The following is a 143,759-nucleotide window of genomic DNA, read 5'->3' on the forward strand; positions in this document are numbered from 1 at the left end:
TTACAGTTTATATACACACACTCTTTGTTTTTTTTTCGGTAAAGTCACGTAGGTAAAAAATGAAAACAAATAATTTAAATCACGAAGTTAATTTTGCTCTGACGGTTCCACCTGAAGACGGAAGCTTGTGTTGCCTCCGAAACGTCGTGATTTTATTTATTTGTTTTCTTTTTTAACCTACGTGACTTTACCGAAAAAAAACAAAGAGTATGGATCCTTGCAGTCACGAAAATTTCAAATCTAGAATATATACACACAGTTTATATACACACAGTTTATATACACACAGTTTATATGCATTTACAAACACACTTTTTTTTAAACATATATACACAGTTTATATACATCTATACACACAGTTCTGGGAGCCCCCACTTGAGTGTGTCAGGACATGCATCTATAGATATAAAAAGTCTATGGGCCCAAACTGCATAATGTCCTTTGTTGGGGTACCACCTGAGATGGAAAACAAGTAAACCCGTAAAAACAAAGTTTTTCACTATAAATCCTTTATATGCGTGGCATCGGGGCGGCTAGAGTCCTCTCGTCCTCTGGCTTGAGATGGCTGCCACCTATGAGTCAGATTATTGTCTGGCAGCATTAAACAATTGGTAATTAAATACTTTAATTTTTTCCATAAACAGTGTAAAATGTTTGACATTTTTTTTCACAAAAATGCATTGTCACGCACAACGAGTCTGTGTGCAAAATGTCAGCTCGATTGGATCACGGGAAGTGGGTTAAAAAACGACCGAAAGATTTGCACGGTCCTAAGCAAGCAAGCGAACTTAATATAAGTATAACCCGTAAAAACAAAGTTTTTCACTATAAATCCTTTATATGCGTGGCAGCGAACTTCATATAAAGGATTTAAAAATACATTCGCCTGTGGAGGACGCGGGGATCGATCCCGCGACCTTTGGCATGGGAAGCGAGGGCGCTACCAACTGCGCTACTCCGTCACGGCCTGTGGAGGGGTTACGCTCTGGGCTCTTATACTGTGACGTTCAGCCAAAGCCAAGAATGAGTTCTATTTGAATATATGTAAAAGAAAAAAAAATTTGCCTAAAAAGTGTAAAATTTTGGGAATTTTTTTCACGAACATTAATTGTCTGGCACAACGAGTCTGTGTGGAAAATGTCAGCTCGATTGGATCACGGGAAGTGGGTTAAAAAACGACCGAAAGATTTGCACGGTCGTAAGCAAGCAAGCAAGTGAACTTAATATAAAGGATTTAAAAACGACTTTAACCACATCAACCTCTTTACATCGCTAAAGCCAGTGAAGTATGCCTTCACGCGCTATTTAACGAATCAGATAATCCACTTCGATGATCCCATGCATAGAAACTGGAATCACTAAATATATACCACCACCACCACCCGGCAGTGCCCATTCAATGCCGGATTAAGCTAGTGCGGGGCCTGTAGCATAAGTTATAAAGGGGCCCTAATTTAAAAAAAGTAAATATTTAAACACAAATGTTTAACTTGCATAGTAAAGTACTGTAATCGTATTTTTTATTTGCTATACGGCCAGATAATACGACAAATCGCTAACCTTAAACACTCAGTTGTTCATAAAAGTTGAAGGCAGTATAGTACTATAGTAATAGAGCAAGTGCAAAATTACTGAACCGGAATTGATAGCCTGAAAGCATTTAGCGCGGGGCCCTTGGAAGCGCGGGGCCCGTAGCTACTGCATATGTATATATGTAGTAGCTACTACACATGTAGCTACTTTTGCTACGAGGATAATGCGGCACTGAGCCCGATCGCTATGCTGGCTCCGTGGTCTGTCAGTCCGAAGCTACGGAGCGAATGCCCCGACCCATCAGCATGACGCTCGCCGGTGACCCAGGGTTTGCTTTCCACGCAAGGTTGGTGGATCATGCAGAGATCATCTGGTGCTGTGAGAACTCCCAGCCGTGCTGGGATGCGAGGTGGTCCTGAGATGGCAGTAGGGTAGCTTTTGCACATTTTGAGTAGGTTTCTTCACATGCCCCTGACGATGTTTAACACGTGGTAGGCTTTCGCCACCAATATTATCCATAATAGAGGGTGAGATTGCGTAAATATAAATGTGTTGTTTAACCCGCCACCACCCGACACAGCCAATTAGTAAGGTTTGTCACGTAAACAAAACATGGCAATGAGTTACTAGTTCCACCCACAGGTGTATTGGAGAGAAAACGCACAAAATGTACTCCTGAGGATAATTCATTATGGAAGCGGCCAAACGTCACAATGCAAGACCCTCTTGCAAATGGGTCTTTGAGGCTCATATCAAGCTTTCCTGAATAAACAAACGGGTATTATTATTCCCGTCCAAATAATGTGAGTTTTAAACATGACTAATTCACGTAATAAAATGTATTAATTATATGCGTATGCTATTATAAAGTTCGTAAACTCCAGACATTGCATGCAGCTCAATTGTTTGAAGTCGGTGCTTCAATGAGTAGTAGTTTACTAAGTGGGTCGGCAAGAAACGCTCTCGTGCCGTGGTTCTTAAACTTTACTGCAGCCTTGCACCCCTTTGGTTCTCAATCTAATTTTTCTTTTTTTCTTTTAATAAATACACAGGGGTTTGATGAAACAAAGTAGATTTTGATTTAAAGCTTTCGTGACTGCAGGGATTCATATTATTGGTTATTTCGGTAAAGTCACGTAGAAGGGAAATAATAAAATAATATAAATATAAAATCGCCACTTTTTTCAAAATTTCTTGCTGTGGATTTCACACCTGATGATGATTGTTTGTGTTGCAGTCGAAACGTCGTGAGAATTATTATTGTTTTATATTTATATTATTTTATTATTTCCCTTCTACGTGACTTTACCGAAAGAACCAAGAATATGAAACAAAGTAGTTTTACTTACGTGCCCGTGTTTAATTTGTGTTTTCGATGATTTACCTTCTAAATAAAAATCTTTCCGTGTCCCGCACCCCCAGAAAGGGCATCTCGCACCCCCAGACGGGGTGCGTGCACCCCGCGCTCGGAAGAAGAAAATCCACTGCGCCACTGCCTTTCTTGTTTTGTTCGACGTGCAATGTTAACGCACCGCTTGTGTCAGTGTCACTTTGAGCGTTGTGGACCCCGGCTGTGACCGGCCACCGTGAGGATGCACGAGACGGGTACCCGGTGCTACCCGGCGTGCCCGGCTCGCAGATTGACAGATTGCATTGTTGGAGAAGTGCGCTACATACACACTTACAGATTGCATCGATAGTGAAGTGCGCTGATCTAATAGCTGATTGAACGAGCGGCTGAAGTATGTCTCACGGTAATGACCATCTTCTTGATTCTTTCGGTAAAATCACGTAAAAGGGAAATAATAAAGTAATAAAAATATAGCATATTATTATTTTAAAGATTTATTTTTTTATTTTTTTATTATTTCCCTTTTATGTGACTTTACCGAAAGAACCAAGAAGATGAATCCCTGCAGTCACGAAAGCTTTAAATCGGTAATGACCATATTAGGACCATATAATACTGGTACATAGTACATATGATATCTTAATCATTTTGTACCGCACTTTTTTGTAAATCCACTGCTGTATGAAGGCCTCTTGCTCATGGGTTTGTTTATAGGGCTAATGGGACAGGGAGTGGGCAAGTACAAGACCGGCTCAGATATCACTCAGCTCTGGTGTTAGACCTGCTAAGGGATCGAACTGAGTTGGTGTTCAAAATTAAACAAATTATGTCGGTGAGCCTGCGTGGAAATAGGTGCAAAAACGCACACCAATAGATAACCCAGATTTAAAAACTCGACATATTCGTCAACAAACACTGTGTGCTTAAAAGCAATAACAATTATACAGGCGACGTTTCGGGCAATGACTCTTCTTCATAGCACGTGGTCGGCTGCGGTTCGCTGTGCGATAGCCACACTTCAACGCCTGCGCCCCATCGCTACATTGGGCAGTCCAGCATTAAAGCACTAAACACAACACCCCAAGGCACACACCGCGCCCTCTCATACACTCGTAGCGTGTACACGTTATTGTACGTAACGTCATAAAACGTCAATCTTCTGCTGGACTAAGGCCACTCCATGCCTTCAGGTTTTGGAACTTGTTTAACCACAATTCACCGTAGACTGGTGAAGGACTAGTTCCAATAACATTCGCCACCGATGTTACCCATTACCTGGAATTGAACCCAGGTGATTGGTTTCATAGTGCCAATGTACGAATCGATACTCCCCCCGCTGCTTATGAGAAATACACACAACGCAATAACTACAGGTGTAGGATGGAAGTCGGCTTCACATTTTCTCCAAACGGATGACTTCTGAAGCTATTACCACAGCACAGATGTAATCTCTTCTATATATATAAAAGGGAATTTGCGAATGTGTCTCTGTTCAAAATGTTTAGCATACTTCCCGACATGCAACAAACTTTAAATTTGCCATGTGGGTACTTTCCAGACTGCCACCACCGGTGACGATTATTTGAACCGGTCCTGGGCCTCCCCTAGGTCGACTCAGCCTCAAACGAGTAACTGGTGTGGTGTGTGAACATCGCCACTGAGGAGACAAAAGCGGCCGGGCGTGGTTAACCCAAGCCCCGGGCGAAGCCGGGTAGTAAAGCTAGTGTATATATAAATAATTCATAGGGCTGTAGGTTTCGATTTAAAGCTTTCGTGACTGCAGGGATTCATCTTCTTGGTTCTTCGGTAAAGTCACGTAGAAGGGAAATAATAAGTTAGTAAAAAAAAATCTTTTTTAAATGTATTATTTCCCTTCTACGTGACTTTACCGAAGGAACCAAGAAGATGCAGAGGGCTGTAGGTGTCCCAACAAAGTCGTTGTCACAGCATTTGAGTGGCCTGCAGAGTGCAGTGATGTAAATGTGTATATACAGGGTGCTTCAAAAAAATGTTAACGCTTACATTGGACCATCGTTTTTAATGGAAAAAAAGAACGTATAATAATACACTGTAACATGATAACAAATGTAATGTTAATAGCTGCAAAAGTCAAAGAGTCTCCACTTGTTCGCCATCATTGTCAGTGCATGCCTGGGATCTTCTCCAGGTGGTCTCCAGAGGCCGGAGGCACATTACTTGTTGTATTGTTGCAAATTCTCAGAAGTGTAAATGTTGTTTTAAGCACCCTGTATATATACTCATTGGTGAAAGCTTTGGGTATATGTTGAGAACATTTCAACGCTCCAGATCGCATGAGCATGGAATAAGCTATGAGTGGGTGCTCCCGTCATCAACCCAGGTGAACCGTTGTTACTGAGGTCTTGAAGAGCGTTTCCATTAACAAGGAGTGATTGAACTTCGTTTATTTATATGAACCCGATATTAATACAGGGTTTTTTTGGGTTAGATCGCGTAAATATATAAATGTGTCGCTAAACCCACCACCACCCGACACAGCCAACTGGTAAGGGTTGTCACGTAAACAGAACGTGCCAATTCGTCACGAGTACAGCATCACCGGTGTGTTGGAGAGCCAAGCCACAGCATTACAATCTGAGTACCACGTTTCGCCAATAATTACACTATTTCGATTTAAAGCTTTCGTGACTGCAGGGATTCATCTTCTTGGTTCTTTCGGTAAAGTCACGTAGAAGGGAAATAATAAAATAATAAAAATAAAACATCATAAAATAATTCTCACGACGCTTCGGCCACAACGCAAGCAGCCGTCCTCAGGTGAAGACCAGGTCTGTCGGGGAGACAGCGTCTGAATGAAAGACGCTGTCTCCCCGACAGACCTGGTCTTCACCTGAGGACGGCTGCTTGCGTTGTGGCCGAAGCGTCGTGAGAATTATTTTATTATGTTTTATTTTTATTATTTCCCTTCTACGTGTCTTAACCGAAAGAACCAAGAAGTTGAACACTATTGTTTGTGGGAATTTTGTCAACGCCCTTTGCCGCATTAACCCCGGAAAGCCTCACCGGCTCTCATGAATATTCGCAGTCAGGTTCCTACGTTGGGATGTATGGCCAACCCCATTGCTTGAGTTGCGTGTGGGGGGGAATGGGGGGCACGCTTTAGGGGGGGGGGGGCTTTGGAGGGAGGAAGCACGCGGTGGGGTTACCTGGACACAGTCTACCAGGCAATGAGTTACTACTTCTGCCCACCGGTATGTTGGAGAGTAAATGCACAACATTAACAATTTGAGTATCGTGACATTTAGTTTGTAAATTACATCCGGCATCATCGGGTTAATTTTGACAATTCTAACCTCCTAAAAACACCTTAAGGGGCCGGCCATAAATGACGTTACGCGATTTTTGACGATGTTTGACTTCCCCCCCCCCCCCTTCGTCACACGGCGTCACAAAAAGTCAGACCCCCCCCCCTCAAACAAAATAAAACATGCTTCAAATCGCTCTAAACTATTGTCATTGTAGTGCGTATTTAATGTGGCGCTGCACTCTGATGTTGTAGGAGAAAACATTTATTAATAAAAAGGTGTTGGAAAGCTGAAATTTAGAATAAAATTAACTTGAAAATATTAAATGTCTAACCAAAACTGCAGATGTTCAGAATATTATATTGAAATTATCTTATAATTATAAAATATTAAAAGTAATTATAACAATAAAACATACTTGAAACTTTGTAGTATAACGAGGCAAAAAGGAGAGTACAATTATAACAATCACATTCATTCCACAGAATGAAAAGCCCTGGTAGAATCATTAGAATCAAAATGTTTAATAACAATCATTAAAAAAAAATACAAAATCTATGCTTTTCCATTCTCCCATGGAGAAGCAAAATGCTCTTTCATGGAATAAATAAAAGGTGACCTTAGTAAATTTAAATAATAAAATAGTAAATAATGAAAATTAATAAAAATTAGTGTTATTATAACAATTATATTGTTTATATTAATTAAAAGTTGCGCATTTTGATGTGACGTCACATTTCTCAAACCCCCCCTCCCCACACATCCTCACAAATGTCTGACCCTCCCCCCCCTATGTGTGTGACGTCATTTATGGACGGCCCCGACTGACAAACGCACCCTACGAGCATGGCCCGAACGCAGCGCTCTTCATTGCAGGGCGTACGGGCCACTAGCGGCCCCTGGTGGCCTTTCAGTGCAGCACGTGACGTGCCCCCCCCCCTCCCCCGGACAATGCACAACACGTGGAAACTCCCCCATCGTGCTGTGAAACCCAACGATGGTTTAGAAATGTGTGGCGGCCCTCCCCGCTGGTGTCTTATCGGCGAAAGTGCCCCCCACCCTCTGAAAATTAGCGAAGCACATGGATTTAGGGGCCGTCCATAAATGACGTCACGCACCTAGGGAGGGGGGGGGGTCAGACATTTGTGACTGTGTGACGAGGGATTTGAGAAATGTGACGTCACGTCAAAATGCGCAACTTTCAATAATTATAGACAACACGTTCTACTTAATTAAATAGACTTTGTAATAAATGTTTTCTCCTACATCAGAGTGCAGCGCCACATTAAACACGCGCTACAATGACAATAGTTCAAAGCGATTTGAAGCATGTTTTATTTTGGGAGGGAGGGGCAGAGCTTTGTGACGTCATATTTCAGGGGGGGGTCTGACTTTGTGACGCCGTGTGACGAGGGTGGGGGTCAAAAATCGTCCAAAATCGCGTGACGTCATTTATGGACGGCCCCTTAACTGAGCTGAGCTGCAACTATGAGATATCTCCACAACTGCTTACAACTGACCCAGTACTGAGTCTACTGTCCACCTGCTACTGCTGTGTACGTTATAGGCGTTGGAGTACGGCGTGTGTGTCACCCTACTCTTAGTTCTCCCGGTAAAGTCACGTAGGTAAAAAATGAAATTAATAAAAATAAAACAATAAAATCACGACGTTTCGTAGGCAACACAAGTCTCCGTCATCAGGTGGGACCGTCACAGCCAGATTTGCTGCATCAAGTGAGTGAGGGATTCAAGATGCGAGCTCTTAAATACAAGTTAAGGGGGGAGGAGAGGGGGAGGGGAGCTTATCAGAATGTGGTAGCCAATGAATGGAACGTATCACCCTGTTGGGTGGGAAAACGCGGGGTCGATCCTTCAATCAAGTCTTGAGCATATCAGCCGGGTCTCCAGCTACGATGGCCCCAGGCACACCTCGCGGTACACGGAGTAGCTGCGCCCCCTGCTGGTGAGTTTGGGGTACTGCCATCGTCCCCAACCTACTGGGGGGCGGGCGGGGTGGTTACTGGCAACATCGCTCGGGAAACTTCCGTTGGTGGCCGTCCATAAATGACGTCACGCGATTTTCGACGATTTTTGACCCCCCCCCCCCTCATCGTTACATGGCGTCACAAAAAGTCAGACCCCCCCCTCAAATATGACGTCACAAAGCTCTGCCCCCCCCTAAAATAAAACATGCTTTAAATCGCGTTAAACTATTGTCATTGTAGCGCGTATTTAATGTGCCGCTGCACTCTGATGTTGTAGGAGAAAACATTTAAAAGTCTATTTAATTAAGTAGAACGTGTTGTCTATATTTATTTAAAGTTACGCATTTTGATGTGATGTCACATTTCTCATCGTCACAAATGTCTGACTCCCCCCCAGGTGCGTGACGTCATTTATGGACGGCCCCTTGGTTGATAGGGTCAAGTAAAGAGACGTCTTCTCTGGTAACCGTGGTCTCACCCTCATCTCGTGGTCACTCGTGATGGAATCTTTCCAACGAGTGGTGGTGGTGCGTCAGCTAATGAAGGCGCAGTGCGCTCGTGAACTTGGCCTGAGTTCGGTGCAGTCATATCTTAATCGGTCCACGGATAACGTCCCACCCTCACGTTACCGACGCACACTGATCAGAGTGAAGTATGCGTCGATAACCAACATCGCGTGGGGAGGTTTTCATCTAACAGTGGATTGACCCAAGGGTCATGCATCGGGCGGGAGACGGCAGCCCCTTCTCGTCATGGCCCCGCGTGCCACGTGCCTTCGCGTTACCTTTAGCACAGCGAGTACCGACATCTGGGCGAAATGGACGTCGTTAATTCTAATCCAGATCTGAGCCCGTAGAGCTAAATATTGAAGATCGAATGGCCCTTTTAATCAAGGGCCAGAAACAGATCGGACGATGTCTTCGATTGGACCGAGTGAACACCGAAGGACTCTCAGGTCGTCAACGTGGCTTCCTGGCCACCCACAAAAAGACGGGGCTACTCGAACAATCAGTAACTCGAGGCATGGCCGTGGGCATGAGAAACGTTCCACTCGGGCCCGACCCGAAACAGCCGGGCACGTTCCATTCGGGCCCGATGGGCCAGACTTACGCTTCATGTCAAAGAACAAGACCGGACGGCTGGTTGCCGCTCATCGCTTCGCGGACAATTAACAACAAATCATTCCTAAAGAGCCAACATAGACCGTGTTCTGTCGCACGGCAGATATGGGGGATGTGTTTATACAGGAACTACTTCCTGATATGAGGGTGCTGAGTTTGGTCACGTGACCAGGAAGTACCAGGTTGAAGGTCTTTAAGCCACGAGGCCAGTAGGGGGTGTCAGCCATTACTCAGAGTTCAATCTGGAAGCACAAATAGTGTCTCAGTGAAGACAGGTGCATCTGTTCATTACAGGACTTTAAAAAGCATTGACTGTAAGTTCGTTTATGTTCTTATAATCCTGGGAATGCTGTTATAATGTTGTGATTGCTGTTATAATGCTGTAAATGCCTTTATAATGCCGTTAAATTGTTATGATGCATATGGGTCCTAGTTAACAACGAAGCCTGCCACTTGTATTATTGTGAATGTTATTTGTAGTTGGATAAATCACGTCAGACTTGTACCCATGTAACTTTATTGTGTTCTTGAGAGCAAGGATGAAGAAGTATCTCATCCACAGTTCAGTGTTATATGCAGCATTGTACATTTAGGCTGCAGTATGGTGATTACATAAAGTAACCTTATTTAACACAGTAGCTTATTCTCTTGTATAGATATTCAGTGCTATTCCAGGACCTATTGTTGAGATTCATATTATCTAAGACAATGTTATGATGCTGCAATGCTCATTCATTGTATTGATATTGCATGTATTAATAGATGCTGTATTGTGTTGTTTTTCCATAAGTTTTACCTTTTTCAAAGTCATTGAAACTCGTTGAAACTCATTGATACTCGTCGAAGCTCATTGATGTTTATTCATGCTCATTCATTAAATACGTTGGAGTCAGATGTTCACTTTGGCTCTGAAGGTTTATTGAATGCGAGGTTAACTACTCAGATAGTGGCGCAACACAGCGCACAGCAAGGCCGAGACAGACCGGAAGTCACAACACCGCGCTGGAACTCTCGGAAGGTCAACTGAAGCCAGGTTAGAAGAAATAAATCGTAGGCCAATTGAAGAATCTAAAGACAAATCCTAAAAACTTCTACTTGTGTCTTCAATTTTCATGCTCGTGAAGGAGATGTGCGGATCGGCATCTTGACGTTCCGATCGTGGTTAATGGTTCCACCGCCAGCGTCTTCGAGGAGGAATCGAGGAGGAACGCCAAAGCCAGGGGAGGTGATGCGGCGATGTTTGGGAAGTGTCCACTGATTGACCGTTTGACTTAACTTCGACTCGACTTAAACAAAACACGATTTGGATAACTTTAATGATCACGAAGAAAACAAGGTACAGCTGCTTGAGAGAGGTAGAAAATACAACGTTAAAATCTCCAATGCAGACAACAGGGGCCATCGCTAATACAGTGTGGTGGTATACCCATACACTGGCATTGAGAGCATTGAAAGTGCAAGCACTTGTTTAATGTGTGCTCATTGAGACTTGCTGCCACAGAATGAACCCGTTTCCATTTGAGAGTCGAGCTGATGGGTGAAGGGACACCGCCGTCTGGTGAAGGAGGAAAGGAAACGCAAAGGGAAGAACCCCAAGTGGAGTCTACACGCTTCAGTCGTCTTCACACAAAGTCTTAGCGCAGAGTTTAAAGGATGGAAATGCCCTCAAAGTTGGTTTTGTTGTTGTCTACAAATGCAAAGCTATTTTGTAACCCCGTCGTTGTCAAAGGATTACTAATGCTGCAGTCTTTGCAAAATACACAAGAGTTCATCTTGTTTTTTACTTGACCGCAGAACAATCTTCCTGTGCGGGAATGCACACAGTGTGTTGGGGTGAGTGCACGAAAGTGGCTTACCCTGCCACACAGTGGCAATTGCTTGCTCACACCACTGCTGGTGAGAGAGTGGCCCTTCCCCTAGAGCGAGCACGAGAGAACCTCTCCCATTGAGGGCCTCTTCCATGCTAGGTGGTGGTGGAAATTCGATAGAAGCGTCATGTAAGGTGAGCAGAGATCGCTGTGCAGATGCGACCTTTACATGGAGCAACGATCAACTGGAATCCAGATAAAAAGTAGCGTCTCATGTGTACATCCTCCTGGCGAAGTACGCGGTCAAACATTTGTAATCGTCTGAACATCAACGTAAATTATATATTGTAACAAGGGGGGGGGGGGCGAGGGTTTTTATGGATAACAATACAATTTGTGTATTTTATATATTTATTAACAACAGTACCATAATTCAATAGTCCAGCTTTCAAGCGTTACTGTTATAGATCTTTTAATGTCAACTTTGCATCCGGTGGCACGCTTTGATGACGTTGAACAGCGACCCTTTGGTAGGCTGCAGGAATCAAACTGCCGACTGCAAACTGATTAAACTGCCGGCTACAAGAATCAAACTGCCGGCTGCAAACTGATTAAACTGCCGGCTACAAGAATCAAACTGCCGACTGCAAACTGATTAAACTGCCGGCTGCAAGAATCAAACTGCCGGCTGCAAACTGACCAAACTGCCGGTTGTATGAATCAAACTGCCGCCTGCAAACTGATCAAACTGCCAGCTGCAGGAATCAAACTGCCGGCTGCAAACTGATTAAACTGCCGGCTGCAAGAATCAAACTGCCGGTTGCAAACAGACCAAACTGCCAGCTGCAGGAATCAAACTGCTGGCTGCAAACTGACCAAACTACCGGCTGCAGGAATCAAACTGCCGGCTGCAAACTGGACACATGGCACAGCGCTGTGACAACCCGGCAATCCCTAGAGACTTTTCGCCCGCATTCAAATGTTACATTTGTCACTTCATCCGGCCATAAGTTTCACGTGCAAATAACTCTTTCTCCACAGTCTAACTCTTATCCACGGTGATTTGGGGGGGGGGGGGTGATAAACATTTTGTTTCCCATTATCCGCGATTTTATTTTGCGAATTTAATCCCCGGCATCCGTGAAAAATGGCAGCTAATCGCAAACAAGATACATTTTGCCAATTAGCTCTCAACAGGAAGCCGTGCCGTAACCCATGATGGGAAAGAAACACTTGCAAACGCAGATAATAGTGAGAATATGTGCGTGCATAATTGGAGGTTATGTAGACCATGTAGGTTCCAGGGATAATGGGAGTCGGATAAGGGAAGTTCTACTGTAGTTCTTAAGTGAATGGGCCACTTGGGATGACACAGTTCACACATGTTGTGCTCTTCATATTGATGTTAAAGGTCAACTGCTCTGCAGTCCGCACTGGCAATAAAGAGCTGAAAACCTTAGCATTTCATTCACATTTTATAAATGCAGTTGCCTAATTACAGGTAATCGCTTGTTCAAAGACTGACCACCAAATGCCAAGCTTCATCAGTGTTTACACGTCTCTCCGGAGTTTACATCTGTTTATAAGTGCACAATGCGAAAATAAAAGTGATAATTGTACAGCCTTCACAGGCAACAAAACAGTGTGCAGATTACCCAGGTTATACATTTCAACATCGCAATTTATAACTCTATATATTATATAAGTAGGATTACAGGCGCTCATTCATTTGATTAGCTCGTTGCATGATATCAATTGGGACTCAGTCATCTAGTGGGAGCCCAGCTTCTTTTAAAAATGGAACACAATTCCGTCGCGTTCTCGTTGACTAATTCGGCACTTTTGGTTGTCATTATTGGCCAGCAAATATTGCCAAAGGTGTATTCGTATATATTTAAAACGAAGCTTCACTACCGCTCTATTATCGGTGGTCCTGAACGTAACTGGCCACTGTACTGAGCTTTTTCAGACACACTTCAAAGTGTATGTACGTTCAACTTCTTTCTCACTGTACGTAGCCACCCGTACTAATTGGAGGTGCGGGGAAAGCGTGCGCCTGCATATCTGACGTGCACACGTGTATACAATGATGTGTGACGATGCTTACACAGGTGCGTTCAGTGGTGTGGGGCTTAACCCATTGCGGGGGGGGGGGGGGGGGGGGGACGCGCCATAAGCCGTAACTATTTTTGCGAGCGCCACTTTTTAAACGTGTAAAATGCGCGAAGACTAGAAGAGGTACAGACAAAACGTAGAGATGTACCGAGATACGAGAAGAGATACGCAGACAAAATAGAGATGAGAGAGATTAACGAGCTGGTTTATGTTAATTAGCTCGTTACGTTTATTCGAATTTAAGATGCTATTTCGTGCATACCCCCAATGTTTTATCATTAATCCAAGGCCCCATTGAGCTGCTTTGTCCCTAAGCTTTTGCTCTGTGCCTAGCGCCACCACTGCCTTTGGTGATGCGTCTACAAGGGCGTGTACGACTGTACATTCGCATGTGCATGCAAATGTAGCATACACGCGTGTGTAAGCACGTGCGTGTGAGCAAGCGAGCGAGCGGGGGTGAATGTGTGGCTGGGCCGTGCCGGGGTGGATCACTGGCTGTAGATGGTGAGCACGTTGGTGTGGTTGCCCCTCATGATGAGCACTGGGGGCAGATCCCGGCTGAGCACCTCCAGCCAGGCCATGCCCATCGCCGACGGGCATCGTCCCTTCTGGATCACAGGCATGCTCCTGCACGGCACAAACCAACACGCGGAAACGCACGCGTGTTCAGCTACAGCGACAGCACGGATCGTACACAGCGCTACAGACTGCGGAGCACGTACGCGTAAAGCACCCGCGATGGGGATCGTGGGGGTGATTTGACCATGCTTCACCCCACCGGTCATCACGTGTTGGTGACGGCGGAGAGTGTGGATGAAGGAGCACAGAAGTACACTGCAACGTTGGACTCTGCTGCAACTGCCTTCTACTAACGAGGCCCTGCAGGAGCAGCTCCTGCTTTACGCACGGTGGTGGTCGCCCATCCAGGCGCTGTCCAGGCTCATCTCCTGCTTGGCTTCCGCGATCTCAGTGGAGATCGGGTGCACCCCCGTTATTTGTGCAGTGCCACGACGAGATCACCTGCGTATAATACAATATTCATTGCACCCAGATTCCACTGAAACTCGGGTGCCCTGAATGGTAATTGTTTGCACTGCAGGAGTTGCAGGGCCGCTGGGAACTGCCGGCTGTGCCGGGGACGATTGGGCCTATTCATCGACAAAACATTTCAAACGAAGTTGGGAGACCCCCTACAAACCATGCCCAATATAACGTGGCCCGTTGATGCCGATGACATCACAAAGCCCTGCCCACCACCTCCCGTCCAGTGGCACCCACGTGGGAGCGGAAGCACTAAATGTGTTTTTTCTCCAACTATGTTCACGCTATCCGGCTTCGTAATGATAATCACACAACCCAGCTTCAAACGTTGCGGCGAACAACGTGGATCTGTGTTTTCACGCGGTGCGTTATCGCGAGACGTCGGAGCGCCCGGGAGCGTGTGAGCGATCGGGGGTGTACGTACACGACGATGAGCGCGGCGTCCTTGGAGTGCTCGTGCATGAGCTCGTTCAGCTTCAGCTGCCGGTTGGTCTGGAAGAGGGGGACCGAGAGAACACGTGAGCTTGGGGCGCGGCCGCTAGGAGGCGCCGCCTAGGGCCCACGCGGTGCCCCCTGATGCTGGCACCGCGTGGCCTCCTGACGGCATGATTGGCCATGTTTGTTGTGAATGTTTCTCGACTGTTTACATTTGATCGCATCCTGCGTACCTTTTTCAATTTCCTCTACTTGCCAGTTGTTTTAATGAAATTCACATTGCGAAAGAGGCAATGATGATATATCCGTCTCAATGGGTTTATTACGTATCCCGATTAAATAAAGGATGCATACAAATAGATTAAGCTAATTCCTCCATAGCCAGACATGATCCATCAACTGGTGGATGGAGCCACCCTCTCCCCAAACTATCACCATCTCTCTCTGTCATGCAATGCAACAATCCATCTGGCCCCTGCGCACGAGCTGATTTCATTGCGCCATCTCCGCAGAGGACGTCCGAAGAAATTCCCACCCAAAATGTAATAACACGGTTAACCGACACCCATTTACACACACGAGGGAGCTCAAACGGTAACTTTCACAATCTTATCAAACACCCCCGCCCCCGCCCTGCTTCCTCCCCGATTAAAAAAAAATGGTCAGGACTTTCGGTCGAATGTGTGTTGTTTTGCGAACGGTTGCCGCTGACCTTCTCGCGCAAGGTGAGAATCTCGTGGTCGGAAATCTTCCAGGGGCAATCCTTGCGCAGTTGCTCCACCTCGGCGGGGTCTTTGAATCCGTCGTTGAGCCGGTACGGCATGATGAGGTCCTCAAAGTACTTCATCCTTGTGGGCCGCCGGAGCAGTTGGGGGAGGGTACACGAGTTATTGTGACGGTTACAAGAGTTATTAGTGAGTTATCGTGACGGTTATTCCGGCTATACCACAAACGATGTCTACTCGTCGCGCGCGAGGGGTTTTCTCCGGGCGCTCCGGTTTCAACCTGCACGTAGCGTAGGGATGCTCGCTGATTGGCTGGAACAAGGCCGTAGTCATGGAGTCAACATTGGGGGTCACCAAATCTTCCAGGGGGTCTGGGGTCCCCCCCCCCAGAAAAAAAATCTAAATTTAAAAATTCACGAACACATACTGTAGGATGGACTTTTTACTTATTCTTTACAATAATGTCTAATAGTGTATTGTGTTCCATTGCTCTGTTTTTTATTTTTTTAAATCCTTAATATTAAGTTCGCGTGCTTGCTTGCTTGCTTAGGACCGTGCAAATCTTTCGGTCGTTTTTTAACCCACTTCCCGTGATCCAATCGAGCTGACATTTCCCACACAGACTCGTTGTGCCAGACAATTATTGTTCGTGAAAAAAAATTCCCAAAATTTTACACTTTTTAGGCAAAAAAAATGTATTTTACATATATTCAAATAGAACTAATTCATGGCTTTGGCTGAACGTCAGAGTGTAAGAGCCAAGAGCGTAACTCCTCCACAGGCCGTGGCGGAGTAGCGCAGTTGGTAGCGGGATCGATCCCCGCGTCCTCCACAGGCGAATATATTTTTTAATCCTTTATATTAAGTTCACTGCCACGCATATAAAGGATTTATAGTGAAAAACTTTGTTTTTACGGGTTATACTTATTACCTTTTCTTGTTTCATTGTATGTAATGGCAGAGATTAGAGATTAATAAAGTACAACCATAACCACAATCACATAAACACAAATCTATTTTATAGCAATATTTTTGGGGGGGACATTTTGAGCATATTTGATTATTGGGGGGGATGTGTCCCCTCCAATATATTTTCTAACTACGGCCTTGGGCTGGAAGCACGCTCACACGTCGGGGGACGCGTCTCTCACTTGTCGGCACGTGGCTTCTTGTTGACGTCCGTCAGGATGATGACGTCGTCCACGTTCAGGCGGAAGCGGGCGATGAGCCGCGACATGCTGGGGACATGGAGAGAGGGGGGCAGCGCATCATCGCTCCGTCACTCTCGCCACCACATTTTACTCCTGCACTGTACTTGGCGGTTTAAGATAGAGGCGCGGTCCTGAAAATTGCTCACTCGTGCCACTGCTGGCAGAAGGGCTTCTGCAAGCGGGATGCTCTGGATAATGCCGTGACCTGGTGACATTGTGACCTGGTGACATGGTGACCTGGTGACCTGGTGATATGGTAACCCGTACGATACCCACAGGGCAGGCCACGTGGGTCGGCATCACAGTCCAGAATTGACCAAATTTGAAAAACGACACCACAAATTACTCGATTGGGAAAACAAAATAGCAGCGTGGCCCCCTACTGGCACTCACAGGGAGGTGCTTCATTCATCACCTCATGCCGCACAGGGACTGCTGACATGGGTGGGAGTGCCCGAGGCTTAAGCTACAGTAGGGCATCAAACCGTCGAGTTGGGATGTGATGCAAGGTATGCGGGGGCATTTGAACCGAGCACCGTATAAATTGAAATCGTGGCCCTTCGGGATGTGAGCCGTGAGTGTCTGAGCACGGGTGGAGGAGCCTTACTTCTGCTTGTCCTCCTCCAGCCGGTCCAGCTTCCCTGCCATGAAGACGCGCATCTTGCATTCGCCCCATCGGTTCTTCTTGCTCAGCAGGTAGGGGATGAGCAGAGTCATGCCTGTGGGAGAGCAACGCGAGAGGCGGCAGGAACATTTAAAAATGGAAAACCTAAATGTCATCGACGTCATCACAATCAGCTATGGTCAATCCACAGCTGGATGAAGGCCTCTCCTAGCCGCCACCACCTCTCACAATTCATGCAATGTAATAACAAGTAGACGCTAGCATTAATACCGTCACAAGTCCAAACTGTATGAATATTGTATAGATTAACAAATATGGAAACGAGATTAAATTGACAGAATTATCAATACCCCCTTCCCGCCGGTTCAAGTTTGCAAGCATGAAAATCCACAGCAGCAACCATCGGCCCTGACAGTAAAACACTGAGATTCCGTGAGGCTTTCCTGGTCTACAAACGAGCGTGGTAAAAAACAAACACGAGAGACGTTACTATCCAACACTACGTAGAACACCCATTCACGCGCGTGTCGTTACTGCGCGGACAAAGAGACGAACCGCCGTCGTCGAAGAGCCAGTAGATGTCGATGGTCCTCTTGCCCTGGCTGAACTGGAACACGGTGCTGATCTGGGGCATCGCCTCTGGCGCGCCGTTCTTGTCTGCAGACCGGACGAGAAAGATGAGCCGAGAGAGAATTTCACAACCACGGTCGACCTTTTTTTTCCGCAAAGGTAAACACAGACGTGAAGACGGTCGCCGCGTCGCACGCTTGCGGGTGCGCTTCGGCGGCCGTCTGGAACACTCCTTCCGATATTAGGAAGCCACTGGAGGGATGCACCTTTAAATCATCGTCTAGATTGAAAACCAATTTATAAAGAACTGCTTTTTTGTGTTTAGTTTGTTCTTTCCTCGCAGCTCCAATTAGCACGGTTGGCTACGTACGGTGCGAAAGAAGTTCAACATGCATACCTACATACATTGCATTGCAAGGGGCAAGATTACGGATTGGTGAAAAGGGAGGTGGGGGGGGGGGGGGTGCCCTAGGACCAGTTCAGGTATCCCAGCTCAGTGGTGTCGGTCACGGCTGGCATTCCAATAAGTCTCGTGGCCAGGTTGACAGCGATTTGTTTGTGAAAACATTAAGGAGTGAAGTCGCAGCAGCGCTCGGTGGCATGGACCGGCGCCACCGAAGGCCCCTCGACTAGCCCTGGGGTGACGCCCCAACAGAGTGGCGACTGCAACCCTGGGGAGGGTTCGTTACCTTCGGTCTGATCCACGTCCATGCTCAAGCTGGAACACAAAATGGGAACAGAAAGGAAAATGTCATTAATTGCTGTTCACAGTGCGACACTTGCCCATGACAACGCCGCAGCACTTCCCACCAAATAGCGGCGACTCGCGATGTCTGCGTGTGAGTGACGCTGCGGTGTTGGTGAGGTTAGCAACAAGCTGCATATTTAGTTATATAAATTCCTTCAGAAAATTGTCACGTATAATGTGTGCCGAACAACCGTTATGTCGCGCCACGGCTGGATGAGGGCCTACCCAAGCTGTGCAAGGTTGGGGCAATATTTGATCATACTTCACCGTGCTGGTCGGTGCGGATTGATAGAAGTATATACTTTCTGCACTACCCTCTGCTCTCCGCTCAGTAGCCCCGCCGCCTATAACAACTGTTAGACATGTTGGTGACCGATCCAAGCGCTATCCAGCCTCAACTCCGCTTCGGTTGAGAAACTGCGTTCGCTTTGGAGTACATGGCCTATGAGTGTCGAAACAAACCAGCAGCTCTTTATCCTGTAGGCTGTGTCTACATCCGTACCGCCAGTTTGGTGCCGTCACGCAGTACTTACGCTGATTTCGCGACAAGTCCGGACACCTTCCCAACGCCGCCGCCGCTGCCATCGAACTGGAAAGCCATGTTGACTGCAGGGGGCAGCGGACACACGGCGTGCGGTGTGAATGTTTGAGCAAGGGGAAAAACGTGCTCGGTGCTTAACCCCACATTTGGATTTTGGGTGCGAACAGCATGCGCGTGCAGGTTACAGCTCCTTCCCGTCAAAATATCCGGTGGATGAGGGCCTCTCCGTGAAGGTCGCTTGATTTATGAAGTGCAAGTTGGGTTTCTTTCCAGATGCTATTTTGGCATGGACCGGTGTCTCCATCGCAGGCGCCGGACTCAAGATCAAACAATTGCGTGAGCGATTCCTGATCGGTGTTCAGCTCAGCCCATCGTTACTCAAGAATTGACGAAGTGAGTGAGTGCCAGCCTTGTTGCAAGTTTGCAATGGTCGTCCCACAGACTCCTTTCATTATTACAGGCAGTCCTCGGCTTATGAACACAATTCGTTCCTGAGACCCGTTCGTAATTGGAATGGTGCGTAAGTCAGAACACGTTAACTCACTGTAAATGCCAATACCGTCAGTGTTATAAAATGTGTTACGGTTCAACAAAAAGAGGAAGCATCGTTAAACTCATAAATAAGAAATGTTGTGAATTTGCATGTGGCACTATAATACATACTCTACAGTAAATAACACGTAAAATAAAGTAACACAAATATAAAAATATAAAATCTGTTTTATTTTCATTTACCTGGAGTCCTGATGCTGGCTTGCTTGTCAGAAGGGGCGCAATGAGTAACCACAATTGCACGCACACACACAGACAGACACACACAGACACACACACTAACTACAACGATCCCCCTTGTCGTCTTCACAGGCTGTTAGGGCAAGTGCTGTTAGCAAGCAGCACCTATATGAAGGCCTGCACGGCACACGAGGGGGTGGGTGGCCAGCACCACGCCCAGCAGCCTTTGTCTCCCCAGTGACGATGTTTACACACCGCACCAGGTACTCATTTGAGGCTGAGTCAACCTAGGGGAGGCCCAGGATACGTTCAGATAATCGTCACTGGTTTGGTCGTGAGTAGCAATTTAACTCGAGATGCCAGGTTGGTTGCACGGTGCGCTTACCATTGCACTACCGCTCCCCACACACTTTCACACACGCACACGCACGTACACACAAACGCTCACTCCCAGCACAAGGCTGACTCATTACATCTCGCGGAGGATCGCTCCCACTGAACAAAATAGTTCCGCGTTTCAATTCAGGTGTTTGGAAGTCGGGTGGTCGTAAGTCGGGTGTTCGTAAGTCAGGTGTTCGTAAGTCGAGGACTGCCTGTAATGTGACGCTTCTACCACTTCTCAAGTTCTGAAAGTGTAAATTAGCACCCACCCCCACACTTGATTGAGCAGGGAGTTGGGGGTTGCCACCTCTGAGGTACAAAAAACGAGGACACATCGTGGGAAGGTGAATATCTCTCGCAGCACCGCAATAGGGGAGAACGATACGTGAAGCTCCATGCTCCGTCGAGATATCTCACCTTGAACTTCGGGCATATTCTTGATGTCAAGGCCCTCTTTCACGCGCAGGATGGCCAGTGCCATGCTGTAGTCGAACACGTTGCTGCGAAAAAGCAAGGAGAATTGCAAAACCCGTCCCGCAAACGTTTCACGTGCGCACTTAAAAACTCTGCCACCAAATTGCACTCAATGCACACCTGTGGTATCTTTTCACACAGAAGGTACGAGCTTAAAGTCAGACAATCTCGTTCTGTGCGCGGCTACAGCTTACGAATTCCATCCAGATCCTGGTTGCACGTAACTTCCCACCGCCCCAAACGTACACATGGGTGGTTGGGTGAGTGGGGTGGGTGAGTGCAGCTACATCATTTACAACTAAATATCTAGTAGTTGGCTCATCATAGGCTGTGCAACAATAGAAGAATACCACTCTGGACATCTTGTGTCGTAGCCACTAGCCCGCTACAGCAAGGTTATAAAAGTAAAAAGTTAATTCAGAAGTGTTTTTTTTTTATCCGAACTAAGCAGCATGTACGTTGCTTAAAGCGCAACTCTTTATGAATGTACAATCCTTCCCGTGACGCACTATCAGAGGTAACCGCGCGCTGGCGAGGGGTGGGAAGTGGCACTCACTGGATGATCTGCACGTAGTCGTGCACGGTGGCGGGGTCCTCTCCGAGCCACGAGTTCATGAAGCCGAGGAAGACCAAGTTGGGACGCAGCTTGCCAAGCCCCGTGCTCTGTGGGGGGGGGGGGGGGGGGGAGGCATCGTCGATGCGCCCGTTAGACCTCGGGTTGGCGCGACGCGGTTGCCGCCAACCCGAGGTCTACGCACGCACGGCGGACTTCACGCAAGCTAAACGGGAAGTTGTTTGCGGCACCGCACCGCTCGAAGAATCTTTGCAGAGATCCTCCACCATTCCGCATGGCCTCAATGTGCACCTAGCCTGGCACAAACACCGTGATCACACCAGCACCACCCAAAGGCTGGTATGTGTGTGTATTAGGAATGGGAGCAGTAGTGTAGAGATGAAGCAGCAAGCTGGAACAAGAATGTGTTCCCTGGCCTTCGTACGTGAGTGGTGCCCGACATGTGACCATGTCCTGGACCAGTCGTAAGTGCCTTGTAAAAAGTATTTGCATTAAAATGTGACTCAAACTCACGTGTATATTCTTTGGGTCTTTCAGTAAAGTCACGTAGATAGGTTCAAAGAAAATAACAAACACTACGACGTTTTGATCGCAACACAAGCGGTCGTCATCAGGTGGAGAAGAAAGAGTGTATGATTATTAATTTATATAAAAAATGTTTTTCTCAGAGCTGCAATATGCCAAATTGAGTAAAATGTCACTTGGCTGAAGCCATAACTTGGCTGAACTTGAGAACTTGGTATAGTCGCAGGCACCATCCTGGGTTCGAACCCAAGCCCTCAGTGGTGCCAGTGCAGGTCTCTGACACCGTCTTACCCCCCCTGGTCGATATGGCTGCTACTCCAGGGCAGCTGCTCTGATCTCCTGATCAACAGGGAACGTTGGGCCAAAACATCTGGGAATGTACTTAATATTCTTAGTTCTTTCGGTAAAGTCACGTAGAAGGGAGATAATAAAATAATATAAATATAAAACAATATAAATTATCACGACGTTTCGACTGCAACACAAGCAATCATCATCAGGTGTGAAATCCACAGCAAGAAAATTTTTAAAAAGTGGCGGTTTTTCCTAACGTCAGCACCACAGACAGTGATTTGGCAGTTTGCCAGATGGACTATGGACGAATTCATCTGGCAATTTGCCAGATGGACGATGGATGAGTTAGGAAAAACCGCCACTTTTTTCAAATTTTCTTTCCGTGGATTTCACACCTGATGATGATTGCTTGTGTTGCAGTCGAAACGTCGTGAGAATTTGTATTGTTTTATATTTATATTATTTTATTATCTCCCTTTTACGTGACTTTACCGAAAGAACCAAGAATATGAATCCCTGCAGTCACGAAAGCTTTAAATCAAAATTGAATGTACTTCATCTTAACTTATGAGTGACTAACCTGGGGCCAGAGTACACAATAATCCCTTACAATGCTGTCGTTAGTTTAGCAGCCTACGATCCTAAATTCAGCGAGAGAGAAAATGCGTCGTAAGCCAAAGTAAAAACGAGTGCCGTAGTGAGAAGATCCCTCGAGCTGTCTAAAAAGCCGTTGCGCTAGGGATTGCGTCGTCACTTCCACATTCCACGCCAACGGCTTCTGCCAGGAAGACAACCAAGTGCAGGCGGTCTCCGGATTATGATGGCCCGGTTTACGACGGAGATTCCCGGAACGCATTGCATCGTAAAAAAGCGGGGACCGCCTGTACCTATGCAACACGGCCAACCATGGTTGGCCGTCATCCCCTGTTGCGCTCCAGCCGGGCCATGGCGAAACTAAAGCCTGAGCCCTCGTTACCTGGAGCAGCGCAGAGGCGCCCTCGTTCAGGCTGTTGCTCACGATCGCCGTGTAGAAGGAGTTGATGTTCCGGTGCCGCAGCCACTTGCCGTGCTCTGTCTGCCGCAAGTCACAGATCTGGTTCTTGTTGGGGCCCGCCTGCCGGGGAGGTGGTGGGGGGGGAGGTTCGAGAAAAACGCCGCTTCCACTCACTCCTTCGTGTCGAACACTTCGTGAGAATGAGCGTCGTGAAACATTTCCTTCGTAATAATAAAAACGATTAGTTTAACTTGTAACGCGCCGTGGCATGGTGTTTGCTCGCTCTAGTAGTGAATGACTCAGAGGCGTGCGGAACCACAGACAAGCAGGAAGGCAGCCATGTGGTGAGCCGGTGCCAACAGTTTCCGAAGCTCTGCGATTCTCTATTATATTAAGGTGATGTCGGCCAATTCATGAGTGCTTATATGTGGGAGGAAAATCGGAGCACCTGGAGAAATCCCGTACAGACAAAACAGGTGGATTCCACGTTTTTTCTGTACGACATCCTCATGGCTTCCACAACATCCACAAACAGTGGTGCGATCCACCAACCCTCACCTCCACCGTGCTTAATTACAGCCCACGCGCGGAGCCACCACCGCCTTCTATACCGAGCACGAATAAACCGTTAATTTGAAACCGTGACCTTTAAGCTCAGTTACATTTTACAAGAGAACAAACCACGTGACCGCACTGACGACAAATCTGGTTGCATCGTCGCGTACATTGCAACGTTGCTTTGAACATGCGGCCCTCCCCCCGTTGCGCACGTACGTACCACGACGACGTTGCCGCAGACCATGAGGCTGACGCCCTTGGTGAAGGTGCCCACGAAGTCGACCAGCGCCGGCCGCAGGTGCGGAGGCCCCGTGAGCACCAGGCAGTTGGGCCTGCAGGAAGCGGTTGGGTCACAGGGCTCGTCAGAAGAGTCGACGCGAGCTCTCCGCGTGCAGCGTCCGTCGCTGCGACCTTTGAGATTTTTTTGCACGGCTCTCTCCCTCCGACGCGTGTTCACGCTGCGTACTTTCGGCGCGACGCGGGCGCTTTGCTCTGCGTGCTGGCATGGATAGAAGCTCACCGGGGTTCGTGGAGTGAAACGTCAGACGTCGTGCCCAATGACACACGACGCGGCTCGACCGCAACATGCGCGTGGAGTTATCTACGGATTTCGCAAACCGTGACTTTGGCCACCCCGATTTAATACCGCAGGTGTCTGAGCCAAAGAGTGTGCCGTCCACTCCACAGCATGGTGGACTACGAAGATCCCGTGACGTTATCGGGAAAGGAGTGGGCCACGTGTCCCGGGATCACGGTCTGTATTTGCCAAATTTCAAAGTTACTCGCAAATGACTGAATACGGCAACATTGATTCTCCTCTCTCCCAACCCCCCGGTGTAAAACTACTGCAGACGGTACTCGACTTTGAGCGACAGTGACTTCGCGATAGCCTTGCTGCTGTAACAATGGCACCAATACCAAACAACACACGGATGACTTTATAACGAGAACCCAGTGTCCGCGCTTCGTGATTCAAGCTGCCCAACTGCCAGCACTGTAGTCTCGGCCTGGCGTGATGTGATAACAACTCTACCTGAAAACCTTGATGTGCTCCTTGACGTTGTCCAAGTTCAGTGTTGTGGCTAGAGCGGTCTGGAAGCCCATCGCCTGCACTGATGAACCCCAGTTGACCTCTGCGTGAGAAATAAACACATTACATTTTTTGTCTTGGCAAACAGATCTTTTATTTTAAACAAGCCTGACTCTCCTGATGAGACCAAGAAGATCGAAACTAATCCAGCTTTTGCTTGCTTTAACCAAATGCTGCTGGATTACATTGGTCTGGAAAGCCAAATTGGCCGAAGGAATAATACATAATTCTATTGGGAGATGCGGAATGGACTTCTACTTGTGGTTTGTTTTCCTCCTTAGGAAGGACAGTGTATAATTTAGTAATAAACAAACTGGGTTTAACAGGATGTGTTCACATGTTTAGTTTATGAGGAAAATGCATAAGTTGGTAAGGGGCGATGAGTTCCAACGTGCCTGGCTTCTTGTACATGCAGTAGAAGTAGAGCACGACCCAGATTCCCAGCGAGAGGACGGCTCCCCACCACAGGATCAGGAACATGATGACAATGTCAAACACCATGGTGATGATGGCGATCGCCGGGTGGAAGTACTTGAAGTCTGGCCGCCAGCCTGCGTGCACAAAAGAAAGACGTGTACACCTCGTGCCACGGCGGCTCTGTAAACCTAACGACATTTCTAAAGAGAGGTTCCATTTAAATTTTTTTATGTAAAATTAAACTCTGCACACCATCGTCATTGTTTCTACGGCAGTGGTCGCGATGTGTCGCCAAGTGGATGGGCCCCCCGCTCACCTGGAGCCTTCACCACACTGGAGTGGAAGACGCTGAAGTTGAGGATGACGTAGGTGTTCAGGAAGCAGCAGGCCGTGATAGGCGAGATCAGGTTCAGGTCAGCTGTAACACAATGTTTTTTTTTTGTTAGAACGACGTCTGCTCACCCATCCCATTTAAAACCGGCGGCCTCCGTAAGCCCTCACCGCACACCGCTGTAGTCGACACGCATCCCACACCTCCGATTAGCACGCTGGGCTACGTACGGTGCGAAAGAAGTTCAACATAATGCATAAATGCAACACCTGCTCGACGAAACACACTCTACGCCAAGATTGATTCGTTGACGGGCAGCCGGCGTGAAAACACCGGGCCCAAGAAGGCTTTTAGAGTGACGCGCCAAGAGATATGGCTCGCCAAGGCATGAAGGGATGGAGCTTCGTAGTAAGATGGGAGATGAGCAAGAGATAGAGGTGCGAGTGCTCTGGACAAGGAATTCATATTGGTGAGATCAAAGCGAGACAGGAGAGTGAAGAGACCTGGAGACAAGATATCGAGATTACTGGTCACGTGTGCAAATGCGATGATGTCATGATCCCATGTGATGTCAAAACTTTGTGGGGTAGCCATCAGTTTGTGCCATAGGGATGTGGAAATTCCACAACGGGCTCAGGGTTGTAAATATGAGATGAGTACCGCCTCAATGCTGATTTGAGCAGCAGGAAATCAACTTTGACTCTCTTGTTCCAACTTCTAGTTACAATTATTATTCCCATCTATTACTTTGCTTATTTGTATAAAAAAAAACAATATTCCACAAAAGCACTCTATGCGTGACTGTGGGTCTCTCCGCGAGTCTGAAGCAATCTGGGTAAATTCTTCACCTGGGCAGGCACCGGCCTGCCTCGATGTTGTTTCTGTAAGGTCGGCAAGTTTGACAAAGTACCAGATTAAAAAATACACGTGGATGTGAGGGGAACACGCGAAGCAGACCTACCAATGCAAATGAAGCAAATTCCAATGGTGTAGGCCAGCAGGTACCCAAAAATGGGCTCTTGGTTCCTGCCATAGCCCTTGCCAAAGATCGTGATTCCAGGGTAAATGTTATCCCTGGCCACTCCCTGAAAGAAGCACAACACAGTTCAGCAACAAAAACAAACCGACAGAGTCCAACAGGAGCCTGCAAGTAGACCAGTGGACCGCACCGTTATCGCGTAGCACAACGTGTACACGTGCGGCCCTGTTGTCAATCCACTGCTGGATGAGGGCCTCCCCGCATCGTTGCAAGTGGTGGAGGTTTTTTGTATCATACTTCACCACGCTGGTCATTGTGGGTTGGTAAAGGTGCGGACCATAGATGTGGGAGCGTGGTACAGTACAACAGTGAATTTTGAAAATCATCTGGAATGCGCCTTGCAGCGGCCTGCAACTATGATTGCCATGTCATGGAATATGATGGGAAGCTAAAATAATTTCTCACAAGACCAGAAGAGAAGAAGAACGACGTGCACATGCGTTGTCTAGAGTGGCGTAGTAATGCACAGCTGACCAATACCGGGACTTTTAATGTCGCGGGAAGACTGGCGGATTTATCAAGACAGCAGCCAGATCAACAAGAGGACGATCCTGGGAAAACCAGGACAAGGTGGCAACCCAACCTGCAACGCCTATGCCATGCACGGCGGTCACACGTCCAAGCGCTGCGCTGGTTCTCCCCCTTGTTTCGCTTCCGAGATGTGACAAGATCGGGCATGACCCGTGTGATTTGGTCACAGGAAGCGCGTAACGCCAACGGAGCAAATCCGGCAACAGACCGCCGTCGCCAAACGTTCTCCTCACCTGGAAGCACTTGGGCGCGCTGATGAGAGAGGCCAGAGCGGAGGAGAGGCCGGCTCCGAAGATGCCGGCGTAGACGAGGGGGGCCCACGCAGACACCATCGCCATGACCTAGACACCACGGGTACGGGCACAGCGCTTAGCGACGCGCATCGTCATCACATCGTAAATTTTAACCACTTTTGCCACAAGCGGTATGGTAGAACTCCTCTTATCGGCAGCGGCGTGGAGGGTGGCCGACGTGCGTCCTATCATCCTGTGGCGTTCCAAAGCTTTGGGAGCTGCACCGGCAAAAGCCCGATCACCCCAGGAACAGAGCCTTGGCCTCGGAGTACTGAAAAGAAGGTGATCCTAAGATCTCAGGGAGATCGTTGGAGTATAAAAGTGGATCATTTCCTGAAAATATTGTGGGGCTAACCCACTGAAAGCCTCGTAGGTCAGCAGCCGGATCTTACATTGCAGGCAAAAGACTCTTGTTAGTTGAGTAACAATTCGGCTCGGTAAACTCAACTTACAAAAGAGATAACTCAAATCCCCATTGGGAGTGGACTCAATCCATCATTCCTCTGAGATCAATAAAATTACGACCACTTTTGCGAGAAGTCAAGAGTGATTTGTCCCTATGAAGAGACTGGCTCATAGTATGCCCATATGTAATTTACATCAATAGCTCAGGCCTGTAGAGCACTGCTCCATTTTCAGGACCAAATTGACGACCGTCCCTTGCCAGTTTTACCACCACCCTAACCTAATGGCCAAACTCCCTGTTCTTATTCACCTTGGTTAGTTCAGTTCTGGTTTTTAAATGGGATATATACCAACAGTAGGCTCAATCAAAACCAGCAGCAACGCATACAATGACATTTACGGCTTCAATCACCAAAGTTACGTATATTATTATTTATCGTGGCGGTGGTTGGTGTGTGTTGCGTCTCAAGCATCACTGAACGGGTCCCTTAAAATCTGAGGCACTGGGGCTACAGCCACAAAAGCGGCTGCTGCGCCCAGTTAAACCCCGGCCCCTGCCCATGCTCATTGCAAGACGGAGGAAAGGCCGGCAAAGCACCGGCTCGAGGCCAGGGACGGCTCTTTCACGCACCTGGTACTGGTTGATGAAGCCGTAGCTGCAGGGACTGAAGCCAGGAGCGATGCTCGTAGTCACGTTGCAAGCGCCAAAGTTCCAGCCGAGATCGCACCCCGTCTTGGTGAAGGTGCACACGCGCGCGGCCGCCACGGTGGAGTTGGCGATCGCCATGGTGGTGTTGGCGGTCGCCATGGTGGAGTCGATCGTGCTGCTCAGCATGGTGGAGTTGATCGTGCTGCTCAGCACGGTGGAGAGGATGCTGGGCATGGCGGTGCTCGTGATGTTCGTGTTGTTTATCAGGGGCGCTATGTATGTCAGGGAGTCGGAGAGGTTGCCCGTGGCGTCTCGCAGCACGACGGAGCCTGGTGTGGAGGGGTGGGGTGAGAGAACAACGCACGCGGGTCACGCATGCTCTACATCTCACGTTCTAACCTTCTTTTTCCTTCCACAGCGCAGTGGGGACCGGCAGCTGCGCCAGGGCCACAGTGCAACGCGCTGGGCCCGACGCAGCTTGCGAGACGGACGATGGCCGCGATGGCCGTGTCCTCATGGCGCGCTGACAAAGAGTCGTTAGTCCCACCCTTCGGCGCTTGCTTGGCCCCGAGCACAGGTCCGAGATGCGAGACCGGCAAATATCACCGTTTGGTTGCGTGCTCGATGAGGCAAAGAGCCGGCAGAGCACGACTCCTGTAACTGTGAGGGCCCCGTGCTGGCGTAGCTCGGATGTGCCGGTGGAAAGGGGGGGTTATCGATCATTGCGCTATCGCTAAGCAGGGGCGGTGAACGCGAGCAGATAAAGAATTACAGCGACACCAGTTTATCGCGAAATTGCAGTTGAAAGAAAATGACGAAGTTGAGTAAACATTGAGTCTGCAGGATGTGTGTTGATCCAAAAAAATGCATTTAAGATGAGATTATACTAAACACAACATGAAAGGCACGCTATCCATTTATAGAATTACACGTTATGCATCGGTTATATATGCAGAGAATGACTCACCGATGGTGGTGGAAATCATGACGTAGGACAATCCTGTGACGGCAATGCCCAGAAAGGTCCCCTTGGGAATAGCTGTGGCTGGTTCCTAAGGCGGAGAGCAATCGGAGAAATGTCCACGAGGAACGGTGACTTTTTACTCGACGAAGAAACACCACAACGGAAGCCGTTGTGCGACGCTCACTTAGCAGCGGTGCACAAAGCAGGATCACAATATGTATTTATATTGGAGCAGTCCGATGAGCTATGAAGCTATTTTTTCACAGAGGTAAAGTAATAGCTCAACTCACAAACAAAACTCAACGGAATGGTCAACGACTCTGCTGCAGTCGCCGACGGTTGGGGACGTGCCGCCATCTTGTCCCGACTCGCCGTTGAGACCCGCCAGCAAGCATTCGCTTAGGCAAAGCCGACCGTCAACTGGTTCCAACTTTCTGGGTGTCATCAGCAGATTTTGTCATAAATGCCCCTGGTTTATTGGCAAGCGCCCTCTCTCAACACTGCCTCTGCTTTCCTTTCGTCCTTGCATTAAAAGAACAAAGGCCATTGCTTAGTGTCCGAGAGGGAAAACGTTGACAGCTGGCCCACGAAAGCCCAGAAAGCAAGCGGGCCGCACCTTTGCATCTCCGTTCTTATGTCAGTGTGACGCGGCACTCAACTTGTCATTTCATGAGGTTTGCCAGAGGTACAAACGAGAAATACTGGGACATCGCAGGAGAATATCTCACAGATAACGAAAGAGGGGAGAACGACACGTTCATTGGCCCGAGTAGAGTATTATTGTCATTGTTGTTGTTAGACAATTGACAAAAAGCAGAACTTGTAATGTCCTGGGTTTACATACGGGCAGGCCCGTCCATAGGGGGGATGCGGGGCCCAGGGTGAAACCCACCGTGCCCCCCCCCAACATTTGCATCTGACACCGTGACGTCGAAGCATGGGGCCCCCTAAAGCACGGGGCACGGGGCAATCGCGGTGAATCTCCATGTATCCAAGGGACGGCTCTTCATGCAGTTTTCCCAAGATGACTGCATCAAAAATTAGACGTCCCGGGGAACAACCAACACTGGGACCGATGGCAACCCTGGTGCCTATGTAGTGCCGTAGATGGGCCACACTTACCGGCAGTGGTGGACAGGACCCATCTGCAGGGGTACCTCGGACCCCCAGGGGAGGGGCCACTGTGCAAGCCCAAGAGGGGGGGGGGCTGCTGGGGGCTCAGGATCCTAGGAAGCTGAGCCCCTTGGCGCCACCAACGGGAGGCTGCGGGGGATCTACAATCCCACGCAACCCCACCCCTCGATGGGCAAGGGGGATAAAAGGGCCGCTCCCCAGCCGATCGGGACCAGTCGCAGACGAAGTACGAAGACCAGCCAGCGTAGGACCCTGGACCTCCTCGCCCCGCTTGTCCTTGTAAGGGCCGGGACGCTGCCTGGGCCAGTAGTGGGATTCTGGGACTCCCGGCTCTACTCCCTTGTAAGGGCGAGGTCTGAGGAAGCCAGAGTCTAGAACCGCACCTTGGCTGGGTCGGGTCAGGTAGCCTCCCCTAGGGTAATTGTAGCCGGAGGACCCGAGAGCGTAGCCAGTGTCAGGCAAGCTAGAAGTAGGCTGTGTCCCTAGGCTGCAACAGTGTATCAGGACTGTTGGAGTGGTGTATTGTAATAAAGAAGTTGCATCTACAAAGTGTCTCCGGAACCCATTACACCTACGTGGCATTGTGTGGAAGATTAAGTAAAAGTTGACGGGCATGAACGGCTTTCCCTCTACCTTCAGGTCTCCACAAATGTTGGCGCCAGTGAGGATGGCCGTCACGGAGGGCAGGAAGATGCCCAGCAGCCTGAAGAAGTCGTACGGCCCGCGGAAAGACGGGGTGAAGTTGTCGTTAAAGATTTTTGCTGTAAAAAAAAAAGGAAACGCAGATCGGTGGCGTGAGTGTAAAAAGTATAAGGGGTCGGCCATAAATTACATCACGCGATTTTGGACGATTTTTACCCCCCCCCCCCTCCCTCGTCACACAGCGTCACAAAAAGTCAGACCCCCCCCCTCAAATATGACGTCACAAAGCTCTGCCCCCCCCCCCCCTCAAAACCATATTTTCCATTTAAATAATTAAATATGCTTCAAATCACTTTAAACTATTGTCATTGTAGTGCGTATTTAATGTGGTGCTGCACTCTGATGTTGTAGGAGTGTTGTTATAACAATTAGTGTTGTTATAACAATTCTATATTTATTTAAAGTTGCGCATTTTGATGTGACGTCACATTTCTCAACCCCCCCCCCCCTCGTTACACATCATCACAAATGTCTGCCCCTCCCCTAGGTGCGTGACGTCATTTATGGACGGCCCCTAAGGCGTGCAACAAAAAACCCATCGTCGCTTGCGAAGCAGAGGGCATTATCATCACTATCATCATCATCATCATCACTATCATCACTATCATCACTATCATCATCATCACTATCATCACTATCATCATCACTATCATCACTATCATCATCACTATCATCACTATCATCATCATCACTATCATCACTATCATCACTATCATCATCATCACTATCATCACTATCATCATCATCACTATCATCACTATCATCATCACTATCATCACTATCATCATCACTATCATCACTATCATCACTATCATCATCATCACTATCATCACTATCATCACTATCATCATCATCACTATCATCACTATCATCATCATCACTATCATCACTATCATCATCACTATCATCACTATCATCATCACTATCATCATCATCACTACCATCACTATCATCATCATCACTATCATCACTATCATCATCATCATCATCACTACCATCACTATCATCATCATCACTATCATCACTATCATCATCACTATCATCATCACTATCATCACTATCATCATCACTATCATCACTATCATCACTATCATCATCATCACTATCATCACTATCATCATCACTATCATCACTATCATCATCATCACTACCATCACCGCAGTTTATTATTTACACCGCGTAGCCATTCGTGTGGCGCGATCAGGGCCGGATTAACATTCCTGTCGAATTAATTTGTTAATTTAATAAATATGTTGGATGACTCCATCGTGTTTTGCTGTAATATGTAATACTGCACGTCCTGTGCATCACTTAGGCCCTTCGCTCTCGTTCGCCTTCGACCCCTCGTAACCGCGACCCGACCCTGGGCGTGCCTCGAGGTGCCCGGGACACCGGTGAAACGTTTCCTGCCGGTCGACGCTTAAGTTAGACGTCAAATTGTATGGCTTAATGACTCGGGTAATTTGGTCTACTCTTCCGAGCTGAGTAGACGTGTTGGAAGAATCCATAATACAGGATTTTTTGGGTTAGATCGCGTAAAAATATAAATGTGTCGTTAAACCCGCCACCACCCGACACAGCCAACTAGTAAGGTTTGTCACGTAAACAGAACGTGTCCAATTTGTTACTAGTACAGCACACCGGTGTGTTGGAGAGCAAAGCCACAACATTTACAATCTGAGTACGACGTTTCGCCAGTAAGTCGCACAGTGTGTGTGAGTGACCACGCCACACATTTGAAAGCATTGTTGGGTTTAATGATGATGATGGAGGTGTTGTCACGTGTTGTGTATTGTCAGCGGCCGCACTAAAGGCCTCCAGAGGCCGCCAGTGGCCTGCGCGGTGGCCTCGCAACGAAGAGTGTACTGCAATCGGTCCTCGTCAGACGGCCGCGTGTCCTGTGGCTGCGGTGTCTCGTAACCTCAACCCACCCCCTCGCTCCCACGGCCCTTTCTCGACCACCGTCTTTGGTGCTCGAACAACAAAGACGACGACGAGGAGGAGGAGAAGAAGAAGAGGAACGGAGAGAGACGCTCACTGTTGTAGCCGAAGAAACCCTTGGCCTGCTTATCGAGGGGGGAAGGCATGACGGTCCCCAGCAGATAGTCCAGCAGCGCGATGATGATCAACGCGAAGAAGATGAGCTGAGCCTGTGGTGAGCAACACGGCACACAGGTGGTGAGCAACACGGCACAGGTGGTGAGCAACACGGCACAGGTGGTGAGCAACACGGCACAGGTGGTGAGCAACACGGCACACAGGTGGTGAGCAACACGGCACACAGGTGGTGAGTAACACGGCACAGGTGGTGAGCAACACGGCACACAGGTGGTGAGCAACACGGCACAGGTGGTGAGCAACACGGCACAGGTGGTGAGCAACACGGCACAGGTGGTGAGCAACACGGCACAGGTGGTGAGCAACACGGCACACAGGTGGTGAGTAACACGGCACAGGTGGTGAGTAACACGGCACAGGTGGTGAGTAACACGGCACAGGTGGTGAGCAACACGGCACACAGGTGGTGAGTAACACGGCACAGGTGGTGAGTAACACGGCACAGGTGGTGAGCAACACGGCACAGGTGGTGAGCAACACGGCACAGGTGGTGAGCAACACGGCACAGGTGGTGAGTAACACGGCACACAGGTGGTGAGCAACACGGCACAGGTGGTGAGCAACACGGCACAGGTGGGTGAGTAACACGGGGGAGAACAACGGCAACAGGTGGAGAGTCAACACGGCACAGGTGGTGAGCAACACGGCACAGGTGGTGAGCAACACGGCACAGGTGGTGAGAACACGGCACAGTTGGTGAGCAACACGGCACAGGTGGTGAGCAAACACGGCACACAGGTGGTGAGTCAACACGGCACACAGGTGGTGAGCAACACGGCACACAGGTGGTGAGCAACACGGCACACAGGTGGTGAGCAACACGGCACAGGTGGTGAGTAACACGGCACACAGGTGGTGAGCAACACGGCACAGGTGGTGAGCAACACGGCACAGGTGGTGAGCAACACGGCACAGGTGGTGAGCAACACGGCACACAGGTGGTGAGCAACACGGCACACAGGTGGTGAGCAACACGGCACACAGGTGGTGAGCAACACGGCACACAGGTGGTGAGCAACACGGCACAGGTGGTGAGCAACACGGCACACAGGTGGTGAGTAACACGGCACACAGGTGGTGAGTAACACGGCACAGGTGGTGAGCAACACGGCACAGGTGGTGAGTAAACGAAGGACACATTATTCACAGAGCGCCGCTGTTGCCTGCCAAGACCGTAGCGGAAACCCCCATACGTCTCATTTCAATTCCCATTGAAATCGCCACTGAAGCTCCCGCTACCCACACGTGGACACCAAAACGGTACCCACAGCGACACCTATACACTCACTGGACTTTGGCGAGAGACGAACCCGCTGGCCTTTGCGCGTGAAGGCGGCCTTCGCGTGAAAGCGGCCTTCTAGCGTGAAGGGCTCACGAGTGTGACACCATCGCGTCTACCCCTCGATTGAAGGAACGCAGCAGGAGGACTTCTCCAAAAAAGTCTGGCTGCCGCCTGATGATGCCGGTTGTAATTACTGGCGAAACGTCGTAATCAGATTGTAAATGTTGTCGCTTGGCTCTCCAGCACACCGGTTAGTGCTGTACTAGTGACGAACTGGCACGTTCTGTTTATGTAACAACCCTTACTAGTTGGGTGTGTCGAGTGGTGGCGGGCTTAACGACACATTTATAACATATTTACGCGATCTAACCCAAACAAAAAACAACCTGTATCACGGATGATTTTGCTCGCGAAAGCCTCACACGTGTTCAACCGCAAAGTGTAAATGTCCTCGCGAGGTTGCGATGCCGACGCGGCCACCCACCTTGTTCTCCCAGGCCAAGCCCGCCAGCGCGATGCCGAGTAGAAAGGTGACGGCGATGACTCCGATGATACGCAGATCGTTCACCTTGTCCACCATGATCAGATTCCCGCCCTGTCGTCGCGTCGTGCGGGCAGCGGAAGCGCAGGGATGGTCAGAGCGCGACCGCACGTACGCAACCCGGCGAGCCGAGTTCGATTCCCCCCCCATCGCCAGCGACGATTTTATCTGAACCGACCCGGGACCCCCCCGCCCCCCCCCACCGCTGGTTCGACTCAGCCTTAAATTAGGACCAGGTGCGCGTGTGTAAACATCGCCGCTTGGGAGACAAAGGCGGCCGGGCGTGGTGCTGGGCACCCACTCCCTTCCGTGTGCCTTGCCGGCCCTCGTAGGTGCTGCTACTCGCAAACAGCGCTTGCCCCGAAACGGTGCGTTAGGGGCTACGCGGGGATACCCCATGTCTTTGTGCAGCTCGGTGGGTGGGTGGTTGGGTGGCTGGGTGGACGGGTGGGCGGGTGGACGGGTGGGCGGGTGGGTGGGTGGACGGGTGGGTGGGTGGCTGTGTGGATGGGCGGGTGGACGGGTGGGTGGCTGGGTGGAGGGGTGGGCGGGTGGTTGGGTGGACGGGTGGGTGGGTGGCTGTGTGGATGGGCGGGTGGACGGGTGGGTGGCTGGGTGGACGGGTGGGCGGGTGGTTGGGTGGACGGGTGGGTGGGTGGCTGTGTGGATGGGCGGGTGGACGGGTGGGTGGCTGGGTGGACGGGTGGGTGTGTGGTTGTCCTTACGTGCAGGATGTCCCTGAGGGTCTCGGCGAAGCCCACGGTGTGCGAGGCGATGGAGACGCAGGAGGCGAAGCTGTAGATGACGCCCATGGGCGCTCCGAGCTCCACGCCGAGGGTGCGCGAGATCAAGAAGTAGGAGCCGCCTGGGCGAGACGCGGCGATCAGAAACAAGAGCAACAACGCGAGACACGGCGATCAGCCGCACGAGCGCCAATAGCGATCCGCGCGCCCTGCCACCCACGGGGCCCTTACTAACTACAACCAGAGCGCGTGCACGCACGTGGCAGGGCGCGTGCACGCGCGTGGCAGGGGGCCGTGTAACCGATGGGTCAGAGGCGGGGAAAGGTGGCGAGTTGCAAAACCCCGGGGGGTCGTTAAGAGCGAGTCCCCACTCTGGTGGGAGAGGTCAGCGGTGCTTGTGCTATGGAGGAGACGTCGAATTCCCGCCGCGGTAACGTGGAACTTCTCTGCCACCGGTGCGGCGGCCGTGGACGTGAAAGTTGAGCGCCAGTGCCCCGATGCTCGATTGAGCAGCAGGAGGAGATGGCTCGGACACAGCGTAATATATATATATACACATACTGTGTATATGTGTACGCACACACCTCTAGACACCTTGCCGTTGGTGCAGACAGCGCAGAGGGACAGGCAAGCCGTGCTGGTGATGCTGCAGGAGATGATGATGATCAGCCACATGAGACCTGGCCAAGGGGAGCGGGGAGATCGTTAAGAGTCGTTCCGCGCTCGCTCAGTCAACTCGCGACAGGCCGCCGGGGAGGAATGTCACTTCTGTAAGCTCCAACGCACCTGACGATAGCATTTCACGTGAGCGATCGGGAAATGTGAACACGATCCGAATCTTCGTCTTAAAATACGCACAGTCCTCCATCCGAGAAAGCATGGCTAGTAGCTACATATGCAGAGCCGCGTTTGTCAATCTACTGCTGGATTCAGACCAACCCACATCATGTCGGTCGTGGGGGTTCTCACCACACTTCACCATGCTCGTCGGTGAAGGGGCATGCCTCGGATCGGTTCACACATCGCTGACTGCAGTCATTACGAGTGATCTAGACAGCAGCGTTATTCGTGCAAACTCCATTCTCGCACCGCTGGGCCATCCGCATCGCACGAAAGGTGCAGGCAGCTTTGGGTGTTTTCAGCCAATGAGCGGCGGCGTTCGTACGTGTGTGGGACGAGCACCGGAGACAATCTACAAGTACATGGGGGGGAGGGGGGGGGGCAACCACTCTGTGCCATACAGAAGGTAACGAGTCCGCACTCTGCTGTACCGCATTGTCCTGGCGAGCCGCGGCACGGCTCCTCATCGGCACCCGCGGGAAGGGAGTTTCACGACGTTATTTTTTAGCGCAATTGTGAACAGGAGCCATAACAGACATGAGCACATCTAATCGGCATAATCATTGGTTCACTGCAGCTCAAGGGCTCAGTTCTGCAAGGCGTGTGGTGCTTGGTTTCTTGTCGCAATTGAGAGTAGGGCTCAACGGTTGCTGGCCCTTGCCCCCAGGCACACGTGAGCAGTGACCTGACATCAAAAGCATCCGAAGACTCATAACAGATCGTACACAGGCACGGCTGGGGTGAGCGACCTTTTTTTTCTTATACCCCCACTACCCCTTATTTGCGCGATGCTACGAGAGTGGAGGGTGGTGGTGGTGGTGGTGGATAAAAGAGAGAAGCGTTACCGATGCCGGACTGCGCCGTGATCCACGGCAGGCGGAGGAACATGAGGACTCCCCAAATGTTCACCATCACACGCATCTGTCCACACATCCAAAACATCAACGACGAAGGTTCAGCACCGACACCAGCGACGGGCGACAACTTTGGGATGATCATCGGCCACGCAATGACTCCTACTGCGGGAGGGATGATGGCCTCCCGAAGCCATCCGCTTAGCGCCGACACACACGCTGAATGTCTTGCTCCATCTCCACGGTGGACGTGCTCTTAAGAGTCATTCCACTCCTTGGCAGCCACTCGTTTGTTATGCTGTGCCCAAGGAGAACGATAAATGTGATTTCTATGTTTTTTATTTTATTTTGGGGGTGGGAATTGATTTAAATTGGATCCCATTCTCGTTTTGATAAAAAAATTGAGGTTTCCGTTCCAAATCGCAGATTTTGGGGCAGGAGCGTCACATTCACAAAACTACCCAGGGTACAGCTTCCTTTGAATTCAAATACCTTTCGTGTGAACGCTTATCAGAGAGTTGGTGAGGGATTTAGACGATGATTAATAGAGGGTCACAGGTTAAAATTCTAGTCGAAGGTTCCGCTAATCCCATCATAGCTCAGGGGTGGATACATTGTCTTGCGTTTGTGGGAATTCCACAATCGTCATCCTGCGGAGAGACTGAATCCGCTGCCATATGAAGGTGGAATTTTCAACTTGGGCTCTGGCTGCACCACTCACACGATGTCACCCTTCTTGACCCGATGCATTATCAGAGGGTGAAATGAGATGCATATAATTTTGTGTGGAGAGACTACGATTCTAATTGGACTAGCAAGTTGCCATACCTTCAAAATAAACTAGCAGCAAAAAAAACCCCGCTGTGGTTGATACAAAAAAATGTTGGGCAGGGGAAAACTCAAGATTCTGGAGGTGCATGAATGCGCGACGCAAATCGACTGGTGCCGCTAGGTGTCACCAGAGGGTCGGACAACTAAAAACAGATAAAGGTACAGCCTTGCAACGTCTTCTTCTCGTCAATGCTGGCGGTAGGCGCTCCGCTGGCGGGGGATTGTTTTGTAAGTGAAACTCGACGTGCGAGGAGGTGCTCAGTAATGCGCTTGGTCTCCGTGAGCTATAGGGGCCCCCCGCCATCCCTACCCTCTCTCTCCTTTTCCACTGCAGACGAAACAAGGGGACACTTTTTCTCAGCCTAGAGCGGTGTTCTACACTCAATTTCAGAGGGGGGGGGGGGGGGCACTGTCGCCTTCTTAGATATCATCAGTATGGGTGGGGACCGCCACACATTTGAAACCACTGTTGGGGTTGACGGCACGATGATGATGGGTGGTGGTGTCACTTGTTGTGTGTTGTTGGGTGGTGGTGGTGTCACGTGTTTTGGGGGGGGGGGGGTGCTCCCACTCACCCCCACACCACGGAACCAGCCGAAGAGGATGGGCTCAGGGGGTTTGGGGCCGTCTTCCTCCACCTCCTGCCCGGCCTCGGGGTCGTCGTAGACCCCCGCCAGACCCGTCGGCTCCGGCTTCACACGGGGGGGGGGGGGGGGGGGCACACGCGCGAGTGCGCGATGGTCAGTACACAACAACATCAACAAGATCGTGGCATTTGTGTGACAGCAGATTAGCGCGCTGCGCTCTGAGTTCGCCTCCCGGCGAGTACTGTTACACATCGCAATGACCGACCCCTGTGTGTGTGTGTGCACTGACAAAGGACTGTGACTCTTATTACGTCGTTGGTGGTCCACGAAGAGTCCCAGAGCGGGTGTGTGTTTCGCTTTGCGTTGTACCGCCAAGAGGTGCCCATTGACTCGGGAGGTTCAGAAATCGTTGCGTGGCCAACAGCAGCGAATTCAGTGAAAACCGCTTCAAATTGAGTGCGGCTATCAAGCACTTCGATCTCGCGTATCCATTCATACAAGCCGGGTACGGCTGCTGTTGCGAGTGATCTATGAACTCGCGAAGCCCCACTGACCAGCGTGGTGAAGTATGGTCAAACAACCCCCATAACCAAAAAAACATTGTGATCGAGACTGCCATCCGACAGTGAATAGATAACGCGCCCAAAGTTACGTTGCCGTGCACCGGCAGGACAGCGAATAACGAAGGTGCTGTGACCACAGCCATGGCTCCTGCTATGGCTGTGGTCACAGTGGTCGATCTCGTCTCGGTGTTTGTGGCCGCAGTGGGAGCTTCCTCTGACTCTTCCATTCTTTTTTTGCGATCCCAACGCGTAACGCTTCAGTGAGACAATTACCGTGTGTGTCGAACTTCGTTTGCGCCGTACGTAGCCGACCGTGCTAATCGGTGGTGCGGGGGAAGGACAACATCCTAAAGACAAATGCGACTCAATATTACATCCCCTTTTTTTAATTCTTCAAACTTTGAGGACTTCCCCCTCGCACTGCCGACGGAAGTCCGTGCTCATAGTCCTCGTCTCCGGTTTAACAGGTAAGGCTTTCGCGACCAATATCATCCATGATACAGGAAAAAAATTTTGTTAACGACACATTTATATTTAAGCCCTCGTCTCCGTTTGGCGGCTCTCTATGCACGTGGTGAAAATTCCACATTGCTCGCGGAGGAAGCCTATCGGTTCTCCACCGAACAAATTTGAACAGCACGCAAAGTGAGAAGTTTGCGTGCTTCGCTAAATGGAGTTGATGAATGGGGGGAATTGCCGGGTATTCGTCAAAGATAGAGTTTGGGATCTTAAATCATCTCCTCTCATCATGTGGCCGGTTAGCTCAGCTGGTTAGAGCGTGGTGCTAATAACGCCAAGGTCGCGGGTTCGATCCCCGTACGGGCCATGTGTTTTTTATTTAATCTAAAAACAGCGCTTGACCCGAGTATCAACAAGGCTTCTGTAAGTCAAGTCTCAGTAAATTGAGGAACGACGGTAGTTAAACCACCATGGCAATGTGGAATTTCCATCGCTTGCTCACGTGAACTTTTTGGCGGTCAACAACGTGTTGACCGTTCACGTTGTGAGCAGCAGAGGGCAGTGAAGCAGAATCCTCCGCCTTCAACGCGCACTGACCAGCGTGGTGAAGTATGGCCAAACCATCCCCTACTACCCGCACGGTGAAGGCCATCGTCCAGTTGTGGATGCACGCGGTAGAGTTTCGTCAAGCACAGGACTGCACGCGCGAATGCGGCTCCTTTCACATGTTTACAGGACAAGCCAAGGCTGTAATTATAATATCTATTGGGGGGACACATCCCCCCGCCAATATTCAAATATGCTCAAAATGTCCCCCCCAATATATTGCTATAAAATAGATGTATGTTTATATGATTGTGGTTATGGTTGTACTTTATTAATCCCTCTCTGCCATTACATATGATGAAACAAGAAAAGGTAAAAAAGAAAAAAACAGAGCAATGTAATGCAATACACTATTAGACATTATTGTAAAAAATAAAAATTCCATCCTATGTGTTAGTGAATTTTTTTTATATTTTAGGCAGGAAATGGCAGGAAATTCGTTTTCAAATTTAGATTTATTTTTTCTGGGGGGGGGACCCCCAGACCCCCTGGAAGATTTGGTCCTCCCCCCAATGCTGACTCCATGGCTACGGCCTTGGGACAAGCAAACCAACAATGCAGAGGTCATTTGAAAGCCCCCTGCGACTGGATTCCTAGCACCGAATGATATCAGCGCGTGAACGCCGTGCAGTGGTAGCTGTGACCATGGCATCATGAGAAATGTCATCAACTGCTCTGCCCACGGACTCAGATCCAGCGTGCCATTCGCCTTTACCGCTCGCAAAAAAAACCGACATTGCAGTTTTTGAAATGGCTATATTTGGAAGCTCTCGTTATATGTGATAACCACACTGGAGAGAGAGCGAGCTCATCACTCGTAGTCTTTGTACGGGGCCACACACAAGTACATCAATTGGTACCACTACCACGAAGTGGAGTCAATTTCAACACTGGCCTCTCGGTCAAAAATCTGAAAACCAAAGCGAGGTCTACATCTGTTAACGAGACGAGACGTATTAACGCGACGAATCTATCTACGCTTGTGCATGGCGATACGTTCAGGAGCTAGATGTTGGGATCTTGCTGGGCACGACAAGAGGGAGTTCTGGGAGGCCAAGTTGGTGTCGTGTTGCTGTTCCCTCCTCAGTTTGGAGGAGCGCAGATCGCAGTGGTCCAAAGTTTGGGTAGCACGTTCCTTAGAGGGCAGCAAACGCATGCGCTAGACCAGGGGTCGGGAACCTTTTTGACTGGGAGAGCCATAAAAGCCAAATATTTCTAGATATATTTCATTGAGAGCCATATAGTATTTTTAACGTATAATAAATTAAATATGTCTTACTTTTAATGCGACTTCTGGTCACGGGACCCGTGACCCGAGAAATTTTATCTTCAAAACAAATTTCTGTTTACTTTAAAATGACACAGTATTATTAAGCAATATCACAAGTATTTTAAAATCAGTTCCAAACTGATTTTATTGTTTTATTATTATTTTTTTCAACTCAAAATTGTCTGGGAGCCATATGCCGTCACCGGAAGAGCCATATATGGCTCGCGAGCCATAGGTTCCCGACCGCTGCGCTAGACCCATGAACGAGTGGAATACGGAACACCGCACTCAACCATTCAAGCGGACAAATGCGTGTGCTCCCCGAACGATTAACATTTCAACGCGTTCGTCAATAACGCTGCCCTGAAGAGAAAAAAAAACCCCGCCATCATAGACGACGTTTCGGATAGACGGGACCCAAGTGGGTCGCTGGGTCTTGTATTTTAAAGCGCAGTCTGCTACTCCTGCCCATCGCTCCACCGAGGTTACACAAATACAAAGGTGCCCTCAACAGTATTCACAGGCTGCTGGAGAAAAGGGTTGCAGGCACGGTGACACCAAAACACACACAGACACAAACACACACACCGAGACACACACACAGACACAGAAACACACACACTGAGACACACACACAGAGACACACACACCGAGATACACACACAGACACAGAAACACACACACCGAAACACACACACAGACACACTTGCATCCCGACCTACCGGAACGTAGGTGGCATGCAGCTCGTGAATGCTGGGCCTGGGCAGCTTCTTGCCATGGATGGTGCCCGTGCGGCAGTAGTAGTTGTAGTTGGGCACCGGGTCCAGCGTGTTGTGGCCGAACGTGCGCGAGTAGTAGGTGTTGGTGTGCGTGTCCGTGTACGCGTAGTTCTCCCCATCTTCGCCGGGCTGTACGCTCACTTGGAAGCGGCCCTTGTCGTTACCGGCTTCCTCCATGCCGGCTGCTGTTCGGTGATGTCTCGTGGGCTCGTGGCGGGGTGTTGGTGTACGCGATGCTTGCCCGAGCGGGTGAATCCACGTATCGGGGTGGCGAGGGAGGGGGGGGTGAAAGGTGGTGACCTGGACGAAGCCCGCGTGTGGCTTGCGGCGCGACTCCTGTGTCGCTCACACTTTATAAGCTCCAGCGATTTGCATGAGAATGGAATGGAACGAAACTCACGCAAGACTCGCGTGTGATGGCCGGATCGTACCCGATCGCCCATTGATTGCCCTGGTCACGGGACAGGTGCCCCGAGCGCAGATAGTCATCTCATAGCGGATGGGACAGTTATCGGTGGAAGAACGATTGCTATCTGCATAGTGCACTGACCGCGTGTAAAAAATAAAAAAAGACACGGGTCGAAGACTTTGAAATAGTTGTGACATTTCGCGCACGCCCCGCGTCTCGGCTTCAACTTGCGAACGTCAACATGAGTCGGCGACTTCAAGTGATGCGTGTTATGTGACCGGTGACATAAGTTGTATAGTAGCAGCGATAGGAGAAAAAGGAGTCCTTGATTTTGACTAAAACGCGCACACGTGTGCGTGTGTGTATTGGTGGGAAATACGGCCGAACGTAAACATCACACCCCTTATCTCGTGTTAGTGAAGTCTTCACGGCTAACTTAGTACACACGTTATATTTTAAACCAGGAAAGAAGAGTCGTGCGCGGATTCTGAAACGCTTTCCAAGTATTTAATGAGCGATTTTTAACGACGGGCCCCCTCGGCCAGGCGCTCAGGGCGCGGTGTGGCCACGTGTGGAGAACCCCGCGAGGCCTGGGAATAACGGCACCGCATGGGATGCCTCGGGCAAGTCTTTGACCATTGCTGCCCATTTTGAATAGGGTAAGTTCCCAATGACAGCACAACCACGTATAGGAGGGTTTCGTTGAAGTCTAACGATATTTACGAGTTATTTCGCCTCCCCGTGACAGCAAACAAGACGGACAGACGAACAGACACACGGACGGAGCTAATGTACACGCGCTTTCAACATTAGTTGGGAAACGTTAACTCGTATAGCATTGCATTTCCTGCCATACATAAACTATTTGAACGGAATTATTCCTTCGGTCTTTTATTTTTTTTAAATTATAAAAATACAACCACAGTTCCTCGAGATTGTGATTTGGAGTGGTTTGGTTTTAAGATATATCCAGGGACAAATGAGGTTATACCACAGGGTTGACGTCGGTGACATTAGCAGACGTTTTCGGAGACTTGGAGTGGGAAAAAAAATGTTCACGGCACGACCACACGTGGAGAAAATGTGACGCATCCCAGGATTGCTGACCACATAGCCGTTAGAGTGTGGGACTGTAAGGAACTGAAGGAAAAATTAAATTCGGGGTCGACAAAGTAACAAGAATATATTATTTTTCCAATTGGATATAAAAAAAACTCTATATTTCAAGAGCCACAATGCATGTGAAGATGTTAACTCCCTCGCCTGGTATACAGGAGGTCGTGGATTTGATTTCGACCCTGACGTTCGTATATTGGGAGTGTGCGGGTTCTATCTCTCCGCGGTCGCGTGGATTTTTCCGGTTTTCCCCTCCACATTTAGACACACGCGTTTAGAGTATTTGACAGATATATATTTCCACGTGATAAGCCGCTTCGTTGAGCCATCATTTGTGGCCAGGTCGCTTCTGAAAAAAAACCCACATAGGTCAGTGGGCCTTACCTGGTTACAAAATATATATAACAACGTTAAAAAGCAGTCCTTTAAAGAGCCGCAGGTAACGGTGTTGCGAACCAGCAGTCGCGTGCGCTCATTCTCCTGGGTTGCCACCAACCGCATTCTGGAACTCCCTTCTCACGGCGATATGTGCGGTCGAGCCCCTCGTTTCAGTCCAGAATCGTGGACATGTCTCCGTCTGTCCCTCGGCCTGCGACTGCAGCCTTTACAAAATAAATGTGCCCACTGTCTCTGTACAGCGTCTTCAAATGCGTGTGTATCGCATTTATATTGTGTGTGTAATTCCACATTGTAGTCAGGCATCGTATCATAATGTAGGACTGCTGATAATGAGTCTTTGGAGGGTTTTTTTCTGGATAAGCAAAGGCCATGTGCAGGAGGGATTGCTATACGATGTTATGCGCAGACATTGTCATGAAATGCTCCAAGTCTGGATTTCCTGAGCGCGGGGCTCGTGAAGGACTCTGATGGCCCGTAACAAACTCCACCTGGCCCGTATCTGGACACGCGCTGCAGCAGATGCGACTCATAAATAATGGGAACCGGTCCAGAGTCCCCTGCGTGAACACGCTGCTGCTGCAAAACTCTACGTCCAGAGAACACGTGGGCTGATGTAACGAACGCACGGCGCGAGAGAAGGTCTACATGGAGGACATGCAAACACCGTTATTGTACTCTTAGATTCTTTCGGTAAAGTCACGTAGGTAAAAAATAAAAATAAAAGTTAATAAAAGTAATAATGGAAATAAAACAAAATAATACATCACGACGTTTCGGAGGCAACACAAGTCTCCGTCATCAGGTGATGCAGTAATTTTAGCCGTGACGGTCCCACCTGATGACGGAGACTTGTGTTGCCTCCGAAACGTCGTGATTTATTATTTTATTTTATTTCCATTATTACTTTTATTAACTTTTAATTTTATTTTTTACCTACGTGACTTTACCGAAATAACTTAAGAGTATGAATCCTAGCAGTCACGAAAGCTTCAAATCTAGAATCACCGTTATTGTGTTGAACGAATGTTTATATGGTGCACAGCATGTACACTGTCTATCTATTGTTTAATGTTGAGGTGGATGAACTTTATTTATAAGGAGAGAAATCATTATCCATTGAGGCCACGTGTCTGTCAAAGGAGAGCTGGGGCTTTTTGATTCGTTTCATTGATTCCACTCAAGAACGTGGAGACCAAAGTTCAGCCTCATCCCTTGGACAAGTTGAATGATAAAAATAAAATTTCTTCATCCTCCGACGCGCGATACGTGCTGTAAACCATTCTTGTCAACCCAGCAATTTAAGATCACCGCGTTATTATCCCGCCCACTCTCGACACCCCAGAGATTTGAATCTATCGAGAATCTATGAAAGAATACGTTGTTTTCTTCTTGGTTCTTTCGGTAAAGTCACGTAGAATGGAAAAAATAAAATAATAAAAATAAAACATAATAAAATAATTCTCACGACGTTCCGGCCACAACGCAAGCAGCCGTCCTCAGGTGGAGAGCAGATCTGTCGAGAAGAGTCTGAATCCCTGCAGTCACGAAAGCTTTAAATCGAAAAAGAATACGTTGTTTTGTGTCGATTTCACCACCTCGTTTGCGATGTTTTATTTTATTTTCTGGCCTGTCACTCTGCAGTTCGTCCCCGTTTGTGTTAGAGTAAAGTCAGCGTAGCCCGCAAATAATTTACAATCGCTATAACACATCGACACACACACACACGAGATATGCCACGCGTAAATCGTGAGTCTTAACATCGATATTCATCGTTGAATCGATGCATCGTTACACCCCGAATAAACTGTAAAGTACCTGTGCGCGCATACATATATCATGGACACAGTAAGGCGAGCTGGTTTCGTGTTCGAAGCTGATAGCTGTCAATTTAGTCGCTGAACGAAATACATTTGCAGAATTTTAGGCGATGAGGCTGGCCTCGTTTGATCAATATAATTTCATCCATAATTTACGACATTTGAATGTTGGTCACGGGAGATTGTTTGACCATACTTCACCGCGCTGGTGAGTGCATGTTTGGTGAAGGACGAGAAGCCCCGGTACAGGTTCAGATTTCACTCTGAGCCGCTGATGTTAGCCGAGCCCCGGGGGAGTCGAACTGAGGTTTGACGTATTCCTTGCGCGGTGCGCTAACCACTGCGCCACCGCTCCACCCCACACAAGTCAACAACAGCATTCGCTACAAGCTGGGCAACACGGCACAAAAACGTGGTGCCGGAAACTTTGACACAAAACGCTATGGGGAGGGCGGGTGGCCCTCACGTTTCGTTACGTAAGGACACGTGCAGATTTCCATCTGTGCGGCATATGTCAAAGGCCATCAAAGGCTCGTGTGATGTCCTGCATCAGCCTGAGCGGTGAAGCCGTTAAGAATCACACGGTGTTCTCTCATAGCTCCAGTATTATCCATATCTTCCACGCGCTACTAGATATATATTTTTTAAAAGGTGAATATCACCTCGACGCTCAATACTATTTTGCTTGATACGCGTGTTGAGCAATCAGAGGCACATATTGATTCGCGCAATATAATTGATTTTCTCCCAACGCCGTGCAGGTTGGCCGGTTAGCTCAGCTGGTTAGAGCGTGGTGCTAATAACGCCAAGGTCGCGGGTTCGATCCCCGTACGGGTCACGAATGAATTTATTTTTCCTCCTCCCCCCGTGAGCAGGCAACGTCACAGGCGAGTTCGTAGGTCACTTCTGGACAGGGGGGCACTGAATGAGTGGAAGGAAAGGAATGGCAGAGCCCGTTACCCAGCCCAGCAGTGGGAAGTTACAACAAAAGTGCAGTCCATCATCTAGGAGAAGCGCACACACACGCGATGCATTTTGTCACGTCTCCTCGAGCGTTTCCATCAGCGCTGCCTCCGCACAATCTTCAATATTCACTGGAGTGACTTCGTCGCCAACACTGAAGTCCTCGAGTCAGCGGAGGTCATCAGCATCGAGGCCATGGTCCTCAAGACACAGCTTCGTTGGGCAGGGCACATCGCCAGGATGGAGAACCACCGCTTACCTAAGATTGTGCTGTATGGGGAACTGTCCTTTGGCCATCGCGACATAGGGGCACCACGAAAGCGATACAAAGAAGACTCCCTGAAGAAGACCCTCACTGCTTGCTGCATCGATCACCGTCAGTGGGCAACACAAGCAGCTGATCGCAACTCCTGGCGGCACACAGTCCACCAGGCCACTTCCTTCTTCGAAGATACCCGCAGGGCCCGTATGGAGGACAAAAGGAGAAGGAGGAAGAACCATGATCCCTCAGCACCCATCCCAGATGAGACCTATACTTGCAGCTGTTGTGGCAGGACCTTCTTTTCCCGCATAGGCCTCTGCAGCCACCAGCGTGCCTGCAGAAGACGTGGATGTCCTTCCTAGATCTTCGTTCGCGAAGCCAAGCCATGATTACCTAGAACGCTCAGTCAAGTGGCAGCAGTTGTAATGTTCTATAGATGAAAGGCGGTGGGTCTCGTCATAAAACGGAATGGGAACTACGGTATTTTTGCTCGTTTGTTTCTAAAAAAACCATTATTATGCAGAATCATTTGTCGGCGTGAGCACGCACTGCATTTTGCAGGTAAGGGTTGAGATAGTGTGTCAATGCTTGGCTTGAAAAACCAGCTCGGCTTTTATTGTGACGGATATCCACCAGGGCCCGTCCCTTGGGAGTGCGGGGCCCCGGGCCAAATAATCCAACTTTGTGCCCCCCCCCCCCCAACGCCTTCAAATTAAAGCGGCGGTATTACATCTGACGCCGTGACGTGGAAGCGCCCCCCTCCCTCCCCAAAGCGCGGGGCCCGGGGCAGTCACCACGATTCGCCATACCCTAGCGGGACGGCTTCTGGGTACAACATTTCAAACAAGGACCCGCGGACATTTAAGGCCACGGGAGAGTGTGACTCATGCACTTGTTTGTCAATAGCATGAATATTTCGACAGCCATCGTTACACCGAGTGGGTGTGTGGGGGGGGGGTGTTGGAATGGAGGGGGAGGTGAGTCCACGTGTAGGCTCTCGAGAGGTGAGTGCGCACTCGTCTGCCGCCGCTGCCGAAGCGCGTGAACAGAATTTTCCACGCGCTGACTTCTGAAGTGTCGGCGCAAGATTGTGGCGCTGGCGAGCCTGTGCGGGCCAGTTCCAGAGAGTACACGGGGTGATTTTTTCTTTGCCTGCTGGAGGAATGTGCCCGCAAACAAACAAAGAACGTCGCTGGCATCCCACGGCCGCGTCGTCAGAACGAGCACGAACGCTCGTCCGCAAATATCATCTCTACGCTTCACAGCGGCGGCTCCCAAACGTTCTTCATGTAGCGTGTCCCCAGCAGCCCCAGTCCACTGAGTAGCCCCACCAGAGCTGTCAACTGGTCTGCAAGTCCATAAGTAAAGCCTCACAAATGTTCTCAATACAAAGACAAATACCCACCACCCCCTCTCACCCCCCGTATAGCCTAAACAGACTGGTGGGGCAAGTGCTGTTAGTGATCGCCTATGAAGGCCGCCACCGGCACACGAGGTGGTGGGTGGCCAGCAACACGCCCCGGCCGTCTTTGTCTCTTTAATGGCAATGATGAGACACCAGGTAACAGTTTGAGGCTGAGTCGACCTAGGGCAGGCCCGAGGCTGAGTCGACTTAGGGCAGGCGCGGGCACCGATTTCAGATAATCGTCACCGGTGTTGGCCGTGAGCGGTAATTGAACCCGTGTTGCCCAGGTTCGGAGCGCAGAGCGCTAACTGCTGTGCCACCGCTGGTTATTTATTCGTCGCGGCAAAACATGTTTACGAACACCACTCGTCCCTCCACACACACACACACACGCGCGCGTCAGCACCGAAATTCATAGTCGGTGTCCCCGGGTGAGGGCCCACCTGGTCTACTGGAGTTCCCGCCTGCTTGAACGCACAAACAACAAGGACCGCACGCGAACCTCGACGGGACACAAACATGTTTACTGCTGGTGGACCTCAGCATTGCGTGCTCGAGTGGTACATTTTGTTGAGAGGCCGGCTCCCCCACCCCCCGCATGCGCATCAACACCCGGAGTACGAAGAACATCTCCTCGCAGTGGTGACGTCATAACGGCGTGCGCGAACCACGTGACGCAGGTCGCTTCGAGCCTCTGTTGAAGGCAGCCTCGTGCTGGTTTCGACCACGGAGCCGTGAGTTTGAAGCGAACGAATTTGCTGTCGTTATAGCTACTGCGCTTGTGTTTGTTGGTGATCCTGTTCGTTCCGCTATTAGGCGTGGTGTTGTTGTTGTTATTGTTGAATGAGTAGTCTGGCGATTACGCTTATTAAAGCAAATGTTCAAATACGAATGATATTATTTCAGAAGTTACATTTGGCTGGGATATATATTTGTATATATATGTACCATATATAGATTAGCCTGTAAGAGCAGCGCATTACAGTGATTCCCGACCACGACTGAGTCCATCACCTCTCCATGGTCGTTAAAATTAGTACCCACTTGGCGGAAGATCAATAATGTTTACCCCTATGTGATCAATTCACGACCGCCATAGGAACGTGGAATTTCCGCAACTGACTCATGGCCTAAGTCGATGCTGGGTCTTCAAAAAACACGCGCAAACCACGTGTTCAGTTTGTTGTCGCACCTCCGATCAGCACGGTTGGTTACGTACGGCGCGAAAGAAGTTCAACGTACCTCCGTCAAAAAGTACGTGACCCCTGTGCATTTTTGCCCCAAACCATGAGCAGTTCCTGAAGTAGAAGCACCGTCGTCCTGTTCGTCCTAGGCCAGCAGGCGTGCAATGCAGGAGAGTTTTCGACAGAGCCACTGAGCTTCGAGGTGACATCCACAATGAGCGTGGACAACTTGGGAACACGATGTCACGCGATGTTGATAAACGTTGCGCACGGCAATACGGTCCGGAGCTAAACGGCGATGCCGAGGTCTGCTTGGGCACGATCCTCTAGAGGGCTTCAGCAGAGAGTTTCGTGTCGGTTTGGGATCCCTCACCCGTTGAACGAGCGCAGAATACAGTGGGTTATTTAATTTAATTTATTTTAATTTACAGTAAAACCTTGGATTGCGAGCATAATTCGTTCCGGAAACGTGTTTGTAATCCAAAGCACTCGTATATCAGTTGTGATCACGTGACGCTCGGCAGACAAAGCGTATACACGTACTACTCGTATTGCAAGACCTCGCTCGTTTATCAAATTAATATTTATTTAACATTTTTGCTCGTCTTGCAAAACACTCGCAGACCAAGTTACTCGCAATCCAAGGTTTTACTGTATTTTATTTTATACCTACGTGACTTCACCGAAAGAACCAAAGACTATAGATTTTGCAGTGGGTTACCACACGGTCCATTGTTTGGGTTCTGTGCCGGCAATTGCACAACTGTGGCTTGTCTTTAATGTATAAGTCTCTGTATATCTGTGTCCCTATGCATCTCTAAGGGTCTCTGTGTATTTCTATGGGTTTACGATGTGGCCCATCGTTTGGGGGTGCATGGACACAATCGCACGGCTGTGACCCGTGACTTCAAATGTTCCATTTATGAAGGAGATGTCGCGCATCCGGCCTGGTGATGTTCTGATGCGGTTGATGGCTCCATCACCAGCACCTCGAGAGGAGGAATGTCAAAGCGATGTTTGGTTCTCGAATGAGACGTCTATTCCGGACGTCGGCCGTGTTCCACTCTGTGACGTTGCCAACGCAGCGCCTAATATGTTCCCGTCACACGTGGCTGATGCAGCTACTCCCAGTGGAGCCACATGCGGTGGTCACGCGGCCAGCCAGCCAGGGCCCAGGAGTGGTGGCACAGGGCTCAGGGACAGGAAGCCGGCCCCACGAGGATCAGCAAAGAATCGCACTCAGTTTGTTTACATTCACGAAATAGTACAGCATTGCGACAGCTTTAATAAATAATAAATGTGTCCGTGCCACGGTGGCGAGATGTTAACTACCTCGCCTGGTATACGGGAGGTGGTGGAATCGATCCCGCACCTTGACGCTTGGTATATTTGGAGTTTACATGTTCTGCACATTCGCGCCGAGATTTTTCTCCGAGTCCTCCGGGTTTTCCCCCTCCACATTTAGAAACGCGTGGTTCAGAGTTGTTGGCAGCCTAGGTATTCCCACGCGATAAGCCATTTCGTTGAGATATAATTTACGGCGAGGTCGCTTCTGAAAAGAGCTTTATAGCTCAGTCGGCCCTTACCTGGTAAACAAAAACAGATCAGTTTACACTATGAGACCTCCTTTACCAGTGGCAAAATATAGTAATAGGTTTTTACCCTTTCAACTGGTACAAAAACTGACACCTTTATACAAAGCATCCTGTTTGCAATAACTACAACACAAGCAGTCAAAATGCAAACAAAAATTAACAACTCTGACGATGATAATGATATGCACTGTCCTTTCATAATCAGAGTTGTTTCTTTTTGTTTGCATTTTGACTGCTTGTGTTGTGGTTATTGCAAACATGATGCCTTGTATAAAGGTGTCAGTTTTTGTACCAGTTGAAAGGGTAAAAACCTATTACTACAGCTCAGTTTGTTGAGTATGTCGTGCAGCCGAATGCAACTGTTGCGCCATCCAGCACTCGACACGAACAAAGAGTCGTTTCCCCGTTGCTTCCGCTGCTCGCTTTCCATCCTGGAGAGTAGCGAGGGGGACAGGGGGAGATGGGGGGAGGATCGGTCTACGTGAGAATGTTGATATTTTGCGCATTCACGCTCTGCCGTGCTGGCCGGGGCTGGAGTCGAACTGGTGAGATGAGGCCATGTCCTCGTTGGCCTCGCTCCGCCTCGAGCTGCCCCAGCAGGATTCATCATCCGAAAAGGTCACTCGACCCCCACCCCCCATCCGGGGCATGCGGGGTGATCGCAGAGTCCACGGCGCGCCATCGTTCGTTGACAGACTCGAGTGAGCGACTGCTCAGGCAAGTGCTTACTGGGGCCCTCATAGAGTAAAGGTGTAATGTCCTCTCCATATAGGGAGCTCGCAGAGGCATAAGCCAGCAGCGAACATTGAAGATTGCACTGTGCTGATGAACCCTAATCAGAACGAAACCGGTCGACAGTTGCGTTTGTGGCACTGCTTGCTGCTTTATCGTTGGGCGCAATTTATATTTTTTTGGGGTGGAATTGGTGGTCTATCAAAACGACAAACTGGGCACACATGCAAGTTCTATTGAGTTGGTGGTTTGCATAAGGCTGAGGAGCTTTGTACATTGTAAGCACAACATTGTGTGTGTGTTATTATAACTAAAGTTCTAGATTTGAAGCTTTCGTGACTGCAATGATTCATATTCTTAGTTTTTTCGGTAAAGTCACGTAGGTAAAAAAATGAAATTAAACTTAATAAAAATAAAATAATAAAAATCACGACGTTTCGGAGGCAACACAAGTCTTCGTTATCAAGTGATACAGCAAATCTGGCTGTGACGGTCCCACCTGATGACGGAGACTTGTGTTGCCTCCGAAACGTCGTGATTTTTATTGATTTTAATTTCATTTTTTTTACCTACGTGAATTTACCGAACAAACTAAGAGTATAACTAAAGTGCCATTGTCGTTCTGGGCACTTCAAAGCGACAGCCCAGTTGCGCTTGTCGACTTCAGTTGTTGTTAGTTCAGAAACCCCGACGACAAAACCACGTGTGACGCTGATGATTTACGGATAGATGCTGCTGATGATTTGATGATTGTGATGAAGAGACACGTAGACAGTACATATATTTTTTTACACATCCTATCAGCCACATGGCCTTCTGGGAAATTATTTTGTGTTATGTATTCTCCATGTTTTCGTCGAACTAGGATCCACATCTAACAGTGTCCTTGCCTATAAACATTTAGGCAGTTCACCAGCATTGGTTTCAGGCGAGCCGGACTGCTGATGAGACACTGGATGTCAAACCGGTCCAGTGTTTCCTTGTTGCTGAAATTGTGCATTCCAAGAAAGCTGATGGGACGATTTTTTTGGCATTTCTAATGCGGAGTGACAAATATGTGTTGCTAGTGTTATTACCTCCTGATTTTAATTGTGTGCAGTCGCGTTAGATCGCTTGGGCTCTCAAAGTCAAGGGATCGCGAATTAAAATCCCAGCCCGGTTTCGCCCGACCCTTCACGTAGTCGAAGATTTAAAAAAAGACCACAATGCACTTCTTCACGAACTGCTCATGGTTTTTGCATAATGTGCTGTCGTGTGTAGATTTAAACCTACGGGTTTCCAGCAGCCTGCACTGTTACTTTGCGATGATGGAACTTGCTCATCATTTACAGATTTAGCTATTCATTTCCCGATTAAGTCGTGCTAATGACTACAATCACGAGATTGTCTATTTGTGTGCCTAAAGAAGAGGCAATTACACTTATACAAGCACCGCATGGAAACAGCTCCCAAATTCAGCCTTCCAACGAATTACACCGCGTAAAATGTTGTACCCAATGTTCCAAAATTGTTCATCTTATCGGATATGGAATCTCATACTGCGTCGGTTCAAACGCTCGCGTTTCGAGAGAGGTATGGCACATCGGTATTCCGGCGTGGTGAATTAACATTCACACACACACAAACACAGCCAGCATTGCCAGCACGACGCGAGAAGACATTCCGTGTCCGAGGCGGATCGCCGCGAACGAGAAATAGCTCATTTCTCCCTCTCAGAAGTGCTCAGCTTTGGACCAGTCTCAAACTGGCCCTCTGCTATTTCTGTCTCTCGTGAAATGGTCATTCCAGTTCACGGCTAATGATGAGTCGAGGCCACGTCAGTGTGTGAAGAACCGCCAATACGTGCCGCGTGCGTGTGAAACAATGTCACGACCCGGCTAGATCGGGTTGTGATGTGTTTTTTTTATTAGTAAAGTATGCGCGCCGTTTCAAATATCACCGTCATCCGAGCTACCCGTGAAGCCAGGTGGCAACTTGATGGGAGCGTTGGACTCGCAGCTCGGAGCATGCGAGTCAAACCATGGCCGAGGGCCGACGCGACCTTTTGGGAGGCCAAGATGTTGGTCACCGTTCAAGGGATAATTACATCTCTCTCCAGTGTGACTTTGGATTGTAAAATACGTGTTCATTTCATCGAGCAGAGCTCAGCCAAAAGGCCTCACTGATTACGCATCAAAAATTGCAGCGAGTCGATCGACAGGCAGGTCAATTGTGGTGGGGGCAAAGTGTGGGTACCCACACCTCTTCCACGAAAACTCTGGCCAGTGTGGAAGAGTAGGCCAAATACCATCGAGCCATTGGCGTGTGAAATTGCAGAGCTGCAGCTTGACCTGATTAAAATATATTTCGTGTTAGCTCTCAAAGAAACGTATGCAAGAGACTCGTAAGTGTATTGTTTTATTCGGTTTCATGTGTACATTCGTCAACGTGCACAATGGATGTGGTCACACATTAAACATACTTCACCATAGTCAGAATCTTCAGACTGGAGGAATCCATGAGCTCTTTTTTACTAGATGTTCAGTCGTTGTTATGCAAGCTCCTTTGGGAATGTTTGCACCCAATAGCACATGTCACTTTTCTAAAAGTATCAACGGCCTCAGTCTTTCGTAATGCCGCCCACAACTCTTTTAAATAAAGTATGACTTCAATCACAAATTAATTGCTTTTACAAATGACACATTTCCTTACGTGTATGCATTAAAGTGTACAAAAACTCATGGGACAAACACTTTCCGGCCTTTTCACGTCGCCATTTAAAATAGCCTTCTTTTTAAACGCACGGGGAGAGGAAAAAAATAGCTCCAGAAATAACAGCCACGTACAACGGCAGCCGTAGTTATAAAACGCTGCAAATTTTCAGGACCCATTTTCTGCTTGCGCATGGCCACCAAACTTCCTGTGGGGCTTAACCGGGACACGTGGCGGCTGCTGCAGGCGACCTGGACGGCCCCTTTCCAGCCCCGCCCACTCACGAAGCCACACCCACTCCACCACTAGCACTGCCCACACAGTGAGCGGCGGCGGCCTCCCTCCTCCTGCTCTCGCTCGCTCACGTTGGACCTGCCCACTGCTCACAGGCCCCGCTTGGTCTTTGCCAGACCCTTCCCCACCAGGCAGGCAGCCAGGCCCTCTGGACTGTGCCCGTAACAGACAAGTCGAGGGTGAAGGCTGGAAAGTTTGAAACGAGGACAAAACTTCCCGATATTTGTAAATGCTTTGGGACGCGTGGGGGGGGGGGGGTCGCTTTTCTGCAACTACCATTGGCTGTGAGAGACGAATTGTGCGCAACGGCTGCTGCAAAATACTCGGCTTTTAGGAATACGCGAAAGAGCTCTCCTTGTTCCCCACGTGAATTCATATTGTGGTCGAGGCTGAACCGACACTCGCGGTGTCTCCGTTTCACGACTCTATGTAAACAGTGTCTTAAGGACTTTTGCTGGCACACAAAAAACACACTAGAGATGTAAATGCAAAAAAAAGGGAATGAAGTACAGTAATAAATTAGTCGTTTAAAAAAAAATAAGTGTCCACAAGAACGAGTTGATGAGATTTGTAACGTTGGCGTGTAATATGGCTCGAAGAAAAACAGAGCTTCGAAGGCCTCCTGCCGAATACTTTCTCACATGGACAGCTAAGAGAACTTAATAAGCGGCAAATGTTTGATGGAGTGTGTGGCACAGACGTTTCTGTTTGTATGGGTGTGTAAGAGCAAAACATTTCCAAATCAAGTCTGGTAACAAATTGGCAACCCCCCCCTAACCCTCCCCCCCTCCCAAACGCAGTAGAGAATGTGGTTTTTCTGTAGAGAGGTTTCGGCATCGCTGGGGCAAGAAGGGTCACGACTCTTGCGGGATCACTTCCAGAACCTTCTGCGAGAGGATCGTCATGGAACCTGCAAGAGAAAGGGAGCACTCCACTCGTGACCACATTCATCTTGAAGCAGTGGCACTGCAACAGCGAACCCGCCCCTCATCTTGTCTCCCACCAAGCGGGTGAAACACAACTCCTCCCACGCATGGCGCGGGACCTCGCGGCTGTGTCGGGTAGATCTCTCCGCCGTGCTTTCGCGGGTTGTTTCGGCACGGTGCCCGACGTTTCGATCCACGCGCTAGGAGCTTCTTCAGGCTCGGTAAATAGCCAATGGAAAACCTCGAGCTGTACCCCACCCACCACCCCAAGGGCCCCCTGCTGCACACCCCCCTGCTGGCCATCCCCCCCAGCTAACACAAAGACAAAGATCCCCGAATAGCCTTAACATACTGTTGGGGCAAGTGCTGTTAGCGAGCAGCTATGAACGCCGACACAGCGCACGAGGGGCTGGGGTGGCCAGCACCACGCCCTGGCCACCTTGGTCTCCCCAGTGGCGATGATTTTACACACCGCACCAGGTACTCATTTGAGGGCGAGTCGACCTAGGGGAGGCCCAGAACCGGTTAAAGATAATCGTCACCGATATTGGCCATGGGCGAGAATCCAACTCGGGTCGCCGAGTTCGTAGCGCAGCGCGCTAACCGCTGTGCCGCTGCTCCCCAGCACACACACACACACAGTGCATGTAACCAGCATCGGCCAAACACCTCACTGCTTAGAAGTTTCGATTTAAAGCTTTCGTGACTGCAGGGATTCATCTTCTTGGTTCTTTTGGTAAAGTCACGTAGATAAATAATATTATTTCCCTTCTACGTGACTTTACCGAAAGAACCAAGAAGATGCTTAGAAGTTACCTGCAATTTACTCAACTGGGATCACGGCCGATTAGCACAGCGAAAGAAGTTCAACGTACATACATACAACTTAAACTATTAAAACTAGATTCAAAGCTTTCGTGACTGCAGGAATTACTCTTTGGTTCTTTCGGTAAAGTCACGTGGAAAGAAAATAAATTAAATAATAATAGAATACGACGTTTCGATTACAGCACAAGCAACCATCATCAGGTAAGAATGAATGAGAAAACAAACATAGTAAACTTAGAAATATAATGCAATACAACACAGAGTCCGTCTAACACAACAGTCAACACCCTACCTGCTTGATTACGTTCTTCCAAAGATTGCTATTTCTAAGTTTACTATGTTTGTTTTCTCATTCATTCTTACCTGATGATGGTTGCTTGTGTTGCAATAGAAACGTCGTATTCTATTATTTAATTTATTTTCTTTCCACGTGACTTTACCGAAAGAACCAGAGAGTATTAAAACTAAACTATTTCTATTTCATCTTCTTGGTTCTTTCGGTAAAGTCATGTAGAATGGAAATAATAAACTAATAAAAATAAAACATAGTAAGATAATATACATTGTTTTATTATTTTAATATTTCCATTCTACGTGACTTTACCGAAAGAACCAAGAAGATGAAATCCCTGCAGTCATGAAAGCTTTAAATAAAAATTTATTTCTATTTCACCAGGTCAGACCCACTGAGTGAAATAGCTCTTTTTCAGAAGCGACCTGACCCACAAATGAGAGCCCAATGAAGTGGCTCATCAGGTGGAAATGTATAGCAGCCAGATTTTCTTAAACGCGTGTTTCTAAATGAGGGAAAAACCGGAGGACCCGGAGAAAAATCCACGCGACCACAAGAAAAGAGAACATGCAAGCTGCAAATATACAGCGGGCGTCAGGGGCGGAATCGAAACCACGGCATCCTGTACACCAGCAAGGTAATTAATGTCTCGTCACCGTGGCGACCAATGGGATCACAAGCAGCAGCAGCCATGCTGCCCCCCCCCCACCCCTACTGCGAACAACTTGGCAGGACGCTCAGTGCAAACGAGTCTTGAGACTCGGCGAGGCTTCCATGGCTCAACAAGCGCAATCGTAGGGCAAGCAAGACGGATCTCCCATGGCCCCGTGGGTGTGGCAGCTGCTGGTGCCCCCCGTGACTGGTGAGGGGGGGGGGGAGGCCACGCACTGATGAGGTTGAGCAGCGAGGGCGGCTTGTTCTGCCACCGCACGCCCACGAAGTAGACAGGGATCCCGGTGAGGATGATGGCGAGGCCGATGCCGCACTCGACCGGCGTCACCACCACGGACACGACGATGAGGAAGATGCACGCCAGCACGAACGAGATGGGCAGCAGGATGTTCACCTGCCACGCCACGGGGGGGGGGGGGGGGGGGCACAGATAGAGCCGAGAGGACAAATCGATTGGGATGGAGGAGACCGTGAACCTACTTGCTGAACTGCCTCCTGCAGCTGCCTTGTTGAGCTGCATGCGAGGGGAGGCCTCGCGCAGGCTGCGGCAGTGGGGAGCGACCCGAATTCAATTCCCGCTCACGATTATATGAAGCGGTCTTGGGCCTCCCCTAGGTCGACTCGGCCTCTGGTGCGGTGTGTAAACATCGCCACTCGGTAGAGGCCGGGCGTGGTGTTGGCTACCCACCCTGTGAGGCCGTGCCGGCCTTCACAGGTGCTACTCGCTAACAGAACTTGTCCCTAGAGCCTGTGAAGGCTATACGGGGGATCTTTATCTTGTGCCACGCAGGCTGCATCTCTGCGTGAGCTACAAACCCCGCACCCAAGACGCTGCACGACAGGGTAGTACCACAATGTGGAGATTCTCCACGATATATCGTACGAGACAATGTCCACGATAATCGTAATGTCCCGAGTGCAAAATATAAAATCTGTGATTAACATCACACGTTTATGTACGTGTTATTTTCCCAAAATTACATCATGAAATAACAAGCACGAGGATCAACTGTTCTAAATACATAGCCATTGCCCAAGTCGATGCTTTGCAAAACGTTACCGGCGTCACAGACGACATAGCGGTCATACAACACCATCATGGCCAGAGACATTATAAGAATTATAGATTGTAAAGTTGCCACGATTATATTCATTTACAGCAGGCCGAGTGAACTGCAGTTCAACACACTTACAAGAATGCATTATTAAACATGCGAAATACAATTGCCCATGATAATTGTTTTTTTACCCCTTTATCTGGCAACAAAACTGACACCTTTTTTTACAAGGAGTCATGTTTGCATAGACCACAATACCTGCAGTCATAATGCAAACAAAAAACATAAAACTCTGATAATGTATGCACCGTCCTTAAAGTTGATTGGTCCACACCCGAGACAGCTTTCCTTAGAGCCTAGTCTCACATGGTGTTGGACCACATGACACCAAAAGGCGCACAACTCAAAGACAATGCACCATCAGAGTATGAGAGCTCGGGGTAAGCATTTACACCATTGAAACCTCATTTGCCAGTAAAAAATATAATTGGTTTTTTACCTATGCAAACATGACTCCTTGTAAAAAAGGTGTCAGTTTTGTTGCCAGATAAGAGGGTAAAAAAACAATTATATTTTTTACTGGCAAATGAGGTTCCAATGGTACAATTGCCCAGTTATAGGAAACCGAAATCGCGGTGCGAAGCGGTACGGTGGAGTCGCTCACCTTGATGGGCCTAGGTCTCAGCGGCTCCTTGTAGCGCAGCCACATCATGCCGCAGATGGCCATGGCGATGCACAGCCAGTTGAAGAAGCTGAAGAAGTTGATGACGGAGAAGATGTCATCCGAGATGGCGTAGAGCAGCGTCATGAGGCACTGGGGGAAGCGGGAGTGGAGGGCGGGTGGGTGGGCATGAGCGACTTGGGGTTTTCCACGGCGTGCGTTTGCCCACCTGTTCCCCGGGCCGGATTAAGGTTATTGTAAGGCTCTATGCGCACTTCTGTTTCGTAGGCCTTCAGTGATAACTTTGTACAGTTGGTACTGCCCATGTTACTAAAGCCGCCGTCCCTCGCTTGTTTCACGCGTACTTCGTCCAGCCGCTACACATATGTCGTTACCGATACGTTCAGCATTTAGTCTGCTGTGCCCTAATTCGGTGGGAGCATGCTGTGTGCCGCAGAAAAGCAGATTTAATTTGAAACACTGTGCCTATCCTTGCTATATAAATATATTTATTCAAGAAGATATATTGGTTACATGTTTTTATTGCAGGCCCTTTAGTTTCCGTAGGCCCTAGGCACAGTGCCTATTGGGTAATAGGCGTATTTGTGCCTAACAGGCCTATTGTGCCTATTGAATAATTGGCGTAGGCACAGTGCCTATTGGATAATACGGCCCTGCCTGTTCTAAACACAGTCGGATAACGCTCCCTTTTTCCACCGGCACATGCGAATCACACTGGCGTGTGCGTCGCATGTACCTATCATGGGGTTTTCCCACTGGCCATCTGCTGAGCCGAGTCAGAACCAGACCGTGCAACTCTGGCCTCGCAACTAAATGTGGCTCGGAGTGGAGCAGCGCCAGAGGGCAGGGTGAACCCCTTGTTCGTCGTGAGTTTGCTGCGTATGACGTCAGCGGCACGGCTCACGTTGCACAATGGAAAAACAATCTAGCGCCTCCCGAGTCATGCCGGGCTTGGTCTCGGCACGGTCCCGGCTTGGCTCGGTTGTGCAGTAGAAAAACAGGTATCGTCCCATTCGTCGTGTTTGGGTGGTTGAGTACATGAGTGAATATGAGATGCCGGTGTGTGGGTGAATGGTTGAGACATTGGTGGGTAGGTGGGTGAGTAGGTAAGTTGGTGAGTAATTTTCTGGTGGATGGTGAATGATCGAGATTGCTGGTGGGTGAATGGGTGGTGGGTGGGTGGATGGATGAGTGAGTGAGATGCTGGAAGGAAAGTGCATAGGGCCTCCCCTAGGTCAACTCGGCCTGAAATAAGTAACTGGTTCGGAGTGTAGTAAACATCGCCACTGGGGAGATGGAGGAGGCCGGGCGTGGTGCTGGCCACTCTCACCCACGTGTGCCGTACCGGCCTTCATTAGGCGCCCGCTAACAGAACTTTCCCCAACAGTTCTGATAAGATTATACAGGGGTCGGGGGGGGTGAATCTTTGTTCTAAGGAGTATGGAGGGTGCTGCAGGTACCGTGAAGAGGAGGGAAGGCACCGGAGTGAAGAGGCGCCGGTGGATCATTGAGAGCAAGTTGGGCAGGTGCCCTTCCCGAGCGCCCACAAAGAACAACCTGCATGGCACGGCGCAGCGAACGGCGGGCAGACAGACACGGCGGTTCAGATGTAGAGGGTGGCCCAAATTCCAGGACGCACAGGGTTATTTTATTTATTGTAACACTGGCATTAGGAGTAGAGGGGGGGGGGGGGTCTGTTGCACCTGGAGGAGGTGAAGAGGGACCCATTGACGGAGCCGAAGCAGGAAAGGCTGACGAACACGGGAATGATCCAGGACATCACACCCAGGTGATAGTTCCCAAAGTCCTGGGCACGCAGAGAACCAATCAGCACGGCGCCATTGCGAATCACAGAAACACAGATCAGCACGGTTGGCTACGTACGGTGCGAAAGAAGATCAACATACATACATATAACACTATCCCCAAACGGATGAAAAATTATGGCAATTAGTCCACTTGCTGTACCGACTTATCCTGGAGAACCAGTATATGGCACACCTCCTTGACGCCCATAGGAAGGGCGTTTCACAACAACATCTGTGTGGTCATCCACCGACCCTCGCTGCCTCCACAGTGCTGGATTCATGTGACTCAAGATTTAAGCAAGTACCGATGACACATCATTCATTAAAATTATTTCGCGACTAAAAACTCGCCCCCACTAAAAGAGGGCATCGCAATACTTTACAGTATGAATTAAACAAAGGTAGTCCTCCTACCTATCATGGCCAAATAAAATTGTGTCAATAGACGGACAGACCTCATATCAAGAAGTTCCATGTGCAGTGGTTAGCACACTACACAGTGAACCCAGCCCACCCGAGTTTGATTCTTGGCCAAGACGAACATCAGCGGCGAGTGCTATCTGAACCAGTCCTGAGCCCTCCCTCCACCAACCCGGATGGATTACACGATTGTTGGAGGTCATCCATCCAGCAGTGGATTGACAAAACACCTGAATAGTCTTGTTATTCAGTATTCATTAACACAGTAAACACCCCACATATGAAAAAGGTCTGACGGAGAAGCGAGACTCTCAGGAGCTGTGGCTGTTGCAGCCGGGGGCGACGCTGCACACAGGAAAGTGCTAGAAGAATGGGAACTCGAGATGAAAAAATTTACCGATGAAAACAAAGTTTTTCACTCTAAATCCTTTTAATGCGTGGCGGCTAGAGTCCTCTCGTCCTCTGGCTTGAGATGGCTGCCACTTATGGGTCAGATGATTGTCTGCCAGCATTAAGCAATTGGTAATTAAGTATTTAAAAAAATTTCCCTAAACAGTGTACAATTTTGGAAACATTTTTTCACGAAAATGAATTGTCACGCACAACGAGTCTGTGTGGAAAATGTCAGCTCGATTGGATCACGGGAAGTGTGTTAAAAAACGACCGAAAGATTTGCACGGTCGCAAGCAAGCAAGCAAGCAAGCGAACTTAATATAAAGGATTTAATAAATAGAGGCGGGGTAGGCTGCTGCGGGCCTACGCCGAGGGCAGCAGGGGGCAGGGTTGCAGCAAAAATCAATTGCTGTACTGTTCTTCTACGCTCCCCATCTTCACGAACTCGCACCTATCGGTGTACGGTCAAATACCCCATGGCACGTACTGGGGACCGGGAGACCCACATCCAGCAGTGGATTGTCCGTACGTACACACAGTGTGTTTGTGTGTATATATGGGGTGGGGGGGAAGAAAGTAACAGAAACGGGCCAGCTGGTTAAATGGGCTCACCACTGCGACGGCCTGGGACTCCAGCATGCTCTGAGGGGACAGCGTGGTGAAGTACGCCAGGTTGGTGAGCACGTAGACGATGGTGACGATGGGCAGCGAGATGATGATGGCTCGGGGAAGGTTTCTGTGTGGGAGGGGGGGGCACACGAGTCGTCAGGGAAACCGGGGGGGTGGTGACCTCAGCTCGCCACCTGTAAGCCACAACATAAACTAAACTATTTTTATTTAGGTAAGGCCCACTGAGATCTTTGTCAGAAGCGACCTGGCGACAAAATGATGGCTCAACAAAGTGACTTATCATCATCGCGTGGAAATGTATAGCAGCCAAATATACCCCAAAACGCACGTTGACTCGAGATGTGGAGGGAAAAACCGGAGGACCCGGAGAAAAATCCACGCGACCACGAGGAGAGGAGACATGCAAACTCCAAATAGTGTCGGGATCGAACCCACGACCTCCTGTATACCAGGCGACGTAGTTAACATCTCGCCACCGCGGCCCATAGCCATGGGAAGAAGAACATCTCGCAGCTCCAGGAGAGGGGAGAGCTGCAGCGATTGTCTAAAGTGGTGCGTTCGGGGCTTTAAAACCTGGATCTGCAATCCAGAGGTTGCCGGTTACATTTTTAGCAAGGTGTGGCAGTTGAAATAACGGTGGAACTTTCGCAAAAAACCTCGCCACCGTCGACCCAGCTCTAAAAATGGGTACAACTGGAGTTAGTCTATCGGCAGGTCGCGTGTGGTGGGGTAAAGTGTGTGTACTCCCACCACTATTTTTATTTTACCTGGTAAGGCCCAACGAGCTGTATAGCTCTTTTTCAGAAGCGACACGGCCAGAAATGATACCTCCGATCGGCACGGTTGACTACGTACGGTGCGAAAGAAGTTTAACAAACATGCATGCTCCCACCTCAGTTGACGAGTGGGGCCTAAATAGCCTCGAGACCTCCCTCTAGCGGAGGCCCTTTTGCTATCAGTGGCGCAAGCGAGTACGCTCAAGGGCATTACCTTTCTTTACCTTACAACATGAACTCGAGGACACAATGGGAGGGAGTTCCACAGACGAGCAGAGAAAAGAGAACGCGGAAGAGAGGAAGTTACGAGTTATGCGCTGCAAGGTGTTGGTTAAACACAGGCACGGGCTGAACATGCTTGACCATGGTCATAGATACGGCCTCGCCGATAAGACGACAGCAGCTGATAGTTGAGCAATTAACATTCATGAGAGCAGACAGCCTGACAATTGAGTTCCATCTGTCGATATTTCGATCAAGCTACGATGCGGTGCACGATATCAGTTGGTAAGTCAGAGTTTTTAAAAAGCTCCATCGGCTTGGGTATCGACGGAAGCCTGTTGTGTTGGCGGAACGTGGATAGCGCCCACTTACTTGAAGGGCTCAATCATCTCTTCGGTGACAAAATTCAAGTAATTCCTAGAGAGGAAACACACGCCACCCCGTGGTAAGTGCGGTGATCGATGCACCAGGCTAGCTGGCCACTCACAAACGCAAACAACACGATATAATACTGTTGACGATCACGTTACACGCAAACAACAGGGTATAGTAATGTTGACGATCACGTTTAGTTTCATAGCGCGGAGTCTTTCGTTCGTGCAGACTGCACCTCACAGTCGCCGAGGAACCACAGAAGAGCTGGGAGGTCAGCAGGCCTGTACCAACATTTCCTCAAGCTCTGCAGTCCCCTATATATTAAGATGGTTACAGACAATTAACGAGCGTTCATGCACGTTTCTGCGTGGTTATAATACTCTAACAACAAAAGCTGCCGTTCACATTGAGTGGCGGTGATGTCACCACACCCCATGGTGCATTTTGAAGCCACGTGAAGTGTCGAAGGCTGGTTTGTTGGAGGTCACGGGAGAGACCGACTATAGGTTATCCGAGATTAACCACACATATATTCAGATGCATAGACAAATTAACGCCCTGTATTTAACAAGAACACAGCCTATTAACATTCACCATAAGTTTTCCCAACAAAAGATAAATAATTACACATTTCCTTGTCAACTGTGTTTGTTGTCATTTCATTGAAAACTGTTAGTAGAAAGGAATTTTTTGACCTGGGGTTAATAAAAACGACTGCAAACTGTACACGATAAGTTCTTCCTGGGGAGGCACTGAACTCGCACAGTAGCTTGAGGAACGCAATCGTCCATCCCATATAAAAACCATCGTCAACGTTGCTCACGAGTCCGTACCGCCATCCTTCAGTAGAGCTCATCTCACTCGAGGCAATTGCTTCCTATAGCTCAGCGGTCGGGAACCTATGGCTAGCGAGCCATATATGGCTCTTCCGGTGACGGCATATGGCTCCCAGACAATTTTGAGTTGAAAAAAATAATAATAATAAAATAATAATAAAATCAGTTTGGAACTTGTGATATTGCTTAATAATACTGTGTCATTTTAAAATAAACAGAAATTAGTTTTGAAGATAACATTTCTCGGGTCACGGGTCCCGTGACCAGAAGTCGCATTAAAAGTAAGACAATTTAATTTATTATACGTTAAAAATACTATATGGCTGTCAATGAAATAGATTTAGAAATCTACACTATGGGGACCTCATTTGCCAGTAAAAATATGATAATTGGTTCTTTACCCTTCTATCTGGCAACAAAACTGACACCTTTTTGCAAGGAGTCATGTTTGCATAGACCGCAATACCTGCAGTCATAAATACAAACAAAAGACATAACTCTGATAATGTGCACTGTCCCTGAAGTTGATTGGTCCACACCCGAGACAGCTTTCCTTCGAGCCTAGTCTCATATGGGTTGGACCAGATGACGCCAAAAGGCGCACAACTCAAGGACAATGCACCATCAGAGTATGAGAGCTCGGGGCAAGCATCTACACTATGGGGACCTCATTTGCCAGTAAAAATATGATAATTGGTTCTTTACCCTTCTATCTGGCAACAAAACTGACACCTTTTTGCAAGGAGTCATGTTTGCATAGACCGCAATACCTGCAGTCATAAATACAAACAAAAGACATAACTCTGATAATGTGCACTGTCCCTGAAGTTGATTGGTCCACACCCGAGACAGCTTTCCTTCGAGCCTAGTCTCATATGGGTTGGACCAGATGACGCCAAAAGGCGCACAACTCAAGGACAATGCACCATCAGAGTATGAGAGCTCGGGGCAAGCATCTACACTATGGGGACCTCATTTGCCAGTAAAAATATGATAATTGGTTCTTTACCCTTCTATCTGGCAACAAAACTGACACCTTTTTGCAAGGAGTCATGTTTGCATAGACCGCAATACCTGCAGTCATAAATACAAACAAAAGACATAACTCTGATAATGTGCACTGTCCCTGAAGTTGATTGGTCCACACCCGAGACAGCTTTCCTTCGAGCCTAGTCTCATATGGGTTGGACCAGATGTTGCCAGATAGAAGGGTAAAGAACCAATTATCATATTTTTACTGGCAAATGAGGTCCCCATAGTGTAGATGCTTGCCCCGAGCTCTCATACTCTGATGGTGCATTGTCCTTGAGTTGTGCGCCTTTTGGCGTCATCTGGTCCAACCCATATGAGACTAGGCTCGAAGGAAAGCTGTCTCGGGTGTGGACCAATCAACTTCAAGGACAGTGCACATTATCAGAGTTATGTCTTTTGTTTGTATTTATGACTGCAGGTATTGCGGTCTATGCAAACATGACTCCTTGCAAAAAGGTGTCAGTTTTGTTGCCAGATAGAAGGGTAAAGAACCAATTATTAGATTTAGAAATATTTGGCTTTTATGGCTCTCCCAGTCAAAAAGGTTCCCGACCCCTGCTATAGCTAATCAGCCACGATCTAGCCACTGCTGGATAAAGGCCTCCCCAAGTCCCCACCATGTCTCACGTTCTTGCGACACCAACTAGCTCTTGCACCCAATCTGATTTCATCCCTCCATCTCCGTGCTGGACGTTAGTATTTCAGGTGCGTTTCCTTTCTTTGGCTACTATTCCATCATTAATCTTGACCAATGACCATCGCCCTTTCAGGGACGTGCACCCTGTCCAAGTCCATTTTGCTCAACAGTCAATAGTTTGTCTCTCATTTCACTTTGTTCTCCGATCCATGCGTTACTCTTTGCCTCTCGGCATAAATTCCCAGAATGCATCTCTCTGCATTCATGTCATTTTCGGCGTTTGTTCCGCGAGGCATTCACGACGACCATCTTTGGTGCAACATCTGCAAGACAACGTTCATGAGCCGAGCTCACGAACCCTCCCAAGGACACGGCTGCCTTTGTGGACTCTTCCTTCAGCGGTTTACACATTTAAGCCACGTCTCAGCGAATCTTTTAGCAAAGACATATGGAATAAAAAAAACTATTGGTCACAATTTGCAGTAAATGACAACTAATGCATACAAAGTGAAACTGTTGTTCTAGACCGCGTTATGACGAGCGAACACAAAAGCAAAACAATTCACTGAATTGGGACGGGCAATTTGAGCTGCACTTCGCTGAACGCACGTTGTCACGCGCCGGCCGGGGGGACATCCGGTTGTCCCTTTGTAATTTCAGCCCAGGGTGTGAAAGCAAGTAACTTCCCAAAGCCACAGCCACAGAGGTGGGATCACGAGAAGATAAAAGCCGGAGAGAGATGGATATAGGACTGGTGAAGTCGTCTGTGGAATGTGGCCGATCCAGTAACTGAAGCGATGATGTTTTCCCCGCTCGCACTGTCACACCACTTTCACTCGTGCCGCTAGGCATGCATCAATTTAAGTGAGCGGCTCATAATACAAATCATATTGTGTTTTCATAACAGAGATAGATACACATCAAGGCAACCGCCTCAGTTAAACATTTATAGACAGTAACAAACCCTGTCAACACGAGGGCAGGCTTGGTCTAAATATTTTCCAAGGTGGCCATAAATTCACGGCTACTTTAAACTACTTTTAACGCAGCCCACATCAATATTTAAAGCATCGTCTGGGGCACAAATTCCGTGCGGTATGGAAATACTTCTGGATGGGGCAATCCTCGCAAATGTAAGGGACGCCGAGGGGCAAGCCCTGTGACAAGTAGATGATGAACATTCACACCGCCCGCCCGAGCAGAATGGCTTTGTGGATTAAAGTTGAGGTCGTCGCTTCCCATTGACGAGCTGTCACATGGGGGCGCTCATGTGTCAAGCATGCAATCTGATCGGAGGGTTGTGAAACACTCGTATTGGATTGGCAGGCAGAGGAAGTGATTTGATACAGCCCGGGGTGGGGGGGGGGAAGATGTAAATGAGGCGTCGTTAGGGAAGCGAAGGCGATTGGTGGAGGACGGAGGAGGTGAGGAGAAAGGTAGAAAAGGGCTGGGAGAAGGGGATGAGGCAGCCGGAATGGAGCGGTTTGTTGTTTATTAAGTTGTTCGAGCCAGCGAGCCAAGATTGGGAAAAATTAAGCAGAATAAGTGTTTCTAACCTTGACGTTAAAACTAACAATAACATATTTAAGAATTACAGTTTAAGAGACAACACAACATATATACTATTACAAAAAATGTAAATAAATAAAAATGAATCACGGAAGACCGTGCGTGCGGTCCTATGCGTTGCGGGAGAATGAAACGGCCTCCCAAAACGCACACTGTCTGGATCTCCCCTCAGAAAGGTTGGTTTGCAGAGCGAGGATCTTGTTCAGAGGTCGCAAACGGGTTTTTATTCCTTACCCGTACCCGTACCCGGCCGCACCAGGGTCGCAATCGGGTGCCCGATACCCGTACCCTACCCGATACCCGGCTACCCATACCCGGCCGAGTATCGGGGAGGGTACGGGTACCCGATTGCGACCTCTGGGATGAAGCCATGTTGCAGTCACGGGCGGGTTGATTCTAGGAACTTGAATTGTGAGAAGAGACAAGACGTTGGGAAATGAGTGACAGTTACTTACCAGTGACTCACGGTCTACCCGTACCCGTACCCGGCCGCACCAGGGTCGCAAACGGGTACCCGTACCCGGCCGGGTACGGGTAGCCGGGTATCGGGTAGGGTACGGGTATCGGGTACCCGGTTGCGACCTCTGATCTTGTTACAACTTCCCCGTGGGTTGTAGCATTCCGACCGTGGCTGGGCGGCAAAATGGCCAGGAGATGGCAGTCGAGCAAACGGGTTCACTGACTCGTCCCCACAGCCCTTGCAATGCGCGCGTGGGTGTCTCTCGTTTCCAATGAACCTCTGGAAAAAATAAAAAATAAAAAAAAGTTTTGGAAACTCGGCGAGGAGTTTCTAAAGAAATAATAATGTAATGGTTAAATTCCAAGTGGTTATACAAGCACTTGGATCACCATCGGAAATTCGCGAGTTAATTTCCAAGTTGCACGTCGACTCATCAGACCGGGGGTCAATAAAATTTGTGCCACTTGGTGGCATAGGCAGCAGTGGTTTTGCTATGGAAAGAATCGCCTCTACCATGGGAATGTGGAATTTTCACCAGCTCTAGTCTTGCGTATGTCAGGAATATCTTCAGCAGCTAAATTGCTGATGTCGAGGTCTGCTGCTGGCCACGACGAAAGGGCTTCAGGTGAGAGTTCATGTTGTTTTGTTGTTCCTCCTCCTCCGTTAAAATTAGCGCAGACTACAGTGGTGTAACTGTGTGGTCCGTGGTTTTAGGCTGCATGGGCACAACCGCAATACTGTGTGGCTTGTTTTTCATCGGTAGCTCACCGCCGCCCCAGCATTTGATTGAGTATGGAGACACAACGCCGTTTTAAACAATACGATCAGGCCCGGGCCGCTCGCTCAACGGTTGATTCCCGACGGCTTAATGAGGACGCGCATCTGGCAGAGTGCCGGGCGCAACGCTAACACAACAACAGCGGCGCACGCGTGAATGGGAAAACGCGCGAGCGCAGCAATAGCGGCACGGCGGCTGGGCTCTCCGTCACGTCACCTCGTCTGCAGATTAAACGAGCGCGAGCAGAGGGGCCATCACGAACGATTTCACGCATGCTTAAAGATTCGTCCGCTTGGTGACGAACGCTCGAAACACAATGCAGCCGCCGCCGTGAGTACAAAGGGAGCACTGTCGTGAAACGGAGCGAGCGGGAGACGCTGCCAGCCACGCGATGACGCATCATGGGAACGCGTGGCGGCGGATTCCGTGTGCCCGCTGCTGTGTGCCCGCTGCTGTGCGCCCGCTTGTGTGCGCCCACTGGACACGTGCCGCACAAGACATGTTTACGACTGCGTGTAAAACGAGTACACGATGCACATTGCAGCGTCAGCGGTGTTGCCGGGGTACGGCGATATATACGTGCCGTATAAAGCAAGGTCCGTGATATTTGTGTCATCCGTTTGACAAAATACCGTTGTCACGTGATTATCGTTGCTCATTCTTTTTTTATCTAATTATATTTTCCAAAGAGATATTAATGGAATACCATAAGTGCAATAATTAACCTTCTAATTAACTAGTCATTGCCGATTAAATTAGTATTTTGCAAAATGGCTTTGGGAGCAATTTAAGGCATGAGCATTACATGATATCATCATGTTTATCATGGATTTATTTATTTTTCTATCGTGCATCGTACAACACAAGTGTTTATAAGCGTTGTAGATTGTAAAGTCGCAATGATTAGAAGACTCGTGGCAGGCTTTTGCCGAGCAAACTGCATTTCAAGACCTTTAAAAGGTGATCTCTATCGGTACTGGAAGTACAACAAAGCGAACAAATGTACAAATGTAACGTGAACCACAATGATCAATTTGCGGTGGAAAACTGACAACGCGATAATCATCATCATCATCGTGAAAATGACTCCTCTGAGCCGGAATAAGTGCAACGTGGAGGGATCCCGTCCAGAGGTGCACTTGACAACAGATTTGAGATTCGTTTTTTTCCCCCAACCCCGTCCGTGTTATCCAACCAGTCGAGTATTCGAATTGATGATCCGTTCGAGTATTCGATTGCCCAAATATCAGATATCCGAGCGCTTCCCTCGTTCATCCATGGGCAGATTATCCGGATCGCAGGTCAAACGTGCTCATTCGTGCTGCCCAGGTGCGTGCTGGTTCAATCCATTAGCTGCTCCTCGCTTGTCGAAGGTCATGGACCACAAAACGCCATTTTGCAGGTAGACCGTTAACCAATAAACAACAGGTAAGACATTCGCCATCCTCATCCTATTCTACGTACATTAAGAATGATGACTGTTGTCTTAGCCTGATGTGTTTTGCATTACGCGGATCTTTGTTTGATCTTGGTCCCACATCCTCCTCCCCATTACCATCTAGCCGACAGCGCAAGGACGCCCCCCAAGGAGATGAAGCGATGAAATCAGTTATTGTACGCAGCAGGCGCTGGGCGGATTAGCACATCGCAGAATTGTGGGAGAGAGTGACTGCTTGGGGAGGCTCTCACCCATCAGTGTATTGATCATGGCTGCAGGTGATGATGGACGATGCGTAGGATAGTGACTGTGGCTCTCACCATCCTCCGTAAGCGAAGAGGCCGCTGTAGAGAGCCAGCACAATGCTGCCCACGTCCGTTTTTGTTCCGTCAAACACGCTCTCCGACTCCAGGTAGGGGATGTCACCTGCAGGACACAAATATCGGGGTGTGGGAAGAGACAGCGGCGGCACGGGTAAGTTGGTGAGCAGAGCTCCTCCGTGGGGCGCGGCGGGGGAGGCTTGAGTGCCGCGTAGGCCTGAGTAACTGCGGTCAGCTATTCAGCCTTCGCCAACCCGCATTGACCGGCGTGGTGAAGTATGGTAAAACATCCCCCGTGACTGAGACTACACGGGGAGGCTTTCATCCAGTCACGGGTTGACAAAGGGCCGTAAGTAATAATAATGAGAATAACAATAATAGTGTAGAGCAACAAAGAGAGAGAGATTTCGATTTAAAGCTTTTGTGACTGCAGGGATTCATCTTCTTGGTTCTTTGGGTAAAGTCACGTAGAAGGGAAATAATAAAATAATAAAAACTAAACATAATAAAATAATTCTCACGACGTTTCGGCCACAACGCAAGCAGCCGTCCTCAGGTGAAGAAAGTGTCTCATGCTCAAGCGAGCATGAGGTAGTAGTGCTCATCTCCACTGCTGGACCAGAGCCACTGGCGGAAACTCCACATTATGATGGCTGGAACCAGTCTGTGCGACCACAACAATGCTTACTGCACAGTGTACACAAATTTCAACAAACACTTGTGTATCCATTTTTCGTCCCCAGTTGCAAACTGCCACCCTCTTGGACCCGCTAGGCCTCTCCAGTGGCTGACCGTCCCTCGGCCCGCGTGGCCGTCTGTCTGTAGCGCGCCGTACAGGAAAGAGCGCAAAAACATGTTTCCTTTGTTGAAAGGCAGCGTGCAAGACTACGACCGTGGGTCATGTGGTCAAGCTCGGGACGCACAGCGGGGCGCGCTTCGGGGAAAAATGTCACGCGATCTCAAGTCGCCTGACCCCTCAATGACCAGGCAAACCCCCCCCCCCGCCCCAATAGGTCAGCGAGACCACAAAAAATAACATCCTCACATGACCTAAAGGGCCTGTGCGTGTAAAGTACACGTAACACGGCTCATCATTGGCCGTCAACCGATGTATGTATGTTGAACTTCTTTCGCTCCTTATGTAGTCAGCCGTGCTAATCAGAGGTACAGGCGAAGGACAACAAACTAATCACAAAAGTTCGAAAAAATTAGTTTCCAATTTAGATTTTAAAGTGCATAGCTCCAGTGGCTATCCTAATATCGTAAGGAAGAGCGTTCCAGACGGCCACAGAAGCACAACCGTAAGTGAGCAATGCAGTAACCGTCTTTGTTCGATGGTTAAGGCATCCTTGTTATCCCTGGTGAGGCTACACAACCCAGCAGTGGTGTATTCGCTGCTTGTTGCAGGGATTTGCGGTTTGAATCTGGCAGCCGCCCTCGGTTATCTCTGCGATGCTGTGGCACTACTAGCCATTAAAATCCTACACGCTGTCCGCTCAAGACTGGACGTGAAAGATCCCCCGACATCAGTCGCAAGAGTTGGCCATTGTGTGCCGATGTCTTGGGTGCACATTTTACAATTTTGATTTATTGCCTGCAAAGTACTCGCTTGGGATTATGCGGTACACACAGAGCAGCAATCATCGCCCTTTGCTAGCCACGATAATGCCCCAGCATGCGACTGCCGGAAATGAACGAGACCTCCCCTGGCCACTCTGAGTTCTCTCCCGATTCAACAACATCAGCGAGAGAGCGCGCACGGCTCTGCGTCACGCACCGCACCGTCGCAAGCGAAGGGGCGATCCCGCGGACGGCGGTCACCGTCGCCGACCCCGCTTTGACACTGGGCCCTCCGTTGATGTTTTAGCGCCGCCGATATTTACAATGGAAGGTTCACGCGCGTTTGCCCGCACAATGCACCGAGGTTTATCTCGCCGCCGTTATCTCAATCCAACACAAAGCCCTTCATCCCCCGCCCCCTGCGCAGCGGCGGAAGAAATTCTATTCATAAATAAATCCAGGGAAAGGTAAAACAGGGGGCAAAACATCCCGAGCGGGGATTTCACCACTGGGGTCCCACGGACCCCTACGGGGCTCGAGGCGGCATTGTAGCGGGGGGGGGGGGGGGGCGGGATGTGGTTACATAAGAAAGAGGAGCAGCGGGGGGGACACAAACACTTGGCGAGTTTGTTCGAGGGGCCCCTCGCTTCTTCCTCTGGGTGCACATCAAACGCGCCGTCGTTGCATAACGCAGAGGCATCAACGACTCCAGGAAGGGAGCTCACGCCAAGGGGCTGCTACGGTCCCCCCCCTCTCCCCTACTACCCCCTCACACTGCCACGGCCCCCCTCTCTCCCCTACTACCCCCTCACACTGCCACGCCACCCCACCTCTCCCCTACTACCCCCTCACACTGCCACTATAACGTCTCATTGCAATAGTGGTTCTAAGCCTCGCTTGGACGAATGACCCCGTTTTGTGCGTGGACTCCGTTGATACCCATTGGGTCTCCTTTGGAGAATCCTTATGATGAACGGTCATCATCATCGTTTAAGACCCAGTATCGCACCTCGCACACGAGTATCGAACAGGTTCCGAAGCTCCAACGCAATGAACAGCGCACTGCACATAGGGAACAAACACCCTCTGTATTAGACTGTGCGATTCTGTAGGTCATTATGCGTCTATGGGTTTCTGTTGGCGAGCGGTGGCGCAGCGGCGAGTGCGCTGCACTATGAAGCTGGCGACAAATCCGAGCCGAGCGACATCGGAATCCTCACTGACCGGCGTGGCGACAGACTTAGAACTCTTTCAAACTTGCTGGACTAAGCAAAATGTGGCATCCACAACCGAGTCAGACATTTCACTTATGTGCCTGGTCACATGAGAGCAGAGCCGCGAATGGATTTAATCACCACTCATCATCCCCACTACAAGCCTACGGGCATTGCCGGAGCAAGGTCAGGAGGCCGCGGTACGCAGCATCGCTGCAGCGACGTGCCTCGCGCGCCTCCGATGGCATCCCTCCAATTGCGGCGCGGGAGAGACTCAGGACGGTGAATGCGAATGATTTCTGTTTTAGCATAAATGTGGGTAGAGCGATGGCACACCATGCTAGGAACGCCGATTCCCGAGTTCGACTCCCGGCCATGGATAACAACGGTGATGAGCGAAATCCGAACCGGTTCCAGGGCGCTCACCTTCACCAAACTGACTTGCGCCTAGTGTGGTGGAAGTAGCGTTTGTGAAAACAATTATCGACAGAATCGATTATCCCAACGTCGTCAAAATCGATAGCAGAATCCAGTTCAATCCGAGTGACGATCAAACCGATCGGCACGTGATAACGTTCCAACGGGACTGCCCAAGTGTCAACCGATTACGTGCAGAACAGACACGTTATTATATACTGAATATAAAACACACAGATCACGTGTGACCTGTGGTGGGATACAATGTGGGTACTCCCATCACTTCCAAAATATTTGTCCAGAAGGCCCTTCTGCCAGCATTGGCGTGAGAAGAAAACTGCAGGGATGCACCTTTACCCGTTATGCATTTACTGTACACACAAGTCCAAAAATGCCTGAACATTCCTCAATATTCAGCCATAGGTCCAGATCACATGCTCCGTGTCCTAATAGCGCAGATTATAAAGAGATCAGCAGATGGAATGTTAATCCTCCACCAGAGTTCGCGATTCCCTCGTGAAAATAGCCACACGTTCACCGAAGTGGCTTTGTAATCCCACACCCCACTCTGCCCGTACAAGCCTGAGGCGGGCTGGCGATGGCTTCAAAGGCGCCACTTTTACAAGAGGCGGCACCAGGGCGCTAATGCCGACGTGTGCCGACGTGTCAACGCTCGCAAAACAGTTAAGACATCCAAGCGCCACAGTCCAGAGTAGCGCTCTCCTCCGGCGGCCACAATTTGAAACGCGTTTCCGCCAAGGCCTTTGCAGCGTTCAGAGGTAGAGCAGCGTCCGCTTTGGGGTGGGGAGCTGCGCTTTGAACCCCGGCAACCCGAATTAGATTCCCGGTCACGGCTAACGTTCGTGGCGGGCGATATCCGAAACCGGTCCTGGGCACCACCCCTTCACCAACCCACACCGCCCGGCGTGGTGAAGTATGGTCAGACAGACTCCATGACTGGTAACAGTGTGGGGAGGGCTTCATCCATCAGCGGAATGACAAAGGGCTGAAAGTCATCGATTGTAAACACGAAACACGGGTTAGAAACAAAGTATCAACAACACAGCGAACGATACAGAGTAGAGTTGGAAGGAATGTAGGCAAAAATTACAGCAAGTCAAACTTTTATTCGATTCAAACAAAAACAATTACATGTTCATAAACACGATTAAATCAAAGGTAACGGCGCAGCCCTGCAGTTGCCAGCTCACGCCAATGCTGGTGGAAGGGTCGTACGCGGGGAGGGGGCTCCAGAGAGCCGCCACTCTGGAGAGCATTTGCCTTAGGGACCGTCCATAAATGACGTCACGCGATTTTGGACGATTTTTGACCCCCTCCCGCCTCGTCACACGGCGTCACAAAAAGTCAGACCGCCCCTCAAATATGACGTTACAAAGCTTTGCCCCCCCCCCCCCAAAAAAAAACATGCTTCAAATCGCTTGAAACTATTGTCATTGTAGTGCGTATTTAATGTGGCACTGCACTATGATGTTGTAGGAGAAAACATTTATTACAAAGTCTATTTAATTAAGAAGAACGTGTTGTCTATATTTATTTAAAGTTGCGCATTTTGATGTGACGTCACATTTCTCAAACCCCCCCCCCTCGTCACACATCGTCACAAATGTCTGACCCCCCCCCCACCCCTAGGTGCGTGACGTCATTAATGGACAGCCCCTTAATCTCTTCTCCGCTGGCCAGACGTACCCACATTTTACCCCACCGCGCGCGATCGACTTACCGTTTACACTTCACCCTCAGAATATATTTCCATGGCAAGTGTTCACGTCTCTAAATAAATAGGCGATGCATTTGTAAAGTAGAGACAATCAAACAAAAGATTACTAATGCACAAACAAAGAATCGTGTGTTTTTGGATAACGTTGCGACGACCGGATCCGCATTGTTTGCCCCCTCTCCCCCCTCCTCTCGCACCCCAAACCCCCAGGGGAGAGCTCCTCCTATGGCGCCACAAGTCGCCACCCGCGCCACAAGTCGCCACCCTCGCACGTGACCAAGGACTGGCGCGCGGTGGCGGTCCTGGCTGGGCCGGGAGGGTACCCCATGCGAGATTTCACTCTCGGCCGTAACTCGGTAAAAACCCCGACGGTACCGAGGTGGTGGGAGGAAGCCGGCCATCCGATTACGTCGACCGTGAGACGCAACAACTAACAGCAGCTGGTGCACGAGATAATTTGATTCAAGCGTGCGGAATAATAACGCCGGCTGCATTTGAAACACGTGGGTTTCTGGCATGCCCAGGGGAGGGGGAAATTGATTTATTTTAAATCTAAAACACGCGCCGATGATACACCTAATGTAATTTCATTTACAGTGTGCAACAACTTCCGAGAAGATATTTTTGCGAAATGGCACCTCCATTGCAAATGCTCTGGTTCGTCACGGCTTGCCATTTGTGAAAGGCCGACTGTCGCTCTCTTAAATGCCGACGCGCTTTCGGAGGGCAATGTAAAACGGTGCGGCCCTGCAATTGGCGTGTTCACGCCACCATCGGTGGAAAGGCCTCCCCCGCTAGGAGGGAGTATTTCGTCCTACTTTTGGAATGACAAAAATAAGCAGCGACGGCGCAAGTCCACATTCTCATGGAGGCGAGGGGGGAGACCATTGTTAACTTTCCATGAAATGACAATAATTATCTACTCCGAGTTGACCGCGAGAACTAGAATGTCGACCCGCACCCTTTAGAGTGGTTGCGGCACGCCCGCTTGCACTGTACGCACCGTGTTGTTTTGGGGAAAAAGCCGCACGCATGCAACCGAAAATCCGAATGGGCGTTGATCTCGCCCATCGAGGCGGCTCGCAGATCGCTCTGCTGCATGCAGTGCCACGGATGGCTCCGAGCTCATACCCCGCGCGCAGGTGGAAGATGAAAGACACTGCAACTCCTGTGCGATGGAGCACGTGGTCAATTTGCTTCCCGTCCATCAAGACAGCAACGCCGAAAGGGACTCATCATCTCGCATCCGGGGCGAACGACGAAAGAACCCAGACGTCGCTTTGTAACATTTTGATGCCATTACAAAAAAAAAAATCGGGCGCTCATTATCTCCGCGACGCGCCCCGAAGGACGACTTGGCAAGTCGGGCACCGCCCAGGGCTGTCAAGTCAAGCGAGGCGTGGCGCGCTAGTGCGCTCCACACGTGCACACCGACGCTGCTACGCACTTCCTCAACGTCTGTACCACGCACCTGCCTGCCGCGCTTGCAGCTCCGCCGGCTCGCGAGCACTGCCTGGGCACGTTGCGCATCCATCAGGAATGTAACGATCCACCGACTCGCCGATTCAAATCTATTCTGGTACTCGAAACGCACGGAACGAATACTGCGCGCAAGTACGCATGACGCCGCACGCATCACGCCGCACGCATGGCAGTGGAGGCGCGTGCCCCCCCAGGTAAAGGTGCAACGCCGCTCGTTCGCGCCACCAAGAGCCCGTCTGGAAGGTACTTTGGCCTACTCTTCCACGCTGGTCAGAAACTTTGGAAGAGGTGGGAGCTCCCATACTTTACTGCACCACACACGACTTGCCAATCGACGAACTGTGGTGAAGAACCCCTTCATGCTGCTGGGTGCCCAGAGAGAGGCAGGGGGGTGTCATAAACGTGCTCAATGTCTCAACTGCCGCGCCGGGAGATGGAATTGGTGCTCCTGTTGTTGCCTTTTTTAACGCATCGCTGGTCATTCTGAGAAACACGGGTTGTTAAATGGGTTGTTGGTAAATGGATTGTTGTAATAGGTTTTTACCCTTTCAACTGGTACAAAAACTGACACCTTTATACAAGGCATCATGTTTGCAATAAGGCCTTTTGGCGTCATCTGGTCCAACACCAATGGAGACTAGGCTCTAAGAAAAGCTGTCTTGGGTGTGGACCGATCAACTTCAAGGACATTGCATATCATTATCATCATCAGAGTTGTTTCTTTTTGTTTGCATTTTGACTGCGTGTGTTGTGGTTATTGCAAACATGATGCCTTGTATAAAGGTGTCAGTTTTTGTACCAGTTGAAAGGGTAAAAACCTATTACTATATTTTAGCCACTGGTAATGGAGGTCTCATAGTGTAAATGGATTGTTGTTAAATGCCACAGCGCGCATTGTGGACATCGTGTGAAATTTTAAATGAACCAAGGCGATGAATACGCCAGCCACAATGCTCCACTGTCCACATCCGTGAGCCGTGCTACATCCTGGCCAGCGAGTGTGGATACTTCTCGTGGCAGTGCCGCCAGAAGCCACACAACTGTGTGGCTATTTTCGAGTTTAAGACCGCCAACTCAAAGAGTTGAGAAAAATGTGGCCATCCCAAGAGATGTATTACGTATATATATCATATTGAACCTTCCCTGCAATTACCAATATCTCGACCCTCCTCACGTAACTGCATCGGCTACCTGTGTACTCCCGTTCCGCATTAAACAGTCACCCTAGCTCACTTAGATTTCGCTCTTCACTCAAAACTCACTTCTTCCCTAGCTCACCCCACGACCCCTTAATCTCCCCCTCATAACCACCACCTCTTCATATTCTCATTACATGGCTATCACTCATTCCCCATTCATTCAATCCATTCGTCGTCATTTACGGTCATCAATTTCGCTTTCACCGAATTCACGTAGCACAGATTCGTCCCATTGCTTCCTCTCACCTATTTTATTCTCCTCATCTCCACCATTACATTCACACGTTATACCCGTCCTTAATTCTCTGTGCTAACCACTGCACCAGCCGTTCCACCAGAGTGGAACAATGCGTCAATTCGACCCCCCCCCTCCCCGTGTGCAAAATATTCTCGCCCTAAAACAAACTGTGCTGTGCTCGCTCCTCCACACCATCTCCACGCGGGCGTGGCGCGTTCCTCCACCGTGAGCTGTCCTGCAAACACCACTCGCGCACGCTCGTAATCCCTCGCCGCCACCGCCGCCCATGGAGCTTAACGAGCGTCAACACAGTTCGCCGAACATTCGGCGCCCTCCCAAAATTTCGTTGGATTGGAGCAGGGGCGACTCGGGGCGCGCGTAACGCGGACGCGTGACGTCACAGGCGAGGAAACTGGGTAGCACGTGTCACGCCGCCAACGAAACGTGTTCGTACAACCTCGGGGTTGCTGGAGGCGAGACGCAGGGGAACGCCGAGAGCAGCGGAGGCGGCAAATTCCATCGCCGTACTGTACACCTACGCTGGGACGACTGCACTCCCCCACCTTCACACACCCGAGCACGATTGTGAAATATGGTCAGATAACCCCCACGACGCGCACAGCGTGGGGAGAGAGAACCTTGTCCAGCAGCGGAGTGGCAAAAAAGTTCAGTGCACATACATAATGTATAAAGTTTTTGGTTATAATGTATAAAGTTTTTGGTTATTAAATTGAAAGTCTATTCGGTGATAATATTTCTAAGTGCTGTTGCTGTGTGAGAGAGGCATGATGTGCAGCCCTTTATTAATCCACTGCTGGATTATGGACTCCTCGCACCATTTCGGTGATGGGGGCAATGTTACACCATACTAGTTGAGATATCGTCACCGATGTTAGCCGTGGCCGGAATTGAATTCCAGTTGCCAGCCAGGCTCATAGCGCAGTGTGCAAACCACTGCGCCACCACTCTGTCGAGAGAGGCATTGGACAACCGAAAAACACCGACAGGATGGCTCTCTCACACCATCTCCTACAGCCCCTGCCGTACAATACACAGAGCGCGCCAGGAGGCTTCATTGGCTCGTGAAGAATGTTGACTCTGGCTGCGAGCGACAGGTAACGCGTGGAGGTTACCGTCGAACGCGTGGCCGTGGGCCGTTACCAATCGGCGGCGTCCATACGAGCCACGTCACGTGGACCCGACGTCAAATCGGCCAGCACCGCTCCAGCAGCAGCAGCAGCAGGTGGCATCGTTCGTCCGCTGTCCTCGAGGGTGCTCGCGTTCCTAAGGGTGCCCTCGAGGATGTGGCCACCAAATCGAGAGCGTTGGACACAGAGTGGCAAGTGTCTCAAGGTAACCTTTGCACACGCGGCAGCGGAATGGGGTGGGGGGGCTGCCCAACGAGCCGTGGAGACGAGAGAGCCGTGTTGCCAATGGTCTTTGGAGCAGGGGAGTGGGGGGGGGGCAGCAAAAAAAAACTCTATATTTCAAAAGACGCGATGCATGTGCGAATACGAGACGGTGGTCCTTGATAATAACGTCACAAGGCGGTTCATCAAAAGAAGCCCGCAGGTTGCAGACCCATACTACTCTCGAGTCTGGCACAATTTACCTTGCCAATGACGGACGAGAGCCTCCGCACACCACACAACAAGTGGGAGGTCACTTTAGCATACTTCACCGCGCTGGTCAGTGCAGACTCGTGAAGTTGAGGGGGTGGGGGGGAAACCTAAAGGACCAGTAAAGAAGAGTGGCGCGAGGCACGAGGCCGTCCAAACGGGACGCGAGCGGAACGACAAAGCGTGGGGGTAAGAGAGACTTCCACAGCCGTCTCTCTCGGTGCTCACGTAGAGCTCAGAGGTCGCAACCGGGTACCCGATACCCGTACCCTACCCAATACCCGGCTACCCGTAACCGGCTGGGTTGTGGGTACGGGTACCCGTTTGCGACCCTGGTGCGGCCGGGTACCGGTACGGGTAGGCCGTGAGTTCACCGGTGAGTAACCGTTTGTCACTCATTTCGGGTAGGGTACGGGTAGCGTACTGGTACCCGTACCCGGCCTGGGTATGGGTACGGGTACCCGTTTGCGACCCTGGTGCGGCCGGGTACGGGTAAGGAATCAAAACCCGTTTGCGACCTCTGGTAGAGCTCCCTCGTCGTTCACAACATCACCAGCGCCTGTCCAGCAGGCAATATTTATTTTAATTCTAGGAGAAAGTGCGCGCCGTCCAGAGGCGAACGTTTATTGTTCCTCTTGCGCAAGCCATTCCATAACGGTTTTTCGCTCATTGTGTGCAACTGTTAAGAAAGTCTTTTGACAAACTTGGTCATTTTCGTACAAACCTCAAGGTCGTGAACCCGTCGATTGCCCTCCAACTCAACGTTCTTGTTGTCAGGTCCTTGGACACAGCAGACGGCAGCCCGTTGCAAGATATATACGATGCAAAGTAGCAAAGTATTGTTTAAATAAAAAAAAAGCATAAAGAAGGATAACAGGAATCCTGTTTTGCTGGAATGGGGAGATGAAATTGCAACAATGTCTGCCACGCTTTTATTAACATTCCCTGCAGGTCTCGTCTGATGCCGCGCCAGCGACGTCCACCGTCCAACGCAGATAAGCCCTGGGAACTGCGGAGCCAGCCCCGGTTCACGAAGCCAACACCCACCACAGGGATACGAATTCTCACCTGGCAACTTAACGAGAAAATACCCCGCTACGCCAAACCGAGGCCAGGTTAAACATCATTCTTCTTCTTGGTTCTTTCGGTAAAGTCACGTAGAATGGAAATAATAAAAATAGTAAAAAACATCTCACAAAGCAGCGGCACAGCCGCTCAAGCTGCTTTGTACCAGCAGAGTTCAAGAGGAATTTTCCTGGAAGAAAAAATGCAAAACTAATCCGGTGCGTTGCTGGGGTCATTGCCTGCAGCTTCGTAATCATTTACCCATTCACCCAAGAGGGCCACTCAGAGTTGTAGAACTCCTTTTTCGGAAGGAATACTGCGCTGCTCGGGTTTTTATGTTCAGATGTTTTCAGCAAATTATTGCCGAGTTTTTTTTCAACGTGTGGGAGGACACCGGAGCTCCTAGAGAAACCTCACCTTACGCGAGAGGGTGCAACACTCTATCCCCATACAGATGGAAACCAATTAGTCCACCACTTGCTCTAGTGCCTTAATCATGGCGTACGGGCACCTCAACGCCCACAGGATTGGCCGTTTCATATAACTTGTTCGGCGATCCAACCAACCCCTTGCTGCTGCCTCCACAGTGCTGAACCATAGGCCACTTGCACAGCCACCACTGCCCAGATCTAGCCCAGGTTGAACCTTTGGCAACATATGCTCGTGCATAAGATCCACCCTGTATTTCAAGGGTACTAGCACACAATATTAGCGCTATCGAGCGAGCGAGATCTATGGGTTTGGACATGCAGACAAGTCACAGCCATCTCTTAGACACACTTAAGCGGTTGTGCTTTCGCTACGTTGTCCCCACCTGAAGACGGACGCTTGTGTTGCGCCCGAAACGTCGTGATTTAATTTAGTGGTTTTCATTTTTTTTTTACCTACGGGACTTGACCTTGCAGTCACGAAAACTTCAAATCTAGAATGCAGACGAGAGTCTGTAGACAAGCATGCCTTCGCGTACGCCCGTGTACGTGATGTCGGGAGCAGCAGCGCAGCGATCAGCGCAATGTGCTACGAATTTGGCGACCGGAGTTCGATTCCTGCTCACGGCCAAACAACGGGTGGCGAATATCTGCACCGGTACTGGGCCTCCCCTAGGTCGACTCGGCCTTAAATGACTACCTGGTGCAGGTGTGTAATAAACGTCAACACTGGGGAGACAAAAGGTGGCCCGGCGTGGTGCTGGGCACCCGCCTCTTTCGAAGGTGCTCTCCAACAGGACTTGCCCCAACAGTTTATATTAATTGTTTTCCCATTCTATTAAATGCGTTTGTATTTTTACCCCGTTATCCCCCGTTGTGCTCAAGTGTTGCAAGTAAAAGAATCCGTTTGGAACTCTCGCAGAGCAGCACAACTCTCCACATTAGAAAACGAACCACGGAACTGGTAAACATTAGAACAACCTTGTAACATTACCTGCAAAAGCGATCTCCATTTCACTCATTATGGGGACAGCACATTACCACCCTCCCTGCCACGGGGAATAATGCTCGTCACATTACAAAGCAATATTTTTTATGTAGCCAAATTAAGTACACAACCAAATTGAATGTAATGGTTTTTTTTCGTCCAGTCATTGGTAACCATCAGCTCACTACACCTGGGAACCCAGTTTAATTACAGGCAGCTGACTGGATCCGAACCCTGGACCGCAGCGTTGCGCCAGCTCAGCACAGCGCTCTGATCTCCAAGCCAGCAGACCACCGCATGCGAATATTATACATTTCCAGAATGTTGGCACACAGTAAACGGCACGTAGTAGCCAGTCAGCACCACGAATATTTTAATTGTACCGAATCCACTCGACATCATTCATGCCAAAATCAACACCCTCCGCCGAGAACTCACTTGCAGCACAGCAGAGACGGACGAACGAATAAAAAGCTCAAAACTACTTCGACTGAAGACCCTCGCGGTTTCCATGCCGGCCCGGGCTACGAGCCGGTTCCCAACACAGCCCGAGTGGCTGGCGGCAGCACGCATGGCCTCTCGGCGTTTATTCCGCAGGGCCCACGAGCGGCACCGGCGCCGTTCAGCTGCGCGGAAAAGCCCCACACGTAGGCACGGCGGTGCAGCTGGAGCATCGCACCGAGCCGCGCGTGTGCACAGAGACACGGAGGACGCTTCATTGAAACGAGGGGCTTCATTACAGCAACAGATTATAAGGTTTGAGGTGCAGCCCTGCGACGACTTGCTCTCGCCGCTGCTGGCCACGGGACGGCCGCTCCAGGGAGCTCTTCCACGTCGGTCAGACGTCTCGGAAGACGTGGCAGTACCCACACTTTACCCCACCACACACTACCTGCCGATCGACTGTGGCGGTACAGATTTGCACTGCTGAGCAGAGAGAGGCGGTTGGGGGGGGGGGTTAAGAAACTTGCACTGTTGCTTCAACTGCTGTGCTTGGAGAATGAACCGGCGCCCCCCCTATTGAGATGCGCAAACCAATTTTGTTTCTGCCTGTCGCAAGCCAGGATAAAAAATGTACCCGTAAAAACTAAGTTTTTCACTATAAATCCTTTATATGCGTGGCGGCTAGAGTCCTCTCGTCCTCTGGCTAGAGATGGCTGCCACCTATGGGTCAGATGATTGTCTGCCACCATTAAGCAATTGCTAATTAAATATTTAAAAATAATTTCCCTAAACAGTGTAAAATTTTCACGAACATTAATTGCCTCGCACAACGAGTCTGTGTGCAAAATGTCGATTGGATCACGGGAAGTGGGTTAAAAAACGACCGAAAGATTTGCACGGTCCTAAGCAAGCACGCAAGCACGCACGCACGCAAGCACGCAAGCACGCAAGCAAACTTAATATAAAGGATTTAAAAAGGAGGAGGGTTGGTCTCTGGTGGCAACCAGCCATGAAACCCTAAAGTCAAAACATGCAAAGTCCTTGCAAACAAATGGGCCTCAGTCCCCCGCGGCCCCTACGTGGGCATTGGGTGCGAAGAATCTCGGGACCCAACGACTCCGCCGCTGCAGGGAGTGCAGGCCCGGACGGTGGTAGTTACGCTGTCTGCACATATCAAGATTGGAGAAACGAAAATGGAAAGAGCAGAATGTTGTTCGGGAGGAAGATAAGGTTTGCCACATGGAATATTGGAACAATGACAGGAAAAGATCAGGAATTAGCAGACTGCTTGAGAAGGAGGAAAGTGGACAAAACAAAATGGAAAGGCAGCAGAGCTATAGTTTAAAATTGTTACACCATGGAACAACAGCAAGGCGAAATGGGGTTGGAGTTGTGCCGAGTGAGGAGATGAAGACAAAGTTGGTGGAAGTCAGAAGAGTGAATGACAGACTGATGATCGTCAGACGAGTACTGGACCAGTGGGGGTATTAAATGTGGTGTGTGCGTATGCCTCGCAAATGGGCTGCAGTGGGCAAGAGACGGATGAATTTTGGGAGAGCTTAGACCACGAGTGTCAGAGCTTACCGATAGATGAAGCAGTGGTGATGGGCACAGACTTAAATGGAAGAGTGGGAAGAGGTAAGGACGGATATGAAAAGAACCATGGAGGATGTGGATATGGCAGTAGGAATGGGGCAGGAGAGGACATTCTTCGAATGGCCCAGGCAAACGATCTTGCAGTGGTGAATACCTACTTCCAGAAGCAGGAGGGACATTTAATGACCTACCAGAGTGGAGAGGCGAAGAGCCAGATAGATTTTAGTTTGGTGAGGAGGAGGCACCTGAAAGGAGTGAAGAAACTGCAAAGTGATCCATGAAGAATGTGCAACTGGATATCATAGATTACTGGTGGCAGATTGCGTAGTGAAAGAAGTTCAAAAGAAGGTGAGACGAAAGAACTGTAGTAGGGTGAAGTGGTGGCAACTAAACAATAAGAAAGAAAAGTTCTCCATAGCTTGCCTGCAGAAGTTAAAAAGCGTAAGGCCTCGTGGGAGCGTGAACGAATTATGGGAACTGGCGAGTGGAAGACTGAAAGCAGCAGGTAGTACAGTGAGAGCGAACAAATGAAGACCGATGCAACAGAAGGAAACATGGTGGGGGAGTGATGAAGTGCAAAAGGCAACGAGAGAGAGAAAAAGTCCAAGTTTGAGAAATGTCAGAACACGAGAGAGAAGGACCATCCGAACGAATACCTGGCAGCGAGAAGAGCAGCAAAGCGAGTGGTAAAAATGGCAAAGGCAACAGCGTTTACACAACTCTACCAGAAGCTTGACAACAAAAAAGGCGAGAAGACGGTACATCGTGGCAAGAGCCAGAGAGAGAAAGACCAGGGACATCGACTATGTGAATGTCGTTAAGAACAGAGAGAGATGGAAATAGTATTCTATGCTATTCATATAGAACCTTTCCAGGGCGCTTTAAGATGAAATCCGACTTTGAGAAGTTGCTGAATGTGGAAACCCCAAGACACGAAATGGTTGAGGAACATGAAGGAATTGAAGCAGTTGCAGATACTATAACCAGAGACTATAACCAGATACTATAACCAGAGAAGAGGTGGTGGAGGTTCTGCAGAGCACGAAGCATCAAAGAGTTGAAGTAGTTGCAGATACTATAACCAGAGAAGAGGTAGTGGAGGCTTTGGGGAGCACTAAACATCAAAGAGTTGAAGTAGTTGCAGAGACTAGAACCAGAGAAGAGGTGGCGGAGGCTCTGCGGAGCATGAAACACCAAAAGGCAGTGGGGGCCAGATGAGATTCCAATTGATGTGTTTAAATTAATGGGAGAAAAGGGTGTTGAAATATTGATGGGGCTGTTTGGGAAAATCTGGAGGGAGAAAGAAAAGCCAGATGCGTGGAGAGAGATATACATTGGTTCCCATCTTTAAAGGGAAAGGTGATGTATAAGAGCGTGAGACTACAGAGGAATAGCATTGATGAGGAGTCACACCATTAAACTCTGGGAAAGGATCATAGAAATGAGACTGGTGGATATTGGTGAGAGTCAATTTGAATTCAGACAGGGAAGGCCAACAATTGATGCAATCTTTTCACCGAGAGTATTGATGGAGAAGTTCAGAGAGAAGAAACGGGACCTGCATATCGGTGTTTATTGATCTCGAGAAAGCGTACGACAGGGTTCCTAGAGAGTTGATCTGGTGGTGTACGAGAAGAGGTATCCCTGAGGTGTATGTCCGGCTGATCCAGGATATGAAGGAGGGAGAATGCATGTGCGAAGCAGCTGTGTGGTGTCGGAGAGCTTTCAAGTCAAAGCGAGAGTGAAGCGAGGTTCCGCCATGAACCCCTTCCTGTTCATCCTGGTGCTGGACACACTAACGAGAGACATTCAGAGGGAGCCCCTCTGGCGGATGCTGTTCGTAGACGATATTGTGGCGATGCGGAGAAAGCAGAGGGGTAGTTGAAGACGATTTCAAGATCTGGGTGCAAAAGATTGAAGGGAATGGGTTGAGGGTCAGTCGGACAAAGACTGAATATATGGTGGCAAATTTCAGTGAAAATAATGCAAAAGGATTGCAAATTTGAAGTGACCAGTTAATGAAGATGAACGAGTTTAATGTACCTGGGTGCAACGATGTGGGGCTGATGGATCCCAAGAACGAGAGATGAGAACAAGAACAAGGGCTGGATGGCTGAAATGGCGAGAGATGACCGATGTGGTGTGAGATGAAGAGGGTCCGAGTCTGGTTGAAGGGAAACGTGCACAAGACGGTGGTGAGGCCGGTGCTGTTGTATGGGGCCGAGTGCTGGGGCAAAAGAGAGAGGGAGGACCAAGCTATAGCAGTCACAGAGATGAGGATGTTGCGGTGGATGTTGGGGTTTCACAAGGAAGGGACAGGGGGTGAGAAATGAAGTGAGAGGAAGACTCAAGGTGGTAGAAATCACAGAGAAGACGAGAGAGAAAAGGCTGTGGGTGTGGTTCGTTCATGTGGAGAGACAACAGCAACATGAACATTATTTGGGTCAGAAGATGCAAGTTATCTCCAAGTAGAAGAGATCAAGGCAGAAGAAGTGGTGGGGCGATGTGGTTGCGATTAGACACGGTGGCCCACGGAGCGGAAAGGGAGATGGCGCAAGACAGGGAGGGCAGTGTGGAGAAGGTTGATAAGGACAGCGGACCTCTCATGAGTGGAACAAACGCATGGAAGAAGATTACACCATGGCAATAACACAAAAGCATTGATACGTTTTTTTAAATCAATGTGACATGTCTTTTATTTACGAGGTTCAGGCCATTCCCTTGTTTTGTACTTTACTTGGGAAAGGAAACCAGAGTATGCAGGGAAAACCCATTGCATAGGAGGAGATAACATTTCAAAGTTCATGCCAATAAACCTACTTGCTAAACTGTCAGCTCACAGCCCAGGGGGCTCTGGGAGTACCGTCACACACAAGCGCAGTCTACGGAATCACCAACCCAGTCTATGGCACAACACAAGGCCGGCACCATCGCTAGGTCCGGCTGCAAACCGGTTTAGGAACACAAGTCAATCGGCAGGGGTAAACACGCAGCCACGTGGGAGGATCTCACTCGGCACCCGCTGGAGGAAGCCGTCCCCACCTGGGACCGGTCCACTCCTGCGGGATGTCAATGAGGCCACACAGCAGAACGCACACAAAGACAAAGATCCCCTGTATAGCCTTTACAGACTTTTGGGGCAAGTGCTGTTACTGAGCACCTATCAAGACCGGAACGGCACACGAGGAGGCGAGTGGTCACCACCACGCCCAGCCGCCTTTTTCTTCCCAATGACGATGTTTACACACTGCACTGGGTACTCATTTGAGGCCGAGTCGACCTAGGGGAGGCCCAGGATCGGTTCAGATAATTGTCACTGGTGTTGGCCACGAGCGCGAATCGAACTCGGGTCGCTGGGTTCCAAGTCCAAGGCACTAACCGAGACACTACCGCTCCCCACGATCACAAACACACGCAGCACACGCATGTGCGAGGACTGCGGTCCCACACGAGAGTTTGGATGTCTACCCACGAAGACCTCAACGACAGCCGATGGCAGTACACAGCTGGTTTGTTGGATTAAATGAAAAAAAAAAAATCACACCAATGGCGGTGGTTATTTCTGTTGGCGATTCCACATTCCTACGGTGAGGGTAGTGTGCTTGTAAGACAAATGCTGCCGTGTCTAAAGCCCAGCGGCAATCCACTGCTGGAATAAGGTTTCCCCCCACACCATGTCAGTTATTGGGATTGTTTAGACATACTTCACCATACTAGTCAGTGAGGGTTGGTGAAGGGTAATCCAGGACAAGTTCAATATTCTACTCGCCGCTGATGTTAGCCGTGGTTAGGAATAGAACTCATGTCGCCAGGTTCAAAATGCACCACCACTCACTCAAAACTGCTGTCGACTTCCCAAAAACTGTTACTCCGTTTATTGACCGCAATGGTATGTGCTATGTTAGGACCCGACTGGGATTTTAATTTCTAACCTTCGATGCCAACCGATCAGATTCCAGTCCAGAGTACAACAATCATATTTAACAAAACATTTGCCCAAATTGCTGATAATCATTGGGACATAGGATTGCATCAAATACTTTTTTTTTTCGGACCAGTCAAACTTTTGAGAAATCTACACAGAAGTTATAGCTAAATGTGTTCACTTTTCGGTAATATAAAAGAGTGATATTTATTGTGAGGCTGGTATTGGCTCTTGAACAGTGTTTAATTTCACCATTTTCTTTATCAAGCAAGTTCAGAATAAATAATCGCGATGAACCGCGAACGCAACGTTAACCATCGTTATGCATCTGGGAATAATCACGCACCATTATAAAACACGTCGTAGTAAATGTGTAGTGATTGTAGCACCACTACTGTGTACACACGCACACGTGTGACGTCACTATGCCGGGAGCGTCACTACCACGCGGGTCTACACACACACACACACACATGACGTCATTCCGGCTGGAGGCGGGAATGACGTCAGGGCCGGTTCTGGACTCGAGAGGCCACGGGGGTGGACATGTGACCGGATCCCAGTGGGGGCCGGGGGTCCAGGTGGTACCTGGGGGGGCACGTGGACAGCAGGGGGGCTTCGAGAGGGTTCTCGAAGAAAGGCGTGGCCGGGGTAGGGCCCCAGCCTCCTCACGAGGTTCAAGGCTGCCCGTATCAAGAGTGAAGATGCATCGTGAAGACGCCGAGAAGAGTCAAGCCTCCAGTCAGCGGACCTGCCAAGAGCCCACCTGGCTGGGTCACGCTAGAGTAGCTGAGAGTTAGAGAAGTGTGTGTTAGCTAGAGTAGGTCGGTTGTCATCACCCTATGTGCAATGTAAGAGTTAACTGTTGTGTTCAGTAATTAATAAGTGTTGCCTCCCAAGAAGTTGTGTGCGCCTAAATACGAACCCATTACAAATGTAATGTTGCAATAATAACAATTATTTACCCAGGAAGCCACCAAAAATTTATTCAGAAGGATCCGATATAATTTTATGATGTCAAGATGTTTTCATCCCAGTGGGGGCCGGGGGTCCAGGTGGTACCTGGGGGGGCACGTGGACAGCAGGGGGGCTTCGAGAGGGTTCTCGAAGAAAGGCGTGGCCGGGGTAGGGCCCCAGCCTCCTCACGAGGTTCAAGGCTGCCCGTATCAAGAGTGAAGATGCATCGTGAAGACGCCGAGAAGAGTCAAGCCTCCAGTCAGCGGACCTGCCAAGAGCCCACCTGGCTGGGTCACGCTAGAGTAGCTGAGAGTTAGAGAAGTGTGTGTTAGCTAGAGTAGGTCGGTTGTCATCACCCTATGTGCAATGTAAGAGTTAACTGTTGTGTTCAGTAATTAATAAGTGTTGCCTCCCAAGAAGTTGTGTGCGCCTAAATACGAACCCATTACAAATGTAATGTTGCAATAATAACAATTATTTACCCAGGAAGCCACCAAAAATTTATTCAGAAGGATCCGATATAATTTTATGATGTCAAGATGTTTTCATCCCATTGAGTGTTCATACATACGATGCTGACTGAAATAGACCAGCAGCTTCATTCAGTTGTACAGAGACAGCGCATGTAGCAGATGCAATGTCTTTCATAACATCGCATGTTTAAATAACATTAGTTTTGTATTGAATTACCCATGAGTTAAATCGAGCAAACTAAAACTAAAGTACGTAAAATAATATTAACAACTCTAAATGCAGGTATTGAGATAAATAAAACAATCGTCGCAAAAATGTTATTCAGGGATATTCTGGAGGCGTAGAGGCAGGAAAAATGGGCAAAACATTACAATTGATGGATCTCCGTTTGTTTTCACGCGATGGAAAAGCTCGCAAGGGGCTTAACTACAAATCCTGAATGTGGTGGAGGAGTCCTGAGGCAGAGATCCACGTTTTATTGACCATGCCCAGTGATGCTCCCGATCTCGTCGGACCACAGAAGCCAAGCAAAGTTGACCCTGGCGAGTATTCGGATGGGAGACTGCCCGAGACTAAATCAGGCGATGTTGAGGATTGGACTGCTCCTGTCGCCAAGAGATGGCGGGACAACAACAGACGATTCAATCCATCAATGTGAAGCTTTGAAGGTTACCCTCTCGTTTGCGTGGGTTTTCGTCGAGTACCCTGGTCTCCCACATGCCAAATATCCGTGAACGAAATTAGCCAAGCATCCAAAAAGCAAGACCCCTCCTGAACAAAAGTGTTGAAACTCATTGAGGTTTCCCTGCGCAATTATTATTAGTAAGACTACGCTGATGTTACGAACTGAATTTCAATAGTTAAAGCGTGCCCCCTACCCCACCCCCAACATCCCCACCTCCCCCTTCAGAGCGCCCCCCCCAACCCACCACAGACCCTGGCTGGAATCTCAACGCGTGGGATTTCGCGGTTGTGCTGGCTCTCTCTCTCCGATGCGTTTTCAGGTTGTTGTCCGACATTTTGCTCCATTCAAATTATTCAGTTTGGGAATAGCACGTGGAGAAAAACGGCAGACACCGTGCAGAACAACAACGCTGCACGTCCCGAAAATACACGAGAGTAGAATGCCTCCGTCTGTTCCGAGACCCAAGCAGAAAACCACCTAAAACGTGCTTTAGGGCGCTTTCAAAAATAGATCTCACCTCTTAACTCCACAAACCGGGGAGTTAAAGTCAACATGCATATCAGCAAGCAGAACTCTTGAAATGAGTTGGCCTACTATTTGAACAAAAGCCCTAACTGAACGATGACAGCCGTGCTTCCAGCAAAGCTTTATGCAAACTTCGCCGTTTGCATAATTCCTGCCCTTCAACAGACCAGGTGGGCACTGCGATTGTTGACCCACGACGATCCGCCCCTCGACACCAACCCCACCGACCTGAACTTGAAATTCGTAATTTTCCGGCTCGACGCAGCGCGCTCTAAGCACTGCGCCGCATGCCCACTGCTACTACTGCTCCGAGGGGTTCACTGCGCGCTCCGTTTCGCCCAATTTCTTTGGTTGTTGGTGAAAGTTGGCGGCGCCTTCAATTTCCTTCCAACGATGGGGGGGGAGGTGGGAGGGGAAATCGCCAAGGAGACGCGTCCCGAGCCGTTTCGTCAAACACGTTTAGCCAACAAGTGTGCATCTATAACTCGGGTCTTGCCGTCCTTTAGACCTTGGCGTGGTGCTGGTGGTGGTAAACGTGCAATACAATCGAATTACTTCAGGACGCAGTTTGGTTCATCCCTGTCGGGGTACTCATGGACAACGTCTGCATGTCAATACAAAACCTAACCGCTCTGTAAACTTTCACGTAATAACCCACTTTTTTTTTCTCAGGGCTCGGGCAAAGTCAAGTGCAGTCTCCAGTGATCACGTCTCTCTGCCCTCTCCATTCTATTTTTTTGGAACGTGATGAACAGTCGGCCAAGATACCTTCCATGGAGGCTCTCTAGAGCTCCATCCCATCCGCCAGCAGTGACACGAGCGAGCAATTTTAAGGCCGCACCTTTGCCTCTACTTTCTGTGTCCGCTGCCACAGTATTTGATCGCTGGACTGAATGAGAAAGGGCTGTTGATTGGTTGTCGCAAGGCGGTAGTACTATTTTAATATTTGTATTTTCAGTTTAACGGTCACTCAATCTGAAGACACGCGAGGCGAAATCACAGCTGGTGATGAGTAAGCCGTAACTGAAGGAACGGAGCAGTGTGCAGACCATGAGGTTTACATTACAGGTAGTCCTCGACTTATGATGGAGATGCGTTACGACGACACCATCGTAAGTCAAAAATATCGTGAGTCGAAGATGGCCTAGCCTACCCAGGAGTCTTAAAGAATGGTGATAATTTAGCAAAAACAGAGCAATTTACAGTACCATACTGTATAAACTATATACCGTATGTATTTATTAATTACAATACTGTATTGCACAGTAAAATGTGAACTAAAAAACAAAGTAAATTCTTAGCCTACCTATATGAACTGCAATTTAATAGAAAGTTTTTGAGGAAACAATCCTATCTGCATCACACAAGGCGGGAGATGCGTACATCCCGGCAGCGTCCCAACGTACGGCATCATACCTCGTACGCTGCTGCGTTTGCCTGCCGCGCGAAATGTAAAATATTTAACAATTTTGTCGTATCACTATCGCCATCGTAAGATCGAAATATCGTAAGTCGGACCGTCATAACTCGGGGACTATCTGTATACACCATAGCCTTGAGAGAAGTGGTGGACTCCACTCGTGACCCGACGGCAGAGGTCGCAAACGGGTTTTGATTCCTTACCCGTACCCAGCCGCACCAGGGTCGCAAACGGGTACCCGTACCCGGCCGTACCCGTACCCTACCCCGTACCCGGCCGGGTACGGGGTATCGGGTACCTGATTGCGACCTCTGGGATGAAGCCATGTTGCAGGCGCGGGTGGGTTGATTCTAGGAACTTGAATTGTGAGAAGAGACAAGACGTTGGGAAATGAGTGACAAACAGTTACTCACCAGTGACTCACAGTCTACCCGTACCCGGCCGCACCAGGGTCGCAAACGTGTACCCGTACCCGGCCGGGTACGGGTAGCCGGGTATCGGGTAGGGTACGGGTATCGGGTACCCGGTTGCAACCTCTGCCCGACGGGATCATGACAGCCAGGCGTCCCTGGGATGAGGTTGCAGTCGTTTACGCAGCAGAGCGTGTTTGTGCAGGCTCGGCTCCATCGCTACGATGCGGTGAAACTACGGTATAAATAGACAAACTACGATATGTATAGATACAAACTATGATATGTCGCACAATGTTGAACATATTCAGTGATAAATCAAGCCCTGGTTGCAAGACTTCCTGGCTCAATTGCTGGATTTGGCAGATACTTTTTAAGAGTATTTAAAAATATATATAATGGGTGATCGTACTTTTTTTTTCAACTATCACTAAATCTGAAAGGGTCTTTATGTGCACAAGTCCTGGGCATTTCATTCTCAGAATTGAACAACACTGACACAAGAGCAGGTCATTACATGGCACGTGACCCTAATCTGAACAGCCTCTTGTTAGCACAACAGTTTGTTTTGTCCAGAGGGAACACGAGGACTCCACGAGGACAGAACTTTCAGTTGACGGCAGGTCAGAAGGGAGGCAAGCGAGGACTGACCTTCCAATAACCAATGCCGATCCGAGCCGTATTTTACACACGCATGCTCCTGCTTGTTAATGCATGTAGTCCGTGCAACTGTGTGTGCGTCCCACATTATAAAAGACTAAATGTCTCCCCTCTGCGTAAAAAAAAATATAAGTATATTTTTACGCAACCCATCATTCCCACGGCCTTATGAGAGTGCAGAATTTCAGGAGCGTTAATTCAACAACAAAACTAACTTTGGATTGGATTTAACATTCAGGGGTCTCATTTTGCAGTCAGGCTCACTTGAAGCAATTGCTGGTGAACCGCGAGATGTTTATAGGCAAAGGACCCCCCCCCCCCCCCCCGTTACATGGGGTCCTAGTTGAATGCAAATCTCTATAAAGACAACACATTAGCGTCGTGGTGGAGACTACAAGTAACACAAGACTGTACACAAGCTGACAATTCGCCCGCTTCCCCCATACCTCTACCTGTCCAGTGCGTACAGACATCGTTACACGCGCACGCCGCGTTGTCCTGCGTCATAACGCCACGGGCTGGCGTCTGCGTCGCCTCACCTGCGCACACAGCGCCGCAGCCAAATGCCCTCCCAGCTGGAGCCGATTCACTATCCACGACACGGGTCGCACAACGGGGCTCACTGTGGGCGCGCAAAATACCTCGCCAGTCGGTCACACGCACCGAGCACTCATCGCAGTTCAGCGAGGCAGACATCGCCAAGGATTGGCCACCCGCTGGCCGCCACCTCCGCCACTGCTAACGGCCAGCGCTGCGCCACCAAATGCGAACACGGCCCCACCCGTACCGGAACGCAGTTTCCAGCGCGCAGAAGACCCGTTTCGGCCAAAACAGTGAAGACCAAGAGGCCAGCATTGCACAAGCCTTGCCGAAGCTTACTACGCTCGGCCAGGTTCTGCAACTGCTGCACAGTTGACTCGCGACCTCCAAGATCCACGCCTAGCAATCTCCCACTATCACACTCGGAGGTCTCCACCTTGGGTCGCTGGGCTCGGTGAGATCACTACAACAATCAAACAATTGGATTTTCCACAGAAAAGCCAAACACAAGTCTGACGTCCAGAGTAACTACCACCTCGTGGCCACCGTAAAGTGGCCATAAGATGGCAGCACAGCAAGTGGGACGAGAACCCATCCGTGCGGACTGTTGAGTTTTACCCTGGACAGTCGTGGCGTTTTGACATAGTGTGGGTACTTCCTCGCTCTACCAAGCTGTGTGGCGAGCATGGACACGTCGATCCATCTCCCCACCAGAGGGGCCTCTCTGGAGGAGGGCGTTCGGCCAGCAGTGGCGTGAGTGAGCAATTGCAGGCCTGTACCTTTCTCCTTCACCTAAGCATCATCTGCGAATGCATACACTCTGTGCGTTAATACAAAAAAAATTTTAAATCTACGAGTCATCTTTTTCTTTCAGATTTAATTATCCGCGTGACAAATTAATCGTATTATCTGTGAAGCCACGTATAACCGATAAGAGATAAGAGGAGCTGAAATTTTGTAGAATGAGAAGTTATTTTTGCTCATCAAAAAGGCACCCCCCTCGTATGAGTGCAGAACAAAGCCATTCGACTCCCGTAACAATCCATCGCTCCTGGTACCTTTTACATCATTTGTTTGAAATAGCCAATATAAAACACACAAGCCACCTCATTGGCATGTGTTTGTCCGTCCGTCCGTCAGCCACAGCGATCGCTTCGGGCACATCCGTTGTACATGGTCCCCCACGATGCTCGTTCAGACCGCAACAAAAATACGCGACCTCTGACCTAGGCGAAAAGAAACTTGACCCAGCAGGTGTTGCACAGTGCAGGGGGAAGGGCAGGGTCAAAGGGTCAATAGGGGGGAGGGGCGAGCACCTACACAGCACAGTGCGTCGTCACTCACGAGCAAAACAGACGAGCGGACAACTCGACTCCTCCACAGATCGGTTTCTCCACATACAAAATATCATCATCACCACCACCACCACCACTCGCTCGGGGCTCTCCATATACATTTGCCAGCCGCAGGTTAACGGTCAGGTCAGTGGAGTCGTCTCGTGAGTGCCGAGGATCCAGAGTATCCAGCGAGTGGTGGGAGACTAATGAGTACGAGTGCCATGTTGGTGGCGTGCAGCATCTGCCTTGCGTGCGCGTCTCTGGCGAGTGTCTGCCGAGCGTTGAGGGTCCGGGGACCGGCGATTCTTCTGGTGAAAGCGAGTGCCAGGTGATTTGTGCCTTTTGAGTGTCTCATGACTGACGAGTTGTGAATGGTGTCTGGTGAGTAGTGAATGGTGAGTTGTGTTTGTTGAGTGGCGAGTGCCTGATGTGTGGCGAGCCGTGATTGCCGAGTGCACGGTGAGTAGCAAGTTGGTGTGTCTGGTGAGTAGCAAGTTGGTGTGTCTGGTGAGTGCCGAGTTGTGAATGGTGCCTGGCGAGTTGTGAATGGGGACGCTTACACAACACATCACACATTAGGATGGGCGTCCCCACAGTCATTACATCAACACCCGAGCCAGTGAATGCAAATAGTCACCGTGCGGCCAAAATAGCCCCACGCGATGACATTCAGTGACCAGAACCAGTCTGGCCACGTCCATCAAGGGAGCGTCGAGGCCCATGGACGACTAAGTTCGTGAACAATGGCAACCGGTAGTGCCGCATCTGGACAGCAACTTACATTCTGTCTCGATTTAAAGCTTTCGTGACTGCAGGGATTCATCTTCTTGGTTCTTTCGGTAGAGTCACGTAGAAGGGAAGTAATAAAATAATAAAAATAATATAAATAAAACATAATAAAATAATTCTCACGACGTTTCGGCCACAACGCAAGCAGCCGTCCTCAGGTGAAGACCAGGTCTGTCGGGGAGACAGCGTCTATCGGGGAGACAGCATCTCATTTAGACGCCGTCTCCCCGACAGACCTGGTCTTCACCTGAGGACGGCTGCTTGCGTTGTGGCCGAAACGTCCTGAGAATTATTTTATTATGTTTTATTTTTATTATTATTTTATTACTTCCCTTCTACGTGACTTTACCGAAAGAACCAAGAAGATTACATTCTGTCATCAAACGCACATTCAGCACCGTGCTATGAACCAAATTAAATTCCCAACCACGGCTAACTTCAGCGGCGGGCGTTATCTGGAGCCGTCCCACTAAAGTCATGGAAACGGGCGCCGGTTCCGTGCTGGTTCGAGCAGAAAGCCACGCCGACTCAATTTTAATGTCCGCAGTTGCTTTCTGCCATGTCAGAGCCATCGCTTCCCTTGCCTGCGCATAGCGCTATATTTAATGCTGAGCGGATAACACCCCAATCGATCAATCCGTTGCCTTGTTTGTAAACCAGGCGAGAGCGACAGAGAGACGTGTTTGTAAGGCAGAACTAAATTTTACATCCGCAGCAATGAGAGTTTTGAGAGAATGCTTTCTTTCATTCATCACCTCAACAGCTGCACAGTGGGCACGTGTGTGCCCCCACACACACCATACGGTTTCGAGCGGCCAGAGAGAGAGAGAGAGCAATCGACAGAGCGCCCAATTCACGTCGCCGTTTTGGTCACCACCTTTCCACCACCACTTTTTGGCAGAGCAACCGTCGTGTTTGGGTGGGGGGGGTGAAACAACCCAATTCCGAACTGTGCCACTCCTGTACGGAGGGTTACGTACAATAATAATAACAACGCAGCCAATCGGCCAAAGCTCCTCACACAGGGAGCGAGGGCGGGGTCAGGGCAGAGGAAATTATGGCAGAAACCCCCCACAAAATTTGTGGAATAAAAACGTTCCGTCATTGTGCAGAATCACGGGGCGCGGTAGCCCATTCCACGCAAACCGAGGCGACGGATTTGGTGTCTCCATCTGCAGCATTTTATCTGCTTCTCCATCGTGGGCTTCGGCGTCATTATTATTGTTGTTGTTTTAAGTAGAGCCAAGCTGTCTCCAACTCCACGCCTCAAATGTAGTGGTGACTGTTCATTCATCTGCTTTATTTAACTTTACGTTGCAGTTTTATAGCCGGCACCTCCGCCACCTCTCGCTTGCGATTCCTCCGTGTGCACTTCGCCTCGTCGGCAAACGAGGTGACGCTTGGCACGGAACAACATGGGGGGGGGGGGGGGGGGGACCCAGTGCCTGGACCCCTCTGGAGCGTGGGGGGGGGGGGCTATTGACCGGTTATATAAAAAAATAAGTAATGAATGAATAGAACATTCTTTGTTTCGCCAAGGAAATCCTTCACCAAGTCCACGGATCTCTTATTCAAGGCATCAGAGCTGCGAGTTTTGTTCGACGACTGAAGTGACAAAATCGGTGCCTGGAGACAACCTGGAGACAACCCCACACGCACGCACGCACGCACACTCGTGAGGAGCCGTGTGCGTTTCTTGTTTACAGGCTTTGTGCCACCTCTCCTGGCAAATTAATAATAAATAAACTGGCTCCGACGGCACAAAATTACTTTGGGATTGGAAGCGGCTGGTTTCATAAAATAGAAGAGCTGGAATGCGGATGGAAGCCAGAAACAAGACGCGCTGCAGGTGTATGTACACAAGTAGGACTTCTTTCGCACCATACGTAGCCAACCATGCCAATCGGAGGTGGGAAGGACAAGAAGCAAATCACCAAAATCAGTTCTAAAGAAATCCGTTTTCAATCTAGATTTTAAAATGCATAGCTCCAGTGGCTTCCTAATGTCGGAAGGAGGAGCGTCCCATATGGCCGCAGAAGCGCACCTGAAAGCGCGCAATGCACCGACCGTCTTTGTTCGATGCCGAGCCAAAAGCCGCTGCTGCGAGGATGACCGGAGTTCGCGTGATGATGGTTTATACTCGGCGAGCGCACCGCAGGGTGCATACACCACGGCTGCATACACCACGGCTGCATACACCACGGCTGCATACACCACGGCTGCATACACCACGGCTGCATACACCACGGCTGCATACACCACGGCTGCATACACCACGGCTGCATACACCACGGCTGCATACACCACGGCTGCATACACCACGGCTGCATACACCACGGCTGCATACACCACGGCTGCATACACCACGGCTGCATACACCACGGCTGCATACACCACGGCTGCATACACCACGGCTGCATACACCACGGCTGCATACACCACGGCTGCATACACCACGGCTGCATACACCACGGCTGCATACACCACGGCTGCATACACCACGGCTGCATACACCACGGCTGCATACACCACGGCTGCATACACCACGGCTGCATACACCACGGCTGCATACACCACGGCTGCATACACCACGGCTGCATACACCACGGCTGCATACACCACGGCTGCATACACCACGGCTGCATACACCACGGCTGCATACACCACGGCTGCATACACCACGGCTGCATACACCACGGCTGCATACACCACGGCTGCATACACCACGGCTGCATACACCACGGCTGCATACACCACGGCTGCATACACCACGGCTGCATACACCACGGCTGCATACACCACGGCTGCATACACCACGGCTGCATACACCACGGCTGCATACACCACGGCTGCATACACCACGGCTGCATACACCACGGCTGCATACACCACGGCTGCAAACACCACGGCTGCAAACACCACGGCTGCATAACACCACGGCTGCGCGAGGCATTCACGACTCGGCTGGCAGCATTACTGGACGTACGACGTCTCCTTCCTACATGTCTCTCCGAGTGAATAATGAATGCCGAACCGGCCGGGTGGCTCCACGGTAGAGCGAGCGGCTCACGGATCAGAGGGCTGTGGAGTTCAACTCCTGTTTGGGAGTTGAATCAGCCCATCATCCCTCCCTCTGGGTGTCCTAAAAAATAGGTACCACATTGTGCCAGAAGTCAGTCATTGTCCTATGGTTAGGATTGCCCCCCCCCCGCCCTAGCCCCCCCAAAAGGATTGCGGAATTTCCACCACCAGAAGTGAGCACCAGCCTTGAACACGCTCATTTGAACAGAAACTCACTTTCACACAAAAATGAAAATTCAGGGGTGAAAGGAAAATTTTGCCCATTGAGGTCGCCTCTTATGTTTTTATTTCTTTATGTTCGGCGTGTTTCGGTTATATCCCTCTATCCCTTATTTAAAAGTAAAACTACCTTACCCCTTTTCAGTGGGACCCTGTCTGGTTTGTGGCAGCAAGTCCGTTCACAATCTCTCTATTACCTAAATTTCATCATAAAAAAAAATTGCGCAATGCCTCGGCCTTCTGGGAGAGCATCTTAGCAGCGGCACAATTTCAATAAAAGCTCGTGGCCTCCTGTGGTTCCTATACTTTATAGACTGATAACACCGCACACGTCTACACCCAAAAACACACCGGCTCAGCTACTCTGTGGCTGCCACGATCACCTGCTTCCCAAAACCATTCTCAGTTCACCAAAAAAGCTTGCTTTGTTCACATGCCCAATGCTTTGCCAAGCATGTGATGAATATTGCATGCTGGTGTCCAACTTGGACTACATTAGTCAATCGCATTGAGACACACACGTAATATATGTGCACGCAAAGATAAAGAGTGCCAGCATAGCCATACAGACGATGCAAATCTAGTGCCTAGGACCGAATAGCCTGTGGCGTAAGCGTTAGTGGCGAGTGCATTGCACTATGAACCCAGCTCTATCGGAATTCGAGTCTCCACCGTGGTCAGCCGAGAGAGATATGTGATCCGGTCTCGGACTTCACCTGGGTCCCTTAAGTCCACATTGATTAACCAGGTGCAGTGAACATCAGTACCGGAGAGATGTGGCCAGGCGTAGTGCTGCTCACACCACCCACCTCGTGTGCCATGCTGGCCTTAAGAGGTGCTCGCGGAAAAAAAAAAACAGACGAAGAACATCCCCCCTATAGAACAAAGACAAAGACCCCCCCCCCCCCCCCCATATAGCCTTGAACTGAATGTTGGGGCATGTTCTGTTAGGGCACACCTATGAAGGCTGGCACAGCACACGAGGGGTGGGTGACCAGCATCACACCCAGTTACCTTTGTCTCCCCAGTGGCGATGTTTACACATCGCACCAGGTACTCAATTGAGGCCGAGTCGCCCGAGGGGAGGCCCAAGACAGGTTAATATAATCGTGAGTGGGAATTTAATTCGGGTCGCTTCCGACTGCCGCAGCCTGCGTGAGGCCTCCTCTCGCATGCAGCTCAACAAGGCACCTGCAGGAGGCAGTTCAGCAAGTAGGTTCACGGTCTCCTCCATCCCCATTGATTTGTCCTCTCAGCTCTCCTCCGGGATGTTCAGGAAACGGTTCAGACATTCGTCACCTGTTATTGGTCGGAAGTGAGAATAGAACTCTGGTTCCCTAGTTTGGGGCGCAGTGCACCAACCACACTCCTGAGCGCGTGTTACCTGCGTTATTGGCCTATAGCCCACACACAATCACGTACGAATGCACGCACGCACGCCTCCATGGTAAATATTCCAAGCAGCCTGGAGCGCCGACTCGGCTGAGTTATCTGGACGCAGATCAAACGGCCAGGGCTCGTGATGCCTACCTGCGGCACAGCCAAGAGTCCCCGTGCAGAGCCAGAGGCTGCCAAAGGTGCAGCAGGCGGTGCGGCTCCGTCGCTCGTCTCGACCGCGGCCACCGTTCCTCCCCTCTTGCTGCGTGCTCCGCCTCTCATGCCAGATTACATCCCAGTCGGCCCTCAACAGCCACCCTGGGTGCACGCGCTTTCACGCACTTTATGGTTGCGTCCCTCCGACAGGCATATCTTCAATTGTTTGGAGATATTGCTGTAGATATTGCGATGATGTAACGATCCCTCCAGCCGCCCAGCACCCGCACACCGACCGATTCCATCGCTTCATCCCCTTCCCGATGGGACAGCCCCTCGGAAGCATTCCTTTCATCGCTCGTACCAAGATTTTATCAAGCGAGTCGCATCCCTCTGCACCTTCCCGTGTCAGCGACGGTCACCTCTTCCACGACGTCAGCCCAGCGTAGGCCAAAAACACCCAGGGGCGCTTTAGGTCTCCCTCTAGCGGAAGGCCCTTCTGCCCGTGAAGGCACGAGCAGGGAATTCGCATGGCTGGCGCATTTACCTGTTCCCTTTCACGGCCGCAGCCATTAAATCTCCAACTGGGCACTGCGACTGGATCGCCGGTGGTGCTTATAACAAAGTCCTTGTGTGCACGGTGAACAATGGCGTCTGTGTCGCCGGCTGCCAGCTCGCTGTGCGAGCGAGGTCCTGGGACAACGGATGAGTGGCCCCCACTCGCTGTCCCACGACACCTCGCCAGGAATCCCTCGTGTGAAAATGTTTCAAAGCGCTTTTTTTTATATAGTTGGCCCACATTTTGATAGACGTTACGCAAGAAGGCCGTGACATTGTACGATGAACAGCGGCGCATTACAAACTGTAAAGTAAGCATGTTCGGCAACTTTGTTAATCTCTACTGCTGGATGAAGACCTCCCTCCGCATGCCGAATCGGATGTGGGAATTGTTGAAATATACTTCACTACACTGGTCGGTGATGGGGGAGGCAGGACCAGTTCAAATATTCCAATCGCCACCGACATTAGACATAATCGAGAATCTAACCCAGGTCGCCGGGTTCATAGTGCAGTATGCCAACCATTGCACCATTTTTCTATCCTCCTGTTCGTATTAACATCAAAGTAAAAGCATTCACGTCTGTGATTTGCAAATTATATAATTATAATGGTAATGTATGCCATACACAAAACGACTGCATAGCCAGGTCCAGGTAACGTCATGCCAGGTGACCATGAGCCTGTGCCTACCCGAGTGGCTTTTAGCAGTTCGTCGCTGTGCAGCTGCGTTTTCGGGTCGACCTGCCGGCTGTTCCGCAAGCCGTCGACGTTCCGCTCAATGTGCTGGGGAGCTTGGTCAGAGCCAGCGATTAAAAACTCTGCATCCATGGCAGGGGTTAGCGTCTCCAATGGGTGACCATTTTCGACTTCCCACACAAAGCGATGGCCATTTTATGAACCCTGGAGGGATAATGTGTTCGAGTTCATCCGCCGATCGGGATTTGAACGAGACCCCTCCGGATTGCAGGCCAAGCGCCAGCTGGCGAGCGTGACCCCGCGCAGCGTCAATGCATCGCGCTCCGCGTGCCTTCACGAGGGACGCATGGCAGGGAACGGCACTCCACAGAGCCCCCCCCCCTGATCCTGAGTCTTGGTAATGAGAGCATCGCAGTACACTGAGATTACACGGCCGAGATGCGGGGATTGTGACTTAGAGTCACATCATGTTACGTCTGTGGGCTGGATTACACTCCCGGCCATGTGCGGTTGATTGGCTTTGATGGCCTCGCAGAGTCTTGCAAGTTTTCCCATGAGGATAACATTCATGGTACTGTATGTACATTACAACACCGTCTCGGTTTACCGTGCAATACTGGATGCGTCGTCATGGCCCAGACACAACCACGCCGCTCATCCGACGTAAATCCCGTACGGATGCTTGGGGGCTGTGCATTGTCGATGCACAGCACTATTGTCAATCCACTGCTGCGAGTTGTGGGGGTGATTCGACCGTACTTCACCACGCTTTTGGGGCGGAGCGGTAGCGGTCCCGTGGTTGGCACGCTGCACTCACGAGGGGGGAGTTTCCACCACCGCCCTGATGGGGCCTGCCGCAGGACATGAGGGACAGAGGTCGCAACTGGGTACCCGATACCCGTACCCTACCCGATACCCGGCTACCCGTACCCGGCCGGGTACGGGTACCCATTTGAGACCCTGGTGCGGCCGGGTATGGGTAGACCGTGAGTCACTCATTTCCCAACGTCTTGTCTCTTCTCACAATTCAAGTTCCTAGAAACAACCGACCCGCGCCTGCAACATGGCTTCATCCCAGAGGTCGCAATCGGGTACCCGATACTCGTACCCATACCCGATACCCGGCCGGGTACGGGTAGGGTACGGGTACCCGGTTGCGACCCTGGTGCGGCCGGGTACGGGTAAGGAATCAAAACCCGTTTGCGACCTCTGATGAGGGAGCACTGCCCCACGCTCGGGCGAGCAGGGAGACGCGGCCCCTCGGCGCTGTGCAAAGCCGCAGCTTTAAGGACCACTTGCTCACCGCCTTTGGACAGTCAGCCTAGATTAATCCACTGCTGCACGTGGGCCTCCCCAATACACAATTTCTTTAAAACTGCTTTTAGTGTTTAGTTTGTCGTCCTTCCCTCGCATCTCCGATTAGCCCGATTGGCTTTGTACGGTGCAAAAGAAGTTCAGCAAACGTAAATACATCACCATTCCTCACGATTGTTCGATGCAACAATCCACCTAGAGCCAGCATTGCGCAAGCCAATTGCATCGCTCCATCTCCTCGGCGGTTCTACTCTCCGACACGTTTCGCTCCTCGGCGGCCACCACCTCACACTACTGCTGACCATCAGCCATCATCCACTTAACGCATCCTGCCCAGGCCCACTTACTTCCGGCAGTTTGAACGACGTAATCAATCCTGAGCACGTTCTCCAATTTACGCGCCCCCCCCCCTTTCCGTTTTCACAATGGCATTCCAGGCATGGACTTCCCCCTAACTGTCTGTGCACTTTTCGTCACTTTCGTAACAAACGGAACAACGTTCGCGACCCCGTCCCGTAAAGCGCGTGTCACCACGGAGCGGCCCGTGGAGAGGGGGACTCACCGCGCCCGATCTGCACGAAGCCCAGCACGATGATGACCCCGAGCGCCAGCAGCTTGGCCGCAGCAAAGAAATCTTGGACTCGCGTGGCCGCCTTCACGCTGTAGCTGTTCACGATCGTCAGCGTCACTGCAGCCGCACGCACGGAGCGGACAAGGGACGGGGACAACCGCTCGCACCGTGAACGCCGATTGGCACGCAGACCCGCTCGGCCCCCGCCAGCGACACTCGCAACGGCACTTCGCAGGTCTCCGAGGCCCTCTCGGATCGCGCCGCGTGTTGTTCTGCACAATGTCCGACGTTTCGCTCCACCTGCTCACGGCCAGCTGCCCCCCTACTCAGAGCATCCAATTGTCCACAAATCCACAGACAACCAAGTCCTCCAATCATACGAGCAGCACGTGAACCGCGAGGCTGTCCGTGAGAAACACGTCAATCGCAATAATACGTTTAGCTTATCAACACAACACATGCTAGTACCATACAAACACTGCGTAGACTTATGTGCATACTATCCATAAAACCAGGACTTAATTAGCCGTACCTGGCACACCAACATCCAGTTTGGCCCCCTCGCTATCGTCCGTGGCTGGTAGTCACGTGGCACATACTCCAGTTTCCCAGCGGCCGGGAAGGTATTTAAGAAGCTAATCCGCCTGCACAATTACCGTGGCTGGCACGCTCGCGTTGCTGCAGCCTACGTGAAGACAAGAGCACGGAGAGGATCTCGGGCGTTCCACCACCTGAGGCACCAACGCCATCGTACTGCGGGACCCTCCCTTGCTTATTATTTCTATAATCCTCCAAGCTCCACCGGGGGGCCCTTCTGATGGTCACAAAAAATATAAAGACCCCCCCCCCCCCATCATCCCGTATAGCCTTTACCGGACTGTTAGGGCGAGTGCCGTTAGCGAGCAACCCATGAAGGCCGGCACGGCACACGAGGGGGTAGTGTGGCAAGCACCACGCCCGATCGCCTTTGTCTCCCTAGTCGCAATGTTTACACATCACACTGGGACTCATTTGAGGCCGAGTCGACCTAGGGGAGGCCCAAGACTAGCTCCGATAGTCAGTGATGTTGGTCGTGAGGGGGAATCAAAATCATAATCAGAATATTTATTTATACCGACGGAAATCCGATGAGCTTTCAAGCTCTTTTTCACCGATGTCCAGTAGAATCGTGTCACCAGCTTCGTAGTGCAGCGTGCTAAATCACTACACTTTCGCCACACTACACGCACTCATACGCACGCTATCTGCACGATGACATGACTGACACACTCACTGACGGGATTGCATATTGAGTTGCGATCACGCCCGATAGTAAAAAAAAATCAAAACACAGTTTCGCTGGGTGGAACAGCTGGCAACGACCTAACGACTGATTGCACGGTGCGATAATGATGCAACAAGGGTGGCACAGTCAGCAGCCCTGCATGGTAGGGCACCACATCCCTTCAACTGCGCCAAAACGGCATCTGCGAATCGAGGGCTCAAGTGAGAATTCGGGGCCGTCGTAAGACAAGGCTGCCAAGTTTCAAAACTATGTTTTAACGTTCGGTGTCGAGCGGTAATTAGTGCCTGTGGGAACACGGCGATGGTAATTAAACGGGGCTGACGAGGCGCCAAACATTGACAAAGAAATTACAGGTTTCGCTTTGTCATCAGAGTATCTCGCAGGACCATTCAGAGACCCTGCGTTCTATTCCAAGTGTCGCAGAGAGCCACCGGGCACTTGGACTCATATGATCCTTCCGTGCTGACAACAAGGATTTGTATCCCCTTACATGGCCACACGTCACACCACCGTGCTGTTAAAATAGCCTCCAAAAAAAAAAGACCCTCAGAACATTTTTGGTCATCACTTTAACCACCGATAGAGCTTTGTGGTTCATAATTATTCTAATTTAATTGTGAAGCTATTCATAATTGAATTTTGGATTAGGCCAACTCATGGCAGAGCCGATTTCAATTATAATTCAAAAATCAATTATGAATATAATTTTAGCTGCTGCGAAAGCCTACATGTCAGACTATACCGTTTGCTTTGGTAATTTGAGAACTTAGCAGCAGAGCCGTGACATGGCCCAGTAGCAATTGCTAAAGAATTGCTTTAAAGATGACGAGACACCGTCGGTGACGTTATCAAACTCTGATTCTCCTTGCCATCGGAAATTACTGAAGTGTCACTCGAGCGTGAGCCGAGCGCGAACGAAACCTCTCGTGACGCCCTTCACTCGGCCAGCTGCGGCCGTCGAGGGCGGAGGTTACAGACGTTGGAACGCTGCTCAGAAACAGGAAAGTGAAAAAAATCCAACCAACAAGGAACACAACAGAATTCGACGGGATTCACACGTTTTCAGGGCGCAAATAGCACAAACGAAACGCGTCCGTCGATGCGGCCAACCCAACACGGAGAGGCTTTAATTGGACTTCTTGGTCAGGCCAGCTGCAAAGAAGCCGAGGCTGCCCCGCGATGTCATTTGAGCAGCCAGAGACCGATTGGTGTGGAGACGTGCAGCTCGTCGAGCTAGTGTCATCACCCTCCAGGGGCACGGTGACGCTGATAATGGCGCGGTGGCTCGGTGTGTGGCCATGAGATCTCAAGATCTACAAATGCCAGCTAAGGGCAGCACTGTATTGTGGTAAACGGCCCAAAGCAGCGTATCAATATCGCGCGCACATTTCCTTGAACTCGACAGTGTTCGGGTGCTGCTGCTGCTGCTGTTGTTGCGAATCAGTCTGCACACTGGGCTTGCCAACCAGCAGTCCGCCAGGTCTATTGATTTCCCGGCTCTGCAGTTGAAACAATGGGGAAAAGTTTCTCGAACAGTGCCCCCTCCGCCCGCCCCCACCACCTCTGTCCACCACCCAGCAGCATAAATTGCTACACCGCCGTTCGGCAATCTTAAGGTCACGTAAGGTGGCTTAAAGCGTGGTTTACTTCCACATCTTCCAACGCGTTAGGCCAGCGGGGAAGAATCGGCAAAACACCCTCCAGGGGCCCCCTTCTGCCAGCAATTGCACGTGAGCGAGCGATTGCAGGGCTGCGCCTTTACCGTTTTTTTGCTTACCTCTACCATACTTTTCGGTTCACCCTCGTCTCTCATCCGCTCTACGCTCCCTTCGTGCACCAGGAGCTGTTTATGGCCGTACGGAATATATATATGTCTGGATCCAGTCCACGTGAAAATTTGTCTCGAAGCCCCGAGAGGGAAGGGGGGGGCTTCCTTGTTTTGGTCGCTCAAGCGACACACTCCAGGAACAACGTTAAGCAATTCCGTAAACACCCGCTGCTGGCGTGTGGACTGCCAAGACCACGTGGCATCAGTCACACAGCGGCAATCTTTTATCCGTGCCATGTCCGAGTGCTTTTCATAAAAATGGAACAGAGCCGTGCATACACGTGGGTTACGTAACGCTTTCAAACACGCATTTGCACTCGGTAATACTTTTTCTCGCGATACTGATTACTAAGTACTTTTGAGGTAAAACAGAAGTTTGGGATGTAACGTTTGCGATGTAGAGCAGGGGACGAGAGGGGATATGAAAATAATAGGTACAGGTGCAACGCTGACGTTTCTTGCTCATGCCACTGCTGGTAGAAGGGAGAGCTCTAGGGTGTATATCACTGACCCTTCTACGCTGGCCAAACGACTTGGAAAGAGGTGGGACTACCCACACTTTACCCCACCGCCTGCGATTTGCCGGCCCACTGCGGTGGACCCATTATTCCCCAACTACGCTGTTGGGTGGGGGCCGAATTCATAAACTTGCGCCGTCATTCCAACAGCCGCGCAGGGAGATTGAAACCGGCGGCCTCTGGGCAACACGGGGGCGGGGGGGGGAAGAAGGGCGGGGGGGGCGAGGACTCACTGACGCAGAGGCAGGCCACGAGCTTGGCGGCCACGGTGGGCACCGAGGTGCACGCAAACAGCGGCTTGATGATGTAGGTGGCGAAGACGAACGCCACGATGTACTGCGACGAGGGCCGGATGATGAGCAGCTCGATCCAGAGCTTGAGGAAGGCGACGAGCGGGCCGTACACCTCCAGGATGTAGGCGTAGTCGCCGCCCGACTTGCTGATGGTGGTGCCCAGCTCGGCGTAGCAGAGCGCGCCCACCGTGGAGAAGAGGCCGCACACGGCCCACACGATGAGCGAGAGGCCCACCGAGCCCGCCTCCTTCACCACGCCCGTGGGCGTGACGAAGATTCCCGAGCCGATAATGGTGCCCACGATGATGGCGACGCCGTTGGTGAGCGTGATGGTGCGCTTGAGCTCCACCGTGGGATCGCCGCCCGGCCCGCACACCACCGCCCCGCCGCCGTCGCCGCCGTCGTGCGGCAGCATCGTCTTGCCGGCGTGGGGGTCGTCGCACGGTGACGACGAGGAGGAGCCCCTCTTCTTCACGTCCGTCATGGCGCCGAGGAGCGCCGCTCGTTTAGGATCTGCGTGGGAGCGATATGAATGCGGTTAAGATTTGAAAATAATCTATCGACCGGTCAACTTTAATCGCGATGGCTGGTGGCGGCGGCTTGTGGAGGCCTTCATCCAGCAGTGGATTGATGATGGATGACGATGAGTAACAAGGTAGGAGCCCTTGGTTGCCTGTCATGGTGCAATTGGTAGGACGCGAGGCAATGCACAGGTCGCCGGTTCGATCTCCCGGCGCGGCAGTTTAAACAATGCCCCCCACCCTCCCCCCTAACCAGCAGGATAAACGGGTGAACCACATCTTCTTGGTTCTTTCGGTAAAGTCACGTAGAATGGAAATAATAAAATAATAAAAATTTAACATAATAAAATAATTCTCACGACGTTTCGGCCACAACGCAAGCAGCCGTCCTCAGGTGAAGAACAGGTCTGTCAGACGCTGTCTTTCTGACAGACCTGTTCTTCACATGAGGACGGCTTTTTGCGTTGTGGCCGAAATGTCGTGAGAATTATTTAATTGTTAAATTTTTATTATTTTATTATTTACATTCTACGTGACTTTACCGAAAGAACCAAGAAGATGAATCCCTGCAGTCACGAAAGCTTTAAATCGAAATTTTATTATGTTTTATTTTTATTATTTTCCTTCTACGTGACTTTACCGAAAGAACCAAGAAGATGAATCCCTGCAGTCACGAAAGCTTTAAAGGGTGAACCGCAGTTGGTCAATAGACAGTTCGCTTTGCAGTGGGGGGGGGGGGGGGGGGAACTACCTGGGGGTTTTCGGGCCCTGTCAAGTTCAACGATGGCATCAGTCACATTTTTCGCTAAAAATATTCCCTTCGACCTGGGAATTCTCAAAGGTCAACCTCAGGTGATAAATGTTACGAATGGGCTCAACTTAGAAGCCACCGCTGTGCGTAGTACCCCGTTAACACTCGTCGCGAAGGAGGGGATTTCAATAAAACCCCGAATGAACCTTTAATTTTCAACGAATCTCGAAAAGCCAAAAACTTTAAGGCACGTGACTTTAGACTCCATGCGCTCTCCTGGCAGCTTCATCAACACCCCGTTCTTTACTTGTCAACTCCAGAGGCCACCGGTTGAGACTGCCACCTGCATCCTTTCAATGCTGATGATGCTGCTGCTGCTACAGCTGCTGCATATGAGAATGTAGTTGCAGCTCAATGAGGTCAAGGGATAGACCCAAGTGCCATGGGTTGAGTGAAGCCGACACAAACACACGTGGTTGGTTTACTGCGTGTACCACTACGCCAGAGAGCCAATACAGACAAGAAGTTGCATCAGTGGAAAAAAAAAACCTTCACACACGTGAATGGCTGTTGCAAGACGATTCAAAAGGCAATTCATGCGCGCGTGCCGGATACAAAAACAAGTAAAACAGGTTTTTAAAAGGTAAATGTACAGTCTTCATTCGAGTAAAGCACTTTATTAACAATGAATCATCATCAGTCATGATCAATCCACCGCTGGATGAAGGCCTCAAAGTTGTTGCCATCTCTCACGATCCTGCGATAAAAAGTTCCAACCAGCACTTGCTGCACAAGAGCAGATTTCATGACTCCATCTCCACGGTAGACGCACCTCTCAGATGCATTCCCTTGCTTGGATGCCACACTCTTCATGACAGTCAACCATAATGTAATGAAATACTATAACACGTATAAAATGGCAGCGTTAACAGTGGTTATCCTAAATATGGACTGCACCCCACCATAGCGATGTGGAATTTCGACCACTTCTCAGGACTGCCAATGGAAATTACGCACCATGGAGCAGACACAAATTTGACTTTGTTACGCACGCGCAACCAAAGATTACGAAACACGAGTTTAGCCAACACGATAGCCAACCCTCTAGGCCACAGAAGAGAAAGTTAAAGTAAGCTGGCGAGGGTGTGGGAAGTAAGGTGGCGAGTGGCTGGTCTAACGGGAGGGAATGATGCCACCTTGGATCGTGAAAAGGCACGACTCGGTTTGGCAAACGGCACGGAGCAGGCAGGCACGACGCATGGCACGCACGAAGCACATCGTGGACACCGGGACTGGACTCGCTCCTCAGTGCACGCAATCTGGACTCGCACATCGCACTTTGTTCTTTGCTCAGCTGGCAAACACATATTCCATAAGAGCACTTGTGTGATGTTGGGTAAATGCCAGCGTTTTTAGTTGAGAGTGAAATTAAACCCAGGCTGGGATGAGAATAAAAGTAATGTCATATTATAACTATCACATCATGACTTGATATTTGCTTTACAATATACCGGGTAACAACAATTATAGCATATGTTACTCGTGCTGATTTTTTAATCCATGAATTAGAGTTAAATATCGACTCGGATCATCATCCCTTTGGGGCAGATACAATGAGTACCTCTCATGGGGTAGTCATGGGTCCTTGTCCGAATTGATCAGAATGTGTCAGTTTCTAACACCAACCCAGCACTGCTTTACAATTACAGTAGTCAACAGGAAAACCGTTTTGAGTCCATTTATACGGCAACAGCTTGATAAAAAAAATCAACATTAAACTCAGCATTGAGCAGAGCACAATTGAGATCTCGGGTTGGAGAACAGATTTGGACTATATATTCTTAGGTTTTTTCGGTAAAGTCACGTAGGTAAAACATTAAAATTAATAAAAGTAAAATAAAATAAATATCACGACGTTTCGGAGGCAACACAAGTCTCCGTCATCAGGTGGGACCGTCACAGCCAGATTTGCTTGATGCAGCAAAACGTCGTGATTTTTATTTTATTTAACTTTTATTAATTTTAATGTTTTACCTACGTGACTTTACCGAAAAAAAACTAAGAACATGAATCCTTGCAGTCACGAAAGCTTCAAATCTTGAATTAAGATTTGGACTACACCTTGAGAAAACATTGCCAACCCCAATTACCCAGATGTGGGGGGGGGGGGGCCCACAATCAGCATTGTTCAACAGTCACCTTCACTCTGCCTTAGTCACCTATTGCTGTCCACGCCGCGAAACAAGAAATTGTCTTCACATTCACTGCCACCGTTGCGTTACCACTGCAGATACATTGCTGTGTACTGTAATTAAGCCAGTTTCCAATACACAAATCTTTAAAACTTCCCTTTAGCCCACAGTGCTGGATGTTTACTCAGGTTGTTCAATTCCATACACGGCGCATTCGGATGACATGCACCTTACTAAATGTGATTGTTCGAATATGGGAAATGATCGCACGCTTTTATAGAACTAATAACAACTGCTGCGTGAAACAACATCAACCCAAGAAGAACAACACTTCGAGGAATGCGTTTGCAGTGGTGTAAACATCTGTACGATAACAACACTATTCATCTATTCACGATAGTGAACCACGTGTAGAGAGAAAACTGGTTCCACCACACGCCCTGCCTGTCACACAGGCGAGCGGCACAAGCCAGAGAGAATTTAAGCTGTGTTCGCAAACACCACCGCACTTCATGGAACCTCCTTGGCCATGGGACCTCCTTTGCCAGTACCAAAATATGAGAATAAGTTTTCCCCTTTTTTCTGGCAACAAAACAGCTGTGTTCAGATGTTAAAACATTAAACTAAATCCTTTTACAAGGAACCATGTCTGCATTAACCACAAAACTTGTGGTCAGAATGCAAACCAAAAAACACACTCTGATAATATAACATATGTTAAAATGCCAAACTGAATAATCCTTTTACAAGGAACCATGTCTGCATTAACCACAATAGTTGTGGTCAGAATGCAAACCAAAAAACACACTCTGATAATATAATATATGTTAAAACGCCAAACTGAATAATCCTTTTACAAGGAACCATGTCTGCATTAACCACAATAGTTGTGGTCAGAATGCAAACCAAAAAACACACTCTGATAATATAATATATGTTAAAACGCCAAACTGAATAATCCTTTTACAAGGAACCATGTCTGCATTAACCACAATAGTTGTGGTCAGAATGCAAACCAAAAAACACACTCTGATAATATAATATATGTTAAAACGCCAAACTGAATAATCCTTTTACAAGGAACCATGTCTGCATTAACCACAATAGTTGTGGTCAGAATGCAAACAAAAAACACACTTTGATAATATAATATATGTTAAAACGCCAAACTGAATAATCCTTTTACAAGGAACCATGTCTGCATTAACCACAATAGTTGTGGTCAGAATGCAAACCAAAAAACACACTCTGATAATATAATATATGTTAAAACGCCAAACTGAATAATCCTTTTACAAGGAACCATGTCTGCATTAACCACAATAGTTGTGGTCAGAATGCAAACCAAAAAACACACTCTGATAATATAATATATGTTAAAACGCCAAACTGAATAATCCTTTTACAAGGAACCATGTCTGCATTAACCACAATAGTTGTGGTCAGAATGCAAACAAAAAACACACTTTGATTATATAATATATGTTAAAACGCCAAACTGAATAATCCTTTTACAAGGAACCATGTCTGCATTAACCACAATAGTTGTGGTCAGAATGCAAACCAAAAAACACACTCTGATAATATAATATATGTTAAAACGCCAAACTGAATAATCCTTTTACAAGGAACCATGTCTGCATTAACCACAATAGTTGTGGTCAGAATGCAAACCAAAAAACACACTCTGATAATATAATACCACCACACAATTCTACTCACTGAAGGTGTCTCTCCCCATGTGGCACCTTGTCATTTCCATAGGGCACAGGCACGCACACAGAGAACTTCACCAGGCACACACACACACACAAACCCATTATCCCCAGCGTTTTTCAACCACGTCGACACATCAATAGCTGGTCGGGCAGCATTAGAGCCTGTGTGTGTACACATACATTGATTTAATCCCATTGTTTGCGCTATTAGATAAATGTCATCGAGGGCCATATACACACACGCACATACTCGCAACCACTCTATAGGCCACTTGACTCGGCTGGTTCGGGTAGCCTGTAGTTCTTCCGACTATAATCGGCTATTAAATTATCCATTGAAGATTCATTCAAGTGAACGACACGCAGAGCACTGCGATGCATTTCATTTGGACAGCTTCGCAGTCCAGCGGCGATGAATGAACGCTCCATGTAAGATTCCAATCGAGTAGTTTGCAATTATTTCCACCTCTCCCCCCCCCCACCAAACATCTGCTCTGATTAAGTGTTATTGCACGAAACGTCACCTTCACGAATATAGTTTCATATTCTTGGTTCTTTCGGTAGTCACGTAGAAGGGAAATAATAAAATAATAGTAATATAAAATAATATTAATATAAAATAATATTCATATAAAATAATATATATAAAATAATATGAATATAAAACAATAAAAATTCTCACGACGTTTCGACTGCAACACAAGCAATCACCATCAGGTGTGAAATCCACAGCAAGAAACATTTAAAAATTTCTTTATTATTCAGTCGAAACGTGAGAATTTTATTATTTTATTATTTTCTTATTTCCCTTCTACGTGACTTTACCGAAAGAACCAAGAATATGAATCCCTGCAGTCACGAAAGCTTTAAATAAAAAACCAATCGTTTCATTCTGAAGTTGCTCACACGCACACGTGCGTGTAGTAGCGTACTGTACACGTGTGACGTTGTCACGTTGCCGCCACGTGGAAGCAAGATGTGATGATACCACTAATACTACATCTTACATCATCTCACCAACATCAGCTCTGACAATCTTCACCATCATCATCTCCCCCCCACCCCCCTCGATTAAAGAACCCCGCGGAGATTCGCTCAAGACGCCGCTAATGCCCGCGCCTGCGTGGCGAGGAAGACGCCGCGGGTTCACTACCCACGTGGCTTCGCAAGGCCCAAGTCATCATCATCATCATCCACATCACTGCATGGACTATACACAAGACAAAGATCCCCCGTATAGCCTGAACAGACTGTAGGGGCAAGTGCTGTTAGCGAGCACCTATGAAGGCCGGAACGGTACACGAGGGGGTGGGTGGCCAGCACCACGCCCGACCGCCTTTGTCTCCCTAGTGGCGATGTTTACACACCGCACCAGGTACTCATTTAAGGCTGAGTCGACCTAGGGGAGGCCCAGGACCGGTTCAGATAATCGTCACTGGTGTTAGCCGTGAGCGGGAATCGAACCCGGGTCGCCAGGTTCATAGCGCAGCGCGCTAACCGCTACACTACCGCTCCCCACTATACACAAGGCACACACACACACATGCAACCACATATGCCCACATGCACACACACACGCACACGTGCACACACACACACACACCAACAGGAGGGACAGACTGTTGGGGTAAGTGCTGCTTGCGAGCACCGAATTGCAGGCCGTAGTGGGGGCAGCACCAAACAACGCAGGCCGCCATCGTCTCCACACACACACCACGTTGCCTGCCCCCCCCAACAACAACAACACCACCACGTTGCCTGCCCCCCCCCCCCCAACAACAACACCACGTTGCCTGCCCCCCCCAACAACAACAACACCACCACGTTGCCTGCCCCCCCCCACACACACACCACGTTGCCTGCCCCCCCACACACACACCACGTTGCCTGCCCCCCCACACACACACCACGTTGCCTGCCCCCCCCCTAACAACAACACCACGTTGCCTGCCCCCACACACACACCACGTTGCCTGCCCCCCCCCCCCAACAACACCACGTTGCCTGCCCCCCCCCCAACAACACCACGTTTCCTGCCCCCCCAACAACAACACCACGTTGCCTACCCCCCCCCCAACAACACCACGTTGCCTGCCCCCCCACACACACCACGTTGCCTGCCCCCTCCCCAACAACACCACGTTGCCTGCCCCCCCCCCCCCAACAACACCACGTTGCCTGCCCCCCCCCCAACAACACCACGTTGCCTGCCCCCCCACACACACCACGTTGCCTGCCCCCTCCCCAACAACACCACGTTGCCTGCCCCCCCCCCCAACAACACCACCACGTTGCCTGCCCCCCCCCCAACAACAACACCACGTTGCCTGCCCCCCCCCCCCAACAACACCACCAAGACACACTCACAGGTGTGTTAACACACACGCGATATCATCACCGATGCAACGCGTTTATTATTCCCGATCTGATGACACCAGCAGCAGCATCAGCATCAGCTGTCCACGGCATCTTTGGCACTCACCACGCAATGAATGGAAGGGTCCCAGCAGTTGTGAGTTGACCGCTCTCTCTCTCTCTCTGATCGGCGTTGGTGGTGATGATGATGATGGTGAAGAGGAGAGATCCCTTCCACCCCCGGCTTTATATCGACTCTCTCCCGCTCACGTCCCCCTAGCCGTGGGTGGGTGGGGGAGGGAGGGAGGCGAGCGGGTAGGGCAGCAGGAGGAGGGGGGGGGGTGCTGATTTCCTCCGGCCCCGAGCCTATGAACGATGTGGTGGTGGCCACTCGGCACACACAAAGATCCCTCTCCCCTCCTCCTCCTCCTGTCTGTCGCCTCGATTAGCAGCAGCAGAACCTCTGCAGCTAACGAGTTGGAGACCTCTGGGGGGGGGGGTGGCCGGCACCCACGCCCGACCGTCTTTGTTTCCCACCCCCCCCCCCCTACACTACACCACAACGCAGCAGACTTAGTGGATTTGAGACCCCCAGCATCGGTTTTCGAAATCATCGTCGCTGGCGTTGGCCGTGAGCTGAAGTCGAACTCGTGGGGGGCTCGTTCTGCGGCGTCGTGAGAGTAAGAGAGAGAAGGGGGGTACGTTGTGTTGTGTTATGGGCAGTGAGTGAAGCCCCAACTGTGTGTGTGTGGATGATGCCCCTGGTGGAAAAAATGAAAAACGCAAACCCCTTAATTACACTCGGCTAAAGAGGGCACGAGACCGACCGTGCAGAACCGTGTTCCCGTTGTGTGCAACGCAGAGTAATGGGCAATGTGCCCGAGAACGCCGCGTTGCTATGAATATGCACGTGTTGAGATTGTTGGGGGGACGCTCACAAGATTCAGAATCTTTATTTATGCTGGAGGAATCCGATGAGCTATTAAGCTTTTTTTTTTCTCAGATGAGTTGTGAGGATAGGGATATAAACTAGTACGGCATATGTAGACTCCTACAGTATGCTGTATGCTGCCAATACCATCACTATTAATGTTATAACGCTAGTTTACCCAGGAAAGCCTCTCTGAGTCTCAAGATGTGTTGTCTGCTGATGTGTACAATACAACTTGAGTTCATTTGTATGCCACTTTTCAGCACTGGGTTGTTTTCACCGATTGTATCCTGTAGATATATTGCTTTTTTTAAAAAATTTTATTCTGGGAGGAAACCGGAAAACTCACAGAAAACCACCAGAGATGAAGGATAAAACAGAGTTTACACAGAAAGTCACCAGAGTTGGGAATTGAACCCATGCTACCCTTGCTGTGATGCACAAATGTTACCACTGAGCGCACAATATTAGACAGCTGGTGCATCATCATACCCTGCAGTTTTGTAAAACGTCTCTTATGGAAATGGTTAATTCTGTTAGACACAAATTTAAACAATTATACACGCAGTGCTTTTTACGAATGCAAAGTCTTAATTACGATTCTGCAAATATGAAAAACCTGCCTCGTATACAAACAGCAGGGGTGATAGTGGAGGGACTGATCCCGGCCATAGGAATGTGGAATTTACACAACTGCCGACAAATATTACCCCTCCCCATTACTTAAATCTTAAATGCTAGTTGTGGCAGATACTTTTTAACTTTTATTTGTATTTTCAGTACTGTCAGAGTGGTTAGCGCACTGCACAACGAGTCTGGCGAGATGGGTTTTAATACCAAGACTCCATGACCAACAATCAGCACTGACCAGCATGATGAAGTATGGTCAAACTACCCTCATGACCAACATAGGGAAGGAGGGAGGGGTGTTCCCGAAGCCTTTTAAACAGAACCCTGCATTAGTGCAATTATACTGTCAACAATATGGGGAGAGGGGGGTTAGGTTCCCGTGTCAGATTGAACATCGGGAGGAGAAAATGAAAGTGTTTCATAACATCAATCCTGTACTGTACAAGGAAAATAAGATCCGTGTACAGTATTACTTAATTAAATTGTAGAACAATACAAAAATATATAACACAAAATATAAATACATAAAATAGAACGTCAATAACGTCTCCTGTGGGGCCATCCATAAATGACGTCACGCGTTTTTTGACGATTTTTGAGCCCCCCCCCCATTGTCACACGGCGTCACAAAAAGTGAGACCCCCCCTCAAATATGACGTCACAAAGCGCTGCCCCCCCCCCCCCCCAAAATAGAAAACATGCTTCAAATCGCTTTAAACTATTGTCATTGTAGTGCGTATTTAATGTGCCGCTGCACTCTGATGTTGTAGGAGAAAACATTTATTAAAAAGTATATTTAATTAAGTTGAACGTGTTGTCTATATTTATTTAAAGTTGCGCATTTTGATGTGACGTCACATTTCTCACCCCCCCCCCCCTCGTCACACATCGTCACAAATGCCTGACCCCCCCCTCCCCCAGGTGCGTGACGTCATTTATGGACGGCCCCTAATTAAATTGCATAACAATACAAAAAAATATAACACAAAATAGAAATACATCAAATAAAACGTCAATAAAGTCTCCTCTACATTTGGAAGTTGCATTTTCTTCAATGCAAAACGTCAGGGTGACGGCGCAGGGCAAGATGCGTGCGGGGAGCGGTGGCGCAGTGGTTAGCGTGCCCACGCGCTACGTTACCGGCCACTCGGAGGTTCGATCCCCACTCACGATGATCCGAACCGGTCCTGGATCTCCTCTAGATCGACCCCCATGCCCCCCCCCCCACACCTTCCCCGCCACCCTTGTTGAATCCTCCACCGGGGAAAGGCCTTCATCCAGCAGTGGATTGACAAAGGAATGACCGAAAAATGACCCCAAGACATATGCAGCCTAGCGGCTCCTTAGAAATAAACGAAAGGTTCTCCAATCGGAAGAAAGAAGCATCCGCAGCGATTGGTTCGGGAGGGCAGACTTTTAAAGGGATTTAAGAATAAGGGGGTTGAACGGGAACACAAAAAGGATTCGTTCAAGGGAAAGGACGGGGATTGGTTAGAGGTCAAAAAAACGAGAAGAAGGTTCGAGAAAGGGGGCTGAGGCTGAGATATAAGGAGAGGGCATGAGGAGTGGAGAGGCTCGAAGGAAGATACAAGCAGGAAGACAAGAACGAAGCCTAGGGTCCTTCATTGTGGAAGTCGTCAGTAGGGTTTTTTTTATTTTGTAAACTTTATAATTAAAAATAAATTGGCTCTTCTCATTTCTTTGTCGTCCGAGTCGTTACACACACGCGTCTATTGACGACTTCCTATTAGACCCGGTCTGCAATATTGATTCTCTGGAGCAAGGAATGGGGTGGGGGGATTTTGCACCACCGTGCAAGGTTGATGACTGCAATGCTGTGCGTGTGTTGCAGTGCCAGATTATCCCAGCAGCACAAGTAGCTACATAATGCTAGGGGCCCCGCACTTTCAAGGGCACCGCGCTAAATGCTTTCAAGCTATAAATTCCGGTTCAGTGATTCTGCACTTGCTCTATTGCTATAGTACTATACTGTCTTCAACTTTTATGAACGATTGGGTGTTTAAGGTTAGCGATTTTTCGTATTATCTGGCCGTATGGCAAATGAAAAAATACAAATACTTTACTATGCAAGTTTAAAAAATTGTGTTTTAATATTTACGTGTTTTTTAATTTAGGGACCCCTTTATAACATATGCTACATGCCCCGCACTTTCTTAATCCGGCACTGGTGTGTTGGCACTGTCAGTGACCCGGGGTTAGGTTTGTTCCCATTACGCCCTTGACACAGTGACGTTTAAAACCAAGCCGCGTTTACTTTTCCCCTCGAAAAATACCCAACGTGCTTCACCGAGCTGATAATGCGGCCCGAACAAATGGCAGAAAAACTTAGTCACCTTACCAACACCGCTTGATATCGGGCGTGGGAATTGAGATTGTTTTCCACCTGGTTAGTTCTAATCATTAAACACGACAAGTTGCGTTCTTGGGAAGGGCGGTGATACAACGGTTAGCACACCCGGGTTCGAGTCTCAACCGAAGCCAACATCAGTGGCGAGGGATGTCTAAGCCGGTCCCGTCTACCCAACCCACACTGACCAGTGCTGAGAATTATGGCCAAACAACCAATGCGGCATGGAAAGACAACTCATCCAGCAGCGGATTGTCAAAGGACTGTTAAGTCAATCGCTTGAGCTTTCCTGGCTGAAACGCCCATTGCATCGCCACACGTGGACAGAGGAGCACGTGAAGCAGAGAGCATGCACGGGTGGGGAACCTTTTTTCTGCCAAGGGCCATTTGGATATTTCTAACATCATTCGCGGGCCATACAAAATTATCAACTTAAAAATTTGCCTATTATATTTGGCCAAACATTTAATTAACTCACCCCTAATGTGATGGCTGGAACTGCTTCTCTTTGGCGAGGCGTGTGATGTTAGCTGGTACTGATGATGTTGCTTCTCGCAACTGCTTTTCCAGGTTTGCTCCTAGATTTATTGAATTTCGAGTCCCGCCTGCGGTTGCCTTGGCAGGGCCACACCAAATGATTTCGAGGGCCTCACACGGCCCGCGGGCCAGACGTTCCCCACCCCTGCTTTAAATCATCAGCCATATCGAGACACTGCTATATGGAGGTCTCACCAAGCCGTCGTGATCTGACACGGTCTGAGTGATTTAATGATTTTAAGAGGGAATGTTTATTGCTATGCTTGGGTAATATCACGTCCATCTATCCGTCTGTCAGAAATGTAAATATACTGGCCTTCCGGCGTGGAAACGTGTTGTTTATATATATTTTTAAACATATACAAAGTCCTGAAGTCAACCATTTAGCACACACATTACCAATGTAAAAGATTAATTAAATACCTTTCAAGTTGTATATATACTCCTTGGTTCTTTCGGTAAAGTCACGTAGGTAGAAAAATAATAGTTCACGTTTCGATAGCAACACAAGCCATCGTCCTCAGGTGAAACAATACAGCATGCGGACTGCTGGTGGAATATTTTCTTGCCTCAGCAAGAGAATTGCATTGTTTCACCTGAGGACGATGGCTTGTGTTGCTATCGAAACGTCGTGAGCTATTATTTTTCTACCTACGTGACTTTACCGAAAGAACCAAGGAGTATGGTTTCCTGCAGTCACGAAAGCTTCAAATCAAGTTATATATTTATTTGTAAAGCATTAACCTGTGCAACATTGCAATTAGCAAACTCTCGTTAGAATTGTCTTTGGTTCTTTCGGTAGTCACGTAGGTATAAAATAAAATAAATCACTAGTTAGAATGTAAGCTGTGCGCTCAACGTGTGCATGCGTCCGTGCACAGGTGTTTTTAACAGTCAAATAAATCTTCCAGTAGAATCTGGGCTCCCTTAATAGCCTAGCTCTGCAGCTTGCTGAAGTGCTGTGATTCGTAGTGTTAATTCGCATGTCAATGGAATGCAACGTCACACAAAACATGAACTTAACATTTTTTAAGTTCATGTTTTTAGTTAAAGTGAACTTTATTCGTGGTACAAATAATTATCGTTAACAAAAAAACACACAAGTCAAACTGCATAACAATACAAGACACCATATAACATTTAACAGCAGTAATAACAAATCATTAATAATTTAAGCGTTTGAATGAATGTCATACTGAACAGTGTAATCATCTCTTTTTTTAATGCCAGAGCTTACATCTTTCGTGTCTGCCAGGACAGCAATTGTGAGATTTCAACTTTTATTCCATAGAGGTGATAAAGTTTGTGGTAAAAGATGTGTTTGTATCACAAAGGTGACTTCATTTTCTGGGTGATTTACAAATAATATTCGTGATCCAATCTGGACAAATAAGATGATGAAAATTAATATAAAAATGCCACATATACGCAATTGCATCAATCACATCTCTCTCCAGTTAGCATCGCAAGGCAAGTGAGCACAATCTGCCAATAATAGCTTCCATCCGAAATGTAACCTCGCAGTGTCAAACAGCTGAGTATTTTTCCTCCACAATTTTTTGTCTAAATACACAACCTAAAAAGCAAACAGCTCTCGTAGCCTGTGCCTGATAGACCACATCTTTAAAATCAGTCTCAGGCACTCTGTCATAGCGTGCTCGTGACGTCGCTGCATTTATATTAAAACATCGCTGTGAAATCAGTGACTTCACTGCAGTGCCAATTGATCTAACCTATATAATTCATTTTTTGTCTGTTTGTCTGTCTGTTTGTCCGTCTGCGTACGCTCCCTTCCGGGGGATTTAGCTATCGGACCGTGGGGTTCGCCGAGATTAAATTTTGCAGGTGGGCACGCCCCCGGCCCGCGGTAAACTTAGGCATTTCCGATTTTTCGTCTCTAAAATTTAAATCGGACCGATTATCGATTTAGTGCGATTGCTCTTTATTTAGTTACGCAATTAATTATTATTTATTTCATATTGCCGGTCGGCGCGGACCACGGCGGTTGCCCCTGGCAACGGGTAGCAACAACTTCGCTGCGGGGTGGACGCCATTTTTAATTCCCGTTACAAATATGCGCACGCATTAACACGCGACTCTGAGGTAAATTCATCAAAGTTTCACGTCCTCTTCACTCCCCTTCCACCCCAATGTGTGCAATTACTATTATAGGGTCGGTAGATAATAAAATTATAGCGATTAGACAGTATTATTGTAACATACCAATGAAAATACAACTGTGTAATTAAAATTATAAACCCGACCGCGCCAAGAATCTATTCTCTGAATCGCGAAAAGGAATCGAAGGTTGTAGATTCATTTAGAATCGCCTTATTTCCGTTTAATAAAGTTGGTTATAGAGTTGATATAAACTGCTACGAATGGGAAATATCCGGCGTTGACTGGGGCTAAAATATAATTAAAAACTCCTGAAAACTTTAAAACATAACATAACAATGAAAATAAAACTCTGTAATTAAAAATGGAAACCTCCTATGCGCCAGGAATCGATTCTTTGAATCGCGCAAAGGAATAATCGAAGGTTGTAGATTCCTTTAGGAGCGCTTTTAACATGTGGTGAGGGAGAGAGTGGTGAGGGGGAGAGTGGTGAGGGAGAGAGTGGTGAGGGAGAGAGTGGTGAGGGGGAGAGTGGTGAGGGGAGGAGTGGTGAGGGAGAGAGTGGTGAGGGAGAGAGTGGGAGGGAGAGAGTGGTGAGGGGGAGAGTGGTGAGGGGGAGAGTGGTGAGGGAGAAAGTGGTGAGGGAGAGAGTGGTGAGGGAGAGAGTGGTGAGGGGAGAGTGGTGAGGGGGAGAGTGGTGAGGGAGAGAGTGGTGAGGGGGAGAGTGGTGAGAGTGGGAGGGAGAGTGGTGAGGGAGAGAGTGGTGAGGGAGAGAGTGGTGAGGGGAGAGTGGTGAGGGGGAGAGTGGTGAGGGGAGAGTGGTGAGGGAGAGAGTGGTGAGGGAGAGAGTGGTGAGGGAGAGGAGTGGTGAGGGAGAGAGTGGTGAGGGGGAGAGTGGTGAGGGAGAGAGTGGTGAGGGGGAGAGTGGTGAGGGGAGGGAGAGTGGTGAGGGAGAGAGTGGTTAGGGAGAGAGTGGTGAGGGAGAGAGTGGTGAGGGAGAGAGTGGTGAGGGAAAGAGTGGTGAGGGGGAGAGTGGTGAGGGGGAGAGTGGTGAGGGGGAGAGTGGTGAGGGGAGAGAGTGGTGAGGGAGAGAGTGGTGAGGGAGAGAGTGGTGAGGGAGAGAGTGGATGAGAGTGGTGAGGGAGAGAGTGGTGAGGGAGCGAGTGGTGAGGGGGAGAGTGGTGAGGGGGAGAGTGGTGAGGGGAGAGTGGTGGGAGGGGGGAGAGTGGTGAGGGGGAGAGTGGTGAGGGAGAGAGTGGTGAGGGAGAGTGGTGGTGAGGGAGAGAGTGGTGAGGGAGAGAGTGGTGAGGGAGAGAGTGGTGAGGGAGATAGTGGTGAGGGAGAGAGTGGTGAGGGAGAGAGTGGTGAGGGGGAGAGTGGTGAGGGGGAGGAGAGTGGTGAGGGAGAGAGTGGTGAGGGAGAGAGTGGTGAGGGAGAGAGTGGTGAGGGAGAGAGTGGTGAGGGAGAGAGTGGTGAGGGAGAGAGTGGTGAGGGGGAGAGTGGTGAGGGAGAGAGTGGTGAGGGGAGAGTGGTGAGGGGGAGAGTGGTGAGGGGGAGAGTGGTGAGGGGGAGAGTGGTGAGGGAGAGAGTGGTGAGGGAGAGAGTGGTGAGGGAGAGAGTGGTGAGGGAGAGAGTGGTGAGGGGGAGAGTGGTGAGGGGGAGAGTGGTGAGGGGGAGAGTGGTGAGGGGGAGAGTGGTGAGGGGGAGAGTGGTGAGGGGAGAGTGGTGAGGGAGAGTGGTGGTGAGGGAGAGAGTGGTGAGGGAGAGAGTGGTGAGGGAGAGGAGTGGTGAGGGGAGAGAGTGGTGAGGGGGAGAGTGGTGAGGGGGAGAGTGGTGAGGGGGAGAGTGGTGAGGGGGAGAGTGGTGAGGGGGAGAGTGGTGAGGGGGGGAGAGTGGAGGGGGAGAGTGGTGAGGGAGAGTGGTGGGAGGGAGAGAGTGGTGAGGGAGAGAGTGGTGGGGAGAGTGGTGGTGAGGGGGAGAGTGGTGAGGGAGAGAGTGGTGAGGGAGAGAGTGGTGAGAGTGGTGAGGGGGAGAGTGGGGGGGAGAGTGGTGAGGGGGAGAGTGGTGAGGGGGAGAGTGGTGAGGGGGAGAGTGGTGAGGGAGAGAGTGGTGAGGGAGAGTGGTGGTGAGGGAGAGAGTGGTGAGGGAGAGAGTGGTGAGGGGAGTGGTGGTGAGGGAGAGAGTGGTGAGGGAGAGAGTGGTGAGGGAGAGAGTGGTGAGGGGGAGAGTGGTGAGGGGGAGAGTGGTGAGGGGGAGAGTGGTGAGGGGGAGAGTGGTGAGGGGGAGAGTGGTGAGGGGGAGAGTGGTGAGGGAGAGGTGGGAGGGAGAGTGGTGGTGAGGGAGAGAGTGGTGAGGGAGAGAGTGGTGAGGGAGAGTGGTGGTGAGGGGGAGAGTGGTGTGAGGGAGGAGAGTGGTGAGAGTGGTGAGAGTGGTGAGGGGGAGAGTGGTGAGGGGAGAGAGTGGTGAGGGGGGAGAGTGGTGAGGGGGAGAGTGGTGAGGGAGAGGAGAGTGGTGAGGGATGAGAGTGGTGAGGGAGAGTGGTGGTGAGGGGGAGAGTGGTGAGGGAGAGAGTGGTGAGGAGGAGAGTGGTGAGGGGGAGAGTGGTGAGGGAGAGAGTGGTGAGGGAGAGTGGTGGTGAGGGAGAGAGTGGTGAGGGAGAGTGGTGGTGAGGGAGAGAGTGGTGAGGGAGAGAGTGGTGAGGGAGAGTGGTGGTGAGGGAGAGAGTGGTGAGGGAGAGAGTGGTGAGAGTGGTGAGAGTGGTGAGGGAGGAGAGTGGTGAGGGGGAGAGTGGTGAGGGGTGAGGAGAGTGGTGAGGGGGAGAGTGGTGAGGGGGAGAGTGGTGAGGGAGAGAGTGGTGAGGGAGGAGAGTGGTGAGGGAGAGTGGTGGTGAGGGGGAGCGTGGTGAGGGAGAGAGTGGTGAGGGGGAGAGTGGTGAGGGGGGAGAGTGGTGAGGGGGAGAGTGGTGAGAGTGGTGAGGGGGAGAGTGATGAGGGGGAGAGTGGTGAGGGGGAGAGTGGTGAGGGGGGAGAGTGGTGAGGAGAGAGAGTGGTGAGGGAGAGTGGTGGTGAGGGAGAGAGTGGTGAGGGAGACTGAAAGTGGTGAGAGTGGTGAGGGAGAGAGTGGTGAGGGAGAGAGTGGTGAGAGTGGTGAGAGTGGTGAGGGAGAGAGTGGTGAGGGAGAGAGTGGTGAGGGAGAGAGTGGTGAGAGTGGTGAGAGTGGTGAGAGTGGTGAGAGTGGTGAGGGAGAGAGTGAGTGGTGAGGGAGAGAGTGAGTGGTGAGGGAGAGAGTGAGTGGTGAGGGAGAGAGTGAGTGTTGAGGGAGAGAGTGAGTGGTGAGGGAGAGAGTGAGTGGTGAGAGTGAGTGTGAGTGGTGAGGGTGAGTGGTGAGGGTGAGTGGTGAGGGTGAGGTTGAGTGGTGAGGGTGAGCGGTGATTGGTGAGGGTGAGTGGGGAGGGTGAGTGGCGGTTGTTAGTGGTGATTAGTGAGGGGTGAGTGGTGAGGGTGAGCGTGAGTGGTGAGGGTGAGGTTGAGTGGTGAGCAGTGAGGGTGAGTGGTGATTGGTGAGGGTGTGATTGGTGAGGATGAGTGGTGAGGGTGAGTAGTGAGGTTGAGTGGTTGTTGTGAGGGTGAGTGGTTGTTGTGAAGGTGAGTGGTGAGGGTGAGTGGTAAGATTGAGTGGTGAGGGTGAGTGACGGTTGTGAGAGGTGATTAGTGAGTGGTGAGGGTGAGTGGTGAGGGTTAGTGGTGAGCATGAGTGGTGAGGGTGAGTGTTGAGCGTGAGTGGTGAGGGTGAGTGGTGATTGTTGAGGGTGTGATTGGTGAGGATGAGTGGTGAGTAGTGAGGGTGAGTGGTGAGGATGAGTGGCGGTTGTGAGTGGTGATTAGTGAGGGGTGAGTGGTGAGGGTGAGCGTGAGTGGTTAGGGTGAGGGTGAGCGGTGAGGGTGAGCAGTGAGGGTGAGTGGTGATTGGTGAGGGTGTGATTGGTGAGGATGAGGGGTGAGTGGTCAGGGTGAGTGGTGAGGATGAGTGGTGAGCGGTGAGGGTGAGTGTTGAGGGTGAGTGGTGGGTGGTTAGGGTGAGTAGTGAGGGTGAGTGGTGAGCGTGAGTGGTGAGCGTGACTGGTGAGGGAGAGTGGTGAGGGAGAGTGGTGAGTGGTGAGGGTGAGTGGTAAGTGGTGAGGGTGAGTGGTGATTGGTGAGGGAGAGTGGTGAGGGAGAGTGGTGAGGGAGAGTGGTGAGGGTGAGTAGTGAGTGGTGAGGGTGAGTGGTAAGTGGTGAGGGTGAGTGGTGATTGGTGAGGGTGAGTGGTGAGGGTGAGTGGGGAGGGTGAGTGGCGGTTGTTAGTGGTGATTAGTGAGGGGTCAGTGGTGAGGGTGAGCGTGAGTGGTGAGGTTGAGTGGTGAGCAGTGAGGGTGAGTGGTGATTGGTGAGGGTGTGATTGGGGAGGATGAGTGGTGAGGGTGAGTAGTGAGGGTGAGTGGTTGTTGTGAGGGTGAGTTGTTGTTGAGAGGGTGCGTGGTGAGGGTGAGTGGTAAGAGTGAGTGGTGAGGGTGAGTGACGGTTGTGAGAGGTGATTAGTGAGTGGTGAGGGTGAGTGGTAAGTGGTGAGGGTGAGTGGTGATTGGTGAGGGTGTGATTGGGGAGGATGAGTGGTGAGGGTGAGTAGTGAGGGTGAGTGGTTGTTGTGAGGGTGAGTGGTTGTTGTGAGGGTGCGTGGTGAGGGTGAGTGGTAAGAGTGAGTGGTGAGGGTGAGTGACGGTTGTGAGAGGTGATTAGTGAGTGGTGAGGGTGAGTGGTGAGGGTTGGTGGTGAGGGTGAGTGGCGGTTGTGAGTGGTGATTAGTGAGGGGTGAGTGGTGAGGGTGAGCGTGAGTGGTGAGGGTGAGTGGTGAGGGTGAGCGGTGAGGGTGAGCAGTGAGGGTGAGTGGTGATTGGTGAGGATGTGATTGGTGAGGATGAGTGGTGAGTGGTCAGGGTGAGTGGTGAGCGGTGAGGGTGAGTATTGAGGGTGAGTGGTGAGCGGTGAGGGTGAGTGTTGAGGGTGAGTGGTGAGTAGTGAGGGTGAGTGGTGAGCGTGACTGATGAGTGGTGAGGATGAGTGGTGAGGGAGAGTGCTGAGGGAAAGTGGTGAGGGTGAATGGTGAGGGTGAGTAGTGAGGGTGAATGGTGAGGGTGAGTGGTGAGGGTGAGTGGTGATTGGTGAGGGTGAGTGGTGAGGGTGAGTGGGGAGGGTGAGTGGCAGTTGTGAGTGGTGATTAGTGAGAGGTGAGTGGTGAGGGTGAGCGTGAGTGGTGAGGGTGAGGTTGAGTGGTGAGCGGTGAGGGTGAGCAGTGAGGGTGAGTGGTGATTGGTGAGGGTGCGATTGGTGAGGATGAGTAGTGAGGGTGAGTGGTTTATGTGAGGGTGAGTGGTGAGGGTGAGTGATGAGGGTGAGTGGCAAGTGGTGAGGGTGAGTGGTGATTGGTGATGGTGTGATTGGTGAGGATTAGTGGTGAGTGGTGAGGGTGAGTAGTGAGGGTGAGTGCTGAGCGGTGAGGGTGAGTGGTTGTTGTGAGGGTGAGTGGTGAGAGTGAGTGGTGAGGGTGAGTGGTGAGGGTGAGTGGTGAGGGGGAGAGTGGTGAGGGAGAGAGTGGTGAGGGAGAGAGTGGTGAGGGAGAGAGTGGTGAGAGTGGTGAGAGTGGTGAGGGAGAGAGTGGTGATGGAGAGAGTGGTGAGAGTGGTGAGAGTGGTGAGGGAGAGAGTGGTGAGGGAGAGAGTGGTGAGGGAGAGAGTGGTGAGGGAGAGAGTGGTGAGAGTGGTGAGAGTGGTGAGAGTGGTGAGAGTGGTGAGGGAGAGAGTGAGTGGTGAGGGAGAGAGTGAGTGGTGAGGGAGAGAGTGAGTGGTGAGGGAGAGAGTGAGTGTTGAGGGAGAGAGTGAGTGGTGAGAGAGAGAGTGAGTGGTGAGAGTGAGTGTGAGTGGTGAGGGTGAGTGGTGAGGGTGAGTGGTGAGGGTGAGGGTGAGGTTGAGTGGTGAGGGTGAGTGGTGATTGGTGAGGGTGAGGGTGAGTGGGGAGGGTGAGTGGCGGTTGTTAGTGGTGATTAGTGAGGGGTGAGTGGTGAGGGTGAGCGTGAGTGGTGAGGGTGAGGTTGAGTGGTGAGCAGTGAGGGTGAGTGGTGATTGGTGAGGGTGTGATTGGTGAGGATGAGTGGTGAGGGTGAGTAGTGAGGGTGAGTGGTTGTTGTGAGGGTGAGTGGTTGTTGTGAAGGTGAGTGGTGAGGGTGAGTGGTAAGATTGAGTGGTGAGGGTGAGTGACGGTTGTGAGAGGTGATTAGTGAGTGGTGAGGGTGAGTGGTGAGGGTTAGTGGTGAGCATGAGTGGTGAGGGTGAGTGTTGAGCGTGAGTGGTGAGGGTGAGTGGTGATTGTTGAGGGTGTGATTGGTGAGGATGAGTGGTGAGTAGTGAGGGTGAGTGGTGAGGATGAGTGGCGGTTGTGAGTGGTGATTAGTGAGGGGTGAGTGGTGAGGGTGAGCGTGAGTGGTTAGGGTGAGGGTGAGCGGTGAGGGTGAGCAGTGAGGGTGAGTGGTGATTGGTGAGGGTGTGATTGGTGAGGATGAGGGGTGAGTGGTCAGGGTGAGTGGTGAGGATGAGTGGTGAGCGGTGAGGGTGAGTGTTGAGGGTGAGTGGTGGGTGGTTTGGGTGAGTAGTGAGGGTGAGTGGTGAGCGTGAGTGGTGAGCGTGACTGGTGAGGGAGAGTGGTGAGGGAGAGTGGTGAGGGAGAGTGGTGAGGGAGAGTAGTGAGTGGTGAGGGTGAGTGGTAAGTGGTGAGGGTGAGTGGTGATTGGTGAGGGAGAGTGGTGAGGGAGAGTGGTGAGGGAGAGTGGTGAGGGTGAGTAGTGAGTGGTGAGGGTGAGTGGTAAGTGGTGAGGGTGAGTGGTGATTGGTGAGGGTGAGTGGTGAGGGTGAGTGGGGAGGGTGAGTGGCGGTTGTTAGTGGTGATTAGTGAGGGGTGAGTGGTGAGGGTGAGCGTGAGTGGTGAGGTTGAGTGGTGAGCAGTGAGGGTGAGTGGTGATTGGTGAGGGTGTGATTGGGGAGGATGAGTGGTGAGGGTGAGTAGTGAGGGTGAGTGGTTGTTGTGAGGGTGAGTGGTTGTTGTGAGGGTGCGTGGTGAGGGTGAGTGGTAAGAGTGAGTGGTGAGGGTGAGTGACGGTTGTGAGAGGTGATTAGTGAGTGGTGAGGGTGAGTGGTGAGGGTTGGTGGTGAGGGTGAGTGGCGGTTGTGAGTGGTGATTAGTGAGGGGTGAGTGGTGAGGGTGAGCGTGAGTGGTGAGGGTGAGTGGTGAGGGTGAGCGGTGAGGGTGAGCAGTGAGGGTGAGTGGTGATTGGTGAGGATGTGATTGGTGAGGATGAGTGGTGAGTGGTCAGGGTGAGTGGTGAGCGGTGAGGGTGAGTGTTGAGGGTGAGTGGTGAGCGGTGAGGGTGAGTGTTGAGGGTGAGTGGTGAGTAGTGAGGGTGAGTGGTGAGCGTGACTGATGAGTGGTGAGGATGAGTGGTGAGGGAGAGTGCTGAGGGAAAGTGGTGAGGGTGAATGGTGAGGGTGAGTAGTGAGGGTGAATGGTGAGGGTGAGTGGTGAGGGTGAGTGGTGATTGGTGAGGGTGAGTGGTGAGGGTGAGTGGGGAGGGTGAGTGGCAGTTGTGAGTGGTGATTAGTGAGAGGTGAGTGGTGAGGGTGAGCGTGAGTGGTGAGGGTGAGGTTGAGTGGTGAGCGGTGAGGGTGAGCAGTGAGGGTGAGTGGTGATTGGTGAGGGTGCGATTGGTGAGGATGAGTAGTGAGGGTGAGTGGTTTATGTGAGGGTGAGTGGTGAGGGTGAGTGATGAGGGTGAGTGGCAAGTGGTGAGGGTGGGTGGTGATTGGTGATGGTGTGATTGGTGAGGATTAGTGGTGAGTGGTGAGGGTGAGTAGTGAGGGTGAGTGCTGAGCGGTGAGGGTGAGTGGTTGTTGTGAGGGTGAGTGGTGAGAGTGAGTGGTGAGGGTGAGTGGTGAGGGTGAGTGGTGATTGTTGAGGGTGTGATTGGTGAGGATGAGTGGTGAGTAGTGAGAGTGAGTGGTGACGGTGAGTGGTGAGGGTGAGTGTTGAGGGTGAGTGGCGGTTATGAGTGGTGATTAGTGAGGGGTGAGTGGTGAGGGTGAGCGTGAGTGGTGAGGGTGAGCAGTGCGGGTGAGTGGTGATTGGTGAGGGTGTGATTGGTGAGGATGAGTGGTGAGTGGTCAGGGTGAGTGGTGAGGGTGAGTGATTGTTGTGAGGGTGAGTGGTGAGGATGAGTGGTGAGGGTGAGTGGCGGTTGTGAGTGGTGATGGGTGAGTGGTGAGCGGTGAGGGGTGAGTGGTGAGGGTGAGTGGTGAGGGTGAGTGGTGAGGGTGAGTGCTGAGTGGTGAGGGTGAGTGGTGAGAGAGTGGTTAGTTTTGAGGGTGAGTGGTGAGGGTGAGTGTTGAGGGTGAGTGGTGAGGGTGAGTGGCGGTTATGAGTGGTGATTAGTGAGGGGTGAGTGGTGAGGGTGAGCGTGAGTGGTGAGGGTGAGCAGTGCGGGTGAGTGGTGATTGGTGAGGGTGTGATTGGTGAGGATGAGTGGTGAGTGGTCAGGGTGAGTGGTGAGGGTGAGTGGTTGTTGTGAGGGTGAGTGGTGAGGATGAGTGGTGAGTGGCGGTTTTGAGTGGTGATGGGTGAGTGGTGAGCGGTGAGGGGTGAGTGGTGAGGGTGAGTGGTGAGGGTGAGTGGTGAGGGTGAGTGCTGAGTGGTGAGGGTGAGTGGTGAGAGAGTGGTTAGTTTTGAGGGTGAGTGGTGAGGTTGAGTGGTGAGGGTTAGTGGAGAGTGGTGAGTGGTGATTGGTCAGTGGTGATTGGGGAGGATGAATGGTGAGTAGTGAGGGTGAAGTTGAGTGGTGAGGGTGAGTGGTGGTGTTGACGGTGAGTGGTGAGGGTGAGTGGTGAGGCTGAATGGGGAGGGTGAATGGTGAGAGTGAGTGGTGAGGGAGAGTGGTGAGTGAGAGTGGTGAGGGTTAGTGGTGAGGGTGAGTGGTGAGGGTGAGTGGTGAGGGAGATTGGTGAGGGAGGTTGGTGAGTGGTGAGTTGTGAGGGTGAATGGTGAATAGTGAGTGGGAGTGGTGAGTGGTGAGGATGAGTGGTGAGGGTGAGTTGTGAGTGGTGAATGGTGAGGGTGAATGATGAGTACAGTCAATATGCACTGCTGTTATCATACCAGGTACCACCACCACAATATGTACTCCTCTCATCATAGCAGATACCACCACAGCAGTATGCACTGCTGTAATCATAGCAGGTTCCACCACAATATGCACTGCTGTAATCATAGCAGGTACCAACACAGCAGTATGCACTGCTGTAGTGATAGCAGGTACGACCTCAGTCGGTATACACTGCTGTAGTGATAGTAGATACTGCTATCGAGTTGGTAGATACCGCTATAGTAAATACTAAAACAGTCAGTATTGTTGTATCCTAACCCTTCTTCCATAATTGAGATTAATAATATTTGATGATTTTTATATATTATCTTTTTACTTGTTTTTTTAATGAGTGAAACACACCAAAGCGCACCAAACTGCAAAACACCAGGTGTTGTTAAGTAATGAACGAGAGGAGGGCTAGGATGACAGAATTTGCAACCTTGCTTCAAGGCAAAGGCAGTGAAAGGAAGCAGAGGCGCCTTTGTCTAAGTCACAACCACAGAAAGCCAGGAATCATCACTGATTGTGTGTTTAGGGATTCCGAGCTAATTAGAACACGTGCACACAGAAAGGGAGGTAGAAGCACGCCTTGTTCTCCTGCAGCTGAGGAAACAAAGATAAACCCAAAGAGGCCTTGGACCTGAAATTAAGAATAACATTCCCAGAGCAGAAGGTTGGAGGGACAGGGGAGAGCTGATTTAAAAAAAATGTTGTATATCTCTCAAGGCGGGCAGACCCAGCTAAATAACACGGCTGCGGGGGTCACCAGAAGTTCGCGTTCGCCTAGTTAAGACAAAAAGCTCAATTATTCTGTATTGCTATTAAAGTAACGTTAAAGTCGGAACCTAACAACAGGGTAGGCTAAAGTTATCGATATTCACACCCACTCCAATTAAACCAGGCCACAAGTTACGCCTACTGAACCATCACCATTATTAAGTCAATATGAAATGTTATTTCCATACTTCAATACTTTCTATACAACTCGACCCGAAGCATATGACAATCAGAACCTTCCTAAGTCAAAATTGAATCGCACCCAGACAGGAGCGAATAGTCAATATAAGGTTGAAGAGGGAAGGAAATCAAGAGCACGGCGAACTGCAAACGTAAGCAAAAAGCCGGGAACAACACCAGCCCAGCAACAGCGAGTGGGGCTTCGACAGGCCATAAAGTAGAATAATAACTCCCGGGGTCAGGGGACACAAGAAGAAGCAGGCAGACAAAAACCAGAACTGACTCCAAGGTTCAACCGCCCTCACCTACTCAGGAGGGACGGAAATTAATGAGGCCTTGAATTAACGGCAGGCAACAACAACGGCGAGCAGAGATAGGGTGGGGCAAAGACTGCGGGCTATGGAATGCAACTTCGTGTCAGTAAAGCCCTGACAAACAAGTTAAGTTAAAGACATCACAATACATAATATCGCACATAACATCAATGTTAACGCTATTCACCGTAAACTATATTCCGCTTATATAACCATCCAGGCACCAAGGAATACGAATTCCTAGGATCAAGAAACTTACCCCTTAACCTAAGATATCGGAAATAAATTAATAGTAATAAGTATATGCATGAAAAGACAAAAGTAAAACTTATGGAAAAGCCAGGATAACGGGATGAATCACCACCAGGTCGAATATAAATACATAATAAAAAAACGATGTTAAACCCAGGGTCGGAGAGAAAGGGAGATCCCGGCCGTCTTTGTATCCCCGCAGCGCGGGATAGGAGTGTGTGTACGCTCGGGGAAACACCTACACTTGGGTCGGGCACCACGATGGGAAACGACAGACCTTAGGTTACATACAGAATCATAACTGTGAAATAGTAAGGGACAAATGTTAACTTAAAACTTTTTAACCATTTCTTTGTGCGCCGGGTCGGAGAGAGTGTTGCCCCTCCCTCCAGGTTGTGCAACACGAACAAAGACGCCTATGAGACGATTTGTAACGTCTGTGTTTTGGGTCATGAAGAAGGCCAGACAAGAGATAATATTGCACCCAGACAGAGAGACGACCTCGAGGCAATTTGTAACATCTGATTGTTTGCTCGTGGGTTTATGGAGGGAGTGTGACAACGAATATACCGTCAGTGATGCACACGGACATACGGACAGACACATGGACACACCTGCCTACGGACAGATCCTGACACAGCAAAAATCGAAAGAAGTCCCGCCTTGTGGGCGGGATCCAGGGGGAATTTTCGGCATAAAGTAAAGGATCCTGAGCATTGGAAATCAGTGCGACGGGTGGGTCGACTCAGGAACGAGTGCGACCAGAGTGGGTCCACTCAGGAGTGCGACCAGCGGGTCCACTCAGGAGTGCGACCAGAGGGTCGACTCAGGAGCGAGGGCGACCAGCGGGTCGACCCAGGAGCGAGCTCGACCGGGAGGGTCGACTCAGGAGCGAGCTGCGACCAGCGGGTCGGCTCGACTCATCTTCAGCTCGTCAATCTCTGCTGCCGACGGGGGTCTCTGCTGCCACCGGAGTGGTGAGCATCGCGGATCGGCGACAACCCAGAGCTGCACGCTACGAGCGAGTTGTGGGCGCCACCTACCGACCGGGTTCCGAACTGCGACAGCGTATCAACAGCCATCCGAACCAATTCGCCACGGGATCGACTGATACGTATGACGCGCACCGCCCCCTCACCACACGACCACCAGGCGTCTGTTTGACCTAAAGAATCGACTCCGAACACTGACTATTCAAGACAACTCTTACCACTCAAAACACTCGAACCCATAAGCCATCCGTGGCTGGAAAGCATCACAACGAGACCGAGTGATGGCCCTCCGTCGTTTATAAGAGTATTCTTAATTGTTATCTTTAATATTTAGTGGGCTGTACTCTTAATCGCATAAATTCCCAACAGATCCATCAATACGAACTGATTCTTGGCACCTCCTTCCGCCGAGCCACGCTCACGTGGGGAGTGGTGGCCCACCGGATCCTTATCAGGTGATCTGGTCCCCAATTAGTAAACTTGGTATAAGATAACGATCTTCGGAAAAGGAGCACCGTCGCAGGCCCTTACTCCGGGCCGTTCTGTTGTCAGATAACCTGCCGATGTATCTGTTGAGATTGGTGCCTTTAAGAATAATAACTGTTTTTGATTGTGTTTTTATCGCCGGATAATCTTTCAAGTATCTTTTAATCATAATCGCCGCACGTACTCGCATCCTCTACAAATATTCAACTGTCCCGTGACCCAAGGTGCTAACAACGTGATAAGGGTTGCGTATGGTCAATAAGGAGTGTGGTACTGCGTGAACAATATTGAGTATAATCATTCATTAGCGTTAAGGTTTTCTTAGCATAGTATTTGCATATTTCAATGACTCTCTCTCTCACTAACAACCATCGCGTTATGAACAATATTGAGTATAATCATTCATTAGCGTTAAGGTTTTCTTAGCATAGTATTTGCATATTTCAACGACTCTCTCTCACTAACAACCATCGCGTTATGAACAATATTGAGTATAATCATTCATTAACATTAAGGTTTTCTTAGCATAGTATTTGCATATTTCAACGACTCTCTCTCTCACTAACAACCATCGCGTTATGAACAAGATTGAGTATAATCATTCATTAACATTAAGGTTTTCTTAGCATAGTATTTGCGTGTTTTAACGACTCTCTCTCTCACTAACAACCATCGCGTTATGCGGGATCCATGTGCAGTTGTCAAAGTGAAATCAGACAATCGTTGATGATACTGTATTGATGCCGTGTTGACGTTCCGGGATTGAGAGTTCGCATACTATATCATAGTTAAGGTTGAATTAGTAATAAATTGATCAATACAGAAGTGGTTGTGTGATTGTTTCCTGAAATCTATGCATAAGATCTGCTTCTGCGTTGAGATTTGAACTTGGTGACCTTAATAAACACACTAATACATACTCAGTAAATGTTAAAGCGATAACGGGGTGAACCGGGGACCTAAAAATATAACCACGAATAAACTCTGGGAATGTTAAAGCGAGAATGAGACGAACCTAGACAACGATGCCGAGTTAATCTAAGTTAATCTTGCATACTTACACCACACCTGCATAACTGCATACGATTAATTGCCTTCTTCCGATCGATAACCCACCCTCGTCACCGAGGCGGGGTCTGGTTATCATAACGACTTGTATTATCATAATTACACCCACTCGCATAATTAATCCGATTACCTCTCGAATTGGCATAATTAAAATGTGCGTAATTACATAAATTAACATATTTCCGGATAATTACACATTTGGCCAAATTTCATTTAATTATTATTATTTCCACTGAATATTCATAACCCACATATACAACATAATAATTTCACCCACGCACGCATACAACATAACAAATTTTCATACCCAACATATACAACATAATGGGGGCTCGTCCGGGATCTCTCGCAGACAGTTATGCATGAATTCAGGAACGAATCACTGATGTGTTAATCAAAGTGTTGTGAACTAACGTTGCCTTGTGATTGTAAACGGGGGTATACAAACAAAACGCGCTCTGAAGGGAGGTACCAGAGTAGCAGAGTATAACAAAGACAGCTGGGCTGAGATTATTTGCTCGAGTTGAACTGACGCATCCTGTGATACAATTGTTTATATGCACTCTGAAAAGAAATATTAAGGTAACTCTTGCCATACTTAAGATGCTAGGATTAAGAATAATATTTGAATGGGTTACGGGATACGGGGAGCTCGTATTTAAACGTACCGACCAATCTGTTACAAAGCAGTACAGTCAGAGAGACATATGGGAAGGGAGCTGTATCGATAACACGAACACACCTCGGGGGAAACTAATTGACTGGATAAAAAGTAACGAAGGCAAACACGATGCAAAAACTGCAGAGAAGGCAGGACAGGACTCATACCTTCTCACACAGGCATACAGACAGGGATTGTGGAATGAGGGAAAATTTGGAAAGGAAACGGGAGAGAAATCGTCTCTAATAAACGACGAGAAATGTCCTCACACCCTCGAGAGGGAGGAGAAATCAAAGCTCGCGACACCAGCGAAACTCACAGACGTTGAGCCACAGAATAAATATGGAAGTAACATCAAATCACTCTCTTGGGTACGTGGACAGAGTCCAGGGATTGATCGCACAAAAGTTAAAGTAAAATCGCCAGGACATGGTACACTAAGGGCAGAGGCAAAAACTGAAGGGAAATGGCAACACGAGCGACACGGCCCTGGGCGCGCACACAGAAAATGCACACCACTTAAACACAAGAGACACAGCACAGACCAAAGTGACAGATTGCCTGATGATAACTTGTTTGATGATGACGCTGTCAGCAATCAACTTTCGGAATACCTGTTCACCAGTAAAACCCTTAAGTTGATGGACAAGGCTCTAGTCAGAATTCCCGATTTTGACCCCCACAATAAGACTATGGATATCCACACACATATCGCGACAGTGGAAGAGGAGGCAATGATTAGAGGGCTGAGGAGACGGGATGAAAAAGCGAGTTTGTTGAAACGGACCTTACATAAAGAATCTATTCCATGGGTAAAGTCACTACCACACAAGGTTAGAAATGATTTTAAACAATTGAGCCTGGCAGTGATTCGGAAGTTTGGAGAATATTCGACACTCACTGAGGGGTTTTATGCTGTAAAATCGATGACCCAGGGCATGGACCAAGATCCACGTGACTACCTCGTCCAATTTAAAAGAGCGTATTACGCAGGCGATGTGAATCAATACCACGAAGGGGATAAAATGTTCAAAATTATGTTTTTTGAATCCTTGAGCCCAGAGATTACAGAAAGGGTGAGAATGGTTTTGAATCCAGAAACCGCATCCTTACGCCGCATAGAGAGCAAGGCGTACATGGCATGGTTATACAGAGCTAAGAATCATAATTCGGATCCAGAACACAGGGAAAGGGATGAGGAACCCAGCCTCTCAGAGAGGAATAAAAATCACCGAGCAGTCCCACCATGCAGAGAGCAGCAGAAACGCACGCACACATGGCAAAATAACCCAGAGAGAGGTTGGCACGAGAATGAGAGCGGCACAAAGCCGAACATTCAGGAGAATCGCAGGAGGGGGAGGTTCAGAATAGAACCATACCAACACCCCATGCCCCGACATGCGCAAGGTCAAGATTACCCACAGGGATGGCGAAGTAACAATCCAGGAAAAATTTGGCACCCAAATGGGAAAAACACTGGGCCAAGGGTGCAGGAGAATCGTAGGAGGGAGAGGTTCAGAGCAGAACCATATCAACACCCCATCCCACGACACACGCAAGGTTCAAATTACGCACAGAGATGGGAAGATAACCACCTAGCGGGAAGGTGTTACACATACCGCGGAGGTATGGATGCGAACATTCACGAGAATCGCAGGATGGGAGGTCAAACACAATCGATACAATTCCGACCAATTCCTCCACCGGCTATACCAGGAGGGAATAGAGGAATAACACAGAATACGGTCCAAATACGTGATGAACCATCCACAGTGATTGAGAGCGGGCAGCCCATACGCGCCACACCCGCCGAGGTGTTAAACCCGGCGCTCAATGTGAAATACAGGCAGGCTGCAAGTGACAGGGCGGGCAAAAACGTGGACAGTGCTCCCGTAAATGACGCGCGGATCGAATACAAGGACAGGGTTGCATTGAAGCGTGATCGGACAGTACAAAAACAGACAGCAGGGACACGCCCTGAGGAGCGCAGGCATGAGCCTTTGAATGGAAAATATCCAAGGGAAACCAAAAATTATGTGGATCGGAGTGCTAAAATGGAGACGAATGTCCATGACGTATCGGGAATGGTGTTGAAATCCAACACACTAGTAAAAACAAAGAGGGCAACATTACGAGGGACAGAATTAAATCGACACACTGACTCGGCAAATGTGCATGTAATCGCAGAGAGAGCGAATGCCTCGAACCAAGTGTCAAAGTGGGTCGTGTGCGCGAATTCTGGTTATGTGCAGCACAATTTTTCACCACACACTCCCACGACACAGAGAGTGAGAGAGGAAACTACAAAAACGAACCCGAAAACCGTGATCGAATTATCGAAGTGATAAGTGGTGAACGAGGCAACATGAGGAAGGTAACGCATAAATGCGTTCGAAACCGCTACCTAGCGTTTCCCAGGATTTAACAAAAACAAAAATGAATATTCGTCGGAGTCATGATGTATCAGAACCGATGTAACGCAATATCGATGTTTAACGCTTGTTTAATTTTCTTTGCTCAATTCAAATATAACCATGTTAAGTTGTGACACGTACGCGCGCGTTGTAAGGAATAGCAGCAAAACTTGAGGACAATCGATGGTTCATGATGGAAGAAGGGTATACATTTTTTTTAAAAATAACCCGTGGCCATTTGACCACTGGTCATTTTTAAAAGGGCGGTATGTTGTATCCTAACCCTTCTTCCATAATTGAGATTAATAATATTTGATGATTTTTATATATTATCTTTTTACTTGTTTTTTTAATGAGTGAAACACACCAAAGCGCACCAAACTGCAAAACACCAGGTGTTGTTAAGTAATGAACGAGAGGAGGGCTAGGATGACAGAATTTGCAACCTTGCTTCAAGGCAAAGGCAGTGAAAGGAAGCAGAGGCGCCTTTGTCTAAGTCACAACCACAGAAAGCCAGGAATCATCACTGATTGTGTGTTTAGGGATTCCGAGCTAATTAGAACACGTGCACACAGAAAGGGAGGTAGAAGCACGCCTTGTTCTCCTGCAGCTGAGGAAACAAAGATAAACCCAAAGAGGCCTTGGACCTGAAATTAAGAATAACATTCCCAGAGCAGAAGGTTGGAGGGACAGGGGAGAGCTGATTTAAAAAAAATGTTGTATATCTCTCAAGGCGGGCAGACCCAGCTAAATAACACGGCTGCGGGGGTCACCAGAAGTTCGCGTTCGCCTAGTTAAGACAAAAAGCTCAATTATTCTGTATTGCTATTAAAGTAACGTTAAAGTCGGAACCTAACAACAGGGTAGGCTAAAGTTATCGATATTCACACCCACTCCAATTAAACCAGGCCACAAGTTACGCCTACTGAACCATCACCATTATTAAGTCAATATGAAATGTTATTTCCATACTTCAATACTTTCTATACAACTCGACCCGAAGCATATGACAATCAGAACCTTCCTAAGTCAAAATTGAATCGCACCCAGACAGGAGCGAATAGTCAATATAAGATTGAAGAGGGAAGGAAATCAAGAGCACGGCGAACTGCAAACGTAAGCAAAAAGCCGGGAACAACACCAGCCCAGCAACAGCGAGTGGGGCTTCGACAGGCCATAAAGTAGAATAATAACTCCCGGGGTCAGGGGACACAAGAAGAAGCAGGCAGACAAAAACCAGAACTGACTCCAAGGTTCAACCGCCCTCACCTACTCAGGAGGGACGGAAATTAATGAGGCCTTGAATTAACGGCAGGCAACAACAACGGCGAGCAGAGATAGGGTGGGGCAAAGACTGCGGGCTATGGAATGCAACTTCGTGTCAGTAAAGCCCTGACAAACAAGTTAAGTTAAAGACATCACAATACATAATATCGCACATAACATCAATGTTAACGCTATTCACCGTAAACTATATTCCGCTTATATAACCATCCAGGCACCAAGGAATACGAATTCCTAGGATCAAGAAACTTACCCCTTAACCTAAGATATCGGAAATAAATTAATAGTAATAAGTATATGCATGAAAAGACAAAAGTAAAACTTATGGAAAAGCCAGGATAACGGGATGAATCACCACCAGGTCGAATATAAATACATAATAAAAAAAACGATGTTAAACCCAGGGTCGGAGAGAAAGGGAGATCCCGGCCGTCTTTGTATCCCCGCAGCGCGGGATAGGAGTGTGTGTACGCTCGGGGAAACACCTACACTTGGGTCGGGCACCACGATGGGAAACGACAGACCTTAGGTTACATACAGAATCATAACTGTGAAATAGTAAGGGACAAATGTTAACTTAAAACTTTTTAACCATTTCTTTGTGCGCCGGGTCGGAGAGAGTGTTGCCCCTCCCTCCAGGTTGTGCAACACGAACAAAGACGCCTATGAGACGATTTGTAACGTCTGTGTTTTGGGTCATGAAGAAGGCCAGACAAGAGATAATATTGCACCCAGACAGAGAGACGACCTCGAGGCAATTTGTAACATCTGATTGTTTGCTCGTGGGTTTATGGAGGGAGTGTGACAACGAATATACCGTCAGTGATGCACACGGACATACGGACAGACACATGGACACACCTGCCTACGGACAGATCCTGACACAGCAAAAATCGAAAGAAGTCCCGCCTTGTGGGCGGGATCCAGGGGGAATTTTCGGCATAAAGTAAAGGATCCTGAGCATTGGAAATCAGTGCGACGGGAGGGTCGACTCAGGAACGAGTGCGACCAGAGTGGGTCCACTCAGGAGTGCGACCAGCGGGTCCACTCAGGAGTGCGACCAGAGGGTCGACTCAGGAGCGAGGGCGACCAGCGGGTCGACCCAGGAGCGAGCTCGACCGGGAGGGTCGACTCAGGAGCGAGCTGCGACCAGCGGGTCGGCTCGACTCATCTTCAGCTCGTCAATCTCTGCTGCCGACGGGGGTCTCTGCTGCCACCGGAGTGGTGAGCATCGCGGATCGGCGACAACCCAGAGCTGCACGCTACGAGCGAGTTGTGGGCGCCACCTACCGACCGGGTTCCGAACTGCGACAGCGTATCAACAGCCATCCGAACCAATTCGCCACGGGATCGACTGATACATATGACGCGCACCGCCCCCTCACCACACGACCACCAGGCGTCTGTTTGACCTAAAGAATCGACTCCGAACACTGACTATTCAAGACAACTCTTACCACTCAAAACACTCGAACCCATAAGCCATCCGTGGCTGGAAAGCATCACAACGAGACCGAGTGATGGCCCTCCGTCGTTTATAAGAGTATTCTTAATTGTTATCTTTAATATTTAGTGGGCTGTACTCTTAATCGCATAAATTCCCAACAGATCCATCAATACGAACTGATTCTTGGCACCTCCTTCCGCCGAGCCACGCTCACGTGGGGAGTGGTGGCCCACCGGATCCTAATCAGGTGATCTGGTCCCCAATTAGTAAACTTGGTATAAGATAACGATCTTCAGAAAAGGAGCACCGTCGCAGGCCCTTACTCCGGGCCGTTCTGTTGTCAGATAACCTGCCGATGTATCTGTTGAGATTGGTGCCTTTAAGAATAATAACTGTTTTTGATTGTGTTTTTATCGCCGGATAATCTTTCAAGTATCTTTTAATCATAATCGCCGCACGTACTCGCATCCTCTACAAATATTCAACTGTCCCGTGACCCAAGGTGCTAACAACGTGATAAGGGTTGCGTATGGTCAATAAGGAGTGTGGTACTGCGTGAACAATATTGAGTATAATCATTCATTAGCGTTAAGGTTTTCTTAGCATAGTATTTGCATATTTCAACGACTCTCTCTCTCACTAACAACCATCGCGTTATGAACAATATTGAGTATAATCATTCATTAACATTAAGGTTTTCTTAGCATAGTATTTGCATATTTCAACGACTCTCTCTCTCACTAACAACCATCGCGTTATGAACAATATTGAGTATAATCATTCATTAGCGTTAAGGTTTTCTTAGCATAGTATTTGCATATTTCAACGACTCTCTCTCACTAACAACCATCGCGTTATGAACAATATTGAGTATAATCATTCATTAACATTAAGGTTTTCTTAGCATAGTATTTGCATATTTCAACGACTCTCTCTCTCACTAACAACCATCGCGTTATGAACAAGATTGAGTATAATCATTCATTAACATTAAGGTTTTCTTAGCATAGTATTTGCGTGTTTTAACGACTCTCTCTCTCACTAACAACCATCGCGTTATGCGGGATCCATGTGCAGTTGTCAAAGTGAAATCAGACAATCGTTGATGATACTGTATTGATGCCGTGTTGACGTTCCGGGATTGAGAGTTCGCATACTATATCATAGTTAAGGTTGAATTAGTAATAAATTGATCAATACAGAAGTGGTTGTGTGATTGTTTCCTGAAATCTATGCATAAGATCTGCTTCTGCGTTGAGATTT

General features: G+C 49.6%; 2 protein-coding genes and 2 non-coding genes across 5 annotated transcripts; 2 read left to right on the forward strand and 2 right to left on the reverse strand.

Moving 5' to 3' along the window:
- Positions 1-10,571: 10,571 nt before the first annotated feature.
- On the reverse strand, positions 10,572-42,969 carry LOC133339434 (solute carrier family 12 member 3-like). 2 transcript variants are annotated; one of them, XM_061547590.1, is made up of 28 exons: positions 42,597-42,969; positions 38,965-39,081; positions 37,550-37,625; positions 36,449-36,544; positions 35,847-35,986; positions 35,065-35,175; positions 33,219-33,330; positions 31,112-31,239; positions 29,348-29,432; positions 28,363-28,709; positions 27,267-27,374; positions 26,425-26,548; positions 25,449-25,550; positions 25,111-25,266; positions 24,659-24,758; positions 23,846-23,957; positions 23,050-23,187; positions 21,237-21,343; positions 20,624-20,706; positions 19,829-19,846; positions 19,086-19,158; positions 18,494-18,522; positions 17,790-17,891; positions 17,217-17,328; positions 16,550-16,636; positions 15,386-15,521; positions 14,663-14,730; positions 10,572-13,824 (listed from the first exon to the last, which is right to left on the reverse strand). In XM_061547590.1, exons 1-28 carry the CDS (start codon positions 42,828-42,830, stop codon positions 13,686-13,688), a joined length of 3,240 nt encoding a protein of 1,079 aa, XP_061403574.1. In that variant the 5' UTR covers positions 42,831-42,969; the 3' UTR covers positions 10,572-13,685. The 2 variants fall into 2 exon arrangements, with proteins under 2 accessions (XP_061403574.1, XP_061403582.1); XM_061547598.1 differs by lacking the exon at positions 19,829-19,846.
- On the forward strand, positions 40,292-40,365 carry TRNAI-AAU (transfer RNA isoleucine (anticodon AAU)). Its single transcript has one exon. It is a non-coding gene; the product is annotated as a tRNA-Ile (tRNA).
- A 4,189-nt stretch (positions 42,970-47,158) lies between the features above and the next one.
- TRNAI-AAU (transfer RNA isoleucine (anticodon AAU)) lies at positions 47,159-47,232 on the forward strand. Its single transcript has one exon. It is a non-coding gene; the product is annotated as a tRNA-Ile (tRNA).
- A 7,684-nt stretch (positions 47,233-54,916) lies between these two features.
- SLC7A5 (solute carrier family 7 member 5) lies at positions 54,917-117,137 on the reverse strand. Its single transcript, XM_061547621.1, has 11 exons — positions 116,946-117,137; positions 109,222-109,794; positions 105,349-105,474; positions 71,673-71,778; positions 64,600-64,644; positions 63,212-63,335; positions 61,682-61,785; positions 61,439-61,535; positions 59,961-60,110; positions 58,455-58,632; positions 54,917-56,430 (listed from the first exon to the last, which is right to left on the reverse strand). The coding sequence occupies exons 2-11, from the start codon at positions 109,763-109,765 to the stop codon at positions 56,375-56,377; spliced, it is 1,530 nt and encodes a 509-aa protein (XP_061403605.1). The 5' UTR covers positions 109,766-109,794; positions 116,946-117,137; the 3' UTR covers positions 54,917-56,374.
- Between the last annotated feature and the right edge of the window lie 26,622 nt (positions 117,138-143,759).

Source organism: Lethenteron reissneri, chromosome 9, assembly GCF_015708825.2.
Source record: "Lethenteron reissneri isolate LAM-NWPU_2019-01 chromosome 9, ASM1570882v1, whole genome shotgun sequence".
NCBI classification, from domain to species: Eukaryota; Metazoa; Chordata; class Hyperoartia; order Petromyzontiformes; family Petromyzontidae; genus Lethenteron; species Lethenteron reissneri.

Excerpts from the sequence above, each read along its gene's own strand:
- SLC7A5 (XM_061547621.1), bottom strand. The coding sequence starts at position 109,765 with ATGACGGACGTGAAGAAGAGGGGCTCCTCCTCGTCGTCACCGTGCGAC. Across the intron at positions 63,336-64,599 it reads GAGATGATTGAGCCCTTCAA|AAACCTTCCCCGAGCCATCA; the intron begins GTAAGTGGGCGC and ends CCTCCCACACAG. Across the intron at positions 58,633-59,960 it reads TGAGACCTAGGCCCATCAAG|GTGAACATCCTGCTGCCCAT; the intron begins GTGAGCGACTCC and ends GTGGCGTGGCAG.
- LOC133339434 (XM_061547590.1), bottom strand. The coding sequence starts at position 42,830 with ATGGAGGAAGCCGGTAACGACAAGGGCCGCTTCCAAGTGAGCGTACAG. Across the intron at positions 25,551-26,424 it reads AATTTGCTTCATTTGCATTG|CTGACCTGAACCTGATCTCG; the intron begins GTAGGTCTGCTT and ends ATTGTGTTACAG. Across the intron at positions 21,344-23,049 it reads GCGCCTCTGCGCTGCTCCAG|AGCACGGGGCTTGGCAAGCT; the intron begins GTAACGAGGGCT and ends CCCCCCCCACAG.